The sequence below is a fragment of the Natator depressus genome, chromosome 3 (assembly GCF_965152275.1).
Source record: "Natator depressus isolate rNatDep1 chromosome 3, rNatDep2.hap1, whole genome shotgun sequence".
In the NCBI taxonomy this organism is placed as follows: Eukaryota; Metazoa; Chordata; order Testudines; family Cheloniidae; genus Natator; species Natator depressus.
Genome location: NC_134236.1, coordinates 72,839,268 through 72,983,446, shown reverse-complemented (window position 1 = coordinate 72,983,446; position 144,179 = coordinate 72,839,268). Strand labels below are relative to the sequence as shown.

At 40.6% G+C, this 144,179-nt stretch overlaps 1 long non-coding RNA gene across 1 annotated transcript; it reads right to left on the bottom strand.

The window, feature by feature from the left end:
• Positions 1-45,474: 45,474 nt before the first annotated feature.
• Positions 45,475-85,690, bottom strand: LOC141983912 (uncharacterized). The gene is made up of 4 exons (XR_012638572.1): positions 85,570-85,690; positions 81,962-82,006; positions 81,291-81,563; positions 45,475-45,517 (listed from the first exon to the last, which is right to left on the bottom strand). It is a non-coding gene; the product is annotated as an uncharacterized LOC141983912 (long non-coding RNA).
• Between the last annotated feature and the right edge of the window lie 58,489 nt (positions 85,691-144,179).

Genomic DNA, 144,179 nt, shown 5'->3' with positions numbered 1-144,179 from the left:
AACAAGGAGACCATGCCCAGCAATGTTCTCTCTTTAATAAAAGCAGCTGAAAAGGGTGGACTATGGAACTTACCAGCCTCTTGGGCTTCTTCGCCCCAGCAGCCACCATCAGCTACAGATGAAGGTGAAGGGGGCAAGTTCGGACCTTCCAATCTTTCCCTTCCCCATGCAGAGGGATCACCCAGCACCTCCCTCTTTCTCCTTCCATAGAGAGAAAAACATCAAGAGTTGACTGAGACTTCACATGAGACTGCAATCATTCACTCAACTTGAAATTTGGATTTTGGATTATTTTGCCCCATTTGTAACATCGCCCTTGAGGTTTTGTCCTCTTCATTCCAGCCTTTCCAACCACTGCAGCCACTTGTCTCCTAGCGTCCTAGCCAGTTTTGCTTTTAAAAGGTTAACAAAATACATGGAACTATCACTTTTGATCACTTAGATTGCAAGGCAAGGATTGTCTTTCTGTGTTTGTACACCACCTAGCACGATGGGGCCCAGTGTTGATTTGGACCTTTTGAGTGCTCTTGCAGTATAAATAATAATTAATAGCACACTTCACCCTGGTTATGCTCTCTTTCTTTATCTTGGCTCTTAGCTTGACCTCCTTCATGATAACTCTTTATAACAATTTGAAGTAACCTTTTAGAATGCTCTGAGATGATGTTATGATGACTCTGTAAAGGTGAACTGCAAAGATGTATGCAAAATGGTTTGTAAGATCCCAAAGATGAAACAAAGACATAATTGTTCCAAAATGTAGTTAATAAAATGGGAGATAATCAGACAAGAGAAAAGCGTACAGTATTTGCTGTAAGAGACTACAAAAAGAAAAGGAGGACTTGTGGCACCTTAGAGACTAAGAAATTTATTTGAGCATAAGCTTTCATGAGACTAACACGGATGCTACTCTGAAACCTGTAAGAGACTACACTTCCATGCCTTCAGAGATTTACACTCAGTGCCAGCTCAACAATATGAAGTACTATAAGGGACTATACATCATTTCCAATTGTTTACAATGTTTATGACGCCACAAACCAAATTTTAAGATTTTGCTTCAAAAATATCACATACAATGTGCATGCATTCACTGAGGACAGTCAAATGGGCTGTATGTTCATTTTCATTGTGAGGTCATTGGCTGGCAGAGAAAACAATGAAATCTATAGCTTCAATTCCTCAGCATTCAAAGGAACCAATGACAGTCTCCTTTTCTAAACCTTTAAATTCTGTACTAATTACATTTTTAAGCCATCGGTATTTACTTTAGATCTGGGAGAATTTTGTCAATGGAAACCTCTTTTGGTAAAAAAAAAATGCACATTTAGTTACATCACAATGTTTCACACATTTTTGTCAATTTCAGAGAATTGTCCATTTTTAGAAAAAATACTGAAAAATGGAAACATTTTCATTTTTCAATCCAAAATGACTTTTCATTTTGAAATTTCCTTTCATTTTTCATAAAGTTAAAATATGTTCAAAATCTAAACAAAGTGTTTTATATTGGGTTGAACAAAACATTTAATTTGACCTGAAATTAGTTTTTTATCAACCTGATTCATTGAAAAAAAAATTGGATTGACTCTAAACTTTTTTTTTAATATTTAATATTCATTTTTATTTTTCAGAATTGCCAGTGAACCAAAAACATCCATTAATCACATAGCTCTGCTTATTTTCCTCTTTTGGTATCATACAAGGAAGTTGCTAACTTTCAGCAAAACATTTTTAATTCAACTTCAGGGGTTTGAAAACTTCATTTTGATCTTCCCCTTTAGTGAAATTTTTATTCAGACTCCAGATAACTCTTTCGTTTCTTTTTGTTGTTTCCTTATAATTTACGGTACAGCTCTGCAAACATTTCATATCCAGACACCAAAGTCAAGTGACAGTAAACATATTGGAAGTTTGCACTAAGTCCTTACATTTGTGGACCTGGCTGAAACATTTACATGCTGCACAAGGATTATTTCGCCAAACCAAACTGTGCCAGGTGCCTCCCACAACACAATCTTCTGCCAACACCTGGATACTCTAATTCAATAATTAGTATCTTCTGGGGGAAGAGTCTTGTGTCCTTTACCCTCTATCCCAGCTGTCCCAAAGCATTCTAGGGGTACTTAGTTGTCTTACCTTTGTGGGCAAATATCTGGCCTGGAGATTACGCAGAATATGCTGTTTTGTGTGAGCAAAACCCTATCCATGACTGCATTTGGTGTGGAGAGTCTCAGGCTCTGGACTATGGCCAGGTTCAATGGAGTGCTGGCAGCAATGAAAGCAGAACTTTTTGCTGTCTCACTCCTGAATGGAGGCTCAAGTGGGGAACCTGTAGCCCTAAAGAGTCCCTACAGATTTGGGGATGACAGATGGCCTACTTGCCAGAAAACACTCCCACCTCCACCCCATGTCCTTCCAAGAGTCAAGAGGTGACGAGCTGGACAACTGGCCATTGCACAAGAGCCCAGAAGAGGGTAGGGAGGGTCCATCCCCCCCCCCCCCCCCGAAGCCTTTCAGATGTGGGATGAGGTCACTAAAGTAAGTGAGGAGGCAGAAGTTTGAAGGTTGATCTGGTGGGGAGGGGGAACTTGCTGATGTCATTAGGAAATTGGTGAATTTTGTCAGAATTAGTTTGGAAATTTTGAATTCTAATGAACCCCCCAAATCCTAGTGACATCAGCTCATTAGCTTTCTTTTGATGGAACTATGCACATTAAAACACAAAGTTTCTTACAGCTCTATGGGATCTGTCTGAACAGAGACTCCAGGGGGATTGACCCATACATTTCATAAACTCTGTATATGTTTCGCTAATTATTTCCAGTAGGATGACTGCTACGAGCTGGCATATATTTCGCACAATCTATGTATTAAATTAGGTGGTGTCAGACTCCTTTGGCCAACCTGCATGCAAACAATCATCCTTAGTATAACTGATTTATAAGAGGGTGGCTAGTAGTTTAGAAAATGAACAGCTTTAGTCAGATATGAACTAGGACAATACCTTCAGTTTTAAATGTGCATGATTAATTTGTTGGTGAATTCATTACAGAAGATCAGGATCAGAACCCACTCTTAAAGAGAATACCACACATTTAACATCAGACACCTATACGCTCTAGGATCCTAATAGATGTTTATGCCTAATCATCCTTAAAACTTTACTGGGACAATATTGTAGAGAAAAAAAGTACTGAGGGCCTATATTGAAAAATAGAATGGTACAGATTATGATAAGAAATCAATGAATATGCACAAGTTACAACATTTTAAAATAGTCCGTAAGTAATATTGGTTGCCACAGAGATTATATGAACTAAGCTTAAATTCAGTTAAACGATATTTTAGCTCTTGGATCTGTTTACTGAAAAACAAGACTAAATCATCAATTTAATGGCTGCAGAAGTGAGTTAGCCTGAGAAAGTAGAAGGAAATGCACAACAGATGGGCAGCAAATCTGACCAAATGGCATCATATGAAAGGAAAAAAAAACCCAACAACATACAGGCTGCAGGTCAAAGGTGATTTATTTGATAACATCTGGGGGCCATTTATGGCCTGTATACACAGGAATGCTGATGTACAGAGCTAAGGGATTAACTGGAATAAATTGCAGAATGTCATCTCACATGCGTGATATGGTCAGACGTCCACTTGCTATTTGGCATGAACAAGATTACTTTCAAGTTATACTTTTATGCTATTTTTTCTCCCTTTGCCATTTCTCTTTTATATTTACAGGAAAGAGTTGAACTTGATAGAGAGAAAGCTGGACTTACTGGTTTGGGAAATTTATTGGTATGGAAAGATTCCCTAGAAGAGCATAAATGCATATTTTGGAGTACTCAGCCCAATTTCTTTGTTATATCGTAGTTGTATAACTGTAATAAAGACTTACTGATACAAAAAGAAAGCAGCAGGGACTGTAGTGTTATTTTTTGGCATGTGGCATGGCATGTGTTTTGTTGAAGCAAAAAGCATTTCATAAGTTTAAATTTCAGCTGTGATATGCCAGTGAGCGCTATCGGGTGGTGTATGCCACAGCCAAACAGCAGGAGTGTGATGAACTTTTCAATTCGACAACATGCATGCCATATGCCACAAAGTAGTTTCGCCATCTCTGACACTTTATATAAACATTTTCTGTTTTCTTCTGTTCTGTCACACATGGTATTCATCATCTGTTAGAAGGCAATTGTGCCCAGTTTTGACATCCCCCAAATCGGTTAGCTCCCAAAAGGAAACAAATGATTTTTTTCTGATATGAATCAAAAAAAACGGTTGTCGTTTGTCATCTAGCTTAGTTATCTAGTTAGTTTATCTTTGGTGACTTTTGAGTGCTCGACCTAAGTTCAGTGTGACCCACATAGAGCAAGATACAGGAACAGTGGGCCAGATCCTGAGTTGGTAACTCAGAGAAGCCATAGTTCCTCCCCTGATACTCTCTTTCTGTATGTCTGTGGGGGAAGTAAGTTGCTGCAACATTTGAGAGGGTGCTGTTTACTTTTGCTCTTGCCTCTGGACAGCAATTCCAGAATTCCACTCAACAAATAAGGGGATGAACGTAATCACGGCCCACCAACTTCTCTCCCAGCTCTACCGGCTCTCGGCCCACTTTTCTGAGGGGGCTATATCCAAAAAGCAGCAGCTGTGCTCTGTGGCAGACCTTATCCAGGATCCAGGAAGGTCTTACTGAGCAAGGGCACCAATATTGTCACAATTGCACAGTAGGTGAAGCTGACCATTGCTAAGGACAATGTAATGTAATAACATTCCTGAAATGTGAAGATATTGGATCTGGGTGTATTGGTTGATCACAGGATGACTATGAGCTGTCAATGTGATGCATCCATGAAAAAAGGCTAATGCAGTCTTGGGATGCATCAGGCGAGGTATTTCCAGTAGAGACGGGGAAGTGTTAGTACCATTACACAAGCACTGGTGAGACCACATTTGGAATGCTGTGTGCAATTCTGGTCTGGAATGGAAAACCTACCTTATGAGAGGAGACTCAAAGAGCTTGGCTTGTTTAGCCTAACCAAAAGAAGTCTTAGGGTAGGTGTGATTGCTCTCTATAAATACATCTGAGGGATAAATACTAGTGAGGGAGAGGAGTTATTTAAGTTAAGTGCCAATGTAGACACGGAAACAAATGGATATATACTGGCCATCAACAAGTTTAAAGGTTTCTAACCATCAGAAGAGTGAAGTTGTGGAACAGCCTTACAAGGGGAGCAGTGGGGACAAAAAACCTAACTGGCTTCAAGACTGAGCTTGATACATTTATGGAGGGGATGGTATGAGGGGATTGCTTACAATAGCATTTAGTCCATTAGCGGCTGCCTGTAGCAAAAATCCCCAATGGCCGGAGACGGGACATTAGGTGAGGATAGTTCTGAGTTACTACAGATAATTCTTTCCCAGGTAGCTGCCTGGTGGGTCTTGCTCATATGCTCAGGGTCTAACTGATTGCCAAATTTGGGGTCAGGAAGGAATTTCCATCCTGGTCAGATTGGCAGATACCCTGGGCATGTTTCGCCTTCCTCTGCAGTATGGGGCATGAGTCACTTGCAGGTTTAAACTAGTGTATATGGTGAATACTCTGTAACATGAAATCTTTAAACCATGATTTGAGGACTTCAATAACTCAATCAGAGGAGTTGGTGGGTGGGTGAAGTTCTGTGGCCTGCAATGTGAAGGAGGTTAGACTAGATGATCACAATGGTCCCTTCTGACCTTAAAGTCTACAAGTCTATAAGCAGGGGATTATAACTTTCATCAGCTCCCTTACCGCTGCATATCCCCCTCCTCCTGGACAGATCAGTGGAAAGATCCTGGACCAGGAAGTGGCTGCACTCTGATTGGGAAGCAGCAGACACGTGGCTAGCTAGAACTGGAGGGAAGCCGGATGCCAAGGCTGCATCACTAGCCAGAAGTTGCAGGGAAGCTAGAGGCAGAAAAGATTCCCCAGAAACCATATGCAGAGACACATGTGGAACAGGCTATCACTGTAGGGCATTACAGCTGGGTGCAGGTCTGTGTGGGAATAGCGGCACCTAAGCAAGGAACCATTGGAGGGGGCCCCAAAGAGAGACGCTAACTGAGCCTGACCTGGAAACCTACAAGCAATAAAGACCAAACTGGAAAGGACAATCTAGGAATAAGTCCTGAAGAACCCTGACTCTCGCCTGGACTGTCCCAATGTCCCAAACAAGAACCTCTTTTGCTCACTTTGAATTATGACTATTTAAGCCTCTGTACCTAGCTTATTTGAAATCTTTCCCTTTCCTGCCAGCCCTAGTAAAATAACCCTTCCCTTAATCATGTGACTGAGTGGTTACTGGGGACCCACCAGCACTAGCGTCTACAAGGGCTAGATGCTGAATCACTTATATGCTTGTCTCTGAGTTGCAATACACCCGGCATGATACTGGCACTCTAGGGGTTTGGTGTAATGAGCAGCCCCAATAATTACAATATCAAAATGTGTAAAATGTCAGAAGTTCTCACTTAGTGCAGTTTTATAGTAGGAGTTCAAAGAAATGTTAAAACAGAGAAAATAAATAGAAATAATTCAGAATTCTGAAAAAAATCGTTTTAAACTTTTTAAATGATCCTGATTCCTACTGATTATATGACTGTTAGATTACACAAATCAAAAGTTTTTAGCTTTTTAGCTCCCACTAATGGGTATTTCATGGAGTCTTTTATAATAGGTTTTACAATATTTCACTACGTTTTTATACATTAAATGCAGAGTTACATGGGATTGAGAAAACAATTGTTCACAAAATGACATGGTATAGTATTTAACATTTGGATTTGAAAGGGCGTTACACGTGTGAAACCTTACAAAAGAAAATCTCTTTTGGCAATATTTCTATTAGAATTAAACAAAGAGGTTATAAGAAAGGGAAAATATGGTGCATGTTAGGACGCTGGAGTAATGTACTCTTAGAATATAATTTAGAGAACAATGTAATTTAGAAGCAAATATCTTTAAAAAAACATAATAAATGGACATAATTACAGTTACAACTTAAGTACTTATGATCTCATACAATTATTTTCTATATGTCATGTGCATCTTAAAGATGGTTAGTATAGTTTCTCAAATTCAAATGCATTCTCAGAGACCACAATTAGTAGACCATTTGCAATTGGTGGCTTTCACACTGTATTCCCTATGTTCACCTACCTAGCTACTAGCAGGAAATTTTTTAGAGGTAATAATTAGGGCCCTACCAAATTCATGGTCCATTTTGGTCAATTTCATGGTCATCAGATTTTAAAAATTGTAAATTTCATGGTTTCAGCTATTTAAATCTGAAATTTCATGGTGGTGTAATTGCAGGGGTCCTGACCCAAAAAGGAGTTGGGGGGGGGTCACAAGATTATTGTAGGGGGGGTTGTGGTACTGCCACCCTTACTTCTGCGCTGCTGCTAGTGGTGGCGCTGCCTTCAGAGCTGAGCAGTTGGGGAGTGGTGGCTGCTGGCCGGCAGCCCAGCTCTGAAGGCAGCAGCGCAGAAGTAAGGAGGGCATGGTATGGTATTGCCACCCTTATTTCTGCGCGGCTGCCTGCAGAGCTGGGCCCCCAGTTAGAAGCTACCACTGTCTGGCCACCCAGATCTGAAGGTAGTGCAGAAGTAAGGGTAGCAATACTGTGACCCCCTAAAATAACCTTGGGACCTCTCTGCATCTCACTTTTGTGTCAGGAGCCCCAATTTGAGAAATGCTGGTCTCCCCCATGAAATCTGTATAGTATAGGGTAAAAGCACACAAAAGACCAGATTTCACTGGGGGAGACCAGATTCCATGGTCCATGATGTGTTTTTCATGGCTGTGAATTTGGTACGGCCCTAGTAATAATACAGGTTTTCTTCAGAGGATAGCTCTCTAATCTGGTCCTTTAGAAAGGTGTGATCTATTTGTAACAATTCTGTGGCATCACAAACTCAAAAGTTGTCAGATATATTTACAGCTTAGGCCTTATCTACACAGGAAAGTTTTTTTCTCAAGTGTGAATTTAAACCAATGTACTTGTACTGGAATAACCCTCCATGCAGACACACTTATTTTGATATAACTGTGCCTTTTTGTTTGTTTGTTTAGTCACTTGAGAAGGTGTATAAGCTAAACTGAAAGAAAAGCACTCTCTTATACAAAACAGAGTGTCTACATGAGGAGATATACTGATATAACTATGCCCTTTACTCCTGGGAGAATTCTGCGCCACTTCGCATGTGCAGAATTTATATTTCCTGCAGATTTCTTTGCTTCCCCTCAAAAAATGACAGGAAAGCAAAGGGAAGCCACAGGAGTGGTCATGCAACCCTCCCCAGCAGTATGCTTTGGGTGCCCAGGGAAGCCAGCAGAGAGGTAAATCACTGTGTGGGTAGGGGATGGGACTGGGGAAAACTGCCTGGAGGTTCCTATCCTATGCCAGGCTCAGCTGCTAGTCCTGGCTGGTCTGGGGCGGATGGGACTTCCTCTTCCCCTGCATAGCATCCGGGGCTGTGTCAGACCCACCCCCAGATTTGTCCCCTGGCTGTAGGAAGCTCTGCAAACTCTCTGCCCCCTGCTTCCTGCACCCATTGCTCCTCAGCTGCAGGAGAAGGGACCACTGTACAGGGAGCTGCTCCCCCATCCTCCCAACCTGCGTGCATCCAGACCCCCTCATACTCAGACCCTCACGCTGAGCCTCACTGCCCCTGCACCCAACCCTTCCCCCCCAATAAGCACCACTCCCCCTGCACCTGGACCACCCCACTGAGCCACCTGCACCCGGATCCCCACCCTACCAAGACCCAACCAGCTGCACCTGGATCTCCACCACACTGAGCCCTACTCCCCCAGCATCTGGACCTCCCCACTAAGCTCCTCACACCCAGACCCTCCTGCCGAGCTCTATCCACCCCACACCCAGACTCCTCTCTGCTGAGCCTCAACCACCTTCAGCTGGACCCCCCTGCAGTTCCATTACTGTTGCACCCAGAACCTCCCAATAAGCCCATGTGCATACATCCAGATCCCCCGCAACACCCGGATCCCCCACTGAGCTGCCTGCACCCAGATTGCCCCACACAGAACCCTCTCAACCCACCCCTATATCCCCCACACTAAGCCCCTCCACACTTGAATCCTGCATTGCTGAGCTTGCCTTCCCATACCTGGTGCACCTGGCATGGAGGGCAAGAACCCTGGGGTGTTTCTGGAGCATGCCCAGCACTGTGTCAGGTTTGGGTGCAGCCTCACCAATGAGTCCATATCCCGGGGTGGGGAGCTGCACAGTGATCTCCCACCTCTGTACAGCCAGTGGCCTGTGCTCCCCAATGCCCTGCTGGAGTCTCCACATTTATTTGACAAATAAAATTTGTAGAATTTTGCAGAATTTTAAAATACTGTGAGCAGAATTTTTATTTTTTTTTTGGCACAGAATGCCCTCAGGAGTAGTCCGTATAAATATATTGGTATAACTGGTAAAACTTTACTATGTAGATAAGGACATAGACCATGTCACATGGACTTCATCAGCAGGGATATAAACAGAATATAGAGTTCCAAAACAAATAGTTGTGGTAACGAATGAGCTCTGTTAACTGCAGTATTTGGAGCTGGGAAAATACAGGGGAAAAAAGTAGCCTCAAATATTCTTGCAAATAATGACAATATTCATGTCCCCCATTTTTAACTCTTTTGTGCAAATATTCATGAAAATGAAAATATAGTGACAAGAAAGACACAGAAAGCAAACGTGGTATGAATACTCATTCAAACATATTTGCATAACTATTTCCACCAGAGGTGCACACACACAAGGTCATTTTGACAGGTCTTTGTGGTCTCGAAGCAGTATGGACAAAATAAGGAACAGTAGCAGATGGCAGCAGCTGGTGGTTTGCAAATATTACCAGCAGGGGCAAGAGCAGCAGTGCCCCCAGTGTGGCAGAACTTCACATCCATGGATTCCTCTTTGTGCCATCAGTTTGTATGTACGGATGGAGGCCATTCAGGGAGAATAACTGATGTGGAAAAAGAGGCCTTCTGGTACCACTTGGGAAACCTTGTAGACATGTGAAATAGTGTTGTACACTACATGAGATAGGGAGGGGATCACTTAATAATACCCAGCAGGTCCCCAAGCCCTATCATGTCAGAGGCCTTGCAATGAGAAATCGAGAACCACATCCTTCACAACTAAGATTGCACACTATGCACGACTAATCACCATGGTGGATAGTTGATGCTACTGTAACACACAGTCACTAGTGGAATATATAAGCATGATATAAAATGGTGACCAGCAATTTCAAGGCATTCACTTAACATATATTTATATTTATGTATGGTTTGGAGTACACAGCAGAGCAGCTTTTCCAAAAAAGCTTGGCCAGAGCCTTGGTGTGGAAGCAATTAATAAGCTGAGAGAAACAAAGAGAGTGGCACACCCTTTGTAAATAGGATCCTGTACCTCCATGCAAATTAAATTATTGTGTTATGTGACAAATGAAACAGCCAGTAATGTATTTCATGACTCCCGGGTAAAATTTTGAAAAGCATCTAAGGGTACATGTACACTGTGATAAAAGACCCACAGCACAGCTGTGGCTGGCCCAGGCCAGCTGACTTGGGCTTGCGAGGCTTGGGCTGTGGGGCTATAAGATTGCAGTGCAGATGCTTGCACTAGTGCTAGAGCTTGGGGTCTGAAACACTGCAAGGAGGAAGGGTCTCAGAGCCAGGGATCCAGCCCAGACCTGAACGTCTACAATGCTATTTTATAGCTCCGATGCCTGAGCCTCCCTACATGAGCTGTCCAGCTCTCAGACTCAGTGCCGCAGGTTTTTTATCACAATTTAGACATACCCTAAGTGACAGGAGTTAAGGGCTTGTCTACACTGTCCCGAGATTTGGACTACAGGGGTGTGAAATAGCAATGTGCACCGAAGTGCTGTGCTGTAACTCCTAGTTCCTAGTTCATATTATTGAGGTCCTATTTGAAGAGAAGTTCATTAATATGAACTAGGAACCTTTTAGTTCTCACCTGAGGGTCCACATAGGGGAATTACAGCACAGAAGTTTGATGTGTACCACTATTCGCACCCCTGTAGTCAGACCTGAAGAGCAGTGTCGACACAGCCTTAGTCCCATTTTCAAAAAGTGACTTAGGAGCTTCTTGGCTCCTAAGTGACTAATTCACTTTGAAAATGGGAAGTCACTAAAGAACTCTAGAAAAATTTACCCTCTATGTCATTTTCTCTCCATCAGTCAACAAAGAACCCAGGCCTTTTTAAATAAAGACAGCCAACTATAATGGTTTCTCTCATGGAAATCAGGACAAGAAAGTTACTTAATCCATTCTATTTAAATTTCCTACTCCACTTATCTGCGGCTAACTCTTTCTCCCTAACTGCCTTTCTCCATCAGTAAACCAAAGTCCCAATTATTTGTTCAGACATTCCTCGAAGTTATAAATCTTAGGCCATCCAATCAAGGGACAGAAATAATACCACAAGATTTTATCTGGCCAGTCACAAAGCAGATACACTGAATCATGAATACCAAATACATTGCTATAATACATATATAATGAATAGTTTGCTAGCATTCTGCAAGGTGACACTTTCTTTGCCCAAGCTATACATCAAATCATTGCAAATAGAGAACAAATGTATAAAAAATCAGCCTGTTAACAGAGAATTCACAAATATAAAAAAGGTCTAAATCCACCAAATACATTATTCATTACAAATTATTCATCCAGTTCTAATGGAATATTAGAGGTTATTTCTTTAATAAAACAGTAATACAGAATGAGTCCTCTTTCTCTCTTGCTTTCTCTCTCTCTTTCACTAACATATATATGCACACACACACTCAAGCAGGTCTCATATTCTATCCATCAGAGGGCAGAAATACTCAAGTCCGGTTCTAGGGGTGGGTGATTGTCAGGGCGATTGTCCTCAGAGCCTTCTTCCAGAGAGCATTTTACTGTTGTGCCACTCAGCTGTATGTTTTGGGGTTTTTTTGTCTCCATTCTAATTTGCCAGTCATTTTTGCTCTGCTGATTGGCCGCTGAGGTGTGTATGTGTGTGTGTGTGTGTATGGTGCCAAAAATATTTGCCACCCTGGCTGGCAAAATGGCTCAGCTAGCTCCTGGCAATACTCACACACTAGCCAGGACATTCCATACTGAACAGCCACAAGGAATATTTCTCTGTATGTGCATGTATGTAGAATTTACTGGCCAAGCCAATGAAATTCTTTATCCACAAAAATTACAAAATAAATACATCATAAGAAATCCACTAAGTAAAGAAAACAGTGGCCAAAAGTTGGATACCATTCCAATTTTCATCTCTATTTACTCTATTTATTTAATGTTTGGGCACTTTTCTAAATGTACAAGTGTTTGTATAAGTGGCCTCTTTCAGTTACTGATCTGTTATTTGCTAAAACTATTTGCCTTTGTGTCACCATCATTAGATATTCTTTTTAACAGATTGGTTTATGTTCACATATAATATAGACATTTCAGCTTGCATAAATCCCAGAGGGCTGACCTTGGATATAGCTGATAAACAAGGTCTGCAAATCTGGTTTAACACAATAAGTATGGATTTTTGTGTGCTAAACAATCTTAAAACCTAATCCCTTTACTGGCTGATTAATCAATAATATAAACATTAGGTGCTTCCACTTGTCTCATAGTATTAGAGCAACAAAGGTCTTTCAATTTAAAAAAAAAAATCACGGCCCAGGAGTTAGAAAATCTTTAATTAGTGTAAGCCCATAAAAGAGAAATTATAACTAGCATCGGAAAATGTATTTACATGTATTCAGAGTGAGGTGTAATGATTCAATAAATAATATGGAACTAGAATCACTAAATAGTATCATAGAATCATAGAATATCAGGGTTGGAAGGGACCTCAGTAGGTCATCTAGTCCAACCCCCTGCTCAAAGCAGGACCAATCCCCAATTAAATCATCCCAGCCAGGGCTTTGTCAAGCCTGACCTTAAAAACTTCTAAGGAAGGAGATTCTACCACCTCCCTAGGTAACGCATTCCAGTGTTTCACCACCCTCCTAGTGAAAAAGTTTTTCCTAATATCCAACCTAAACCTCCCCCACTGCAACTTGAGACCATTACCAGTACAGTACATCACTTGAATTTGGTGGTATGACTTTATAAATACGAGTTCTATGTGGTGAAGGTGTGAGTGATAGAGAGAAACTGAAGGAGGTGGAAAGGGAAGTGTTTTGCTAGGAAAGATATACTCTGAATGTTCTAAGGTGCCATAATTATAGGCCAAATTCTGCTCTCCCATGTGTGTGCAGAATCCCCCATGAAGTTAATGGGAATTGCATGTGTGCACTTGTCTGAAGGCAGAATTTGGCACCATGATAGCTTTGTCTAGCTCAAGTAATGCTATTTTAGTAGTAGTAGTAAAGCGATATATTCTGGTAGTGCCTTAGAGCCCCAATGATCAGGTTTATTAATTATTATTATTACTATTAATAATAATATTTTATATATATTTATTAATATGCAATTATTCATATATCTATTTATATAAAACATTCACAATAACATAGAGCTTTACCAAAGGGGCGCCTCCTTTCTGCCACTGCTCATGTTGATTGTAATGAGTTTACTTACATAACAAGATACTATTCTATGTGGTCCAGAGAAACACAATTGGGAAGCAGATCAATTATTACATAAATATAACTAATCTTTTGAAAATAAAGAGTTGAAGTGATCTGCTCAATGATGCATTGTAATGCCAAAAAAAATATTTTCATTCAGTACACTGTATGCAGAGATTGAGGCCTGAAATCCGGGCTGGCCCATGTCAAAGTAAATGAAAAAAAAATATGATTCCTATTTTTGAAGATAACATGATGATGCCTGCCACATGCCTGCCATAAAATATAATGGACTGAACCAATTAGTGGGGGCCCTGAATTGCTGAGTCAGGCCAGGACCATCTTTATAGCCCTACCAAATGAGCCAAATAGGAGCCTCTTGGTCAAACCAGCTGAGGCCTGCGCCCCCTGGAAATAACAATGTATCTGTCTTAGCTGGATGAAAGAAAAGCAACTCTGGTGCGTCCAACATGTCATTTATTTTCATTGACATCTTGGCACTTGATCTGAAGCAGGACAAACTAGAAATCTCTTTGTGACTATGAGTATGTGTCACGAGTATGCAGTGATGCAAAGAGTGGAAAGAGGGCAGAAGAGAACGTGTATTTTTACTTAGACACTTAAGCTTCATCACATTCTTGAGAACAAAACTCACAGCATGGTAGAAGTAGATATTTCAAGCTAATAAAAACCCTTCAATAGTACTATGGGGACTGTGCCTTTTCTCTGCATTTTTCCTCACTTCGATCGGGGACACAGATTTAACATGATGCAACACTTTTTCCCCAGAAGGAGTCAGAGATTTTTTTTCCTGTACATGACTGCATGAAACAGTAGTACTTCAGGTAGCTAGGTAATCTACACTGATGGTCCCCACTAATCACAGCTACGTCCAGCAAACTGGAGTGTAAAATTGTGTTTATTGTCCCCTGATGTTGTTTCCATGTTGGAGTTTTAGTTTTTCTGCAGCATTGTGGATAGTTCTTGTTAAAAAGTAAAATAAGTTTAGCAGTTTGACTTCTGCTGAGGAAATACATTCTGACAAATAACTGGAAGAATTCTGGGGAAGGAATGTATCATGTCAAACAACTTGATCAGTTTTGTGTTGACACATGACATCCTGTCAAATCCATGACAGCATATCTCCCCACCAAATTACTCCCAATCCTCTGACCATTCTGATAGAGAATCCTTTTCAGAGGGAGGTTAAATGATATTTTTGTGTCTCTTTTCATTAATATTTAAATATTAAGGAAAAATTCATTTTTAGGTTCTTGTGTAAAGTACATTATGCCTTTCAAAACTATTAGATTTTTTTCTAAAAAATCACAGCTGACCAACTGAATCTAAGAGTAGGAGCAGATTTTTTCTTTTAAAACCCCCCAATATCCTAACACCCTGTACATTTTAAAACAACAAACAACAGAAACTTTGTGACAGATTTCTGTTACCAATCTGCCTGAGGCATCAGGTGATCAGGCTGAGGCCGCAGGATCGATTGGGGAGGAGATGATGGAGCACAAGAAGTAACTGAGTTTTTAAAGCTTTATTGAAAAAATAATAAAATAACAGTGGAGAGTGCTGGAGGTGGGGGGGTTTCCCACATCACTCGGAGGAAGGAAGAAAGTGTTAGTGCCCCAAGCCCTAACCCACTTTCATATTCACACCCGCACTACCCAAGGCTGGTAAGAAGAAGAGGGGGAAGGGTAGACGGGAGTTCTTGTCCCATGCGCTGGTCGTCCAGGGTCCGCTGTTGATCTCCAGTTTGCCTCAGCTCCCAGGAGGGTTTTAAGTCCTGGGGTCTCTTGGGGGCATCTCCTTAAGAGACCTTTGTTCCCCATGCTCTGTGTACCAGTCCAAACCAGCCTTCCATGACTTCTTCAGCTTTCCCAAAACACACCGGTTTCAGGGCCGTGAGACAGTTATGTTTTCCCCTTGTTGGCCTTCGCCGTCTCTCTCCTTTTCACGGACCCTGCATTTCATTCAACAACTCTCCTTTCTCACGGCTGGTCGGGGGTGGTTCCCCACCCCCCCTTCTGTCTTGGCAGGTAGCAGAGTGAGTGCGGGCAGTGGCCTTGGGCTGGCGTCAGCTACTTATCTTCAGGTTTAGTTGGAACATCAAGTTAACCCATTCTTTTCTTCTTTCCTCCCCCTTCACCCTCTTGCCGCCTGTAAAGAAAACTTTTGTTCTGCATTCATACCTTTAACCTTTCCCAACATCCTTTCCAATACATACAAAAGCATTAGCAGCATATGAGGCTGGTATTTACCCAGGGGACCCCTGGTGGGGGGCGGGGGCACCATATTGTGACAACTTTTAAGGAGAAAACAAAAAATGGAAAAGCTAAGAGGCCAGAATCTGAGTTTGTGTAAATCAGTATCACTCCATTGACTTCAATGGAATTATGCAGATTTACATCAGCTGAGACTCTGCTCTAAGCTCTTTGGCCTTGTCATGAAAGAGGGATGCCTTAGAAATATCTTGATGAGCCTTGAGGATAAAGCATTGCAGAGTCCCCGTTATGGTACCTTGAAGGAGAAGGCCCCACCTTTTGCTCTTCCCAACAACAGTGCACAAGCCCAGTGATCTTAACTGTCACAACAAAGTTTAGGACAACCATAAAGAAAAGATTGTCCCATACTGTCCTGTGTGTAACTATGCTGCTTTATTTTGGGTGTACTTTACATTTCTGAGGGCAGTGGCGCTGGAACACTTTTTATAGTGGGGGTGCTGAAAGCCAATGAAACTGCAAAGACCCCTTTTTACCTCACACCCCGCTTACCCTAGTCTGTCTCCCCACCCTGCAGAACTAGGGCTGGGAGCAGGGCTGTGGCTCCAGGACGGGGGGGCAAAGACAAGGGTAAGGGGTCCAAGACAGTGGCCACAGCTGAGGGCAGGTGTGAAGCCCCTGGCGCAGGGCCGGCAGCCGGGACCCCAGGTGTCGGGCCAGGAACTGGAGCCCCGGGCATGGGACCAACCGCTGGGACCCACGTTGAGGGTCAGGAGCAGAGCCCCAGGCACGGGGCAGGCAGCTGGGACCCCAGGTGTGGAACCAGGAGCAGAGCCCCTGCACCTCTAGTTTTTGCGCCTATGTCTGAGGCCTCTGCCTGACTGCAGAGATGCAGGTGTTTATTTCAAAGAAGGCTCTGTGCTCTCTTGAGTTCACCTCAGAACTTCTTTTTTCCTGACCAGACGTTAAAAAATGGGCAGGGATTGTAACTGGAAAAGTGGAATTCTGCAAGGAGAAGGATTTATAGAAGGAGAATTTACAGTGGACTTTCTTAATTGTAGCTCTTGTATTTTTAAGTTATGTCAAGGGTACCTACAGCATGTGGGTCGGAGTCCTTTTTAGCCAGTTTAAAAAGTGAAATAAATAAAAACCATGTGGAGACTTTACTTTTGCAATTTGTGTCTGGAAACAAGTTTCAGAGTAGCAGCCCTGTTAGTCTGTATCTGCAAAAAGAAAAGGAGAACTTGTGGCACCTTAGAGACTAACAAACTTATTTGAGCATAAGCTTTCGTGAGCTACAGCTCACTTCATCGGATGCATTCAGTGGAAAATACACTGAATGCATCTGATGAAGTGAGCTGTAGCTCACGAAAGCTTATGCTCAAATAAATTTGTTAGTCTCTAAGGTGCCAAAAGTACTCCTTTTCTTGTCTGGAAACAGTACACCAGACCACGTCCCCTTCTAGCTTCAGTAAGTTCAAGTCCATGCCCAACTTCTCACTCCCTCTACTCCAGTATGAAATCCCTGAGCTCTGGCTCCAGGCTGAGCCTGCAAGTTTACACAATAATGTAACAGCCCCATAGCCCAAACCCTGTGAGCCCAAGTCAGCTGGTATGGGCCAGCTGCAGGTTTTTCTTTGCTGTGCAGACATATCCTTATTGTCCTTTTTGTTTTTCCAGTTTCAAGGTGTGTTTTCGTTTCTTTACAAGAAACTTAGCCACAACCAAGTCTTGGCCTTTTTGAGAGTTTAAAGCTGTCAAACCCAGGGCTCAGTGGCTAGTCAGAAGTTGTGATCAGATGCTATATGTCTGGTTAGCTATACTTCCACAGATGTAGTCCAGGTTTTCTCTAGAAAGTAACTGGAAGAGTGAACACTCCTTGAACAATAACACTTATTTTCCTGTTGGCATCCTGTTCTCTGATAGCTCCTTTGCTTTAGAAATAGTAAAAAGGCATTGCTTTTTGACTGACAAATATTATTTAAACCCAAAACAGTAAGGCCTATAATTTCAAAAACAATTAGTGATTGTGGGCAACTGGTTACTGAAAATCAGGCCTCTTTAAGGTGCCCAAAATCATTAGTGTCTTTTGAAAAGTTAGGCTTAGAATCCTGAATTCTTTCTTCCCACTTACGCATATATTCATGTTCCAAAAACTAGAATAATTTGACACTAAACTTCCATTTAATATCGGTCTATACTTGTTCTAAAATAACTCTCCACACATGGACTGCAAAGGAATTAACTTTAAAAAAAGATCCAATCTAATAAAGCTCTACACCGTGCAATAGCCTTCTGTTACTTTCAATATAGCTGTTTACACTTCCAATATCTGGAGTAGACGTTTCCTGACTGATGTTTGGCTTTTTACCCCCGCATTGTAACATTTTTAAGGTGGTGTAGATAAGTCAAGCTGGTTTGGCAGGCTTTGAATTTCCTCTGAACTTGTTGATTTTCATGGGGCCATAGGTCAGTTACTTTGCTTACCCAGTTTAATCCAAAGTGGTGTGTATTGCTATCAAAGAGATCCTCATTCCCAAAATTACCTTCTCTGAAAATTGTATTTTCAGAAATAACATGGCAGCAGCAATCTGTGTAATTTCAATTTAATTTGCTGCATCACTATCTATTTGAACATTTCAGGATAAAAGCTGCATTGTGATGTTAATATTCATCCCTCCCCTGAGTCAAACAAAGCAGTATAGGTGCCTAGATACAATATAAATATGTATTACTTGCAAAAAAGAAACTTAGGTAAAAAGAAATTCATTAAAGATGCAAAGTCTAGCATTGAAAAGTTAGGAAGTACTAGCAGGTGTGAAGGGAGATTGATGGACAAGTGCCAGAGTTACTGGGGGAGGAGGAGTATTTTGCTTTTTATTGGAATATACATTCTGTTGCTTTGTTTTCCCAACTCCGTGACCATGCTCCCTTTCTTCTAATAAAGATTCCCCTGTTTGTACACAGTCTGAGAGTGCTTACTAAGAGAGTGCTTGTTAAGAGAAACCAAGGAGATTGTGTTTAGTTTACATATCTGGGTGGGGGCTTGAAGAAGTTTAGTTATTTGTCAGGAGGGACCCTAGATATATTGAACTTGTCCTTTTTCGCTGCCGCTCACCACCTGAAAGAAAGGTTACTTTCAGATGAAGTTGCCTGTTTAGTTTTTGCCTGGTTGTTTCAGATTCAATTACACCACCCAAAATTTGCAAGAAACAGTTTTTGGTTTATAAGTCTGAAAACTGTGAAGAATGCAGTTCCCAGTTAAAATGACTTGTGTGACTCTCATTAGTTCATAGATAATGCAAATTTACAAATTTACTCATTAGCAAAGAATACACAGAAACAAATTAGCGCTCAGTTGCAATCTCCCATGCGCAAGCACTTGTCACTACACGTGCATAATCACTGATTTCACAAGGGATACAGCAGTATGTTCCCTGGATATGTGCAGCCAAAATTAAGCCTTCTGACAGGAGATGCAGATAGAAATTCACACATATAATACTTTTAGATAATTACTTTATGAAACTATGGTCAATTGTTTTAAAGGTTCCACCAAAAGCATCTATTTTTTGGCATATTAGGCATTACAGAAATAACCATGCCTGGGGTATGATGCATAGAAAGACACATATTTACAAGACTAATGTACACAAAAAATGTAGTGCTAGATGGAATAATAACAAATAATAAATAAGTTATTCATGTATGTTACAGTGTTTTATATAGAATGCAGGCCTCAGGCGTTGCCTAAAGGTACTGCCAGGGTGCCCGGTACATCCTCTCTTTAGTTGCAGGCAACTTCAGGCTTCTTAGGTGATAGAGAGGATTCTGCTGAATTTTAATTTCAAATCACAGCTTCTGTCCCACTTCTGCTTCTGCCTGCTGGACATCATTTAAAACTGTTTCTTTCCAGGGGGAGTTTTGGTATTTGCTGCCACTCATGATGAGTCTGTCCCTCCTGTTTTGTACATGTTTGGCATAATTAGTGGTGCTTAGTAACCTGGATCCCATGTTCTGTCACCGTTCCATTTTATACTTCACAGTTTTCCTTTCACAAGTGACTGGAACATAGTGGAGGAATGGTCTTTCTGGTTTGGGTGTAGACTTTCCAATCAAAGTGGCACTTGGACAATGATCACATGTACAGTAACTCTCAATTCTGTCAAAAATTTAGAATGCCAATTGGTGAGATCACTTGAAATTAATCATAATTAATTTCTTATTGATTGACAGGCTAATTCCTTCACAGAATAATGTGCCAAGGCAAATGTCAATCAATGCTAACCACCTGCCTTCCTTTACAACTAGCTTATGCTTCTTGGAGACATTCATTGCTAAAGATTTGTTCACATTACATTAAAAACTTGCACAATATCTTATACAGTCAAATCAAGTGGCTGCAAATGTCCATATGCAACTTTAATGCCTCACAAAAGACCCAGTAGTTGATTTTACAGATTATTCATTCAATTCTGCACCTCCATATCAGAGGGCCTGACAGAGATTTTAGTGTACTCTGTGAGGAAATATGGAATCAGAACAAAATGTAAAAAATGGGAAAGCAGCAGGGTTTGATTTCAAAGCAGTTTGTCATTATTTGTTCTGACTCCCAAGTAAACATTACACACAGGAAATCATACAGAGACCCTGCCTGTCATATTTTCTAACTAGAGGCCAGAATACCACAGAGATCACTGAGGAATGTTGCTTCTGTTGGGAGAAGCAGTTACTGGCTGTTTCAGTGTCTGTGTGTGTCTGTGTGTAAAATGCAAAAGAGAGAACTTGAATGTTTTGGGGAAGATCCTTTTTTGGTATGCATCAGTGTAGCTCCATTGAAGGCAGTACAGATACACACATTTACACCAGCCAAGGACATGTCCCTAGAATTTAATTAAAACATATTTTCCATATCCATAAGCGTTCTGAATGCTTTTTAGTAAACATATCTTCCAGTTTAAGAAACAAACACTACATCCTCACATGGACAACAACAACAACTACTACTTCATAAGATTTCTATTTTTTCCTTAAAGTTCTTCTTTTTAATTAAACAGAAGACTTCTCCATTCATTCTCTGTAAATAAAAAGAGGCTTACTACATACCAAAGATCCAGCATGTGTTCTATGCTTCAAAATTATATAGAATCACAGAAAAACTCCAATATAAGATTTGGGGCAGATTATGAGTCTTTTTTCACCAGCAGCTACTCAGATAAACAGTTCCATTGAGGTCAGTGGCCCTACTCATGTGAGAAATTGCTCACCAGTGTGAAGAAGGGGGTTACAATTTGACCCTTTGTAAGCCATCCATGTACATGTTCCACTTTTATACCAAAGAGAAGGCATTCCATTAAAAAAAAAACATTGGACATATTACACAAATTATTCTTCATCTAATCTAAACTGAATGCTTTTTTTAGATATACAATAGAATGAAGCTCTTTGAAAACATGATATGGACTGCAAGTACCTTGCACCTAACTTGAATAAACAGTGGAACAGCTGTGCTACAGAATATATTCCAAACGTTGTTCCAATATATAGGCCCTTTTTCCTGAAAAACTGTGCAAAAATAAGTTTTCTTTTTCTCCTCTTTTCTATTAAATATGACAAAAATGCATAGTCTTTTCACTAGCAATTCAGAGACGTTTACTACTAACTCCAAAGTTGTATCAGAGATTGTGTCCCTGAGATATGCCCTGTCCTTTTAAAGACCTAGGTAGCCATTTTGAGTGACTACATTCTGATAGATTTACATCTTCTTAGTAGATTGTTTCCTGGGGGAAATATCTGGTCCAATAATTTTCTTTATCTTTTAAAAAACATGGTGTTTTTTAAAGGTGTATTGATGTCTTGAATTTACCCCCAATCGTTGGCCATCTTTAATTCTCATTTCTAATCCCCTAACACTGTTAATCAAATCCTTGGCCCTTGTAATTATTGTTCAACATCTTATTTAGGATTATAATTTTTTTCCATGGCTAGACAATATCCATAGATCATCAGATATTCATTATATAATCACATAAATATAACCCTCCAAAAGATGTTTAGAACAATTCAAACTACTCACAGTTTTAGGGAGTTAGGCAATTAAAAACGAGACTAATGGGTTGGCCAGGGTGCCAGGTAATAAAAACACCATTCCTTAAAGATGTTAGGAACATAGGAATTGCCAAACTGGATCAGACCAAAGATTTATCTTGTCTGGTATTTTGTCTCCAGCAGTGGCCAGCACCAAATGTTTCAGAGGAAGATGTAAGAACCTTACAGGATGCAGATGTGGAGTAATCTTCTTCTGTCATTAGGTCTTATCCTAGTGTCTAGTAGCTAGAAATTGACTTAACCTGAAGCATGAGGCTTCAATATCCCTTCCACAAAATTTTGTTGTCATTAATTATAACTTCGCATTTTTAAATACCCATAGAAATGTCCAATCCCTTTTTGAATCTTGTTAAATTCTTGGCCTCAGTGAATTTTAGCATTAAAAGGAAAAAGGGATTGATGGAAACAGTGGAAGAGGTGGGGTAAAAATCATGCTAGGTATTGAAAATCATATTTAGCTTCCCTTTTGCATAATATGAGCTGGTTTAAAAATGGGCATTATCATTAGCTCTTGTGCATGCAAAACTCATATTAGATTCAATGGGAGTTACATCTGAGTAGAGAATAAGGTAGCACAGCAGGATTGTAACTTGTCATTTGGACATTAATGTTATCTACCTCCTTATTCCCTTTATTAACCATCCCCTTCATATTGCCTCCACAGATACCAATGCATGTGTTCTTTTTCTGGCACATTGGTTTTCTTATTCTGTAGAATCCAATCTATTTATTTCTCATTAATAAAAGTGTGTCCATGCAAGGCTCTGAGCACATATACATTCACTATAATAAAAATAACAATTAGGACCACTGTCCCAAAAAACTGAACGGTCCAAAATCTGCCCCTTCCACATGGATTCCTCCATAATCAAAGCTCCATTTTATGGACATCGCCAGATAAATGATCAAAAAGATTACAGAAATGTGTTGCATATCTCACAATGAGAGAACTAACCATCAGTTAAAAGAAAAGGAGTACTTGTGGCACCTTAGAGACTAACCAATTTATTTGAGCATAAGCTTTCGTGAGCTACAGCTCACTTCATCGGATGCATCCAATGAAGTGAGCTGTAGCTCACGAAAGCTTATGCTCAAATAAATTGGTTAGTCTCTAAGGTGCCACAAGTACTCCTTTTCTTTTTGCGAATACAGACTAACACGGCTGTTACTCCGTAACCATCAGTTGTGACAAATCACCCACAGTTACCCACTATTAGAGCCCTGTGACAAAATTATTAGAACCAGAAAAATAATGTGATAATCATCACATTCTCCTGTAGGTTAGTGAAAAAGAAAAGAAAAGAATAAATTAAATAAACCAAATTATTGTTTTTTCTTCATAGTTTTAATGAAGACCACTTCAGAGGAAGTAAACATTGATTTCCATATGGGACTATTCTCTCATATAGAGCTCAAAGAGCCAAATCACATTGTCCCACAGGAAAACATGGAGAAGGGAGGATGGGAATCTGCAAGTTTAAGTTCACAGCATTTGTGCTTTATTCGCCTCATCAGGGATGAGGGATTCAGTCGTGTGGAAAAGATGAGAAGTATGGTCATGACAGCCTGTGGAGATACAAGCCGTGCATATTGGACATGTGAGCAGTATGTTACCTGCTGTCTAACCTCCTCTTTCCCCAGACCCATGATTCACATTCAAGGACTCTTTCCCTGTGGCTTCTTCCCTATTGGCCTAAACCAACTCCCACTGAAGTCAAGATGGTGGATGTCATCAAATGGACTTTAATAGGAGTTGGACTGGGCCCTGTGTGAGGAAAGTAGAGGCCTTTGAGGGACTTTTAGAGTTGTAACATACAGCAGTACCCCCCGGGCACATGGAAATCTGGTTTTGATAGGGAACATGTTACACAGAGTGGATGTTCCCAAGCTTTAAGCCCCTTCCTTTTTGCTCTACAAACTCGTGGGACATCAGCTTTGGGATGTGCATACTAAGAGGCCTCTACAAGTTTTGGGGAAGGAAGATACCCCAGAGCTGCACTCATCCCATACCTTCCATTGGTTTTAGAGTCTTTCCTTATGTTTTTTCACCCAGTCCATAAAGTAGAGGGGAGCATCTGTTTTTTTGATATTATCTACCCTGCCTCAGCCTCTCTCATTCTCCATAACCCTGTAAATATGGAGCATTGCATTACTTCCTATTCAAAGTTTCTAAACAGTGCTTTCCCTGCATGGAATTTATCTAGCATATTAGGCTAGCACTGATGGAGCCAGTGGCAAAGTTGATTGGGAGGGAGGAGCTCCCATATTATACAAGCAAAATCTCCAGAGTCAGTGGCTAAGTGTCTCAACCAATTTGAATTTAAAAAGAGTGTTCCCAAATTCTCAGGGCTCACTTGAGGAAACTAAGCAATTCAGAAGACAGTTCCCTAGCAGATGGCTCAATTTGTGCTAGTTCAGCAACCAATCAGCAAAATAAATTAATAAATAAACAAATAAAATTAAAATCTAACTACAGCATTATGCAAGGTGGTTTGTTGGTTTATGTCTGAACTGGTGTTTGAAGATTGTCATTAAAGACTGAAAAAACTGAAAACTTGACCACATATTAGAAGTTCTCCATTGCACCATACTAGAATATAGCCCAAAAGTACTCTGTATCATACCGGGAGACTATTTAAAATCATCTTAGGTTGTCTGTCTACAGTGACCAGTGTAGGACTTCTTGCAAGCTTTCAAAGACAACACACAAACCTGGGGATTGTATCTTTTTTAGCAAGTGAGTCACGAAAACATCACAGCTGTTCATTACCATATGAATTTAGCACAATTTCTAAATCCCCAGTTCATTGTTACCTCTGTGTTTATCCTTTGTTATGAAGGGAGGCAAGTTGTTATTTTATTTATCTGAAGACTGTATTGTGATAAGTGAAGCATTAGGAATAATCATACCAAATTCACCATACCACAGTAGTATCCGGTTAAGAAAACTTTTTTGATATGAGCTATCTATGCTTTTCATCAGAAAAAAAATGTGTAAATTACAATCCCTGATTTAATGTTTTGTATTCCTTTATAAAAAAAATGTATGTTAAACTTCAAATAGGAGATGGAGAGAGCACCGGGTAAAAAGTAGAGCTAGTTTTATAGCCTGCTTATGCCATGACTACTAAAGAACAAACCTCAAATGTTTCACAGGTTCAGAAAGGTTAGGTCCAGCTCCAGCCCTCTCAAACATTTGGATGGATCTTTTAGGTTATCCAAATATCCTGAAGTTTCTCTTCTCTTTCCCCTTTTTTCATTCCTTCCATCTCCCATTCTCCTTCTGTTAGCCCAGTCAGCTCTAGTTTCCTTCCCTTGTCTTCCATTTCTCTCTCTCCAACTTCCAATGGGCCTCCAACCTTGAGTGGTTGGATGTAGGTGTAAATTATTCAAATTTTAAATATCTCTTTTAGTGAGAATCAAGCATAGTGGAAGATGGTTTTGTAGTTTTGCCACTGGACTAGAAGTTGAAGAAATATGGGTTCAGTCAATAAAAGACTTGAGAATATAGAATACAGGATCAGGGCCATCTACTACTGCTAAATCTTGACTTAAATTCTTAGGGCCATATTGTCCCTAGTCCTATTTACATGTGCAGAGAAAAAAAAGACGCAACAAGCCTTCACCTGGTTGTGCCACAAAGTGGAAGTCAAGCTCAAATTAAGTCTTTGCACTGTGAGGCGGATAGGCCAGGGTATAAAAACTGAATCCCAGAATTGTGATTTTAGGAGACAAATAATTTTTACTCTCAGTGAGTTAGAAGTCTAACCTTTCTTCCAGATTTTGTATAAAAATAATGTTATTCAAAGTTGAGCCAAAGTATAAAGGGGACCTTATAAGCATCTCTCTTAAAACAGGAACTGTCCCTCTCTGGGCATGGCTAAAGTGAATGTATGATCAGTGTGTTCCTATGATTTCAGTTCCAACTTTTTATTAGCTGTGCATTTTTTAAGTTATTTGGGAGGTGGGACTTTTTAGGATGGTTCAGATAATGCCTGTAGACTGATCCATGACCTCTGATGTCTCAAAATACCTACAGACCTGCTGAATGGCTGGGTTTATTTTTGGATCTGTAAAATTTCTGAGCCAAAAGTTTCTAGGATAGGGAATTGCTTCATTTGCCTGAAGGTGACCTAATTGGACCTCAATGGGTGATGCCAATGACCTCAGAAGAGGAGTGTCTCATTCTGATCCGCCCAGAAGCTCCTGAGAGGAGTTTCGAGGGGGAGGAGCCACCCAGGTCAACATCTTCAAAAACTGTCTGTTAGCTTGCTTGCTTCTGCCTTGTTTGCTTGCAATGGATGCTGCTGTGGCCATTGGCTGCTGTTCTCTGCCTATGCAATGCCACCATGCCTGACAAAGATGTCTGTGCTTCTGCCACCCTCCTGACTGGCCACCAGGATTAGAAATCCAGCAACATGCAACATCCCACCTTTGACATCTATAAGCAAGTAACCTCCAGCCAGCCAGCAAATGTGTCAATATTAAACATCAGAGCCACAAGACCAACTATCTGCCAGCTTCCTGAAGTTGAATATCAAGTGGAGTGCCCCAAGGGTCGGTCCTGGGGCCGGTTTTGTTCAATATCTTCATAAATGATCTGGAGGATGGTGTGGATTGCACTCTCAGCAAATTTGCAGATGATACTAAACTAGGAGGAGTGGTAGATACGGTGGCAGGTAGGGATAGGATACAGAGGGACCTAGACAAATTGGAGGATTGGACCAAAAGAAATCTGATGAGGTTCAACAAGAATAAGTGCAGGGTCCTGCACTTAGGATGGAAGAATCCAATGCACCGCTACAGACTAGGGACCGAATGGCTAGGCAGCAGTTCTGCGGAAAAAGACCTAGGGGTGACAGTGGACGAGAAGCTGGATATGAGTCAACAGTGTGCCCTTGTTGCCAAGAAGGCCAATGGCATTTTGGGATGTATAAGTAGGGATATAGCCAGCAGATCGAGGGACGTGATCATTCCCCTCTATTCGACATTGGTGAGGCCTCTTCTGGAGTACTGTGTCCAGTTTTGGGCCCCACACTACAAGAAGGATGTGGAAAAACTGGAAAACATCCAGCGGAGGGCAACAAAAATGATTAGGGGTCTGGAACACATGACTTATGAGGAGAGGCTGAGGGAACTGGGATTGTTTAGTCTGTGGAAGAGAAGAATGCGGGGGGATTTGATAGCTGCTTTCAACTACCTGAGAGGTGGTTCCAAAGAGGATGGTTCTAGACTATTCTCAGTGGTAGAAGATGACAGGGCAAGGAGTAATGGTCTCAAGTTGCAGTGGGGGAGGTTTAGGTTGGATATTAGGAAAAACTTTTTCACTAGGAGGGTGGTGAAACACTGGAATGCGTTACCTAGGGAGGTGGTGGAATCTCCTTCCTTAGAAGTTTTTAAGGTCAGGCTTGACAAAGCTCTGGCTGGGATGATTTAATTGGGGATTAGTCCTGCTTTGAGCAGGGGGTTGGACTGGATGATCTCCTGAGGTCCCTTCCAACCCTGATATTCTATGATTCTATGATTCTATGAATGAAACTGCAAGAATCATAGAATATTAGGGTTGGAAGAGACCTCAGGAGGTCATCTAGTCCAATCCCCTGCTCAAAGCAGGACCAACACCAAGTAATCACAACAATCACATCCTGTATAAGTTTATTGGAGGAAGGATGCCTCTACCACAGTATTCCTGCACTAGATTTTAACACCAAGAGGTGGCTAGTAGAGGTAGCATGTATGTATCTAGAATAACAGAATATATATGAGAATGTATCATATAGAATAGTTCCTCAAACATTTAAAATAGCCTTACGTTAAACAGCCTTGCTTTATAAAAGCTCACATGCACAAATATTTCATGGGGTAGGGATTGTATATTTAATCCTGAGCAATCATGTTATTTCCCCCTAAACTTGTCATTTGAACATTAACTGTAACAAGCTGGGCCATCTTGAATTGTATTACAATGTTTCACTGTAACCCTATGTTCCGGCAGGGAGACGTGATTTGGTATCACCTAACCACTGTTTGGGCGGGCTACCTGAATTGGCACCAGCACTGTAGCATCAACATTAGCATCAATCTGGGAGTGATTTGACCATCTCTCTATTAGCCAGTTGGCTGAAAACTAAATCTATCGACAGGCATTGAGATTGATAATGCCCTGTTATTTGGGGTACTGATAGCTAAAAAAAAAAAGATTAGTTCCTTCACAAATTGTTGCATTGAACTTATAAGGAATTGTTATGCTTGATATGCTTTAATCAAGTGAGAATTTACATTAACACGATGACTTGATATTTGATTTCAATTTCAATTTGATTCGTTTATATGTATTTTATGTTTTTGCTTAATTATTTAGTTCAATTAATAAAATATCTACAATTGGAATCCTGTGTAGTTTGGATGTTTGCTCCCCAGACATCAGGGTTCTAAAGCTGAGGAGTAAAAAGAAGGAATCCTGTGCCCTACTTAATGGTGGTCCCTGGATGTGCCCCCATAGTCCTCCCACAAATGGAACACAGTTAGTTTATAAGGAAAAATTAATTTATGAATTGATCACTTATTTTGATAAGCAACGTGGGTTCCAAAACCTTTGAGGGCCTGGTGTGATGGATATGAGTAGGTCAGCCTAAAGGCTGACTTGTTCCCCTTTGTTATATAGTCTTACAACACTAACCTGAGTGCATGCAGCCACTACAGCATCACTTCCCCACTGAGTGGCCAGAACAGGCCCTCTGCAGGGCAGTACATGTATCACCCAGATGAAAGACACAATGGTGATCACAATCCTTTTGCGATCCAGGAAAGATTGAGCTGGATCTGCCCTAGATAAGGATCTGTCTCATTGCATCTATTTTATGACGCACTGGCTACCTGGAGCTCCTGTTGGGGCAAAACGCTTCTGCACCACCTCCTACAGTAGGCTTTGTCTTAAAGGCACACATTACTCAATTAATAGATTACATTTTAAGAATAAACTGCAAACAGCTCATTATGGCTGATATTTAAATCACTCCATTCAGCTGAATAGGACAATAACTTATTTAATAACAATTACACTGTTGTTGTTGTTTTTCCCCCCTAAACTCTAGCATTCGGCTACAAAAAGACATTGTAGGGAAACGTGATTCTCTCTATTGTTTCTTTATTAACAGAAATTTTGTGATCTGATTTGACACATACTTATACTGTAGCTTAGGGGAGTTTTTGCAATAAAAATCTGTATCTTCTAGGGCCCAGTTTTACACGTATATTTTACTCAGTAACAATAAAAATAAATCAATAAATCAATCAGTAGAAAAGTCCAGTTTGAATGAAGGAGGATTGCAGAATTGGTCTCATAATTTTCAATTTCAATAGTAATTTTTTCAAAAAAGAATGACGGTTCCCTGTGAAATATGGGTAGCAAACTATACTGCAGGATCTATTTTTATAGATGGAAGTATCCTGCTGTACGATCCCCAAAGAAAAGCCGTCATCCATCTTCTGAATAGGTTTTAGCCTTCCTTCAATGGCTAGTTTTTGAAACAGCTCATGACTCCAAGCAATTCTTTATAACTCCCTAAATAAAGACATCAGTCTGTCGGCAAAAACAGTGCATGAGCAGGAAGGGGCAGCTATCTCAGGGAAAAAAAAACACTTATCAGCTTAGTTAAAAGCTGTGAAACGTTATTATTGAGTGTATGTCAATGTGATGTGTCCTTACAGTTTAAATGCTGCTTCAAGCGGAACATTTCACATTTATGATATATCAGTCTAAGTATATAAACTGTTCTCTGGAAAGAATCTTACCACTCCATCAAAGGTAATTAAAGGCAGAGGGGAAACTTGAAAGATAAACTAAGAACTGAATTGGAAAAATGATCCTTTCATTCTGTGATATTTAAAAAGCCATGCATTGGGAGCATATAAACGAGAAGATGACCAGATATATAGTGTTCCCCTTTGTTTATATTACTTTTTAAAATAATGTTCAGAGATGGTTAAGCACTTAAGTAGAGAAGTTAAGTTGCACACCACAGCTGGTCTCATACTATTAGATGAATGATGTATTCTATAGTTGGTCAAATAAATTATTAATTTTTGATAATGTAATTTACAAATAATTGTATCACATATTCAGCCTGCTGTATTGAACATGCTACCTTAATTCTGTCTCTGTATATGTGCGTTACAGTAAGGGCTTTAATTGCATGATCACATACTGTTTCACAAATAATGTCATATAATATTATGTCATTTGCTCTTGGATTTTCTCTCCAATTTTTATGGGAATACTCAAAGACAGTTCTCCTTGGTGAACACATCTCAATGGCAAATGTCAGGCTTTTAAGCCCATTAGTTTAAAAAAAGAGTACAACTTTTTTTTTTCATTTTAGGAAAAGTATATTCCTCCCCCACTCTCCTAGCCCTCAGAAAGGGCTATATCAATTTGTATATTCCTGCAATAAATAAATAAGCAAACAAACAAACAAGTCCCATTCCCTCCTCCAAATCATGTTCAGATAGAGGTCAACCTGGCAAGTTACAAAAAGCCAGGTGTGACTGTATTAGGCTATAATGGAAACCATTATGCACCTTAACTATAGAGATCACTGCAGCTCCCATTATAATAAGCACAATCCATCTTTAATATGCTTACTCAAATTTAGAGGTCTGGCAAGGTTTCTAAAAGTACTGTTGGCCAAAGTGGGGATGATTTATAAAGCTCATAGATGATTCCATGCTTCATAACGCTCCCCCATTTTGCAGAAACAATATTCAAGATTGTGTTTATGGATTGCTATAAGAAGATTCCCTCCCACGTACATTTTTCATTCACTCATTCTAGGCCTGATCCTGCTTCCATCAAAGTCAATGGCAAAACATCTGATGACCTCAGATAATGCCCTAAATCATGATATTTCATCACGTTTTGTTGCACTGTGACTGTAGGGCCTGGAGGATTTGGTACTGGATTCAGAGTCAGGGAGTCTTGTGTTTTCCCCGACCGTCTCAGGAAGCAGACAGTTAACAAGTTCCAGTTTCCTCTGGCCCTAATCCAAAATTCACGGAAGGAAAGGGGCTTTGGTCCAGGGCCCTTAGGAAGAAGTAAAGGAAGTGCATCAGAAGGGAGCGCTCCTGAAGTACCTCGGGAACCCAAAGGACATCACCAAATGAAAGTGGGTATTTTATTTTTCTGGGTGCTTTTTTTAAGGGCACTCGGCTATTTTTGTGGGGCAAGAACAGCAGTTGGACAATAGAAAAGGAAGAGTTGGAAGAAAGAAGTGGTAGCTGGGGAACTGACAGTATTTTGTGTGTGTGTGAGAGAGAGAGAGAGAGAGAGAGAGTTATTCCGATTTGATTTAAAATTGAAATATAAAGTATGTTGAGGTTTAAATTTTTTTGAAAAGACATGAAATAGACAATAGCTGAGGCTTGTTACAATAACTAAAAATAATGTTGGAAATAGGATGAGGCTTAAAAATAAACAACTGGAAGCTAGCAAAGCAGTGGTTTAATACAAATGCTTTGCTAGTTTCCAGTTGTTTTTTCAAGCCTCATCTCAGGTAGAGGGTTTAATAAAGAAAGAAAGCTGGAAATAAGCAAATGCAGCAGTTTTTAAAATAGAACTGAAAAAGACAGAAAGCAGATATAAATAATAACATACAGGATAAATAGGCAGATATCTAAAAAAACATAACTTGTAAAAAAGTGAAGGTAAAATTACAGTAACAACCTGTAAAAGGAAGAGTTAAAATGAATAGATACATAAAAATTGGAACTTAGAAAAGTGCATTAAAAAAAGAACACAAAAAATTATAATTCAACTGAAACAATCGAGTTGCACATTTGTTAGCCTATAGATATATATATAACAGAGAAATGTTTTGATTTTTACCTTCAGTTTCCTAACTTCCATTGTGTATTAAACTTATTTGTTGTGTCTTATCTTAAAATTAGATTTTGAGATCTTTGGAAACTTGTCTTATCGTTTATTGTTTGTACAGCATTTTTCTGGGGTACTCACGTGTATAAAGTTAAGCACGTGGTATAGTTGGTTGGAAAATGTTTTGGCTCTTTTCCCCCTTGTGAACACTTTTGATGAAAAACAATTTTTATGTGAAAGATTTAATCAAAAAAACATTTTCTGCTGAAAAACCATTTTGACTGAAACTGTTTGACCAGCTCTAATCAGGACCTTATTCTATGATTTGTTGTAATAAATCTGTGATCACATATGACATATATGTTTTTCATGTGTGCTAATCGCAACACGCTGAATAAAATACACATTTTCTGTTTGTATGATATTTCTCTAGATCTCTAGTATATAGCTGTGTTTTGGGCCCAGGATTGATGTTTCTCAAGGGGCAAGTGACACTTGGCTACAAAAAAATGTATGCTTTCTTCTCCAGTCATCCAGAGTTAGAAGGGTGAAGACTACAGAATAGGACAGGACCATGCTGGGTTGGGACAAATGGTAATTTTTTCACTTTGTAATTTGCAATTGGCAGCTCCATCTGAAAAAGGACTGTTGCTACAGCTCCTCAGCATGACAGAGTGCAGATGTGTAGCCTTTACTATTCTATCTGATCTGTAAGAGTGTCTTTTTACAAGAATTCAGTGTTGTCCAATGGAATTCAACCCACAGGGCAGGAAATCCCATGCAGGATGGGAAGAAATTTTAAGGGCCAGTTCTGCATATGAACCTGAGCAAATAATTACAAGCTGTGTAAGATAAGAGTAGATGGAAGCTTAGTCTGTTGCCAGTCATTTAACTTTGCACATTTTCCTGTCCCTGAAATTTCCCTTTACATTTTATCTCAGTGATTAATCAAATGTCCATCTTAATGGCAGAAATTAGAAAAAGTGAAGTGAAAATTATTATACCTGGAGCATAATACACTAAATTCTGTCCTCAGTTACACCTGTGAAATCCCAGGTTTAAAAAAGAGCAGCATCCATGCAACAAGCAGGTGTAAATGAGAGCAGAATGTGAAAAAGAAGATTCAAATTAGTTTTAAGAATGAACATAATGTTTTTAATTGGTGATTCAATGTTAAAGTATTTTTAAAATGTACTTTAAAGACCAAGTAATAAGGAAATAATTTATTAGATGTTAAGGAAATATGAATATTTTAATAATAAACTCCTATTTTAAGCACAGTAATTATGGGTCCAGTCGTTGTAAGGCACTGAACACATCTTGTGAGGTACCAAATGTTAGAGGAGTGTTCTATAAATGACTGCTGTCTGTAGATAAGTAAATATGTAATAGATAAATTGCCAGTAGGTGGCATTCAAGAATGTGTAGCATAGTTCCTGCATTTTGTAGGATCACCAAATGTGGTTGTGTGCTGCAAATGGCTTCCTTTGTTTAGCTCATTAAATGAAGCGCTTAACAGTAAGTACCCTCAATTGCCTTTAAACCCGATGGGAGCTGAGGGTATTCACTGCATGACTAGAGGTGATCTGCAACACACAGGATCAGCTTTGAACAAGATATACTTTTAAAGATCGGAGGACGATAACTTCCTATTAATGTAATAGCAACTAAACAGTAGAACAGTAATGGTTCAAAAGGCAAAGTAACTCTTACTGAGCTGCCAAAACACTGTAGATATATTTGAATATTATATTTAATAACAATATATTTTACTGCTAAATTCTGAATATAACTAAGCAAATTTAGGTCACTCAATTTAAAGTGCTACAATGGCAACTGAAAAGAGGGAACTGGGGGGAGGGATAGCTCAGTGGTTTGAGCATTGGCCTGCTAAACCCAGGGTTGTGAGTTCAATCCTTGAGGGGGCCATTTGGGGCAAAAATTGGGGATTGGTCCTGCTTTGAGCAGGGGGTTGGACTAGATGACTTCCTGAGGTCTCTTCCAACCCTGATATTCTATGAATTTCTTTTCTTTTACTAATCACAGTTTTTTTCCTAAAACTGAATGTAGCTTGAGGGTATATGTACACTGGTGCTGAAGGTGTAATTGCCAGCTCGGGTAGATGTTCACACACTAGCTTTGGTTGAGTTTGCATTCTAAAAAAAGCAGCATAGCTGCAGTGGCACAGCTGGTGACGTAGTCTAGCCTCCAAAAGAGGTATTTAGGGCCTTGGAAAGGATTGCACTTGGGTGGCTAGCCTGAACTGCTACTCATGCTGCTGTGGCTACAATGCTATTTTTAGCATGCTAGCTTGATTAAAGCTAGCATGTGTATGTGTGCCCAAGCTGGAAGTATGTAGATGTATCTTACGTGTCTCTGAACCATCCAATTCAGTATCTGCTGGCTTGCATTTTGAAGGTACTGTACCTGAATATGATGGGGATGGAAAGGTGCACTGTAGACCTGAGCCTGGATACATTTCCTCTTGTGCAAATGGCTGCTGGAACAAGGCCTATCCACTGCTGAAATCCTAATTATGACTTCAGAACAAAAGGACTTAAGTTGAGCAGTGCCTGGCCTTTTCAACCCTTGTGCGAATCCACAACAGTCAACACCTTGGCTGTCTTCTCCTATCAGGTACCTTCTCTCTTATAGACATCCTCTTACTGTTTAATCTTGTCCAGAAATAGACTGTCTTGATACCTGAGTCTTGTACAGCGTTAAACATATTGTCAGGTCTTAAAAATCAATAAATAATATTATGTTATAATATATATTATATATTGCAATATATTTCCTATTCATTACTGTGCCTATGCATTATTGTATATATATTCCACAAACTACGGAGTTAGAAGCAGTCAAGGGTATCTTTATCTGACTGTCAAACATTTAATGCCCCAAAAGAGTCCAACTTGAATGAAACTTTGTCTAAAATCTCCAAAGAATCCGGGAAAGCAAATTATGTTGACTTCTTACCAGAGAGGAGCTGTGTGGGCTGTATCCATTTGTTTATTTTTTTACCAAAGGAGATAAATTCAGAGCTATGCTACACTCAGAGGCAACTGTCATCCCTGGTCTCATTTTCACACAATATTCTTCCTGCTTTTTCTCTGCTGTGAAAAGGAAGCTAGCAGGGTAAATTGAAGGAAAAGGAGAGGGCATTGTAGAGAGGCTCTCTAATGACTGCTTACCACAGCATTCTTTGCATGATGGCTTAATTAACTAGCTACAGTATATATTCACTAACCTTGGTGAGTACTTGGGGGGTAGAGCAGATAGTTTCAAGCACAGCTTTGAGATGTAAAATCTTGTTCCTGCAGCATTTTCTCTAAAGATTTTTAGCACTTCCCTAAACCTACTATATGTTGTTTGCAAAAGGCAGCTGTGTATATTTGTAATGTACCACCTGGGCGATGCACTACTGAAGTTTGACATGAGTTTAACACAAATTACTTACTGATGTCCTCATCAAGGAAACACTCAACTCAAGCAGTGACTCAAGAGTGTTAGTACCAACCTGAGGGCAGACTTTAAGGAAGCAGGACACAAACCCCAAATTGGTTGTGAATTCTGTACTTAGATTTCATCAACCAATAATCTAATATAAAACTTCTATACCAGGCTTGACATGGAGTCATAGACAGTTCTCTTGGGTACTCCACTCTATCTCACCATCCAGGTGAGCTTATCTTTGTGATGCATTGTCCCTTACACCAATAGGTTTACTCAGGCTAAGCAGCTGAGGATCTCTTGCTTATCCCTAGAAAAATCTTGCCCCTGACAGCATAAAGATAATCAGTTAGTTCTTATTAGGGGTTTTACCCTCCTCCTGACATGTCATCTGAGCTGCCAACTCAACTGATAGGAGAAATTCACTTGCATGACTCATTTTCAAGAGGAGGAGGGCAGAACACCAAAGGCTTTTGTCCTCTTGTTGATGATGTGTAAGGAAATTCCAGTTGCAGTGTCCCACAATAGTCCACCTGGTATTGATGGATCTTTCCTTTTGGGAAGGGAATAACACCTCCCATTGAAGATCAGCCTTTCACACTAATTAATGTCTCTCTCCTGTATGGTGACTGAAATATTATAAATGGGATTAACGCATGCAGCAAATCACAAGCATTCAATAAATTCTAAACAGTAAACACAGTCTTATAATTCTAATACGTATTTTAGCAATAATGACACATAGATGAGCCAGACAGATATATTTGTCAATGTTCAGTTGAGACATGGGAACTTGGCATGACCTGGCACCTGGTCTGCCAGCATAACACAAGGAAAATCTCATACATCTGAGTAACTTTACTCAAATTAGTAGTCTTCCTGTGATGATGTAGCTATGTGCCACTCCTAAAAGCTCTATTAACTCTTCAATCTTATTTACTTTGCTACTTTTACTCTCCAGCCTCTGTTTCTTAGCCAATGCTACCTATGTTTTTTCCAGAACTTTATAAGAGGTATGTAGATTGATTGGAAGTCTTACTGTAGAAGAGTAGATTCTCTCCCACGCTCAAACTGTCAAAAAGAATGTCATCTCTCATTCAGTAAAACATTTAAGCATGTGCAAAAATTTAATCACTTGAATGGTCCCATTGACTTCTATAGGAAACAAGCATGTGCTCAAGTGCTTTGTATAGTAGGGACAGGATTACTCATGTGCTGAACATCAAGCATGTACTTGAGTGTTTTGCTGAATCAGGGCCTCAGTAAGCATAGTGAAACTAATTGATCTGTTGAAAAAACTTGGATGGCCCCATCCTTATGAAATAATCCTTCTGGAAGAAGAGCATTCTAGAACAGGGGTGGGAAAACTATGGCCTGCAGGCCACATCCAGCCCATCAGACCATTTAATCCGGCCCTCAGATCCTGCCGTGGAGCAGGGTTAGGGGTTTGCCCTGCTCCAGCACTCCAGCTGAGGAGCGGGGTCGAGGGCTTGCCCCGCTCCGCGCGGCTCCCAGGAAGCAGCTGGCATGACCCCCCTCTGGCTTCTATGTAGTACACAGAGGTGTGGCCAGGTGGCTCTGCGCACCGTCCTCAGGCTCCACTCCTGCAGCTCCACCCCGCAGTGAGCATTCATGGCCTGCCATACAATTTCCATACCTCGATGTGGCCCTCTGGCCAAAAAGTTTGCCCACCCCTGTTCTAGGAAGTGGTGTGCAAATTAGCACAAAAATCTTCCCATTTTTGCTTCTAGAATTCCCCTCTCACAAGTAACATTTACACTGGAGCTGGGTTTATGCAGATCAAGTATTTACTTGCCACATATTTCATCTTCTGAGGCTACGACTACACAGCACTCCTCTTGCAGCATCATATAGGGTACGTGTAACTACACCCCACAGCGAAAAACAGGCTGCGTCCACACTGCAGTGTGTGGCTACATGCAGCAGAGAACAAATCTGTCGGTAGGGAGGTACAAGGGAAAGGCTCGGCAGTGTGGGGGAGGCAGTGGGACACTGTTAAAATAGTAATGTAGCTGTGGGAGGCACTGCCTGAGTGAGTAGAGAGATGTGTAGGGTACATACATACAAGGTTCAGAAGGGTCTTTACTCTATTTACCTAAAAAGTGCCTCATTATCTACACAGCTATTTGCACTTTTGTTGGGGGGCATGTAGCTGAAAAGAGTGTACAGTGTAGACCTTTAGTTAGATTCCATTGTCAACAAGGTGCACAACCTGAACTGGAGTCAGAAATCTGAGTTTATAGACAATCCAAATCTCAAATCAGTTAAGTCCTCATGGGTTCTGTAGGTATTGGTCTCTAGTGTATTGAAACTAATAGCATCAGTAATTTTAACACAAATTCTCCATATATTTCTATTTTATACACCAGTCAAATGAGGGTTTTGTAGAACCATAATTATAACAGCCACTTTCTTCAAGGACCTGATAGCTCTGTCTGATAAACTGTCATTTAGTCTGTCATAGACTCTGAGGCCAGAAGGGACCACTGTGATCACCTAGTCTGACCTCCTGTCTAACACAGAGCATAGAACTTCCCCAATTAATTCCTAGAGCAGAGCTTTTAGAAAAACATCCAGTCTTGATTTAAAAATTGTCAGTGATGGAGAAACCACCACAACCCTTGGTAAATTGTTCCAATGGTTAATTACTCTACTGTTTACAATTTGTGCCTTATTTCTAGTCTGAATTTGCCTACTTTCAACTTCCAGACATTGGATCACATTCTGCTAGAATGAAGATCCAATTATTAAATATTTTATTGCCCATGTAGGTACTTATAAACTGTAATCAATCACCTCTTAACCTTAAATAGTTTGAGGCTCCTTGAGTCTATCGCTATAAGGCAAGTTTTCAAATCTTTGAATCATTCTTATGAGTCTCCTCACCAATTTATCACCATCCTTCTTGAATTGTGGGCACCAGAACGGGACATCAGTTGCACCAGTGCCAAATAACTTATTGACACCTATTTCCGATTCCTCTGTTTATGCATCCCAGGATTGCATTAGCTTTTTATTTTTTTATTTTGACCACTGAACCACACTGGGTGCTCTCATGTTCAGCTGATTATCCACCAATACCACCAAATCTTTTTCAGATTCACTGCTTCCAAGGTTAGAGTCCCCCATCTTGTAAGTAGAGCATAAGCTTTCGTGAACTACAGCTCACTTCATCGGATGCATTCAGTGGAAAATACAGTGAGGAGATTTATGTACACACAGAACATGAAAAAATGGGTGTTATCATACACACTGTAAGAGAGTGATCAATTAAGATGAGCTATTACCAGCAGGAGAGCGGGGGGTGCTGGAGAAACTTTTGTAGTGATAATCAAGGTGGGCTATTTCCAGCAGTTAACAGGAATGTCTGAGGAACAGTGGGGGGGAAATAAACATGGGGAGATAGTTTTACTTTGTGTAATGACCCATCCACTCCCAGTCTCTATTCAAGCCTAAGTTAATTGTATCCAGTTTGCAAATTAATTCCAATTCAGCAGTCTCTCGTTGGAGTCTGTTTTTGAAGTCTTTTTTTTTGGAATATTATGACTTTTAGGTCTGTAATCGAGTGACCACTATCTATTACAGACCTAAAAGTCATAATATTACAACAAAAAGACTTTAAAAACAGACTCCAACGAGAGACTGCTGAATTAGAATTAATTTGCAAACTGGATACAATTAACTTAGGCTTGAATAGAGACTGGGGGAGGATGGGTCATTACACAAAGTAAAACTATCTCCCCATGTTTATTTCCCCCCACCCCCACCCCCCCACTGTTCCTCAGACCTTCCTGTTAACTGCTGGAAATGGCCCACCTTGATTATCACTACAAAAGGTTTTCTTTTCCCCCCCGCCCCCCAGCTCTCCTGCTGGTAATAGCTCATCTTAATTGATCACTCTCCTTACAGTGTGTATGATAACACCCATTTTTTCATGTTCTGTGTGTATATAAATCTCCTCACTGTATTTTCCACTGAATGCATCCGATGAAGTGAGCTGTAGCTCATGAAAGCTTATGCTCAAATAAATTGGTTAGTCTCTAAGGTGCCACAAGTACTCCTTTTCTTTTTTGCGAACACAGACTAACACGGCTGCTACTCTGAAACCCATCTTGTAAGTGTGGCCTATCCATCCTGTAAGTATGTCCATACCATACTGTCAGCAGAATGGCCACAGGGTGAGAGACATTACCGTGACATTCATTTACTTTTTTTAATGTATTTTTAATTAAAAGATTTTATGACACTTTTCAAACTAAATAATAATGATGGATCATATTTTCAGCTGGTGTAAATTAATGTAGTTCCTTTGAAGTCAATGTAGCCATGTCATTTTATATCAGCTGTGGATCTGGATCAATAAGTGGTGTCCTGGCACAAGTTTGCTGAACCAGTCTTTGTGTCTCTGCACCAAGTTTAATCAGAGAAAAATAAAGGCTTTGTGAAGAAAGGTACTGACACTAAAAACCTGCTTTCAAGCTATGTCTGCATTAATGACTATCAACTTCTGAAAAGAACTCTGCATTCCTATTAAAAGCAAAGCTGGAATCCAGTGTAGGTCACAAGACAGGGCTACCTGATTCAGAACATAGCAGCAGCAGTCCACAGCTGAAAAAGAAAACACTGATCTGTGGAACACTCACTAATGACAAACTGAAGCCAAGGTGGAGGGGTTCCTTTCTGGGTAGAACAAGGAAGAGAGGCAGTTCAAAAAAACACCAGCACATGCCTCTGTTAAGTATTTCCTATGGCTCTGCTCTGATACTCCTCTATCAATCACAACTGACTTCTGCATTACATTCTAATTCCTAAGACACATCTCCTGTCATCTGAAAAGATCAAAGGAAGACTTGCTCAGGGACAATGAAACATGTTAATAGCAATCCCTCCCCTTTGTTTTTCAATCCTTTGCAAGGGAGGCTCTGATTGTAGTGAATTAATTAAATGGGTTCTCACACAATGACATATTGATCCGATCCCACTTTTCCAATTTTAGATTTTTTTTCTAGTTTTCCTTTTTTAAAAAATGTACACATTACATTTCTTGTAGGAGGCCTATGTTTCAAGGATAAACTTGAAGCTCTATGATTCCAGAGCTGTTGAAACCAACATATACTTTCTCCCTTTTGAGAGCCATATTAACATTTCACTTACTTATCCTCCCAACAGAATTGGGAGGCCATCATTTATCAGAATGGTATAGGTAGTATAAAAAGCAAAGGACTGATTGATTCAGAAGGGAAATCATATTTCTTTCAGGCATATTTCTAAATTGCCTGACACACGTTTGCTTAGATGTGAAGCCTATCCCTGAAGGAAAGTTGATGGCTGAGCATGAATAAAATACATTTGTAGATTGTGGTGGTGAGTGTTCTGCTGGCAGTAGAAATTCATACTGGATGGAGGGCATGTCTTCAAGCAGAGCTGCACTGTTTGAACTTAAATGCGTTTTTAATTCAATTTATTTAAACTGATACAAACCCTGATGTGGACACTCTTCTCATTTTCAGAGTGGTTTATTTCAGTTTAGCTTAAAGCTGTTCCCAATCAAGTTAGCCTAAAATTAAATAATGCTAATTATTAAACCAAAATAAGAGTATCCTCACCAAATTATTAAACCAAAAAAAGAGTATCATCTTTTTGCATGAGTTTCACTAAATCAGTTTAAAAATCACATCTTAAGTTAGATCAGTGCAACTTTCTCATGTAGAGAAGTCCTGAGTAATTGTCAAGACAGAAATACTTTGCTAACCCTGAAGAGGGTTATCTTTCCAGGGCCAGCATTTTCTGATGAGATAAGAGAATACTAAATTTGATTCATACCAAAGCAGAATTTTAGTTTGGTACATAAAGACTTGTGCCAGATTCTCAACTGCAGTAAACTGACACATTTCCACTGATGTCAATGGAGCTCCAATAGGGTATATCAGCTGAGGATCTGGCCAACGTTATATAACTTCTATTAATCTCTAAGGCGCGCCTGCACTACAAAGTCTAGAAAACCAATTAAACGGGGTTTGCGTAATGTTTTAAATGTGTATCAAAATGTGGTTTTTTTAGAACATTTTTTTTCTATTTTCATGTGCAAATGTGGTGGGGCAGGGGAGATGCTTGGGGAAAGGGTAGGAGGAGGGTGAGAAGAAAATACCTTCAGATTAGCTGGGAAATTAAAACTGTTGTTTTTTTTAAAAAAACCCTTGTTCTCAGAAAGAGATTTCAAAAATAACTTTCAGATTCTAAATAATTTCTATGACACTGATATAAAGGTTTAAGGGCCTGGTCCGACACCTAGCAAAGGCAATGGAAAGCCTTCCTTTGAGTTCAATAGGAGTTGGAACAGATCTTCAGTTTCTTGTATGGCAGCAGAGTTTCTTCCTAGAGCACGAATTTTCTGGGCTAGAAAAGTCAGTGGCTAAGGCCCTTTAAAGTTCTTTTGCAAATCCACCAAGGTGATTTTTTTTTTCAAGCAGTTTCACCCCAAACTTTCTCCTATTTAAAATGTTACAGCTTATATATCTTTTGTTTTAAACTTTGCCACACTTTTAAAGGTCTGAGGAGTTCTAGCCAGCCTTGTAATAATGCTTAGCCTATTCCTGATTTGCAAAGCTTTGGAATGAAAATGTTGCATTTACTTTACGATGTGGCTCTTTTGAGCGCACTCGGTTCAGTCAGTGAGTAATCTCTCATCTGTGTTTTCTGTACTTTGCAAAAATCTTGTTAGGTGGAAATACCACATATCTAGAAAAGAGTGAAGGAAAAAATGAAAGGTTGTAAATTACAGATATTCTTTTTACAATTTTTTTTATTTTCTTCAATTCATGGATGCAAGCAAGTATATGTCTGGACTACGTAAAATTTTGGTATTGTCACGGTGAAACATATTAGTACTATATGAGGCACTGGTAACATTTTTGTTCTTTGGGCCTTTTTTAATACACTTCTTATATCTATAGGTGTACACACAGTCTTAATCTCACATTGACACATATGAACATAAGAATAGCCATACTGTACCAGACCACTGGTTCATCTAGTCCAGTATCCTGTCTTTGAGTGTGGTCAGCATCAGGTGCTGCAGAGGAAGGCGTAAGAACCCTGTAGTATGCAGATGTGGGATAAACTGCCCATCACGTTGGGTCTCATCCTGGTCTCCAACAGTTAAAGAGTGGTTTAAGGCCAAAAGCATGAGGTTTAATAGCCCTTCCAATAATTTTGTTATTCATTATGATCATTTTGGATAGTCTTGATGTAAATGTCCAATCCCTTTTTGAACCTTTTTATGTTCTTGGCTTCAGTGACTCCTGTGACAATGACTACCAGAATCTAATTACATATTGTAGAGGAAAGTATTTCCTTTTATCAGCTTTTAATTTCCCACTTTTTAATTTCATGTTATGATACAGCTAAAACAAAAGTTCCTGATCTACCTTTCTAGACTATTCATTATTTTGGATTATTATCATTACAATAAATGGTTGGAAGCTGAAACTAGAGAAAGTCAGACTAGAAATAAAGTGTGCATATTTAACAGTAAGGGAAATTAACCATTGGAACAACTTACCTGAGGCATTCTCTGTCACCTGCAGTTTTAAAGACAAGTCTGGATGTCATTCTAAAAGCTATGCTATAGCTCAAACAGCAGTTATGGGCTTGATGAAGAAACTATTAGGTGAAGTTTGACCTATGTTATACAGGAAGTCAGACTATTTGATCATAAGGTTCCTTCTGGCCTTAATATCTATGAATCTCTGACATCTATGAATCTGTAGTACAATAAAAACAAATGAGATATTGTTTCAAAAGTACTTAAATCAGCAAGAAACTGAGGAGAAGAAAGTGATTTTAATGTAGATGTGTCCAATTACTAATGAATACTGTAATGCAGTTCACAACCAATTATTACAGATTGTTGGATATTCATTACCAATGATCCATTAGTAATCCTGGTGTGGCATCCTAGCGGAAATGCTCACAATAAAAGCAATGACGAATTAATCCCTGTTAGTAGCAGCCAGGCCATTGATAGCTTGTCACTTGAAAAGGAAAAATCCCTCTTAATTAGAGAAATAGTTCCAACATACATGGGAAATCACTGGTATGGAAAAATGAACGCATCAAGTACATGCACCAGCATACACAGAGGACAGATCGAGACTTAGATATCTGGTTACTATTTATTCAATATTCAAATGAAGTACTCTCACAGAAAAATGAGTGGGGAATATTGCTTAAAAGTATGTGGCCTGATATCAGTGATTGTGGGAAATTATTGGATAAGACATACAGGGAGCATGTCTACAGCAGGACTGACATGACAGATCAATTAGCATAGATACACATTTCAAACTGTCAGCTAAATTCCCTTCTTCAAGTCATTTCTTTATTGTAAGTACTGCAAGAAATCTCCTAGCTCCTTTAATGGCAGAGCTCCTCACTCTAGTTTTGTTAAGGCAGAATAGGATCTTGTTTCACTTTCCTATTTTGTAAGTTTCTCCACTGGCACTTCTGTGACACAGGGCATCTGGCATTTACTGCTCTGTCCCAAATGTACTGGCACTTTCTTTTCTATTTTACAGAGGGATGAAGAGTATTTGGTCTAAAATGTCCTCATTTTGGCAAGTGAAATTGCAGAGTCTGTGTCCCCTTTCCCCCTCTTCCAAAAATGTGAATTTGGGCTTGAAAACCGAGGCTGTAGAAGCACTTCCTTTTTGTGTATTATATTTGGGGGAACATCAGATGCATAGACAAGGCAGATTAAATTGAGACAGTCTAACTACATATTTCCAATTAGTCCCAAGAGCACTGTGCCCTGTTTAAACATCATCATTGTGAAGTTCAAGTCCTCTGATAAGGAGCAATATAGACATGTCCATAAATGAAGAAACTGTAAAGTGTAGAGCAGACAGTTTATTGCTTGTATTTTGACAGCATAATGATTTTAAGACTGTTCATCTATGTCATGTTTTAATGTACTTTAATAACGATGTTTTATGTAGTGCCTAAGGTGCTCTGTCAGATTGGCACTATATAAACGCAGGGTGCAATCCTGTACTTCATAAACAAGGAGTGTGGAGCTGGGCTCAAACATTTTACATTATCATTTGAAAGCAGACTGAGCTGCAAAATTCAAATGCAGATCTGAATTTTGAAACACTTTTCCCCCTCCCTCTCAAAATGACGGTGCTTGAATCCAGGGTCCTGTTTGGATTCAGATCTTCTGTTTATTATTAGTGAGCAATACACTGGCCTTTCCACTGCAGTAAAAAAATAGAATCCACATGATTACATTTGAAACGTGCACTTGAATACATGATCAAGCAAGAACCAATCAGAGGCTAATGAATTGTTATTTTTGTATTCAGAGGAAAAGTACAGAATGCAGCCAACCTGCCTTATCCATAACTTTACACGTCATTCAGCTCTACAAAAAAATCCTAGGAAGGCAATATAAAAGACCTAAAAAAGCAATTGCTCTCAGCTGCACACGTGTAAAACTGAGTTACATCACTCAAATTGGCAGAGTTTCTCTGGATTTACTGGTGTAACTGGGAACACATTTTACCCCAAATAGACTTTGATGAAATGCAAGTATGTTGGAATACTTGTGAAATACTTGTGAAATACTTGTGAAAAGTTAGAGTATTGGGCTGTGCCTGGATCACCAGGCTTTCTGTGGATGGCTTGAGGTAAAATCCAGAGAGAAAAGAACAGAATTTCAGCTCCACCCTTCTATACCCACTCCTCCAATTCTTGGGCCAGTTGTGATAGTTGTTGCTACTAATAAATATAGATATTAAAACTCTTCACTTCAGCCTGGTGCTGGCTGCCTTCCATAGGGCTTATATAGGACTGGCAAGAACGCCCTTCCCACAGCATGCGGTAGGTGTACAGACACCTGTCATCTCTTCCCCACATAACCTCAATATAAGACTTTAAGTAGTGAGGAAGACTTTGAGCTAGTTGATCACAATCTCGGTGAATTTCACCTGCATCTCCTATTGAATAGAAAGTAAGGCAATAGTTGGTTATATTGTTTAGGCAGCTGTTAATCCATTTAAATCTCCTCTATTTCAAAAGAATGAATAGGTATTTAGAAAGCCTTTAGCAACTTTTCTTACCTCCTCGGGGCTCATAAAAAGCTAGGTTGTAGCCATAAAAATCTCTGTACCACAGGGATCCCTAAAATTAAGAAAAGCAGAGATTGCATAAATTAGCTAGGTTTGAAATACTGGCTTGCCGCCTACTCAAGCTAAACAAAGGCTTACTCTGGCTTTTAAGTCAGCCCAATCAGGCCAAGCCTGAGCTCCGATTTGCCTCATACAAGGAAATATAATGGAATGGAAGCAACAGCTACTTAATATATGAGTTAAAATTACCCATGACTGAAGAGAGCACATCAATCAAAAAATGTGGCATGTAATGAACTAGGCAAACTGGTGTGGTGAGTTGGGGGCAGGAAAAGCCTTCACTCTGCATTCAACAGTTTCCAAATTACCATGACATCCCTTTGCATAAACCACCGGACTTCCAGCAGGTGGATTTTACAGGCATTGTGCTCCCAGCACAAAGATGGATCAAATGGGAGCATCTGAGAGGACTTCCTGTTTTGTCTTCTTAAAACTGGAATTGCTCCAAGACTGCCAAAATTCTTAACATTTTTAGAAGATAGAACAGGAAATGGTAAAATGGACAAAATCAAGAATGAAAAAATGTGACAGCTTAAAAACATAACACAACCTGCAGTGTTTGATTTCTGTGCCCGAAGAAATCTGAACTTTTACTAAACAGAGCTACGCTAAAATAAATCAGAATATTTTTACCTTTAGGAGAGTGCCCTCCATATGCATTTATCTACTGCATTCAGTGCTCTCAGCACTAGTATGCAGGACCTCACTACCTTTGTCGTGCCCCCTCAGTGCCCCTTGCTAAATTTATTCCTGTCTTGAATGTCTTAGAAAAAGATACTCACATGCTTACATGACTGTAAAATCATTAGCGAAAATCCTTCCCTAAATACATAATGATTGCAGAAGAGAATTTGGGGATAGAATCAGATCAATGCTCTGACACTTGTCTTCAGAAGTCTTATAGGCATCTATGCCTACAGGACCAAATTCTTCCCCCAGACACATACATGGAGCCCCAGGTATATTCTATGGAAGAACCATGTGACATCCAAGGGAAGGTCATAGTCCACGATGTTCAGGTCTAGCTTGTTCAGCCTGCACCTGTTTTTCAGTGTGTCAGATGACGGCCAGATTCAAAGTAGCCTTTTTATCTTTGGTCCCTTAACTCAGTATATTTTAAGGCTTATCCTCCATCATAGCCTGGCTCTTGTGCTCTTATAATTACATTATTTACAGTGCCTCCTCCCTTTCAATCAGAAATAAAGCAATATTGGGGCACTCTGAAGTCAGTGTTAAAGTAAGCTCTTCATCGGGTGTTAAATCAGGACCACTACCCCACCCCACTGGATGTTCACATGGCATCAGCAGAAAGCATGTACCACAGATGTTTCTGGAATTGCTCTACATTAGAAAATTCTAGTGTTAAATGGTCCTAGAACTCACCCTTCAACCTGTGTAGTGTGCCTCCCCAAACAGTCTGGCCCCCACCTTCTATCCACCCCCTCCCACTTCTCACCACCTGACTGCCCCCCTCAGAACCCTCCACCCACCCAACCCCCCCACTCCTTGTCCCCCGACCACCCCTCCCAGGACCCCACTCCCTATCCAACCTCCCTGCTGCTTGTCCCCTCCTGGGATCCCCGCCCCTAACTACCCCCAAAGGACCCCACCACCTATCCAACCTCCCCTGCTCCCTGTCTTCTGACTGCTCCAACCCCTATCCACACCCCCAACCCCTGACAGCCTCCTCCTCCCCCTGGGACTCCCAAGCCTATCCAACCCCCCTGTTCCTCGTCTCTTGACCGCCCCCACCCCCACAGAACCTCCGCCCCATCCAACTGCCCCCTGCTCCCTGTCCCCTGACTGCTCTCTGGCCCCCTTACCACCTCAGAGCAGCATGTCTGTCAGCTGCGCCACCAGGCCGGAGCCAACCACGCCGCCCAGAGCGCTGCCTACGCGGTGGTGTGACTGCGGGGCGGGGGGGGGGAACACAGTGTGGAATGGGTTGGGGGTGAGCCTCCCTGGCCGGGAGCTCAAGGGCTGGGCAGGATGGTCCCACGGGCTGTATGTGGCCCACGGGCCATAGTTTGCCCACATCTGTCCTATTGATTTCAGTGGGAACTAGGCACCTAAATACCTCTAAAAATCAGACCCAGTGGAGCTTAGATTACTGAGGCATTTACGCTTTTTTGAAAATGTTACCCTTAGTCCCCAGTGGTTTCTGTAAAACAACATGTGAAAAGGTCATGACTTGAGACAGGTTATGGCTGGGCTCTGGAGAATGGGAAACAGCCAGTGCTGGCATCAAGGGGTGTCAAAGTCAGTAAAAAAGATTCAGGGGACTAATTAAAAATATAGTTGAGAAGAGAAAGAGAATTTCAGCTACAATTCAAAAAGAAAAACTCTCAAACGGGGGCGGTGGGCTGAATAAATCCCGGCTTCATTTAAAAAAAAATAAGCTGGAATGTTATCACTTTTTTTTTCTAGCCAGGGATAATGTCCCTTTAAGCTAAGGGAATTAAATGTCTGTTTTTATCCGCCTTTTCCCCCTGCAGTATATAATCACTGTCTGTCACACTTTGATGTCATAATCATGCACTGAAGCTCTACCGTTAAAGAGTAAATCTGCTTAACTCACCCCAAAGAAAAAGAAAAAAAGGAAAATTGCACCACAGAACTTTTTTTTTTCTTGCCTCAATGGCAACAATTTGAATTACAGAAGTACAGTATCATGTCACTCTGGCTTTACGGGTGCTCTCGCAAAAGCTCAAAGACCATTAAAAATATATCTTAATCAGTTCAAATGGCAACATCAACTGTTTCCCATTAAGTAGGCATAGAAAACCTTTTCTTGTCTGTAATGCACATGAGCAGCATGAACGCAGTGCTAAACAGAACTTTGCTGCATCTTTACACTCTCACATTCCAGATGAGGAAGAGCTTTAACATTTGGCATATATTTCCTCCATGGAAGAAATATAACCTTTTATGTATTCCTCCTTTATATATTCAAAGGTTAGTTTACAAATGGCTCAGTTTATCCTACAGTAGGGATGGTATCTGATGAATTTCTGGAACAATGTGGGCAAATTACCATGAGTTGGAACCTATTTTGTGTGCTTAATGCCAAGCTAAAATGCTTATTCTTGTTTACATTATACTCCTATGTAGTTGTACCAGTCACTGTTTTTTTCCCCCTTTTAATTCCTGTTCATGGTTTATCTCCCCTATTGAGAGCCATTTAAATCTTTCATATGATACACTGCATCCCTCAGATAAGATTAAATACATAATGAGGAGAAAGGCCTTTCTCATTTCGAGTAATACTTGGCCATTCTCCTGCTGGATGCTGGAGGCAATTCCATGCCCAATATCAGTGATCCACAGTCGTTCCTTTGTAAACTTTACCCAGCATATTATACGATTTTTATATGCCACTTCTGAATTCCCAGTGAGACTTACCAAACACAAGTGTCATGGCACCATTGCACGTTTGCATCAGATGCACCATATCTAATGAAGTAATATCACAGGAAACCCCTGTAGTCGTGTGTGTGTGTGTGTGTGTGTGTGTGTGTGTGTGTGTGTGTGTGTGTGCGCGCGCGCACATTCAAAAGTCTTGTGGTATTGGTTGAAGGAGGAGTGGGAGCCAAAGCGCAACTGGGTCCCTGTTGTTCTGCTCTATTCCATTCTTTGGTATTTTACCAAAGAACCTTGCAAAAATAATAATAAAAATAATGAATTATTGGACTATTATTCTAAAACAATATTGCTGGCACGACCTCCTCAACCAGCACTTATTTTATATATTGAGTTTGCATAACCGTTGCAGTTAGATGCCAAAAATACCTCTTTGCCCCATAGAACACGCAATGTTCTTTTTCTTCTGTTAAGAAGTTGATTGTTTCAATTTAATTATTCTTTGGTAAGGTAGTCTAATACCTACGGTGTAAACTGCATTCCCTCTCCAGTGTGTTTTCCTGCCTACTGAAAATGATATTTCTTTGTACACTATAGGGAAAGAAACTTTGGCACCCTATGTCTTTACATTCAATTCAGCCAGTAGATAGTAAATCAGTTGGCTCACTCAACAGAGTAAATAGACAAGATTGTTGCATTTCATTACCCTTATTATGTAGCAATTCTGGCCTAGTTTAGGCTTTAACTGACTCAGTAACAGCAGTGATAGCCAAGGAAAAGCAGCTCATTTAATCATAGACCCTATATTTGATCAATTGCACTAAATGAGCACAGAAACAAGGAGATATATATATCCCCATGTTAAGTACATCCCATACAAAACACCCCAAATGGTGCACTTAAAATATTTTTCAGTCTGTGTTCTCAATTACAAAGCATGGGAGAACATTCCGAAACAATGAAGGCTGCTGTAAACGTAGACAATGATCTTATGCTTTTACTAAAATGAGGAAAAATTGGAGGCATGGTACAGCATCTTATGGATCAATGAAAGAAGCACTAGCTGTTCTCAGGACAACTACCTGCCAGATTGGATATGATGATCTCATTTTCTTACATTTATTCTAAATGCACCAGTTTAATAACATTATTGTTACTTTAATGCATAAGAATCTATAAAGGAAAAGAAAATTATGTGTGGGTTTTTTAAAGATCCAGCAACTATTGTTTGAGTTTGTATGCTTGTTCTTTCATTGTACCAAAATCGTTTCTATTCATGGGCAGTGAATGGTTTGACCCAACAACAAATAGCTCTTCCCCTCCATTAGAATCATAGGCCATGTGAAGGTCTGTACCGCTTCACTGACACAGAATATTCATTAATCAGACAGTTCTTGTTTCTCCAGAATGGCAAACTCTCAGCTCAATGGTGCATATTATTTTTGACATTTAGAATTTTTAAGTTTTTTTTTCTTATTGCTTATGAATGTGAAAGAATGACAGTGCTGGCTAAAATCAAGCATAATGTGAGTAAGCAGGCACTAAGCTAGCTTGACCATTTGCAAATCTCAGCCCTGATTTGAAAGATTCAGGTTTTTCCTGAGTGGATGTTTGCAAAGTTGATAGTTTTGTGACTTGGATAGGCAGGTAACTACTGCCAGCTGAGCCTATACACCTGGTTCTACTTACACTCAATGCCCGTTAGAAAGCTATGCCACCAAAGGCAGGCATCCATTTTGTATTTTTTTTATTTAAAGGAAAAAAGTCCCCATCACTCTATTAAATCACTAGGCTGTCCTCCCATTTCCATTTTACTACCTTGTAGTATTTCAGACCCCAGTTCAGCAAGATATATAAGCACAACCCTACCCTTAAGTAGGCAAGCAGTTCTGTTGACTTTGATGGGACTGCTTGCCTACATCAAGTTAGGCATGTGCTTGAGAATCTCTCTGAACAGAGGCCTCAGGTAGATTTTATGGTAATCTATTTAATTAACAAGATACAATTTATAAAGTTAATACCGATGCTTCTGCCCTGCCCTGTCTCTATTCTTCGGCCCTGATCTGCCCTTATATCAGAGCTGCAGTTATGTGATCCCAGGCTGCTCGTCCCTGGTGGAAGTTAGCACAGCAGGAGGCATACTCCAACTTCCACTGCTTCAGTGTACACAACAGCAGAGCCGTCCCCTGGGTACGGTGAATCGGGGAGACCGCTCCGGGCCCCGCACGCTGGGGGACCCTGCGGATCGATGCGGTCGTCCTGGAAGTGATGGCTCAGTCTCAGAAGTGACGGATTCGTCACGTCTGCCCCAGGCCCCGCATAGGACAGCCCTGCTCAACAGAGCGGGTATTGTGCCTAGTGTAGTTTAGCTCCACACTTGCTTACCATTTCATCAAGATTATGTGTCTGTGGCAGGAATGAAATTAACATGAGATCATCTGTTTGTGTGTCGTCAAGTGAAGCGTATGCTTTTGACCGCCTGTCAGCGGTTATTGGATGATGTCCTGGCTGGAACTCCAGTGTTATATCATACTTCTGAACTTTAAAAATAATCACTGTAACCTTAGCGGTGCTTATGAAGGTCCTTTCTTGTGTACTGCAACCACTGTTTGTGGTTAATTTTAGCTTTGAAGCTTTGACCATAGAGAATATCATTAAATTTTGTACAGCCTAGCTTCTTTTCTGATCTGCATCTGCACTGTCATAGCTCAGACTGCATACATTAAAGGCAGTCATTCAGTCCCATATCTTTTTAGCATCAACTCTCAGTCCTTCTTTTGAAACATCTGTGGAATGGCCTGATCTCTTTCAGTGGTTCAAGCAATTGCAGCGCTGGTGCTGATGTTAGTACATGCTTCAAATCCTAGAACATTCTTTCATGCCAGAATTCACAATAAAAATTAATTCTTCCATGGTTTTATCATCTGGTCCCGGACTCTGGTTCTGACCCTGGGTTCTGACTCCTGTTTCCTGACTCTGGCTGTGATCCTTGGCTCTGGTACCTGGCTACCAACTCCTGCTCTGACCACTAGGCCTGATGCCCGCTCTGACTATTAGTGCTGCCCCAGATTACAATGTCATCAGCGGACACTTCCATCTTGCAAGTCCGTGAAGCATAGAGGACATTGTGCAGTGAAATACTTTTGGTAATGAACATATTCTGAAAGGCAGAAGTAATCAAGAAGCAGTCTCTGCCATGCAAGTGTATTTAACATTCAAATCTTGGAGCCTGCTTTATCTAGGGGAATCAGCCAAAAATCTGCCAATGCCTCTATTTTGCTGAATAACTTGTTTCCTGCCATGTCAGCAAATATTTCACTCTTGTGGGCAAGAGGAAATGTTTACTATTAATATTCTTGATCAGACTTGCCTCAGATCAATACAAAGTTTGGCTCCACCTCCTATTTTTCCTCTATAATTACCAAGCATTTTGTAATTTTAACAACCACTGGGCTGTGTAAGTACTCACCTATTTCTTTAATTTTGTAGACTTTTCTCTTACACTCTGTTTCAGAGCCTTATTCTGTACCCACTGTTTTTCTTTTTCGTGGCTACTTCATTAGTAGAGGTACTGGGCCAAATTTATCCCTGGTTTAATTTCAGGATGTAGATTATCTTGCACACCAATATATATTAAGACATGATTACTTGCAGAAAATGTTTCAAAATTGTCAGAGCAATATTGGCTTGAGGGCTTAGTGCTCTTCCCATTGAAGTTTATGGCAAAGCTCCTGACTTCAAAGGGAGCAGGATTGAACCCAAAATGACTTCAAAGAAATAAATAATTTTGGTCCTGATCCTCTGAGGTAGTGAGAACCTCCAGAGAAATACTACTGAGAGCCATCAGCTCTTCTAATGGCCCTGAAGGGGAAATGAGCACTTCACAGGAAGCTCTGAAGTCCAAATTTCCAAAGGTATTTAGGCATCTAACTCCCATTAATTATAGGATTGGGCCCAATGCTTGCAAAAATATATTCACATTTAAATGTGCTTGATGGAGTAAATACAATATGGTGCAGAAGCATGTATTATAAGCAAAACCTTCAGATCCAACACATAACAGCACATGAAAAATGTTGTTTTTCATCTTGTCCTGAATTCTTAGCACACCGTTTTCAAGGCACTTGTGGACAATGCCTTGTAGATTGTGGGTACTACTGGAATACAAAACAAAGAAAATCAACATTAAATATACTTTGTATGGTGATGGAAGATTTTCCCACAAAGCAGGTAAAAATAACCAGATGCACAGAGTGAAGAGGTTGCACTGATACACATTAACTCACTTGTCTATTAAGCACAGGTTCTGAGTTGAATGGGACTTTTTAGGGTTAATCAGCAGAGTATGTGGTCTTATACATTCTGGGTGGCTCTACTGACAGAATATTGACAGAGCAAAGCACACAATGAAGCAATGCTAGTGATTGAAATCATAATGGATTCTTCTGTTCTATGTCAGCCTTACACATAAGACAATCGACAAGTAATACAACCTCTATTCCTTCTTTAACTTTCATCCTAGCTTTAGAATGAGAAGCTTTACAGAACAATAAGTCTTTTTTATGTAATATTAGTCTAGGACCATACATCAAAACACGCCCCTTGTTCAATTAGTTTATATACATACTGAATGACATTTATTAGTATTTTTCTTGGATTTCTTATAATACTTTCCCTGGACTCTGGTTCCAGGATTATACACCTGTGCATCTTTTATTCACGCTAAACCTGTAGCCTTCTAAGCGTACACAGTAACAGATTGAGACTGACATTTTTTACACTAATTATTTTTGTTTCACCATTACCCTTTCCTCACTGCCTTTTGTTTGTTTTATGCTCCTGTTGTCTCTCATCATATGCTAAGAGTGTAATTTCTTTGGGGCAGGATCTGCTTTTTTTATTACATGTGTGTAGAGCATCTCACACAATGGAGCCCCACTCTCTAATTGGAGCCTTGAGGCATTACAAAACAACAGACAATAAAAGTAGTAATAATGATTGTCTCTTAGCCCATCTGATTTGAGCAATGTCTAACACTCACACACCAATTTACACATAGGAAGTGAGAAAGTGGAAAGAATGACTTAAGAAAATAAAACAAGGTAATCATCTGCAGCAACCCAAATTCCACCAATTGCATTGTATGGCTATTGAATAGATAAACATTTGAAAATTTATACTTGTGATTCCAAATCATAAGGATCTACAAAAAGGCAAAACAAACAAACAAAATTCCATACCAATTAGATTAATTATATCCTCCCCATTTGCTCAAATTAAGAAAGAGCTGGTATTTAAATAAATCATTAGAGGTCATTCTTATTTGTAATACTTTTAATAACAAGATGCAAGAGTTAGTCCCTGTAGTTCAATATCCCTAGAACACTGGCAAAAGTGTTATTTGCAGAATGGTTGTCCATCAATTTTGTACTGCAGTGGAAGGCCATCTTATTTAGCAAAGACTGCTGAAGTTGCGGGAATTCACTGGCCATTGGTGCTGACATTGAGTTGGGAATGAATGGTGTGTACACATCCTGACTGCGGGCACAAATTTGTTAATGAACAAATCTTCATTAAAGTTAACTGGATATTTAAATACGTCACAGTTTTCTAACTTCTAGCAGTCACTTTGAAATCACTCTGGATTTTTAAAATTAAATCTAGTTTATCAGTGAGTTCACTAATCAGTTCTCTGCTACCTCATCACTATGGATCACCATATTATACCTTCAGGTTCTGCAAGTGAATGAAACAAAAATCCATCTAATCCTAGACTAGTGAGTGTGAGGGGGAAGAGTGGTTGCTCTTGCAGTCCACAGAAACCACTTGATAGAGATTGTGGTCATCTAGTCCAACCCCCTGCTCAAAGCAGGACCAATCCCCAAGGTTTCAGCTACAGAGGGTGACAGAAGATTGAGCCATAGGACCTGCCACTGTCTATAGCATGCCCCATTTCACCTAATATACAACAATTCACAGGTTTTTGCAAGCCAGGTAATGGTGACTTTATCACCATTAATTTACCTATTGTCATCCTTTGCAGGTTGGAACATCAGTTTAGGGGCTGGGGCTCACAATCCCTTTGAAATCTGCTGGCTAAGGGGATGGAACCTCTATTGAATTTTGTGGGGACACCAACAGTAGAATTCCAGAGAGACAGCTATGTTTTTAAATAGTACATTCTAAAGTCCCAGAGGAAAAAAAAGAAATGAAATACGCACATGCATGTAAACAACCACTTGTGCAAATGCTATTTTACACACAACTAACCAATATGCATCTGTTAATATAGAAACACATTTTGTATATTTGTATATGCACACACAGAACTTGGCTCCAGCTATTTAAAAATTTGGCATATAGGAATTCTTGGGTTCACTCAAGATTAGACTCATCAAAAAACCTAACAATGACTGTTCTTGTGGTGTTTCTAAACCCCCTTCAAGACCAAAGGGAGTCAGATAACTGTTGGCTAATATTCAGATAAGCATCCGGACATCTAAAAGACTTCACTGTGCTTTTAGGGGTGTGCCTACCACTAAAGTAAATATGATAAATGTTATTGCAAATTCTCCTCTTGAAATACATATTTATTCACATTAATACTCGGAGCCTAGGAATTTCACTGACAATAATGGAAATCCCCTCATCTTTAAATATAACTGATAAGTATTTTTGTTTCAGTTAATGAACAAATACTGAGAAATTTAATTCCAACAAGGAATGAAAATGATATTTCTCATAAAATAAGGTCTCTGGATTGGTTTTAAATGACTTTCTTAAATTATTTTCTCAAAACAAAAGGAGAAGTAATATAAAAGCTATATTTCAAATACATCTGAAACATCCATTTGTATAGAATGAAGATGGTGGGCATTCTAAATGCATCAAATTTTCATGTTCTATATGTTTACCAGTACAAATTTTTATCAGAAATTGCTAATAAATATTTTAAAGCATCATATTTAAAATCTAGTGGGAAAAGTAATCTTATTACAAATTTTATCTCATGTTTCACTTTAAAGTAATACAGTTATACTCACGACTATAAAATAGTGGCAGACTTGTCTAATATCTTTTTGATTAGTAAATTAACGATGTATTCCACATCATTTTGTTTACTTATGTTTCTCTTTTGTATGCTTTTTTATTAATGCATTTTATGTACACTGCATTTTTCATATGAATATGAAATCTGAGAATTACAAAAAAAAAGAATGCAAACATTATTATCAGACGCGGACAACAATGACAGGTTTTAGATTTACCAGCTTTTGTGGCAAATGTCTGAAAAGGTTTTAATTGCAATTCAGATGTAACATTTGCTAAATTGCTCTCTTTATTTTTAGAAGAAAGGGATATTTGGGGGCCTTTTTTCTCAGATAAACATTCATAGGATTTGTTTACATTATTACATAAAAGAGTACTTTGTATTGGAATGTCTTTTATTGTAAATGGAATGTAACATCATTTTGAAATGACAAATAAAATGAAAACATGACCATATATTTTTCATTAACAAGCAAATTAATTATCTGCTTGCATATTGGTGATTCTTGCCTATAAATGCACTTTTTCTCCTTAATGCCTTATCTGCCTCCTACTTCTGCAAAGTCATATGCTTAATGGGGTGCTGAGCACTGGTGATCAATCATGTGGGCAAGACTTAGATCAAGACCAAAATGACCACAAAGTTTGATCTGATCTTTGGTGCTCCCACCTCTGTAACCATTAGACTAGATTACCAAGGGATGTGGCACATTCTCTAACACTTGTCTCCTTTACATTCAGATTAGCTGTCTTTCTAAATTATGTGCTCCACTTCTACAACAAGCTGTTGGGTTTGATGCAGGTATCACTATGTTTAGTAATGCAGGGGTGAAACTAGAAGATTATAAAAGTTCTATCTGGTCTTAAAATCATGGAATATCAGGGTTGGAAGCGACCTCTGGAGGTCATCTAGTCCAACCCCCTGCTCAAAGCAGACCAATCCCCAATTTTTGCCCCAGATCCCTCAATGGCCCCCTCAAGGATTGAACTCACACCCTGGGCTTAGCAAGCCAATGCTCAAACCACTGAGCTATCCCACCCCACAATCTACAAACCTCCACTCTTAATTCTCAGCATTTGCTTGTAGGAGTTTCCTAGGTGTGTGAACCACTGGGGGACTGTGTAACACTTCCAGATGGGTCCAAAGAGCCATTTTTGTGTCAGTGGTGAGGCACCTGTCAATTCAAGCAGTGATGTTTCCTGGTAATTGTATATGATTTTGGACACTTTGAGGGATTTTGAGGAGGATTTTTTGACCAGTTAATCTTAAAAGAATCTCAAACCAAGAAAAATCACCTCTCTGTACCATAGACAGCTGTTTCATGGGCTTCCTTGGTATTAATATTAATCAACATCAAATTTGGAGAAAATACCAAAAATCAGAGGGGAAAGAAGGAAACACACAGGGTGACTGACTCAAATAGCCAAGTGACCTGGAGAAATCAAATTATGGTGATTACAAGCAATGAGTGCCGATCTGGTAGAAATAAATGTAAAGTCTGATACCCAGGGAGGATAGGCAGAATGGGGCAAATACAGAGATCCTAAGCAACATACTTCCAATAAATTAATTTCTGTCTACAATAGTGATATAAACATCTTATCAAAAATTCTTGCATCTAGCCTATTATAATTTCTCCCTGATCTGTCCACTGTGACCAAGTAGAATAAATTTACATGTAGATCTGGGGGGAAATAGTTTTCCTGCACTAAGAAAATTTTCAAAATATTTTCCTGTTCTGGATCAGGATTAAACTGAGACCTTTTGGCATTTTTCAGAGAAAGAGAGAGAGACAAACAAGAATAATCAATAACCCAAAGCAGAGAATTAGCCTGGGTCCCCTATATCTCACATCCTAACCACTGACCGTTGGCTATTCATGGGTGTCTGTCTCATATATATCAGAAACTCCATCCTGGACCTGTGAAAAATTTTTGTTTCTACAAATCAGTATTTTACAGGGAAAAAATGTTTAACTGAAAAACTTCCAATCAGCTCTATTCAGAATAGGCAAGGATCAGAGGTTACTAAACGTTATCTGCTCAGACAGATCAAATAACATTCCTGCTGTAATCATCTCTCTTGAGGCCTTTGAACAAGTGAAGTGGTCATGCCTTACTATGCAACTAGTGGACTTGGGTCTAAAATTCTTATATGAATAAGTCTAATATATCTGGCTCCATTAGCTAAGATTCTATCAATGGTCTCGAATACAGGAATTTCATGTTAGAGTAGAGAACTAGATAGGGTTGTTCTTTCTACTGCCTGGATTCTGGGATGTTGCTGGGATTGAAATAGTTCCCAGTATATATTAGTGTAGATTTACATTAGAACAGCCCTGGAATGGTTTAGCCCTGGAATGGTTTAGCCCCCTGGGCTGCTCAAACTTAGGGCAGACTTCCCATGGCTGGCTATGGCTGCACTACTCTTAATTGTTCCTGCACAAGGGGAATTCTCTCCAGGCATTTGGTGGCTTCTTTATGGCACCAGGGTGTCATACAGGGCCTGGGGAGGCAGCCAGAACTGGCTCCAAAGTGAGATTGATCTTGGAATTCTCTATACAAATTAACATGTCAATTGCCTTTCTGGAACAGTGCCAGTCCCAGTAATAAATAGGATTCAGTCTTTCATTTTCTTTTGATTGCAGCATGGCTCTCCACTGCTATTCAGCGGCACAACCCTCACGTTCTCTCCAAGGGCATTCGGTTCAATACAAACTTGCTATGGAGAAACACGCTGTACTGGAAAACAAAACAAAAAACTTACAATCTTTGCTATGATATGTGACCACTCATTTCATGCACATGCACTTTTGTCTGTAGACCCCATAGTTTGTTTCTTTCATACTGACTGATAGGGTCAGTTGTTCTTTTGTTTCTTGCAATAACCAAAGCTAACTTTAGCTTTTCTTTGAAAATTATATTTCCCTGCATGAAAGTCTTGTCACTGTTTCATTGTCTGTCAGAAAGACTCCATATTCCACATGTACTCTTCACTACATTTGTAGTGTCATACTTTCTCCTGTTTGCTACCTTCAAAAATAACAATTAAAAGAGGGATATAACCAAGCTACTGCACCCATCACACTAACGCAAGTTTACTTTTATAGCTGTCTCCTTACTACTCTCTTAAAATTACTGGTTTATGACCCAAGCAATATAGCTGCTGAAGAGAAGATGTTAGATCCAGATCGGGAAGATGACCAATCAGAAGCTGTCTTTGAAGAAGTGTCTTACAATTTGAAAAAGTTAGAGAACACTGCAGTAAACAAAATGCTCTTTTTTGTTGTTAAATCAGCAACAGAGTATCATGGAGAACCAGTCAGTTTTTACCAGTTTTGCTGAATGAGAATTTATTGCTAAGATTGGGTCCCTCCTTATCCAAAAAGATTGGCTTTCATTTTAGACCATTATTTAAGAATGCATGATCTGATTGGCAGTGAGTCCATTGACATTTGTCTTTGAAAACAAGTGCATTGATTAATTTCTTAAGCAGCAATGCTGGGGGAAAAAATTTCAGATGATATCCAGCACTCTGAAAAAATTTGCATAATTCAAGAGATTCATCTGTTTTAAGATTAGAAGGGTTCATTATCTAGTCTAACCTCCTGCATTACACAGGCCATAGATTTCATCCAGTGAGTCCTGTATCAAGCCTATATCTTGAGGTTCAGGTAAAGCATATTTTTTACAAAGACGTATGTATGGTCTATGATCATAGAGCCATGCACCCTACTCTGATAGGCAAATCCTTGGTAAAGGAATGATATGTCAATACAAGGGAGGTTCACTATACACCACCACCATCTTGTATTCCCTTCTTCCCTCACTTACTGTACAGCAGATGTTGCCCATGGGTCCCTTTCCAGCACTGAACTCAAATCTGAGGATTTGTTCTAAATTCACAACTACTTGACTGTTCAGGTACCAGTGAAGGGATTAGAGAAAGGGCTAGTGGACGAAGTCTTCAATGCTTATTAAACTACGAGCAAGAAACGTGCTCCAATTTCAGCAACTAAGGGCTGGTCTACACTGGACGTATACATCAGCATAGTTACGTCTCAGAGGGTGTGTGAAAAATCCACACTGCTGAGAGACATAGCTATGCCAGCTAAGCCCGGGTGTAGACAGAGATAGGTCGATGGAAGAATTCTAGTTACCACCTCTGTGGGAGATGGATTAACTATAGTGATGGGAGAACCTCTCCAGTCACTGTAGCGAATGTCTACACTGAAGCATTATGGCAGCGCAGCTGCAGTACTGCTGCTGTAGCATTGTATGTGTAGACATACCCACGGATGGTTTAAAGCCAGGATAAATAGCTTTAGCACTGTCCATGGCTATCTTTTTCCAATAGTCAGACCTGTGCACTAGCAAACAACAGGATGCGGCTCACACATGTAGGGGAACACTTTTAATAAAGAACTTTATTCAAGCTTAAATTCATTACTTTTTTCTTGGTAGTGTGAAGTGTGAATTAAGTTGAATACAAAAGATTTTCACTGCACTGAATTACCTGTTTCACCTTGAAAAGCCACACAAAATGAAGCTCTTAAAGCCTTTTGAAAATGACCTCTTTCCTCAGCAATGATTTATCTTTCCCCTCAAAAATCCCTTTTACAAAAGGGAGTATGATTAAAGGAAGCCAAGCAGCACAAACACTTGCTGAAGATCCTGCTTATCTGGAACTCACTTGACAATGTATGTTTTTGGGGTCGGGAATGCTGCAGGTTCAAGGGATAATTCTGCCTTTCAAGCACTTCAATTTATTTCATGCCTGAGCACTGCCATTGTACGCAGACAAGATGAAATGCATCGTTGTGTAAAGAAATTGAAATGAAATCCTACTTGACCCAGCAGGATGAGGCATTATGTTTGACTCAGTAGTGATTCCTGGGATAATATCTAATTCCAGGAGGAAAATTTCTTGATATGGCCTCCTGCTGTGAGTAGCTTTGTCCAGGGATCACAAGTTGTTCTGGGTGACTGGGCTCAGGACATGCCTAGAAGAAAGCAGCCAGCCTCCTGCTGGCATTCAGATCTCTTCATTTTCTCTATGCTCTCTATTCACCGGGAATGAGTGAATGAAGACGGAGGAAATCTGAAGGACACACACTCTGGAAGAAATGAGAGTCAAGGCTTGATTGGCCTGGGTTTCTCATGTAGGTTTTCTTTTATTTTTATTATATTTTAAGAGACATCATTATTTCTTCACAGGCGAGTTTTTAATTTTGATTCTGATATGTGCCAGTCTCTCGCATGTCTTTCTGCGTTCGGTCCCTGTGAAGTATTTACTTTGAAAAGACTGCACACCGGCAGATTAAATAAACCAGGAACACTCCATGTCTTGCAAGAGGGAATCGTGCAGACAGCTTTATTACTTCTGTCAGAGAACAAAGGTTTTTCCCAGCATGCAGGGGATTATTAAGCCAGCAGCAAATAAATGGAATGAACAACGTCAAAGCTTTATATACGACTAAAGGGGGGGGGGAAAGGAATCCATAATTGATTTCTCTGCTATGACCATATGAAAAATAATACTATTCAGGTATTATCCCCAAACCTGCTTCATACCTTATGGTTGTCATGGTCTAATTTTGATGCAGATTCCTTGACACCTAAAAATATCATTTAATTTTCAAAGATGATAGTCATTCATTTTTCTAAGGAGCCCATCAACACAGTAGTAATGCCCCCTTTACATACATTGCGGCGGGGGGGAGAAGCCTTCCTTCTAGGAAAGGAATTGATTTTTTCCCCTTTCCCAGCTGATTAAAGTCTTACTTCTGAGAAGTTAATTCTTCTTATAGAAGTTATAGTATTTATTTGTTTTAGTACTGGGTAAATGTTTCTCATATGTAGATTCAAAGAAATTGTAACTCAGTGAACAGTATATTTTGAAGGTGTGAATTTTTAATGGAAAGACACTCTGCATCCTGTTGCTGTATCACTTTCATGTATTATCTCTTCCGTAAAGGCGAATGCCAGTGTCACCTACCTTGGCCGGTTGGAGTCAGGGTTAAGGAGTTTGCCCTACCTATTTATTCTGGGCTGCCATTTCACTTTTTATGATTCCTAATCCCCTTCTGGATTGTCAGCTGTGTACAGTGCACTTCTCCTGCAGCTGAGAGGGCTGAGTGAACAGACAACATCGATTCCACTGCATGAGTGAGCTTCTGGAAGTGCTAGAAAATGAGGCAGATTTTGCCTCCTCAATCTAAGAGACTGGAAGCATCAGCTTTGAAATGCTCCCTGCCTTAGCTAGTTGATGAACTGAAAGGATGTGACATGATCCCTGAAAGGTAGACACACGCCTCAAAACCATTTTGTTCTATAAATAGTATCTGCTTATGAGAAGCACTCTAGCAATTATGAGGTGAGAGTGGAAGAAATATTTGGAGCAAACATTTACCAGAAATTAGGGGCAAATTCTGCCCTCAGTTCCATCCATGCACTGAAGCAAAAGGCAGTACGTGTGTAACTGAAGCCAGAATTTAGCCTTTACTGTTTCCATTTAAGACACTGCAATTACACAGTGACATACATACATTTGTTGCAGAGTATTATTTAGCTGCTGTGTATCTCACACATTCTGTGCAATTCTTACCTAGTAAAGCATTGGATTTCTGCATAGGGTTTTACAGCAGCCTGCCAAGTTAAAAACCCAAAATTTAATAAGAGAGGGAATAGGTTTAAAGTTATTACTTTGCAAAATGCCAAGAATAGTTTAGAGCCATGATTGCCCTAGATCATGAAATAATCCTAGTGCCCATAATGAGCAGTATTTGCCAGACGAAGGCATTTCAATATACATTAAAAGAAAAGAATCTCAGTCTCAGAAGGAGGCTGAACTGTGTCTCCTGCCGTTTGGACCCAATCCTGCTCCCATTCAAATCAATGGGAATTGTGACATTGATTTGAATGGCACAAGAAGAAAGGCCCTTAGGGCCAGATTTTCAGTGCCAGCTTCTTTTGTTTTGTGGCACAGTTTTGCATCCACAATTAATTATGCCTGCAGTTTTGCACCTGCAATTAATTGTCAGCTTAATAAAGGAGTCCAGGTAAAGACCCCTTTAAAAAAAACTAGCCTTTAATGTGTAATTTAAATAATAATAATGGGAACTTCCTGTTCAGTCAAGCAATCTGTCGCATTGTTCCTTTCCACTCACTGAAACCTTATTACAAATCTCGCGGAGATCACCGTTCCAGTGTTGCATGCAACAACCTTCAACTCCTAATAATGTTGGGGAAGTTCACATGTGAGTATTCAGAATCTTCAAATTATACTGTTTATATGATACTGCACACATTTGAATTGCTAAGGGACTAATCCCCTTGTCCTCCCTGAAGTACTGATTTACCAAATGCGAAAACAGCTTTACTATTTAATCATCTGCCTACTTCTATTTGGAACAGGTAGAGTGCCAGCACTTTACAATTGTTGTGGGGCTGAGCACAATATTTCATAGGGTCACAAAGGAGCAGTATGCAATCCTAGCAGGCATCTTGGTTTTGCACTTTCTGTGGAACAAATTATTTCTCTAACCATAGCATCCAGAGGCCCTAATCATGATTGGTAATTCTATAGTGTTAGGTGCTGTACAATCAGATATGGAGACATAGTCCCTGCCCCTAAGAGCCTGGAATATAAGATAAGTGACATCTAAAAGTGGTGATGAGAAGGGGAGAAAGATACAACAATCTTAATATGCATTTGCAATGTTACACTTATTATAGTGAGATTTTTTTTAAGCACCAGTTATCTCCATCTCCCTCTTAACATAGCCTTAGTTGATTTCTGGTTTCTTATAAGCAATGTGGAAGAGGTGGATCTTGAAGAAGATGGATCAGCTTACAAAAGATGTTCTATGTGTTTAAATACCCATTGATGGTGAGAGTTTCAAAGAGGCCAAAATAAATTACAGGCCCCATACTGCATGCTCTCTAGGTGTAGAATTCCTGTTGATGTCAATTGGAATTACACACACCGATGGCTTGGAGGATTGAGCCCTAATTTAGAGAAATAACACATGATAAAACATCTCTTCAAGGCTGAGGAAGGAATGGGCTATAAAAATGCATGGGAATGAAGATGTGGGATAGAAAGACGACTGTTATGTTCTGTCTTTTCCATCATTAATGAGTTGCAATTATTATGTTTTATTTTTGCGCATAAATATACATAAATGACTTGTGATTTGTCACTGCCAGTAGTGGCAATGGGCATCATCCAAACAGAGATTAGAAATGGAAAGCAAGTCGGAGGAAATGAGATAGAGTGAGATTTCCAAGTTAAGTATAAATAAACAATAGAAACAGACCAAAGCTTCAACGTCCAGAGTTGAATCCAAACTTCTGCAAAGTTGGACCTGAGGTTTTGGCTTGCATTCATCTCTAATAAACAGAAGTCTTTCCCTTATAATAAATCAAAAGAGGGAAGACATATACTGTTATGGCAGGGACACCAGTTGGTGTTTTTACCAGTTCTTTTTCTTAGTGTACAAGCAAGGTATCAGTCTTGGAAGAAATACTGTGTTGTTAGTTTTCTGATACAGAATTCTTAGAGGGGAGCTATGGTTCTCTGCCTTAATCTCCAAAGTCAATTCTTGGGCAGAGTGGCTCCTTGGTAACCAGAATTGGGGATTTTGGCAGATACCTGTGAAAGAGAGGTTTGCCTGAATGCTGTTTGTGACAAGCTCTGATTCAGGACTGGTAGGTGTGTGTAAATAAAGCAAGTTGAACTTAAAATATACCCAAACTCAATTACACTAATTCCTCCTCCAATGACAAGCCAATCCGCAGATTCAGGACATCTACTATGGATTGGCAGAGGGGCAAAAATGCATATAAAGAACTGTCTGCTTTCCAAAGTTAGCAAGCTTGCTCATAAAATCTATGAAATCAGGCCTCTGAGTGTTTTTCTGTGAAGAACAACACGGGGAATTCACATTTCAAGAGCAATGAATGAACTGAAAAGATTCAGGGGGGTTTGGTTCAGATAAGCACACAAATGCTTGGATATGTATCTAAAGTTATAGATAAAGATACCCTCATCTGACTTGTGTCCTACATTAATTTAGGACCTAGTCCCAGGATCTTATAAGTACCCGGTATTCCTGCTTTCTTGGACAGTAACAATGGAAGTTACTGGAACTTTGCACTTCATAGTATCAAGCACTTAGACTTAAAGCTCCTTAGGAAAGAGATCTCATCTTTAATTTGCCAGTACAGCTCTGTGCACATCTTTGGTGCTATGAGAAGATAATTAATAAATACATCCCAGGCTTTCACCATTTAGTCATGCTTCAGTTTACATGGCGTGAATGAGAAGCCCCAGAGAGCCTGAGATTTGAATGATTCTGGGGCTTCAAATCAAGATTTTAAAAGGGATCCTTAAAGCACCAGGAAGTGTGGAAAGCATAGCAGCAAGACCCAGCAGAAATGCTGGCACACCTAATCAGTGTGAGTGGTGTAGGGGAAGGAGGTGCAAGTGAGAGGATAACAGCTTGCCTGTTCCAATGAATATAGCTGAATTCAGTAATGAGCTGCCAAAAGCTGAAGAACCGTTTTCTTCAGACCCGTCGCTGAAGTGCCGCTGAAGACCTGGAGCGCCGCCGGGTGAGTAAAAATTAAAAAGGGATTCTCAGAGGAGCCTCCCCAGCTGAGAGCTCAGGTGGGCCGGACAGGGCGGAGTTTGCCCACCCCTTTAACAACCGGTTCTAAACCGGCTTCAAAATTTAACAACTGGTTCGTGCAAACCGGTGCGAACCGGCTCCAGCTCACCACAGGTTGAATTACAGTAACGATATGAATCTGGAAGAGGTTGTGATTCAATTTTCAGGTTAGATGAAGACTGTAATAAGTCCCTTTTTGCCTGAACTGGTTTGCCCATCCCCAGTCAGTAGCATCATTAATCAAGCCTTAGGGCCAAATGCTCATTCTTATGCAGTGCACAGAAGAAACTCATTTGGGTTTATGAGGTAGAGAATTATTTTCCTTAGGCCATAAGGAGTCCAGCTAGTGGATCCATATAGGCACAGATTAACTGGCCTGACTGCAGCCTGTCCCCCAATCCCTTATTTGTTAGGATGGAGGGAGCTCCCATAGAGCTGAGCTGTATGGCAAACAGGAAACAGAAAGTCTTATATGGGCTACCCTCCTGCTAGCCACGAACAGACTGAATCCCTGCCCCACCTTCAACAAAACACACAGAACCTGAGTTAATGCACCAATCACCCCCTTCTTGGTTTGACTTGCAACCCTCAAAACAATATCACAACTTATCTCAAGATAAATATCCCCCCAGACATTGCTACTTCCAGGCTTTCCCTCCTTCTAGGACTTTCTCTTTTCTAGTTCCCTCCAACTCAGATAGATGCCTTCCAAGCCTCCCCCAACTCCTTTTATATCCTGGTTAAAGCTAATTTGATCCATCTGCCAGTGTGACTCAGCAGCAAATGCCTTTAATCTGAATGCAGGATTATAGCACCTCATTCTAAGGAGATTCAATAGAAGATCCCTACATTTGTATACTGGGTCATGGGACCAGATCCTCAAAAGTATTTAAGCTCATAGCTTCCATTGAAATCAATGGGAGTTAGGAGTCTAAATATCTTTGTGAACCTTGGCCCTAATTCCGACTGATTTCAAATACCTTTGAGGATCTGGGCCATAGAGTCCGACATCCTATTCCACCATGCACCTTCTACACAATGGAACTGCACCACTATCAAGGTCTCTCTGCACAGGTGGAGAAGGAAGTTAGGAGTATTTATTCAGCGCAAGACCTGTCATTTAAATCTTTGTGGCTTTTTACCCACTTTTGGTACTGGAATCCTGTGAGTGAAGAAAGCATAGGAACTACTGTTTATATTGATCTTTCCTCCCAAGCTTATAATTATCTCTATTCAACTACTGTTAGCATGTGCGGGTAAGTGTGTAACAGAAGGCAAGGAATTGCAACCTAAAAATAAATGATGTGGCTGTTTTCCAAAATGACCTACCAGAAGGACTTCAGAGGAATACACTAAGGAGTCATCCCAGGAATTCTGTAATTCACAGAACTGGAAGTATTGTCATCATAACTACAAAACCGAGAGGTATCTACCATTAGATTTTGTATCTCTCTTAACAGGTGGCATGTTTCTTTCTTCATCACAGCTTGTTAGAGAGATTTAAACAAGGACTGTAGCACTGAACATTTATCTAGGTATGAATTAAAATATATATTAATGTTGTTGTTTACTTACATTGAGAATGTCATGCTCTCTGGCATTTCTCCTGGAATGTTTCCATTAATTTAAATGACTGGGTCAAAGCAGGAGGATGTCCCAGGGCCATGCCAATGCCACTGTACTGGATCTACTGTATGTTATATTCAGCAGCCCTCTAAGGGTTAATGTTAATGTGACTGGTGTAGATGTGAACACATTTTTTAATCACTTTCTCAATGTCTGAGCAAAAGTATTTTCTCTACTTGGATGCTGTCCTAAATTTAGTCTGTGCTTGAGTGTTAAGACCCATTATTTCCATGTGTGTACGTGTGCGCGCTTCTCTGTGCTCCCAAGTGATGTCCTTGTAAATGAGATAAGAATATATGGCCTCTGGGTTGATAAAGCAATAGATACTAAAACCATCTTTTAAAATCAATAGTTAAAACTATTATTGATATAATGGATAATTAGAACTTTTCTGTCCATGCATTAACCATAGCTTCCTGGCAGCTGAGGGAGGAGGAGGGGTCTTCAGTCCATGAGAGAAGTAAAAAGATTGCACAGGTTTAATCACTGAGCTGCAAGTAAAATCACTCCTGTGTCTAATCCTGAAAGAAACAGTGGTATTACAGCTGAAATGTGTTAGGCATATTAACTAGCCTTCAGCCCTGACTTGGAATGTGTGTGCATGTAAACTTTGTGAGGATCCTTCAGGGGTTATAGTTAAAATATCTCAGTAAATGTTTGTTCTCATGATGATGATTAGATTTTAATAGCATAAGAACAGTCAGACTCCTGGAGTCCTGATTACATTCCAGCTTGGACCCTTGCTGACATTCATATCAACAATATATCACTGGAAAACTGAATCCATACTGAAAATAAAAATAGCATTCTTAAAATCAATAAATAATAACCTACATCTATATAACACTTTTAATCCCAGAGGATTTTACAATCCTGTCTCGGTCAGAGAAGGTCTGTCATTAAATGCATCCTTTCTTCCAAAACTCTGCAGCTAAAACAGGATTCAATGGGCTGTGGGGATGGTTTAGTGGAAGGCTTTCAAAGAGTTCCATGTGCAACCCCATCTAGAGTGTACTTCAAACAACAGAACACCTGCTACCTACGTGTTCATGCTCCATGGCAAATTGACCAGTATTCTTTGGAATCATAATGTGCAAGCTGGTATAAATGTTGGTCTACCTCCCTCGCATTTGCTACAAAACCTGAGCCCCTGTTTTGCAAGGGGATCCATAAGAGTGGATGCTTGTGCTTTCTGAAGCCCCAGATAAATCCATGTGGCTCTGTGCAGGCACAGGGATCTACCTGCATGGATCCACTTGGAGGTTTGCAGCCTTAGTTAGAATCCTGCCCTGTTGCCACAAGAGAGGATAGAGGTTTTCTTCACCCATTTGCTCCACTAGGACATCCAGGCAACAGAGATCATTTCAACTGTGGCTGAAATGCAAACACCTCTGGAAGGAAATGTGGCAGCTGTTTAACAGCACACAGCAACAACTGTGTAGGAGAGGCCATGAATAAGAATACCATATCTAATTGAAACTCCAAGCAGAATTTAAATAAGCAGAATGTACTACCTTCAGAATTTGGTCAGGACTAATGAAAATGGCTGTGGGAACTGTAATAACCTCAGCTGGTCAGGACTTCATTTAACATGTCAGATGGGATGGTCAAAAGGCTCTAAGTCATTCACGACTTTCTATTGACTTTCAAAGGGACTGTGCTCCTAAATCACATAGGTGCTTTAGAAAATCTCACCCATCATCTAAAAAGCAGCATCTCCAACAGTTCTGCGCCGTCTGGTATCACGCTGGAGCATCTGGCAAGTACTAACTCAGAAGAGAGTAATACAACATGCTGAATCACCTGCACTACTTCGTATAGCACCTGAACAGATGCTTCTTGAAAATCCCTCCTCCAAACAGTGGCCCAGCTCGGCTTAGGTTATCAGGGTTTGTGGCATAGATAGAGAAGAAGGTAAGTAATAGAGTATAAAAGAATCATTAGCTTGATGGATAGATGTGAGAATGCGTGGTGTAAAATACTCATCCAAAGTGAGTAACTGATTATCATTGCATTAAGAATTAACATTGAGAGATCCCCTTTTCTGGAGGCAGAGGGTATGTCTACAATGCAATTTAAGCCCAGGGTTAGTGGGACTTGGGTCAGCTGAGCCTGGATTAGAGAACCCTGGGCTTGAGTGTCTACACTGATTATTAACCCTACGGTAAGAATTTTCTAACCCAGGCTTGAACGTAGGACTCTAGCGTCCACACTGCAGTACGCGGACCTGAGTCAAACCAACCATACCCAACCTAATCCAACCATATCCAACCAACCTAATGCCATCCTGAAATGCGTCTGCTCTTGCCCTTTGACTGTGGTGCACTGTGGGAAAACTTGACTGTTCACCATGTATGTTACAGGAAGCTTGAACAGCCCACCAAGCAGTCATTTTGGTCTCTGTGCTCCCAGCTACTGGTGCCAACAATATGGAGGAGGCACTTTTTGAAGAACTTCTCTTGCTTGTGATTTTACTCCTGTGTCAGAAATTGGACAGAGCTTCCATGAGACTCTGGTGGACATTTCAGTGGTGTTTTCTGACCCACCAAAAGCACCTGACACAGCTTATGATGGAGGAGGAGCACCCACGCATGGCAGACTCGAACTGGCTGATGCTGCTGATTACACTCTTTATATCCGTGGATGCCTCCTACATAGACCCGTGGTTCTGGCACAGGCCTACAAGCACAGCCTGGTGGGATCACATTGTCATTCAGACCTGGTATGACCAGCAGTGGGTCCAGAAGTTTTTCATGAACAAAGCCACCTTTCTGGACCTTTGTGAGTAGCTTGCCCCAACTCTCCAGCATAAAGTCACATGCATAAAGGCCACCCTTCCCTGTCCAGAAGTGGGTTAGTTGGAAGATGGCTACCCAAGACTACTACAGGTCAGTTGCAAATCACTTTGGTGTTGGAAAGTTGGCTGTGAGTAAAGTGGTGAGGGGAGTATCTGAGGCAATCAAGTTTGTGATTTACCCAAAGGTGGTGGGCATAAAAGATGTTCCTGAAGTTATGGCTGGCTTTGGGGTTTCCAAACTGTGCCAGGCCATTGATGGGACTCATGCAGGCCCTCATTGATCACAGAGGGTAACTTATGAATGTTAATGTGAGTTGCACGGGAAAGAGCATGATACCAGGGTTTTTTTTGCAGATCAAGAGTCTACATTTATGGACAGGCTGAGGGACTATTCCCACCAAATGACATGGTCATAAATGGAGTTCCTGTCCCCACCGTTATTCTGGGGAACCCTGCATATCTGCTTTTGCCTTGGCTTATGAACCCATACCCTGATTGTAGAGGCCCTGGCAAAATATGGCTTAATTACACTCGCAGCTGACTAGGTCATCATCATGCTCCATGGCTGGCTCTGTGCTCGGCTCAGTGCCAAGCACCTGGACAAACTCCTTATAAAATGGGCATGATGTCATTGAGGTGCGGTTCTGGCCCCTGGTTTTCTGGTACTCACTCTTGAGCTTCTTAACCTGCCCCCTGCACTGATCACCAGTCCAGTAATTTTGTAAAGCTGCCAACTGCTGCACTATTTGCAAGTATGCATGGTCATTCCTGGTGCTGTTTCTAAACTCCACTGTTTTACTTGCCTCGCACCAAAGATTTACCAAAATCTGGCTGTGCTTCTGTGACCTTGAATTAAGAGGCTTGTTCTGGTCAGTGTCCACTGAAGGCACAAAAGTTTCTCTGATGGTGTGTTTGCAGCTCAGTGTTCAGGAGACAATGGAAGGGTTAATGGTGACTCACTGAGCTGCTGCAGTACAGCAAGAGGATTGCTTCTGTTTTCAATAGAGTAGATTTGAGATTCTTGGTATAGAGAGGAGAAAGGAAGTTGACCCATGGGATTGTAAGATATATTTTGGAGGGCTCCCAGGATCTGAGTTTGGGGATGGGGAGGAGGCCTGCATCTATACTGCAAAGTAATAGGGTCAAGGCTTGACTTGGGCTCAGACCCTGCAGTCCCCACTCTGGGTCTGAGCCCTGGCTTAGCACGATTTGTGTGTAGATGGAAGGGTGTTAGGCTTAAGCCTGAGCCTGAGCTTACATTGCCATGTAGACATACCCAAAGAGGCTAATAAGAAACATTAATCTTTTTCATTGTGTTTATGTCATGTAGCATAAAGAACATGACCACTGTTTAACTGAAGCTCTTAAAATACTATATATGCACAAGTAAAGCAGGAGTATGCACACTATGACATAGTCCCCAAATAAAAATGTATGTTAAAGAGTTAATGTTGAGAGTATGTATCTGTAATTTAAGAGTAAAAAACTTTTACAGAGCTGTTGTAAATATCTCCAAACCAAGTACGATAAACCCAGAAAATGTAGAGTTAAGATAACATATTTGGATTTTTAAAAATTGTAAAAGTAAGAAATGCAATGAAGGCACCCAACTAATCTTATCTCTGCCCTGTAGGGACATCATGCAATAACCAAGTCCAAAGGCATTTTTGTGTTTGCAGGCCCAGAGGAGTTAACTGATTTTTACAGACACATTTGATTTTTTTTTCCATATTTTTTCTCCTTGTGGTGTTGCTACAGGGGCTGGAAGAACAGACTCACTGCTGTCTCCAGACAACAGGAAATTCTTTGAAAGGTTCTGATCCAGGAAGTGAGCTCTGATGGATCTGAGAAGCTGCAGGGCAAGCAAGAAGTTGAATGAGAGAGTAGAGCTGAGGAACTGCATGTAAGCAGGAAGCTGAACAGAAAGCAAGCGCAAAGCAGGCTGTGATAGGAAGACTTTGAAGCAGGATGTTACCTAACTGCTTCTAACAGAGGAATGAACTAGAAAGTATACACCAGCTACTATGCCTAACTTTCAGTTGGACTGCCCTGAGGAGCCAAGCAAGGTGTTGCTATATTTTACCACAAAGTATAATTGCTCAAACCACTGAGCCTGAGTATTTGCAACTGTTCCTTCCTGCCAACTCAAGGCAATCCTTTCATGTTAGCCATGTGCCTGAGAGTTTATTGGGAGCCATGAAGAGTTAAGGCCTATAGGGCCTAGTTTCTGAAGTGCCTTCAGTGCTTACCTCCAAGTTGTGGTACAACCCCCATGCTACAGAGTTTCTTCAGTGTTAGCACAGCACCGAGTGGCTGTATTAATTACCATGGGAATTACACTAATCAGAGCATTTTAATAAACAACCACCCTTAGCCCAATCTTCCTTGTATTTCTAAACCTTACAGCAAAGTAGGACCATCGGTAGCAAAATAAAATGAAGACAGGAAACAGACATAACCTGATGGTTAACATAACTGATGAGATAGGAAGATCTATAAGAATCTATCCTAGATCTACCTACTGGAGAAACCTCCCCTTTCCCTGTGTCATACTACTGCTGTGGAAATCATCAATGGTAAAAGTATGAGGGAGGTGTTGTCAGTATGTTTTATTTGGAATTCATGGCTTTGGAACTCATTCCTCTGGTCTGAAATAGCCTTTATCTGAAGATCTTCAGAGCAAATTGCAAAGCTCCTTTTGTTCCCATGCATTTGAAAATCAGGGCTGGGGGCTGAAGGAATTGTGAATGGTTGGAGGGAGAGGGAGATTTGAGTTTTTAAGTTGCCTGACTTACTGATAGGATTTATATTAAATTATAGTGCTGCCCTTAGGTATTATTGTGGTGTATTTTAAGTAATATCAAGAGCACTTAAGAGCATATGGATAGTCACCCTTTTTTAGCATTTGTATGAGTCTAAATAAATCAAATACTGTACAGTATATCTTCTGACTCCCAGTGCCTGGAAATATCCCTATGTTGTCTGAAAGTAAAGGAATTCAGATCCCTTTTTATGGACGGAGTGCCCAGGCCCAAGAGTGGCAGCTAGAAAAACCCTGTGGTTTCCCGTGCAACTCTATGCAAAGGTCCTGAGGCTGTGTCTCTGCAGTGAGTGTGGTTATGCGCTGTTTCCACTGCTAGAGTATATGTTTGAAAGCTCTTACAAACTGTTTGGATTCTAATGGGTAGTAGCGATTGCTAGATGCCCTCCATCAAAATGTAGGCAGGGGAGAAGACCCCTGAAAGCAAAATGAGGTAGGATGAATGTTACTAGACATATTAAGTAAGTAAGTGGGAATGGGTCTGTGGAGAGAGAATTGAGGGTGAGGATGGCATGTGTGTGGAAAAGAAGGAGTATCAGCTGGTTGGGGATAGAAGTATGGGTGAAGAAGAGTGCCAATAGGAGAGCATGGGAGTGGGGTTGTAGGAACGCCCTGAGAAGGGAAAATAATCCTGGTGGAGAGAGGGAGGGAAGGTTCCATGGGGATGTAGTCCTTTATGAAAGGAAGGGGACTGGTGGGACTACATAGTCGCATAGCTAATTAGCAGACAAGCTGGGCATTTCCTGTTCAAATATATGATGTCTACATATAACCATGATAATAACAATTGTGCATAAAAAGTAGGCATGCAAATATGCACAATTATATTTTTTGAAAATCTTGTCTTCTAAGGATACATTTGCACTGCAGCTGGGGATGTGATTTGTAGCTCATGTAGACATACCTGCACTAGATTTAATCTAGCCATTTTAATAAAAACATAAGGGAGGACCTAGTAGTGCGAGTTTCAGCATACGCTTCACAAACCTGCCTGGTCTCACTGGATTCATATTCCCTAGTGCAGCTCGCACTGACAGCCATTCCATGTTTGTCCTCACAGCTTTTTAGCAATCTTTTTCAATCTTTCCTCACAGATCATGTATTCTAGACCTTTAATCATTTTTGTTGCTCTCCTCTGGATTTTCTCCAATTTGTCCATATCTTTCCAGAAATGTGGCACCCAGAACTGAACACAATTCTCCAGTTGAGGTCTTATCAGCACAGAGTAGAAGAATTACTTCTAGTGTCTTCTTACAACACTCCTGTTGATACATTCCAGCATGATGTTTGCTTTCTTTGCAACAGTGTTCCATCCTAAGTAGCATACTTTGCATTGTCCATATAGAATTTCATTCTATTTACTTCAGACCATTTCTCCAGCTTATCCAGATAATTTTGAATTTTAATCTTATCCTCCAAAGCACTTGAAACCCCTCCCAGGTTGGTATCGTTCGCAAATTTGATAAGTGTACTCTCTATGCCATCATCTAATTTTGTCCCTTCATGCTTGTGCTGGTTTTTTTAAGTTGTTTAAATCCATCCATCTCTTCTTCCTGGTTAGTAGTATATAGTAGACATGACATGACATCCTTTTTGCTTTTTACCCCTTTTATACTTACCCAGAGACATATCAGCCTCTAGCAGAAATCTCCCAGACAAAAGAAAAACATGCCTTATATTAACAAACGCTTTGTTTGTTCTCTCCTTCTTTTAAATTTCCTAAAGAAAGTCATTAGCCTTGCTTTAATTTGGTGATGCTCTTATGTACTGTCACAGTTCAGGGCAACCATAATAGTCCATGGTCATCCATTCTACAGTCCCAGCTGTTCAGCCATCACCCTTCTTGTGCTGAGACCTGTGTCTCTCTCCCTTCTGAATGAGTTTTTTCCAGGCTGTATAGTTCCCTGCCTACACTGTGAGTTCCACAGCAAGCCAGATGGCCTAAACATCCCATTTCTTCATGTTGCTTTCTCTCCAGAGGCTGTAAACAGCATAATTGCCCACAGTTATAAGGTAACACTTTCTAAGCAAGCACATTTATTCTTAGGTTGAAAGCATTACAGAGAAAACATATTAAAAACAAGCAAAGAATCTGCATGCTAAGCATTGCAGCACCTAACTTTCAGGCACCCTGGGGCCTAGCGAAATTCACAACCCTGAGCTAGGCTTCCAGGCTCCCTATACAATGAATGGGAAGAAGTAGGCACATAAGAATATGATTCAGAAAAGCCGGCATACTGCATGAGGAGTCTCCCAAATACGTCAGTAGGTAATGCTGAAGAGAGGTGTTGTTGTTTAAGCCCTGCCCTTCAAAGGGAGACACCTATCTCCACTTTGGATTCACAGCCATGAACCCTCTCCTATAGTTAGGCACCTAAGCCAGGTCGGCAATTTTTCAGAGAAACTAAGGCCTGGTCTACACTGCGGAGGGGGGTGGTGGTGGGGGATCGATCTAAGTTACACAACTTCAGCTACGTGAATAACATAGCTGAAGTCGATGTACTTAGACCCACTAACCGCGGTGTCTTCACTGCGGTGAGTCGACTGCTGCCGCTCCCCCATCAACTCTGCCTGCGCCTCTCATGGCGCTGGAGTACAGGAATCAACAGGAGAGCACTTGGGGGTTCATTTATCACGTCTAGACCAGATGCGGTAAATCGACCCCCCGCTGGATTGATCACTGCCTGCCGATCCGGAGGGTAGTATAGACATAGCCTACGGCAGCACTCTCTTGATCTCTCCTGCTGAAGCAGTTCTCGGTCTCTCTGAAGAAGCAGTTCTATTGTGTATTCATAAATTAAACATGCTTTGGGCCACAGACACAGTGAGAGTGGAAGTGATTCTAAAGCCCAGGTTAGGGCACTCCCACTTAGGAGACCCTGGTTCTGGTCCCTCTAATTCCAATCTACTCTATTACCATGCCAAAAACAGCTTTGCCCCATCTACACTTGCAGTTAAGTGATTTTTGTTTACACTATTTGGGGGAAAAGGCTACACTGTTGACAACTGTTGTTAGGATTCATTTCCTAGAGTAGACAGGTTTTTGTATACTTCATGGAGAAAATTTGTGACAGTCAACTCTGAAACTGTAACTACAGTTTGTCATATATGTGTTTGCCTGATTATTCTATTCCAATAAACACATTGTTGTGTGTTACATATTAAAAGAGAGAGGTTGTAGTGGTTGTACTGTTATAATAACTGAAAATTAAACTGTTGTTGGGTACTTTAACCATGGAAAGTCAGGTAAGCAATCCCTGCTGGTGGGACAAGAAGGCTGATAGAACAAATCTTTACTGAACCGCACCTAACTGGTGCCTTATTGCATAATTAATCTTATGCCAATTTTGAAAAGCAAATGTTCAGCACATGTTCATAATGTCAAATGATGATGTTTATGTATATAAGAGAGATGAATCTGGCCCACTGAGGTCAAATATGGCCACATATTAAATAACAAGAAAGAGCACATTGATGTGATAAATCAAGATTCCTTTCTAACCAACGAGCATTCAGTTTATTACTTAACTAAATAGGACAACGAAGCAACCACATTTTACACTTGAAGCTATTCCACTTTCAATTTTCTGTAGTGCTACTGGCATTAATCGGCTGTACTGTTAAAATCACCTGGGAAAACAAATTAAATGGAGGTTAATGTACAATTTATACATCACACAACTTGTGCCATGGCCCGGACTGCCACATTCTCATTAGGCTGTATTTAAGAGAAGAATTACCCTATTATTTTAACATTTTGTATCTAATGTTACTAAACTACTGCCTCTTTCTGAACATGTAGTTGTAGCAGTGAATAAAGATCTCTGTATAATAAATTTTTCCAGCTATAAAATATTTTTGATGGTCTAGAGAGCTTCCTTAGGTTTGGCAATATTTTTTTCTGCACTTGCATTATTTGTTGAATGTCTTGGCATGAGTAATCAGGATATTCCAATGCCAGGAGCACATGTACCGGACTGACCTGTTGTTAAAAGTCAAGAAATGAGGGTGTCTACTCTGGCGGTGAGTAAGGGATTTAATTAAATTCTTTTAAAAACAGAGAAGCCTGAAATTAAAATACCATAATGTAGATAATAATCAAGTGTTAATTATCCTGCATTCAACACTGATATGTTAATGGTAATGATGTAACATCTTCACTCAGTTATTCATCATGATAAGGTAATCCTAGGAATTGGAACAAACTCCCACAGCCAGTGAATGAGTAATGCCATGGATTGATACCCCCAAAATGGACAATGCAGAAACTCCAAGAAACATGTTTTGGGAAGCAGTTTGGGTTCAGAAGCTTCCATATTGGGGAAAGTGTAGGGCTGTGATACAACTGACCAGGGCCTGTGTGCTTCACCTGCTAAGTAACAGTGATGTCTTGAATTGTCCTCCAGCAGCACCAATCATACTTAGAAGTAGCAATCTACCAGTGGTTGTTAACAATCATATGCTATCAAAAAGGGTTTTGATATGCTGTGTCTTTTTATTATCTGACATCGCCTATAATGTATAATAAGCCCCTGGGTGAGATCATTTCTACACAGGGTATAAAACATTATCAGTATGATAATATGCAGATATTGATTTCTTGATCCATGGTTACTTGTAGTATCAGCTCTGGAGGAATGTTTGAATGGTACTGCCAGCTAAATGCATGGGAGCTGCACCCTTTTCAACAACCACAGACAGAAGTCTTGCTGGTAGACAGGGGTTGTTACAAGGGTGATTCTTATTCAGAAATGACACCCTCCCTCCACCTGAGCGGACATGAATCATAGAATCATAGAATATCAGGGTTGGAAGAGACCTCAGGAGGTCATCTAGTCCAACCCCCTGCTCAAACCAGGACCAATCCCCAATTAAATCATCCCAGCCAGGGCTTTGTCAAGCCTGACCTTAAAAACTTCTAAGGAAGGAGATTCTACCACCTCCCTAGGTAACGCATTCCAGTGTTTCACCACCCTCCTAGTGAAAAAGTTTTTCCTAATATCCAACCGAAATCTTCCCAACTGCAACTTGAGACCATTACTCCTTGTCCTGTCATCTTCTACCACTGAGAATAGTCTAGAACCATCCTCTTTGGAACCACCTCTCAGGTAGTTGAAAGCAGCTATCAAATCCCCCCTCATTCTTCTCTTCCGCAGACTAAACAATCCCAGTTCCCTCAGCCTCTCCTCATAAGTCATGTGTTCCAGACCCCTAATCATTTTTGTTGTCCTTCGCTGGACTCTCTCCAATTTATCCACATCCTTCTTGTAGTGTGGGGCCCAAAACTGGACACAGTACTCCAGATGAGGCCTCACCAATGTCGAATAGAGGGGAACGATCACGTCCCTCGATCTGCTCGCTATGCCCCTACTTATACATCCCAAAATGCCATTGGCCTTCTTGGCAACAAGGGCACACTGCTGACTCATATCCAGCTTCTCGTCCACTGTAACCCCTAGGTCCTTTTCCGCAGAACTGCTGCCTAGCCATTCGGTCCCTAGTCTGTAGTTGTGCATTGGGTTCTTCCGTCCTAAGTGCAGGACCCTGCATTTATCCTTATTGAACCTCATCAGGTTTCTTTTGGCCCAATCCTCCAATTTGTCCAGGTACCTCTGTATCCTATCTCTGCCCTCCAACGTATCTACCACTCCTCCCAGTTTAGTATCATCCGCAAATTTGCTAAGAGTGCAATCCACCCCATCCTCCAGATCATTTATGAAGATATTGAACAAAACCGGCCCCAGGACCGACCCCTGGGGCACTCCACTTGACACCGGCTGCCAACTAGACATGGAGCCATTGATCACTACCCGTTGAGCCCGACAATCTAGCCAACTTTCTACCCACCTTATAGTACATTCATCCAGCCCATACTTCTTTAACTTGCTGACAAGAATACTGTGGGAGACAGTGTCAAAAGCTTTGCTAAAGTCAAGAAACAATACATCCACTGCTTTCCCTTCATCCACAGAATCAGTAATCTCATCATAGAAGGCGATTAGATTAGTCAGGCATGACCTTCCCTTGGTGAATCCATGCTGACTGTTCCTGATCACTTTCCTCTCGTCTAAGTGCTTCAGGATTGATTCCTTGAGGACCTGCTCCATGATTTTTCCGGGGACTGAGGTGAGGCTGACCGGCCTGTAGTTCCCAGGATCCTCCTTCTTCCCTTTTTTAAAGATTGGCACTACATTAGCCTTTTTCCAGTCATCCGGGACTTCCCCCGTTCGCCACGAGTTTTCAAAGATAATGGCCAATGGCTCTGCAATCACATCCGCCAATTCCTTTAGCACTCTCGGATGCAACTCGTCTGGCCCCATGGACTTGTGCACGTCCAGCTTTTCTAAATAGTCCCTAACCACCCCTTTCTCCACAGAGGGCTGGCCATCTATTCCCCATGTTGCGATGCCCAGCGCAGCAGTCTGGGAGCTGTCCTTGTTAGTGAAGACAGAGGCAAAAAAAGCATTGAGCACATTAGCTTTTTCCACATCCTCTGTCACTAGGTTGCCTCCCTCATTCAGTAAGGGGCCCACACTTTCCTTGGCTTTCTTCTTGTTGCCAACATACCTGAAGAAACCCTTCTTGTTACTCTTGACATCTCTTGCTAGCTGCAGCTCCAGGTGCGATTTGGCCCTCCTGATTTCATTCCTACATGCCCGAGCAATATTTTTATACTCTTCCCTGGTCATATGTCCAACCTTCCACTTCTTGTAAGCTTCTTTTTTATGTTTAAGATCCGCTAGGATTTCACCATTAAGCCAAGCTGGTCGCCTGCCATATTTACTATTCTTTCGACTCATCGGGATGGTTTGTCCCTGTAACCTCAACAGGGATTCCGTGAAATACAGCCAGCTCTCCTGGACTCCTTTCCCCTTCATGTTAGTCCCCCAGGGGATCTTACCCATCTGCTCCCTGAGGGAGTCAAAGTCTGCTTTCCTGAAGTCCAGGGTCCGTATCCTGCTGTTTACCTTTCTTCCCTGTGTCAGGATCCTGAACTTGACCATCTCATGGTCACTGCCTCCCAGATTCCCATCCACTTTTGCTTCCCCCACTAATTCTTCCCTGTTTGTGAGCAGGAGGTCAAGAAAAGCTCCCCCCCTAGTTGGCTCGTCTAGCACTTGCACCAGGAAATTGTCCCCTACGCTTTCCAAAAACTTCCTGGATTGTCTATGCACCGCTGTATTGCTCTCCCAGCAAATATCAGGAAAATTGAAGTCACCCATGAGAACCAGGGCGTGCGATCTAGTAACTTCTGCGAGTTGCCGGAAGAAAGCCTCATCCACCTCATCCCCCTGATCCGGTGGTCTATAGCAGACTCCCACCACTACATCACTCTTGTTGCTCACACTTCTAAACTTAATCCAGAGACACTCAGGTTTTTCTGCAGTTTCGTACCGGAGCTCTGAGCAGTCATACTGCTCCCTTACATACAGTGCTACTCCCCCACCTTTTCTGCCCTGCCTGTTCTTCCTGAACAGTTTATAACCATCCATGACAGTACTCCAGTCATGTGAGTTATCCCACCAAGTCTCTGTTATTCCAATCACATCATAATTCCCTGACATAACCAGGACCTCCAGTTCTCCCTGCTTGTCTCCAAGGCTTTGTGCATTCGTATATAAGCACTTGAGATAACCTGCTGATCGCCCCTCATTCTCAGTATGAGGCAGGAGCCCTCCCCTCACAGACGTTCCTGCCTGTGCTTCCTCCCGGTATCCCGTTTTCCCACTTACCTCAGGGCTTTGGTCTCCTTCCCCCGGTGAACCTAGTTTAAAGCCCTCCTTACTAGGTTAGCCAGCCTGCTCGCAAAGATGCTCTTCCCTCTCTTCGTAAGATGGAGCCCGTCTCTGCCCAGCACTCCTCCTTCATGGAACACCATCCCATGGTCAAAGAATCCAAAGCCTTCTCTCCGACACCACCTGCGTAGCCATTCGTTGACTTCCACGATTCGACAGTCCCTGCCCTGGCCTTTTTCTTCCACGGGGAGGATGGACGAGAACACCACTTGCGCCTCAAACTCCTTTATCCTTCTTCCCAGAGCCATGTAGTCCGCAGTGATCCGCTCAAGGTCATTCTTGGCAGTATCATTGGTGCCCACATGGAGAAGCAGGAAGGGGTAGCGATCCGAGGGCTTGATGAGTCTCGGCAGTCTCTCCGTCACATCGCGAATCTTAGACCCTGGCAAGCAGCAGACTTCTCGGTTTTCCCGGTGAGGGCGGCAGATAGATGACTCAGTCCCCCGGAGGAGAGAGTCCCCGACCACCACCACCCGCCTCCTTCTCTTGGGAGTGGTGGTCGTGGAACCCCCAACCTCAGGACATCGCATCTCATGCCTTCCAACCAGCGGAGTCTCCTTCTGCTTTCTCCCCCCAGACGTATCGTCTGGTCCACTCTCCGCAATGGTACCTGTGGAGAGAACATGAAAGCGGTTAGTTACCTGTGTCTGTGTTGCTGGAACTCGGACATTCCCCCTTCTTCTTCTGGAGGTCACATGTTGCCAAGCTTCTTCACTGGCCTCTTGGCTCTGCAGTGCAACCTGTTCTAAATCTTTAGAGCTTTGTGCCCGTAGAAGCATATCCTGACGTTTGTCCAGAAAATCCTCAGATTCTCGTATGCAACACAGGGTCGTTATCTGTTGCTCCAGACCTTCAATCTTCTCTTCCAATATGGAGACCAGCTTGCACTTTGTACAGACAAAGTCACTTCTGTCCTGTGGAAGAAAGACAAACATGGCACATCCAGTGCAGGTCACAACAGCTGAACCCCCCCCTTCCAGATCACCTTCCTACTATGAGCTTCCTCAGAGAAGTTGGCAAGATGTAAGCCTCCCTGGGCTCACTCCAGGCAAACTCCCAGGCAAACTCCTGCTGTGTGCTGCTCTGCTGTCCCCCACTGCTCAGCTGGTTCGCCGCCGCTCAGCTGGTTCGCGAAGCTCTGGCTATTTTTAAACAGCCAGGCTTCCCTGAAACAAACAAGCAGACAGCCCCAAGGCCCGCCCCCTGCAGGCTACCAGCCAATCAGACACTCGCTCAGGCTCTCACACTGCCCTCCCAGCAAACACACACACGCTCGGATACTTACTCAGCAAACAAGCACTCGGATACTCACCAATCCCAGGCAAACTCCTGCTGTGTGCTGCTCTGCTGTCCCCCGCTGAAATAACATGAAATAACAGGACTCATAAATGTAGGATTGCCATGACCCTGCACACTTTTGGACACCGGAAGCTGAGTGCCGGTTCCTACAGCACTTCAAGTGCTAAGAGAAGCAGCAGGAGTATCTTCAGTAGCTGTTCATTGGATTTTGAGTAACCTTTTTCTATTTTAAAAATGAATTCCTTCTCCTGGATTATGGTAGGAGGACTGGGCTTTGAGGGAAGTAGAAATATAAGGGAAGGAGGTGAAATGGATGACGTTGCTGCGCTCTGAAACTATTTGTGAATTTGATAAATAGTTTTTGGGGGGGTGGGGAATTGAAAAAGTCAAAAAGTTTCATTTCAACTTTTTCATTTTGAAACATTTCATTGTGAAATTTTTCAAATGTTTTGTTTCAACTTTTTCAAAATGGTGTTCCATTTTGAAATTTGGCCAGTTGAAAAACACATAGCCATAAAGGTAAAAAACAAACAAAAAAAACCACCCTAAAATAACTGAATCAAAACTAAAAAAATGGCAATGATTCAACTGAAATGTTTTGGTCTATTCAAAACAATTTTTCCAGTATTTTGATTTTACACAAAAAAAATAACAAACTGATTTTGGTTTGAAATTAACCTTTTTTTCTTTTTTTTCAGATTTTTTGGTTCAGCTCCTGAACCAAAAAAAAAAACCACAGTTATTCATTCAGCTCTAGTAATGAGTGAGTTGGGAGGAATGACAGTGATAATTTAAAAACATCTGTAACTAACCATAAATGTATCTAACACCAATTAATGCCAATTGCAATAGACATTTTTTGTGTGATGTTTCTAATCAGTCAGCTAGAATCTGCACTGAGGCCATCAATTTATTGCACATAAACTACTAAGCACCCTTCAGATGATAACAACTTTCACTCATTATTGGTGTGATGTAGATTTGAGCAAGTGACAGAGAAAAGATAAGAAAAGCTGTGGACCTCATGGCCAATCTCGCTGATGAAAAGTGTTTACATGTCAGAAATCACGTTTTTTATTTTAACAATTCAAGTTTCCAAACACAGAACCTGACATTTACCAATGATATTCTTTTTCTAAGGTAAGCTGTAACAGCCAAAACTGCCTCATAATTGTTAGCTAATCATAGCTTCCTTGTATTGCCAGTACATCCCTCCTTATTGCTGATTATTATTTACATGCTGTAACAGGGCCTCCTGGTTCCTCCTTCTGTCCCAGTCTACAAACTACACAGAGACCCTTGTGCTGGTCCAACACCAGTTTATTTACAAATGGATTCCCACCACCTTCATAATATATTCAGCTCTCGTAACAAACATGGGAGAGCAATCTCTCTCTCTCCCTCTGCTGCCTGCTTCCCTCTTTCCACTTCCTTCCTGTACCTATTTGTGGGTGCTGCCTCATGGCTTAATTAGCCTTTCTGTCCCGCCCCACCCACAGAGTAGGCACGACTCTACTTAATCAGCTCCATTCTGCCTTGCTTGATTGGAGCTGCTGTGAACAGAGTGCTGACTCAGCCTTTCTTGCCTAGCACTCTGTCACACATGCATCTGTATAGAAAACTTTGTAGAGCACCAGCAGCGTGGTAGATGCCATTTTGTTCGTATCTTGAGTCTAAATCATGGAACATAAGCACCATTCCTAAAACATATCATACAACTTCAGCAACTTGTGAAACGCCTGTTTGGTATCCAGATCATACAACAGATAACTTTGTACAGATAACTCATCATGAATTTCCACAAACATGACATAAGACTAAATACTGTTGCGATTTGCAACTTTCTTAATGCTGCTATTTAAGGCTATGATTTAGTCACAGGTATTTTTAGTAAAAGTCATGGACAGGTTAGGGGGAATAAACAAAAATTCACATTCCGTGACCTGTCATGACTTATACTACAAATACCCCTGACTAAATGTTGGGGCGGCTGCCGCTGTGGGGGGGCTGCAGCTATGGGGGTGCCCGGGGGGGGCATGCCACGGGGAGGGGGGCACTGCTGGAGGGAGTGGCCTGGGGGACCGTTGCTGGGGGGACTGGGGCCAGCAGCACCAGTGGCCGGGGGCTGCAGGAGCAGTGGCTGCTCTGGCCACCCAAGGGACAGCTGTCGGACGTGGCCGGAAACCACTGCTGGAACAGCTGTTGTGATCACCCCAGGAACGACTGCGGGGACCTACCAGAGCGGCAGCTGCTCCAGCCACCCAAAAGACCACTGCTTGACTGGTCCCCGGGGCCAGCCACACTGGCCGCTGCTCTGGCAGTCCCCAGGGCCAGCTGCCTGGGGCCGCCCAAGCAGCAGCCATTGTGGCTGGCTGCAGAGCTGCCCAAGCAGCTGTGTGCAGAGCCCTGGGGTCAGCCACACTGGCTTCTGCAGAAGTCACAGAGGTCACGGAAAATCACAGAATCCGTGACTTCTGCGACCTCCATGACAGACACAGTGCCCTAGTGATAGTCACTTCTTACTCCCTTTTTTTCTCCTTACTCAGGATCATACCATACTCTGTATTATCTAGGTGAAAGGAAAGAAGGCACAGGGAACATTTTCTTCTTCCTAGTAACTCTCACAGCAGCAGGAGAGGCTAGACTCCTAACTTCAGTACTAATTTGGTGTCTGACTCAAGTACATGTCAAGAAGTTTATGTGGCCTGACAGGTTGGGGGTGCGGTCATATCATAGGGTCCTCCACACATATGCTGTTTTTGTCAATTTATGTAAGTGAGGCTCAGACACAAAGGCCCCTATTCTGACACAAAAGGAATAATCTGAAATTAAGATCTTCAAAAATCTAAAAACCTGGGCCCTCTGATGACCAACTAGATTCAAGCAATAAAAAGGTAAAATTCTTTGAATAAACAATTTGCTCTCCTCTAATTTAAACTATGCTAAATACAGGAACTATATTTTCCATTTCATGTGAATATCAAGGCCTTGACTTTGTTAAGTAGCTTCTATTTTTGTGGGGCAAGTTCATGCCTTTTAATTTCACCCACAATTTAACACCCACAATGTAATATGAACACAAAAGCTAGAATTTAGAAATGTAACTACACTACATGACTGTCATTGTTCCTGGTGTCTCACTCCCAGGGAAAGAGGAATACTTCTGCCTACCCCATCTCAGACCCCAGCAACACAGCTGCTTCCTCCCTGTTTATCTTGAAGTCAAGTTGGCAGGAGAAGGGACAGTCCCATTAATCCATCTTCCCTACCTTTCATGCTGAGGGTAAGGAACTTGAGCTGGGTCCTCGCTTCCTCTAGACTCAGAGAGGGCTGATGTAGCTCATGATCTTTATTACTTTTTATACAGCAAGATTGAGCAGAATTTTATTCTGTTCCACAAGTCAACAACAGAATTTGTTAATGACTATGCATTCCATTTGCAGAATGTTGCAGACACATGATCCAGAGAGAATACAAGTTGATTTTCAGACTCCAGGATGAGATAGCAGCAATGTTGGTTAGAAAAAACATCTATTAGCATGTAAACTGTGCACATTTGAACTGAAAGTCATTGACTGACAATGAACAAGTAAACACACTATGTCATGTTGTCAGACTCACTTTTCAGAGGATAACAGCACTTTCAGAAAAATTATGTTGCCTTCTGCTTGTCCTTGGTGGATGAGAACTCTCATCCTGACCCGAGTGGATGATCAGCTGATGTCCTGAATCATGGGGATTGATTGTTTTCGAATTAATGCTCAATTATGAGTCCTATAAAAGATTAATTTTATTTTAATTTTACATCAGAATCATCTATAATATTCTGCAGAAATTAATTTCATGGGTTAATTACCTCTTGTAATAATAATATCCATTTCATGTGTGTTTCTTTTAAGTGTCAGAGTTCTTGTATTATGGGAAAGAGTATATTGGAGCCTCTGACTAGTCTTTATATTAAACATATTTATTCATCTTCCTCTGCTTCCCAACTAAATAGTTCAAGGCTTCTTTCTCTCTAGTTATATAGAATCTCAACCCTCCCACATACACACACATGATCATTTCTTTTCACCTTCTCTGGACCTTTTCTATTTCTGCAGTTTCATTTTTGAGATGAGGTGACCAAAACTGAAAACAGTATTCAATGCGAGGATTTACCATTGATTGATATTATGGTAGTATATTATTTTCCATATTGCTCTCTATCCCACACTTATTACTTTTTGACTGCCACTGGATATCAAACAGAGATCTTCATTCTCTGATCCATAATGATGCCTAGATCTTTTTTTCTGAGAGGTCCTAGATGTGACCTCTCCTTCACTTTCAGCATCTAAGTGCATTACATCTGCAATATATTGTGCTGGGGCTAAATTATCATTTTATGGTCTGGGACCTCAGTTCTGAACCTGAATCTTCTTGCAATTAGAGATGTGTGAAACTACCAGTTTTCACTTTGTGAGTATTCATATGTGAAAAATGACAGTCTTATGCCTGCAGTTTTTGTCTGTTCTCTTATTTCTGCTTAGGTTTGGTGGGAATACAGCAGGTTAGGCTACAGATATTTCATGCATCCTGTTTCTGTTGACTTTGGCACGTAAATGTATCCTGCCGATCTGGACAACAGACCTGGCCCCAAAAACAGCCAGCTGTCTGAGTCTCCTAAGGGATTATGCCCCAGTGGAGCAACTGTTTCCTTTCTGAATCAGAAGGCAGAAAACGTTTATGATAAATGGGGAAAAGCCACTGTAATAACTGAATTCTAAACAAAGAGAAATTAGATTCCCACTAGACTGAGGCTGAATTTAAAATCCCCACTCCCTGCAAAAAGCTTGAGTGGCTAAGTTTTCAGTACGGGAACTCCATGGGCTAGAAATGATAAAAATGAATTGCCCAACCAGTGGGCAGCTCATGAGGCCACAGTGTCTCCAGGCTGACATTGCTATCATGGCCCTCAGCAGAGATTTGGTCCCCATTGTGCTGGGCATTATACATGCAAAGAACTGACAATCTAACTATCAGATGAAAGATAACAGATCCAATAACCTGGCCCATTCAATGGCACATCACAAACCATTACCTGGGAATAGCATTGGCCTATTTGGGACTGGCATGGTATAGAGAGGAGATTCTGCAGAGGGCTGCAGTTAGCCTTCAGTGATACAGAGCATCTAGCATGGGTTTTCCATGAATAGCTGAAACATCATGGTTCACCAGTGCTTCCAGAACTCTCTGCTGTACAACACAGAATTTTCTTATACCAAGATTACTGGAGCTAATAAATTATGTAGATATTTGTTTATATTTTTATACATATATAAAATGATTCTCTCTTCTGCAAAACCTGATAGCAGGATCTTTCTCTAGATTTTTGGCAGCCAAAGGTTTTTCAAAGAGCACTAGTTACAGTGATGTGGTACTTATGGGCCTCTAGAATCATAATATTCAGCTTTGGAGTTTTAAAGTTCGGTTGGTGTGCAGCTGGGGCCCGGGGTAAGGTAGGTTGCCTACCTGACATAGCTCTGTGCAGTTCCTGTAAACAGCCACCAAGTCTCAGTGGCCCCTAGGCACTGGGGTGGCCAGGGACTGGGAGGCTCCGTGTGCTGCCCCAACCCCAGTGCCAGTTCCGCAGCTCCCATTGGCCGGGAACCACGACCAATGGGATCCGCAGGGGGCAGCACCTGCTGGAGTGAAGGCACCGCAAAGCCACCTAGCCGCCCACGTGCCTAGGACTGCAGGGACCTGGCGGCCACTTCCTCTGAGCCGCGATAAGTGCCACTGGGACCCCGCGCCTCCCACCCACACCCCAACCCCCTGGCCCAGCCCGGAGCCCCCTCTTGCACCCCAAACCCTTCATCCCTGTCGCCACCCCAGTGCCTGCACCTCCAGCCCAGAGCCCATATCCCTTCCCACACCCCAAGCCCCTTCCCTAGCCAAGTGAAAGTGAGGGTAGGGAAGAGCGTGCGATGGAGGGAGAGGGGATGGAGTGAGTGGGGCGGGGCCTCAGAGAAGGGGCGTGGAATGGGCATGGTCTCAGAGAAGGGAAGGGGTGAGGCGGGGCAGGGCAGGGGTGTTCCATTTTGAGTGATTAGAAAGGTGGCAACCCTAGTGTTTGTTGGAACAAAAAGTCAGGCTAAATAAAAGCTTACTCAGCTTAGGAGCCTCACGTTCCTATCAATATTCAGAATCAGCACAAGGTATACCAGGGAGGCTGCCAACACTATATGCATTCTTATTATGGTAGATCGAGCAAGATCCATTTAGACCAAGACGGCTTGATAGCTTTCATCCAATCTGGCTAGAAATGGAAAAGTATTCCTAAATCTACTGCAGGGTGGCAGACCATTCAATCATTCTCAGGCTTGCATTTTTGTGTTGTGATTTAATTGTTTAGATTTATGTCTGCTTATTGATATTCCAATCCTTATCCTTAGATTTTTTTTTATTTTTAGATTACTTTAGATTATTTTTATTTTTATTTTCATGCAAAGATAACTAGCCTTCTTCCCTCTACAAGTTTATAGATATAACTTTAAGGGAAGAGAGCTAAAAATTACAGTGCTGCTGTAAGGATATTCAAAAATATTTCCAAACTTTCCTTAATGCCAAGTTGATTCTATATATATTTTTCCCGTGGAAACACTCTTTAATTTGTGCACAACTTTGTCAGGCAAACAAGAAATAACCAGTAGAAATTAAAATGGTTATATTAAATATTTACAATAATGGCTATTACATCATGATATTAAAATGACTTGGTGATTGTTCATAGATAGTTTTATCTATTCCTAATTGGCAAACTTGCAAAATAAGATACAGTATCACTTACAGGTGAAATTCATCACTGTGCAGAGTGCCAGCATTAGGCCTATATACTAAGTCTCAAATCTCTCAAAATTTAGTTGAAGTGAGATTAAAGTGGTATTATATTGGTCCATTTCATAGGAGTGTATTTCACTCTACTAGAAATATTTTTCCCTACTGGAGGCTAATATTGGTCATCTTTGGGGACAAAACAGTTACAAATACTCCTGCGTATTAAACAATAAAGGAATGGCACTGACTTTATTAAAAACAAAAGCAGAAAACTATACTGTTTGTCCAAAGGCTAAAGCATTAATACAGTGTTTTGTACCGCTACTGTTGAATGATGTAGTACCTTTAGGGTCTGCAAATAGAAGGACAAGAATTGAAAGGAGGGGAAAAGGGGAGGGGTGGTCCCAGTTAATACAAAGGCAAAAATGGAGGACATTTGACCCCTAATGGGAAAGAAAGAAAGAAAGAAAGAAAGAAAGAAAGAAAGAAAAAGCTAATTAAAAGGCTGAGGAAAAATAGAGGTGAAAATACATATTTTCAGATGAAAATCAGATCTGAATGAAATTATGACTTAACTGGCATCACAAAAAGTTGGTGGGATAAATCTCATAACTGGAATACTGGTGCAGAAGGGTATAGCTTGTTCGGGAAGGAGAGGCAGGGACTGTTTTGAAGTCCATAAGGAGGTGAGAGGCAGACCAGATGAAAGTCTCTGGATGAAGATAAAAGGGAAAAAAACAGGGGCAATGGCATGGAAGGGGTGTATTATAAATCATCAAAACTGGAGGACGGAGTGGATGAGGTATTTGTGGAACACGTAACAGAATATTCAAAACACAACATCTGATAGTAATGAGGGACTTTATCTACCCAGATATCTGTTGAAAAAATAACACAGAAAAACAAAATCTCCAGTAACTTTTTGGAATGCATTGGGACTTCTTGTTTCAGGAGGCAGAGGAAGTAACCAGGGGGATAAACATTTACTCTTCATTCTTACTAACAGGGTGGAATTGGTTGTGAATCTGAAGGTTGAAGTCAACTTGTGTGAAAGTGATCATGAAATGTTAGATTTCAAAATTCTAATGAAAGGAAGGAGTGAGAGCAGCATAAAAAGCAGACTTTAACAAACTCAGATAACTGGTAAGCAGGGTCCCTTGGGAAGAGAATCTACAGGAGAAAGTTGTTCAGGAGAGCTGGCAGTTTCTCAGAGAGACAATATTAAACGCACAACAGCAAACTATCTCGAGGTGAAGGAAAGATAGGGAGAATAGTAAGAGGCCACTATGGCTGTATCAGGAACTCTTTAATGACCTGAATATCAAAAAGAAATCCTACAAATAGTGGAAACATGAACAAATTGCTGAGGAGGAGTACAAAAGTATAGTGCAAGAATGTAAGGATAAAATCAGAGAGGCTAAGGCCCAAAGTGACTTATACCTAACAAGGAAGATAAAAGGCAATAACAAATTCTACGAATATATTAAGAACAAGAAAAAGATGATGGAAGTGTAAGCCCTTTTCTTAGTGGGGAAGAAGAGCTAAAATGGATGCAGTTTTCACTGAAAAGGTTAATTGCGACCAGATGCTTAACTCAATTAATATTAATAACAAGGGGAAGGAACACAAGCCAGAATAGGGAAAGAACAGGTTAAAGAATATTTAGAAAATTTAGACATATTTAAGTTGCCAGGGCCTGATGAAATTCATCCTAGGGTACTTATGGAACTAGCTGAAGCAATCTCAGAAGCAACAATGATTATCTTTGAGAACTCATGAAAGACAGGTGAGGTCCCAGAGCACTGGATAAGGAAAACATAGCACCTATCTTTAGGAAAGGGAACAAAGGTTGAGACTCTAGCCCAGTATTTTGCTACATCTTGCTAATACAGTGTACGCTGGTTATTATAGGCAAATGTTTCTTGAAAGGAAAAAGATCACCCTTGAACATTTTCTATAATAATTCTAAATCAGTAATAAAAATCAGAAGAAATAAATAAAATAGCATAGTGGCTAGCATTTTCAGAGTTCCTTACAAGGATTAATTCATCTCCAAAAAACCCTCTTTGGATAGGGGAGAAAGTATCATTGTCTCCAATTCAGAGATGAAGAAACAGCCAACAGGACTTGATGAGTCTCCGCTTGCAGCATCAGACTCTAAAGGTACATCTACATTGCAGTGAAGGACCTATGGCATGGTCACTGCTGGTCTGGGTCAACTAACTTGGACTGGGAGGGCTTGGACGGGGGGGGGGGGGGGGCTAAAAATTGCAATGTAAATGTTCAGGTTTGGGCTGGAGCCTGGATTCTGAGATCCCACGAAGGGGGAAGGCCTCAGAGCTTGGGGTCCAGCATAAGCCTGAGCATCTACAGTGCAATTTTTAATCCCACAGCCTGAGCCCTGAGAGCCCAAGTCTCTGAGACTCTGTGCTGTGGGATTTTTATCGCAGTGTAGACACACTGACAGTGGCTCACTGAATGTCAGTGTAGTAACTGTGGTGTTAGATTTGGGAATGCACGGATCCCAGTCATGTGTTCTCTAACCACTAGCTGATACTGATTCTTCTAATAGATATAAAGTGGTTTAACAGTATTGTTATGTTTTTTTTACTGTAAATGGGATTCTATGATTTTAGTAAGATTCTATCAATTTTGTTGTAATTTAGTTGTAGCCTGTTTTCCTTTTTTAATGAAGAGTAATGAAAGAAAGTTGTATAGTTATGGAGTCTTCCATTGTCCTCTCTGAGCAATACATAGATATTTAGCTTGTTTCTGCTCTTGTTTAAGTCACTGGGAGCAATATCAGTGACATTGCCGTGTTTAACAGTCTCCAAACATCATCTAATTCTTCAAAAATAACAAACAGAAAGTAAATAAAACGTATTGTCCAACTGAACACTATTGGCCAAATCTTCAGTGGTTTTACTCATTCCTTAGTAAGGCAAAACTCCCACTAACCTTTAGTAAGAGGTTTACTTGGGTATGGTCTGAGTTAAAAACTTCAGGTATTGGTCTCTAATAAATACAGAAACATTCTCTACAATATTGCTATGTTGACAAATTTGAATTAGCTACAGATAATGGATAGCAGAGAGCTAGAGCCCAGGGCAGATACAAATTTATCTGTGGATGAGGTTATCCACGGATATAAATCAGACAGCCATGGAGCTGCAGGGCTCTATTGGGAACCATAGCAGGAAAAGCAACAGCGTGTCAGGCTGCCACTCGCAGGAGCCAGCGCCCCGCTTGGTTAGCTCCTCTGTGGAGTTGTCTGAGTCTCCTTTCTGGGGGCATGTGAGCCACTTGCCCACACAAGCACGACCAGGGACGGCTGCCAGTTAGCCTGGTGCCTGTCCCAGTGGGTGGGGCAGGAGGTGGTACAGCCATGCCAGAGGAGCTGCCTGCATAGGGCACTGGCTCCTGGGAGTGGCAGCTGGACATGCTGCTGCTTTCGCTGCTGTGGTTCCCGATAGAGCCCTGCAGCTCCACGGCTATCCAGTTTACATCCGTGGCTATCCACATCCGCAGATATAAATGTTGCATCCACACAGGGCTCTACAGACAGCTTTACTTAGAGGTGATGTGTCCTAAGATACTAGTGGCATGTTTCTCCTCTCAGTTACACTGGTGTAAATCAGGAATAACTCCACTGGAATACATGAAGTTACACTTCTGTGGAAGTAGTGTAAGGGTCTGGTTTCACTATAGCGTTAACCTGGGTGATTGGCACCCAGGACTGAGCACCTGGTTCACCTAGCTCTGGTGTGAGCAGCCATTCACTCACGTGCGGCACTAGGACTTCTGAGGGGTATGTCCCCTGGTACTTTGTGATGCAGTAAGCTGAGCCACTCTATGATTTTTCCCAATGAATTGTGGAGAACTTGCCTGTGAATTGTGGAGAACTTCTGGGCTCATGGGGGGAATTTGGGCAAGGCATTGGAGGACTACTAGAACTGAAGTGAGTTTGCCTGTGTCCACACTGCAAAGTGGGTGGGTTACCAACTTCAGTTTAAGCAGCACTCACACTTTAGCCTATGTCACAGACACGCCAGCTAGCCTGGGTGTAAAAAACCACTCTACTCAGGCCAGAGAGTTTGTGTGTGTGGAGGGGAGCTGGATTAGAGATAATCCCGAAGAGGTACTAGTTAACTCTGCAGTCAAGACAAGCTGACATTGTGAGGAGAATCCAACCCTAGAAATGGAAAAGTATTTCTGTTCTCTTAAATTTTGCAGGCTACCTAAGTGAAGCTACTAACTACACAAATCCTATAAACTTTGTTTGTTCTGAGACAGTGACTTACATTTTAAGAGTAACTACACGAAACTACAAATTCTGGAATCAAATTATCTAGTCTCAAGGTCACATTATTATGTTTTAAATTCTGTCCTTTTAAACATTCTGACAGGCTCACTTGCCCAATAACTCCAGAAGATTTAGCAATAGACAAGGGAAAATATCATATTCCTCAGACACATTTTTTTCTTTTTATATGACACAGCTATATTTATTTAGAGAACCTGACCTACCCACTTGACCTATCACAGGCAGACCTTGAGGTTTCTGAGCCAAAGAGAACAATTAACAACCAGATAGCCTATAATAAATTAGTAACAAATTGAATTGTTATAATCTACATTTATATTATAGTCTATATTTCCAACTACTGTGTTCCAGCTAAAGGTCTGCAGTATTTACATTACAGTTCTCTATGTCAGAACTATTGTCAGACTATTATATTAAAGGATAACAAAGAACGTGAGAAAAATACTATTTTAAAATTAAAAGAAAAGAAAAAGTGCCAGCATAATGATACTGTAGTACAGTGTACACTGAAATACATTTCCTGCATCCTTGGAATATCTCAGAGAGACATTAATAGCCTCATGCATACCTCTCTCTGATATACAGTGTGTCAAATAAATCAAAATGATTTTTTTGTGATAAAGCCAACTGTATAACAATTTACCAAGGCTCCTGGTGAGTTCTCCATTGCTGACAATTAAATCAAGTCTGGAAGTTTTTCTAAAAGCTGTGCTCTAGGAATGATTTTGGGAAGGTTCTGTGACCTGTGTTGTACAGGAGATCAGAGTAGATGATCACTTTGGTCCCTTCTGGCCTTGTAATCCATGAATCATATGAAATATGAATTATACCCAGTGATAATCAATTAAGGAATAAGACATGACACAGAACATACTGCACTAACACATTTTGGGTGCAGTCCTGAAAGACACAGAGCTATCACTACCCCCATGGATTTCAATGTTTCTGAAGGGTACTTAGAATCTCTCAGAATCAAACCCTACATGGCTTCCATTTCAATTTTGAGATATGCAGAGAGATTTTCAAAGGTACAAACAGGACTTAGGCACCCAGATCCCATTGAATGTCTATTATTTCCTGTTTTTGATTGCAAAATTATAAGATCCCTTCAATGAGTTCAACCCCACTCATCTTTCTGTAGCCCCTGTGTAATGATCATTATATTGGAGGCTCACCTGGGCTTTGCAGAAAGGGTGCAGGTGGGTTCAGAGGCAGAAAATCCTCGTCGCCAAAATTTTGTATCAACCAGGCAAGGTACTAACAAGCTTCAACAGGACTTTATTTTCAAAGTGGAAACCTCTTTACCAAGCTGCTGCTGCACGCTTTGTAGCTTTCTCCCAGCCTCTCAACTCCTTCTCCCTCCTTCCTGTTTCCTGTCCTTTCAGACTCCCAACAGCCAGTGCTGCATATTCTAATAATTACAAGCAACATCTAAACACCACAATAGCCCAGCCCCTAGGCAGCAGCTAAGCTGTTCTCAGCACAGTTTTCCGGGGTGGGACACAAATATGGCTTTAAAACATCTATATATCATTTGTCCACACAATTAATTACAAGCACAAATTACCTCAAAAAAATTGCTGGCCAGCTCCAGGCATTTTTAATAGTAAGACCCTCAATGTAACATTTCCCTTCACCCATTTCATAACGAATCATAATGAAGAATGTGTTTAACTGTGAACATAATTAGAGGTGCTGCTGTTGGGACATTACAGAGACAAGGTGGGTGAGTTAATATCTTGTATTAGACCAACTTCTGTTGGTAAGAGAGGCAAACTTTCAAGCTACACAGAGCTCTTCTTCAAATGTTTTCACTCTTTTTCTTAAAGATTAAAAAAGAATATTCTTTGTATCTGATAGCTGCAAAACTAATAACCAAAGCCAATCCTCTCAAAGACACAGATGCAGGAAAGCATCTCTGTTAAGGAAAATGCTTAATCATGTGCTTAAATCCCATTGAATTTCAAAGGGATTTTGATCTGAGGAGGTTCAGGTATTCCAGAACAGCCCGCCTTGGTTTAAAAAACAAACATATTATCCACTCATTATTTGCTAGCATGTATTCAAATAACGACTTACTCTTGGGAAGAATACCCATAATTTGATATATATCTCACAGCCTAAGTAAATACAAAAATGCTGCCAAGTATGCCTATATAAAACTCATCTGTATTCACTATGGACTAGATTCTAATACTTTCATTCACACTGAATAGTTCCTTGCTCCTCAAGCAATCCCACTGAAATCAATGTGAGTAAGGTATTGGATTCTGGTTTATATTGACTCCTTGTCTACTTTAAGGTCACTTTAAGTGGTTTCAATGGGCTGGAGAATTTGGCCCATAAATTCTAATTTTCACTCTTTCATTTGACTAATGCACAAATTAAATATATCTTGGAAAGATATACGAGTCTGATTTGTATAAGACATATGGGTGTGATTTCAATAAAAATAGTTGTATGCTGAAAATTCTGTCTCTTGGTCCATATTGCAGGGCACAAATTTAATTTCAATAGTACTGTGTTTCATGAGCTGCACTGAAAGTCATGTTCAGTTTCCTTAGCCAAATGTATCTAAGATAGATAGGAATGGATACCTTCAAGAGAACTAGCATTCACAAACTTGTCCTACTTATTTTTGTACTGAATTCATGAATCAATTCTTAACATATGAATCTAACCTCAATGTAAAATCATAAAAGACATTCTACAGAATAATTGTGAAACACTATATCCTTAAAAGATGGCAACATGGTACACACAATAAAATATAGTTCTATGTACCCAGGGTCCAATTTTCCACTGTTCTTAGTCAGAAAAATTCAACTGAAGCCAAGTGTTATGCCCATTTACAGCAACATTTTACACCAACAATTTAATCTGACCCATATTGTGCTTTACACATCGTCTAAACTGGTTCATCAATTGTATTATGTATTATACCAGTATTATGTATATACATACCAAATGTATTATAACCAGAACAATTCAAAAACATGAGGCAATAGTATCCTCAAGAGTTGAGAGATCATATAGATTTTCCATTTTCTTCTCGGTTAAGAAATATGTCTTGTTTCTTCAGTACTCTACTTTAATCTCTTTAAAATATTCCTATTATTTCATTGTCCTTTTTATACAACAATAAATACAGTATCGAAATTACTAGTGCCACCTATTGGCGGAAAAGGAGAACTGAATGTAATTCTAACTGAAATAACAGGTTTCAGAGTAACAGCCGTGTTAGTCTGTATTTGCAAAAAGAAAAGGAGTACTTGTGGCACCTTAGAGACTAACCAATTTATTTGAGCATAAGCTTTCGTGAGCATAATGCATCCGATGAAGTGAGCTGTAGCTCACGAAAGCTTATGGTCAAATAAATTGGTTAGTCTCTAAGGTGCCACAAGTACTCCTTTTCTTTTAACTGAAATAAGAAATAAGAAATTGGTTGCACCACCTATAGGACAGAGAACAGAAAAGTCTACTTAGGGTATATCTGCACAGCAATTAGAAGCCCACAGCTGGCCAGTGCCAGCTGACTTGGGCTTGCAGGGCTCAGGCTAAGGGGCTATTTAACGGTGGTGTAGACATTCCGGGTTCAGGCTGGAGCCTGGGATCTAGGATCCTGAGAGGTGGGACGGTCCCAAAGCCCAAGCATCTACACCACAATTAAACAGCCCCTTAGCCCTCAGTCAGCTGGCCTGAGCCAGCCGCAGGTTTTTAATTTCACTGTAGACATATCCTTAGTTCTTTGCATAATATCACAGAATGGTATGAAGAGAAAGTAACCGGTCCATATTGTTTTATATAATTTGTTAGTTATTGCATGTTAAGATATTTATAAATATGTAATTTAGATTGGAATTCTATTTTAGGAGTTTGGGATAAATGTGTTAACTAACCACCATAACAAGCAAATCACTGAGAAAACATTAATGTTATGTAAGATTAATCCCCTGAGTTATAGAATGTTGAGGGGTCAAAATAGGTTTAAAATAGCTTTTAAAAATGTTGTCCAATAGCATATATCCATAATACAGAGAAAAGTTATTTCTCAGCAAATAAAAAACCTTCTGTTTGCAGTCCTGGTTCAGCAAAGTAAGTTATTTTGCTGAATCAGGGTCCAAGTACTACAACAATGTGTTGAGTGCATGAGAAACCAAAAATGAAATTAAGTAGGAAATGACCAATCTGTTTCCATCACACAATCTGAGAGAGATGCAAGAAGTAAACACACAGCATTTCTGATTTCCCTACAGTGGCAATTTGGTTGCCTCCTCCTTGAACAGAGCTAGAATAGCCAAACTAATAATAAACAGACACAGAGAACTGACAAATGGATAGTGATGTGAGGCACAGGAAGCAGATGAAGACCTTGATTAAGCAAGTTAATTATGTACATGCATACCTTCAAAAATAGGAGCCTCACTGAAGTTAATAAAATTATTTACTAGGACTGGTCAGAAAATGAAAAAAATATTCACAACAAATTTCAAAATTGTTTCCATTACATAGCGTTCAAAACAGACCTATTTTTCATTTTCCTAAAAACATTCATGTATTCAGTGTTGTAATAGCCATGTTGGTCCTGCATATTAGAGTGACAAGGTGGGTGAGGTAATATCTTTTATTGGACCACATTCTGTTGGTGAGAGAGACAAGCTTTCAAGCTTTCCTGAACCTGAAGAAAAGCTCTGTGTAAGCTTGAAAACTTGTCTCTCTCACCAACAGAAGTTGGCCCAATTAAAGATATTACCTCACCAACTCTGTGGGCGGCATGGATCAGAGTTCATGTTGCACTCCCCGTCATTACCGGGCTGAACCAGGGGAAGCTAATGATCCAACCAGCGGATCACATTCGGTGTTGAATCCTGGTCACGTGCCACCTGAGGCACGTTGCGCATACTCTCAGAAGATGAGCCACCTAGTCTCTCTACAAACATTCATGTCATTTTTAATAAAAATGGATCAAAACGTGTTATTAGAATTCTCATTGAACCCTGGTTTTAGTAACCAAAAAGTGTTTACAGCCATTTCAATAATGGTTGTGACCATATTTTTAAAACGTATTGATAAAAATGTTGTGTAAGATGTCGTGCTAAACAAAACATCTCAAAGAAGTCAGTTGTTTTGGTGAAATATTTTGGTTTTGTACAAAAGGCCATTTTTTCAACCAAAAAAAGTTTTACTCAAAAAATGTTGACCAACTCTTCTACTAGCATGTTTGAGGTCAGCACATGTTTAAGCACCTTGCTGAACTGGGGCCAAAGCCAGGAACCTCAGGTGGCACCCTAGCTCTGGAAAGGGGCCTAATATCAAAACTGGCTAGTAAGCATTTCAATAGTTTAAAATAAGGGGTAAAATATTCCTATATGCCTAAATGACTTAGGAGTCTTTCTTATTGAAACTCACTGGGACTTATGCTTTAAAGTGCCTAAGTCCCTCTTGAAAATGGGACTTGGGCACTTTTGAAAATTTTGCCCATAGTATTTATTACTTTGTTTTTATAAATCTTGTTATTTTTCCAGGGGTTTCTTTCCTATATCAGTGGTTCTCGACTATGGTACATGTACCCCTGGGACTACACAGAGCTTCTCCAGGGGGTACATCAACTCATCTAGATATTTGCCTAGTTTTACAACAGGCTACATTAAAAAGTACTAGCTAAGTCAGTACAAACTAAAATGTCATACTAAAATTTCATTCAGACAATGACTTGTTTATACTGCTCTATATACTAGTATATGGTAAGTATCACAAAGAAATGTAAGTACATTTGTATTCCAATTGATTTATTTTATTATAGTGATATGGTAAAAATGGGAAAGTAAGAAATTTTTCAGTAGTGTTGTGCTGTGACACTTTTGTATTTTTATGTCTGATTTTGTAAGCAAGTAATTTTTAAGTGAGGTGAAACTTGGGGATACACAAGACAAATCAGACTCGCGAAACAGGTACAGTAATCAGGAAAAGTTGAGAGCCACTGTCCTATAGTACAAAGGAGAAAATTTTTTTTCTGTTTTTCATCCTTTAATGTTCTGAAGCACCCTTATTTTTATAAGCCAACCCAGCTGCTCAGTCTCTGTGACACCTACCTATTCTCCCACTCCTTTAATTCAATTGTGTATTGGGCTGTGTGTAATGAAATCAGTGTCACATGGGGAGTGGGTGATGGGGGTATTGCTGAAAGAGAGGAGAGGGCAGATTAATAAGGAAGAGGAACAGTATGAAATGATGGGGAGCTAAAATGGTGGGAGAGAGGAGGAAGATTATTTCAGCATATGGATCATCAAGTCAGAGATGAGAAGGGTGGAGCAAGGGAAGCAGAACAAACCAGGCAGAGAAAGATAAAACTTGTAAGAGCCTGCTCTGGCTTTCATCGAAGCCAATAGCAAAAGTCACATTGATTTTAATGCAGCAGAATCAGTCCCTAATCACACTGCGTGTGTATTCTATTGACCGTCTGGTATTCTTCCTTCTATTTATAAAGTGCCCAACCACTAATATCTACCAATCATGCTCTCTCTCAGATTTAGCTGGTATTCCCCTCTCCTCTGCATTTCTCTCCCTGAGCTTTCCCATGGCTGCTAAGCTGAATTCAGTTGAACCAGTGCTTGTGTAGTTGATTAAAGAATAGTTGTCTGAGTTATTTGAAGTTGTGCTATGAGAGAGACTTCATCATTTAAGGGTTATTATTACTCTGTCTTGCACTCTATTTCTCTCTTGCTCTCTTAAAGTACTTCAGTGGCTATAATGAAGTAAATCCAAATGACTACTTTGAGACTGGCAAAGAACCTGACATGCACACAAAATATACTGTTATCATTGGCCTCAGCTAATCATCCTAAGAGATTTTCAATTTCATTTATGGGATTTCATTCTCCCATGTGTTTTTCACCTAATGTGACTATAGTGAAGGAAAGGCAGAAGCACCAGCTTGAAGCAGGCAAGAAGTTTGGTACACTTAACTCCTTTTAGACTCAGCAATGTCTCTTGGGAGGCTGAACCATGGTGTGGGGAAATCAAGGCAATTTCATTTAAGACAATAGAGTTACTCCATCCGTGTAAAACCTGGCATAAGCCTATGAAGAAGAGACACACTGACTGAGTGGCAATGGAGTGTAAGGCATAGTGCCTGTGGGGCAGGTTCCCTGCTGCATCCATTTTCTGACCATACACTAGATGGGGGTGCCTTCTCCCTGCACTGGGAACTATGAAGAAGAGGCATAGGAGATTGCTCTGTTCCTGCTGGGGACTTAAAGCAGGTTTCTGCTCCCTTTCCACAACCACAGCTGTGCTAAAGTACACACTGGGGCAGAAAATCAGACCCTGAACTGGAGCAGAAGTGAGTAGTATTAATGGAGCCAGCCAGAGAATGAAGCCAACAGAACAACTGCAGAAGCAGCTTAAGTAGGGACCCAGGGTACTGGTACTGTTTCCTACAATTTTCACTGCTTTAGCAGGGGGCATGGCTCAGTGCCCCAGGAGGTCCTTTCCAGTCCTATGTTCTTGCATTCTTATGACTGGACTTTCTCTACCCTGGGCTGATTGCCTGTTTGCTCCAACACCCTCCTGCCCTGTCTCACAGTCTCTTCACCTCACTCTCACTCCATACCTGCCCTTCTTATCTTCTTCCCCTCCCTCTGCTCACTTGCTCTGTTCCCCTCTCCTCTCTGTCTTCCATTCTTTTGCTGGTCAGCTAATAAAAATGCACCACTGCCCCCTTGAAAAAATATCAATGCACTTAGCATGGCGTTTTCCCCCAGCACATTGGCTTGTATGTTCTATCCTTTCCCCCTCCCCTTTGTCTAATTGATCTATTTAGATAACAAGGTCTTCAGGACAGGAACTTCCTGTTACTGTATTTGTACAGTGCCTAGCACAATTGGACCCCAATGTTGGTTGGTTACCTACTCATTACCATAACAAGCATGATTAATTAAAATACAGTTTGGTGATTTTCTTGGTGCCTTTTGGGGCCCTCTCATGACAATTTTCTCTTAGTTTAAGCCATTCATTTTTCTTGGGAAATGTAACATAAAAACTAAATGGAAGCCTGTTCTATGTCAGTAATAAAGATTCCTGTTGGAAAGTAATACCTGGCCTGATGCCAGGACTACGCTGGCAATAAAATATAACCTGTAGTGGTTCAGAAGCTGCAATGTGTCCGAGCCATATAGATCTTAAACCTGAGATCCATTCAAAGTCTAGAATCTCTGACTGGATTACCTAGTTGGCAAAACAAGTTGTTCCCATCATTACATTATCGTAGTACAATATACTGTATGAAATTGAAAGTCAGAGTGCATTAATCTGTAGCCTTGTACCATTGACTGCATGCATCTATATGCCTTGAAAACACATAAGATCTGATTTGGTGGGGTTGGTAAAGGAAACATTGGGCTTTCACCCTTACTGTCACTAAGGGATGAAAAATGCTCCTGAGCGCCAGTAGAGACATTGTGTTTGGGGGGGGGGGGGTTTCATTCACTTCCCAGAGGAAGGCAAGCAGTGTTTGCATTGCTGCAGCAATTAAAGTACAATGTACCAGGAGGGAAGACTCTCAGTACCCCAACTAAGACGCAAGAGAAACCATGAGGAAGCTCTATAGCCTACTCAAGGCAGTTTGAGGAAGGGGCCTTTCCTCTGTTTTTAGCAGAAGAGAGGAAGTTGTATTCCTCCCATCCTACTCTATTTTACTGTAACATCACTTCTTTCCCCAGGGTTTGCGCCAGGGGGAAAAACGCTATTTAAACTGGGATGAGGTCTCTATAGGAGCCGCAACAGTGGAGGTTGCTTAGGGCAGGTACTGAATTAGTGGTAGGTGACCTGGCCATGCCTCCTCCATGGACAGTTCTACCTACTTTGGAGGCTGAGCTGGCTGACCTGGGGCCCCATGCTGCAGCAGGGGTTACAGGCAACTTGCACCATTGCAAATACCTTCCAGATTCATTTGCTTCCACTAATGCCCCTGCAATATGCTAACAACAGACATTATATTCCAGGACTGAATCAAGGTTTAAGATATATCCAGTGCAAAGACACTAAGTGTAGAGGAGAAGTTACCATAGACATTTGTTTTGAAATTGTACTTGAAATCCTTCAACCAGTTTTCTATAGCTTTCCCTCAACAAGTCCTAGTGAGTAGAGAATTCATTTGATTTTGTATGCATCAGCATATTCACTTCACTTCACCTTCCCCCTCTATAAACAAACACACTCCACTATACAAACTTTTGGCACAGTATTTATTTATTTATTTATTTTAATTTATTTGTGCATCAATCATCAAATAACAAAAGTCCTTTGGGAAAATTATGCACTGTTCCATAACTCCTTTTGTTGCTAAATAGAACCCTAAACCTCTTTAATGCTTTTTATAAGGAGCTTTGCTCCTCAGATGCATTATCCCACCCACTTCCTTTCCATCTCCCATTGTCATCCACTTTGAGGTTTATTTCCTTGTTTGTCCTTTTCAAATGCTGACATTTGTAAGGAGGATCTTTCAAAATCCTTGTATTAAGGCCACAATGACAGAGAGTCTGCTCTTTAATACTGCCCACACTTTTCTCACCCCTGTCTAAAAGGGAATCTAGAAAAATCTAAGTATTCAGCTGTCAGAATAGTGGGGCTTTTTTCATTAACAATTCAAATTCATCAGTACAAGCACATTTTACAAATTAAGGGCCTGATCTTGCTCCCATTGAAGTCAATGAGACTTTGGCCTTTAGATTTAAATGGAAGCAGGACTGGGGCCACATCTGTTTATCAGAGATCAGATTCAAAGATGTATTCAAATAGACATAAACAAAAATTAATGAAAGGGAACAATAAGAAAATTAATCTGTTTTTAGGTATGGAAAGTGGAGTACTTTCAGGAATATAGAGTTAGGGCCCAATTCCTATACTAAGGCAGGTCCATTTTTGAAAAAAATTTGTACCTGTGATTAACTTTAGTATGTGAATATATCTGAAGGATTGGGGCCTAATATTTCACAAGCTTTATTTTCTACTCAGGTAGATAGATGTAAATCACGAGTAATTTCATTTAAGACAATAAGTTACTCCATCAGTGTAAAACCTGGCATAAGCCTATGAAGAATTAGCCCCACTAGATTTGTTTCACAGCAGATAAAATCACAACTGTGGGCTGTTTTAAGTGACGTTGTCAAATAATTCAGTCACAAAATGAGAGTTTTGCAAAGAAAAATGGTTTGCAAAATATAATAGACCTGTTCTAGTGAAATCAATGAAAACTTTATTTTTAACTTAAATATTTCGCTGAAACTACAGAAACACAAACCCTACAACACTGGGCTAATGCCTAAGAAAGAGAGAGCCAGAGCCTCAGCTGGCGTAATAACCGAGCTAAGCAAATTCACACCAGCTGAGAATCTGTCCCACCAAATAAAAGTGACTGTACACAGAAAGTGAAACTGATCAGTCTAGTTTTACTCTCCAAAATGAGTGAAGTGCATAAAATAAACAAGCAGCATAAATTATTGAAAGTAAATACTATTAACGTTGAGTTAAAGGGTTTCAAATGATATTATTATAACAAAAAATGGCTTTGCTTCTTGAAATATGGCATCTGACTTTCCTTTCACTTCTGAAAAAAAACACTGGTATAATTCTTATTCTAACTGAAGTTACTCCTGATTTGCATCATTGCAAGTGAGAGGGATAACAAGCCATTGATTTTTATCTAGAGAGACAAATTTGAATTATGAGGTTAAGGCAATTTGTTCTTCAACTGAAAATATATTTTACTGCCTTTGACCTTTTAGTATTTTGTTTTTGCTGGCAATTCCACCTATTCCCAACGGGTTCATGAACATGCAAACAAGGACAAGAGTGGAATAGAAAATTTATGACATCTATTTAGCATGAAACTTTCAGAAATATAGTGTTCAGTTCTACAACATTAGTTTACATGAGTAGCCCCATTGACATCAACCCTATAATCTTAACTCCCATGCTAAAACTTACTCACAATGCAAGTTTAGGCCATCCTGTAATCCCGGGATTGGAGACAATCAGGCTTGTCTACACAGTAAGATAATGCACACCAGGGGCATGAATTCTAAAGCATATCAACGTGTCACACACTAACTGGGTCATGTAGACCTTGTTGGCACATAATAAAATATCCCTACTGCACATTAATATAGTACAGTTTCAATCAGAAAATAGTTTGAAGACTTGGTATCTGAGAGTTTGAATTGTATTCCCTCATCTCAGGTACGCTCTTCTTTTAGATCTTTAGTAATTACTCACTGATATGATTTTATATTATTCATTTTGATTTTGTCTCATTTTCCACTATAAACTAAACATTTTCTTTCTGGTCCTTGTGATGGTGTCTCCATATCTAAACTTTATGATTGTATGCCAGCTGGCATTAGCTGGTATCCTTGTCAGCACTGACACCAAGGATTAAGGGACAAATCCTCTGGTCTTCATCATGGATATGTATGATCTGAGACAGTAGAAATGCATTTCCCCTGCACAGGCGACTGGCTGGTTGAAAGTTGTTGCATGGTCACATACACCATGGAAGGAGGCATTGTATTTGGGCAGTGAAAGTGACACAGTGTGATAAGTAAGTCAGCACAATGGATGGATTCCCTGGCCTTGATCCTTGGGTCTACCACAAGAGGGATGGAGAAAAGATGACCATCTGTCACCTTTGTATTCCCCCAACGCCTAGATCTACGAGGGAGGCAATTTGACTCCTGACAAAACTTAGATTAACATCATCTGGTAATGACTCCCATATCCCCCACCCTGACTGCCAAGGGGTAAAGAGAAGCAGTCGAGCAATGTATATTGGGGACATAAACATGCAAATATTTTACTACCTCAGGGAATCCGCAGCTGCCCAATTTTATGGACTTTTTGTGGCACACATGGGGCGTAGTAAAGGCTAGTATCTTGCCCACTTACCTCAAACTGTACTTTGGGTGAGGGTGGAGAACTGTATGTGCTCCTCCTTCCTTTACACTGGCCCCAGATTTTTGCCCTCCTTTACCCCCTATGATTGGAGAGGTGTCAAATGGCCATTTATCCTTCTATGGTCCTTTGAAATATATGTTAACTGTTTACGCTAAACAATTTCTTCCACCTTGAATTTAGCTATGACATGCTGCGTTCATTTCCTAGACCTGAAGAAGAGCTCTATGTAACTCAATAGCTTGTCTTTCTCACCAACAGAAGTTGGCCCAATAAAAGATATTACCTCACCCATCCTGTCTCTCTAATATCTGGGACCAATATGGTTATAACAACACTGCATAAGGCTTGCTGTCGCAGCCACAGAGGAGATCCATACTACTGCACTTCTCCTCAGGCCTGTGTGCTCTGGTCAAGGATTTTACCAGCAGTGGACATAGACACCCAGCTATCCTTTCATACCTCAGCATGTCCATCCCCGGTAGGGAAGTTTGCACTGGTATTGTCAGATTTCTGCCCCCGCAAAATAATGTAGTATCTTCTGGAACCTTCAAATTGTGCAGTACCTACAACCACAATTGTATTATCTTATTTTCGTTATCCTTAATCTCCCTCCTACCTTTTCCTCTTGTTAAATAATAGGGGCAAGATAAATAGATATAAACCCAGATTAAACTGATGTAAGAGTGTCTACACATGACACATTTCAAACTCAGATTCTATTCTTTGAAGGCACAGGATTCTATATTACTTGAGATAGCACAACACACTTGTAATGCAGAACAGAGAGAGACTTTGGGATCTGTATGAAACAGAGCTCAAACTAAAATGTCTCATACACAGTTTTACATGACTGTATTACTTGAGTCAATAGCCTAGTAACAGTGAGCCACATAGTTTAAATTTTCTGCTCATTTATAGTATATAGTGTTCAAGGCCTGGCCTAACCCAGAATAAAATAACAAACTGCAAATGATTTTCTGTAGATACATATTTCTAGCACTTTGAATCATTTTATATTTAGTCAATTGATGTTTTAGAACTCTTCAAAGTGTAAACTTATAGCAGATACCAGCAATGCAGAGAAAAAAGAGACTCAGGGGTATGTATAAAGCAGGGCTCAAACTAAAGTCTATCCCTATACCACAACAACCCCACCCTGCAGAGATAGGGACTGTCTACAAAGTGCAGCCTCTGGGGAATAATGTGTGGAGTTGTCCAAAAAGTTCAACCACTATGAAAACTTCAGTTGAATAAATGGCAACCATCTGTGATTAGATGTTGACAGATGTTTGGCTGAGTGCCAGATGATGGTGTAAGTGACAGAGCAGTTCAGTTACTTTGTGTCAAGCTGCAGTCTGAGTGACTAAAAAGTCCAATTCTCAAGTGACAATCCATGCCACAGATAATGCAGGAGTAAAGCTATGGGCCAGAAGATTAAGCCGATAGACTACTAGACCTTGAGGCCTGAGGCACTTTCCTCTTTGCTCTCTTCACTGTCCTCTCTCTCATCAACATATCTCCAATCTCTTTTACTCCTTGGTGTCGCCTATCATTAGCACTTCCCAGCTTGCAGTGCCAATGCTAAACAATCTTAAGTCCCTCTTGCAAACTCCCTTAAACCTGAGCCTAGTTGTAGTGGGCTAATGTAGTGCCCATCTTTAAAAAAGGGAAGAAGGAGGATCCTGGGAACTACAGGCCAGTCAGCCTCACCTCAGGCCCTGGAAAAATCATGGAGCAGGTCCTCAAGGAATCAATTCTGAAGCACTTAGAGGAGAGGAAAGTGATCAGGAACAGTCAGCATGGATTCACCAAGGGCAAGTCATGCCTGACTAATCTAATTGCCTTCTATGATGAGATAACTGGCTCTGTGGATGAGGGGAAAGCAGTGGACGCGTTGTTCCTTGACTTTAATAAAGCTTTTGATATGGTCTCCCACAGTATTCTTGCCAGCAAGTTAAAGAAGTATGGGCTGGATGAATGAACTATAAGGTGGATAGAAAGTTGGCTAGATTGTCGGGCTCAACGGGTAGTGATCAATGGCTCCAAGTCTAGTTGGCAGCCGGTATCAAGTAGAGTGCCCCAAGGGTCGGACCTCGGGCCGGTTTTGTTCAATATCTTCATAAATGATCTGGAGGATGGTGTGGATTGCACCCTCAGCAAGTTTGCAGATGACACTAAACTGGGAGGAGAGGTAGATACGCTGGAAGGTAGGGATAGGATACAGAGGGCCCTAGACAAATTGGAGGATTGGGCCAAAAGAAATCTGATGAGGTTCAACAAGGAGAAGTGCAGAGTCCTGCACTTAGGATGGAAGAATCCCATGCACCGCTACAGACTAGGGACTGAATGGCTAGGCAGCAGTTCTGCGGAAAAGGACCTAGGGGTTACAGTGGATGAGAAGCTGGATATGAGTCAACAGTGTGCCCTTGTTGCCAAGAAGGCCAATGGCATTTGGGGCTGTATAAGTAGGGGCATTGCCAGCAGATCGAGGGACGTGATCGTTACCCTCTATTCGACATTGGTGAGGCCTCATCTGGAGTACTGTGTCCAGTTTTGGGCCCCACACTACAAGAAGGATGTGGAAAAATTGGAAAACATCCAGCGGAGGGCAACAAAAATGATTAGGGGACTGAAACACATGACTTATGAGGAGAGGCTGAGGGAACTGGGATTGTTTAGTCTGTGGAAGAGAAGAATGAGGGGGGATTTGATAGCTGCTTTCAACTACCTGAAAGGGGGTTCCAAAGAGGATGGCTCTAGACTGTTCTCAGTGGTAGCAGATGACAGAACAAGGAGTAATGGTCTCAAGTTGCAGTGGGGGAAGTTTAGGTTGGATATTAGGAAAAACTTTTTCACTAGGAGAGTGGTGAAACACTGGAATGCGTTACCTAGGGAGGTGGTGGAATCTCCTTCCTTAGAAGTTTTTAAGGTCAGGCTTGACAAAGCCCTGGCTGGGATGATTTAGTTGTGGATTGGTCCTGCTTTGAGCAGGGGGCTGGACTAGATGACCTCCTGAGGTCCCTTCCAACCCTGATATTCTATGATGCTATGATTCTAGTTCAGCCCAGTGGCCTTGGAGCATCTGCACGTTCTCCATACAGGAGATCCTTTGGAATGTGTCCACTGTTCATCTGGTACAGATGACCAAGCCAATAGAGACATCTGTGTTTGAGAACAGTGATTAGATTTCAGAAATTCAGTTGTCAATGTAAGATCAGAGACTTTTGTGTGTGTGCCTTGTGAACAGATCCACTGTCCACTGCCTAGTGGTTACAGTCACTGGCCATCACCCCGCCCAGTGGTTGCAGTTGCTGGCAGTCACCCCACCCAGTGGTTGCAGTCGCTGGCCATCACCCCGCCCAGTGGTTGCAGTAGGAGGGGTAAGGGAACCTGGGCCCTCCCACTCCACCAGGTTCCAACCCAGGGCCCTGTGAGGCCTGTCCAGTATCTTTTACCATGGGGTGCCATCTGTTAGCCTGCCTGGGCCAATTCCTACATCTCACTTTTTCCCAGTGTGGTGCAGTTCGTCCCCACCAGCACTCCCTCGTGGGTTGCCTAACCTTCTCTGGCCTGTAAGACCTGCCACTCACTGGCACTCCTTCTCCCAGTCTGGATCTGGTTACATCCTTCTCCAGAGCTCTCAAAGTAGGTCCTTCTCCCTGCCCTGTCCTCCCCTAACTGAGCTGGTTGGCACCCTATTAAACTCTGCCTGCAAGTGAAGCATGCTCAGGAAGGGTTGAGGGATGGGGCTTCCTGAGCCCAGAGTTTTTTCTTAACCCTTTGCTGGCCAGTGTGTGATTTACATACCTCATCACACTTCTATTCACACAAATTTGCCCCAGTTCAGCTAAATTGGTCTAACTTAATACTTGGGGATATACATCTATTTATTCAAACTTTATTATATTAGTAATTAGTATTTATTATTAATTATGAATAATAATTTATTATTATTAATTATTATTATATATAGTAAGGATGTTGACTGAGTCTCTATAGTTGTTTTTTTTAATTCTGGATTTCTGAGAGTAAATCCAGTATATGAAAGCTGTAGAACTGAATATCATGTAAATACAGTAAGAACTATGTAAACTAAAGGAAGATAATCATATTAACACCTTGAGGGACCCTTGTACCCATAAAGATAGGAAAAACCTCCCTTCTATCTGAGGGCAGGGAATGTGAAAGGTACCACTGACAGTTGAAGGTGAGAGAAAATATATTCTTTCTGTTTACTTACCCTTGGTGGAGTGCAAATTGTTTCAAGATGAAAGAGTTTTTGTTGGAATTGAGCTGATTTAAATCTGTTTGCTTTTCTGTTGCTCTTTTCATAGAATCTGAAACATTATCTTCTGCTCAGGTAACTGTTTGATAATGGGCAATAGACCACCAGCTAAATCCAGAAGGGCACAGAGACAGATATTGTATAATCAATATTCAAGTAGAGATGTGCTGGGTCTCAATTTTCTGTTCCTGCCCATGACTAGTGCAGTTATACAATATCTTTAGCCAGACAATCTCATCTATGAGAGCTGACAAGATCACAAGCTGAGCAGAGTAGTGCCTGGTCAATGCTTAAAGAGAGAGAGCTCTGCAAGGAAATATCAGGGTGCTGTGGGAAATACTGTGGCTAATTTGATATCTGGCATTTTTCCTTCTGAGTCCATACAGGAAAAATGACACATGAAGGAGCACTAACCTAAAATGAGGGTTATTTTTTGTCTATTAAAAATCCTGTGAAACTTTCTGTTTGGGTAGCCCATTGTTGTTTCCAGATTCCAGTCTGGATACTTAGGTTGTGCCTATATAAATTCCCTCTGCAGTTTCCTTTGGATATAGTATTCTTCTTCTGTTTCTCCTCCAAACTATTGTGCTCTGTTCACCACAAGTACATCCTGACTTGTCAATAGAAGCTTGTGACACAGACAGATGTAAAAGTATCAGTATGGAATCTGGATATCTGTCATTCATCAGGAGGAGGTCATCAGCCAACAAAACCAATGCATTTACCATACCACTGCTGAATGAATGATATGTATCAAATCATTTATCCGGTGAATTCAGAGACATTCACTGGCTTTAATACATTTGCTGAATATTGTTTTTCATTATCTACCTAACTCTTCTCCATACTGTAACCTGACCGAAAGGGGACAAGGAATTTTGAGGTCTCCTCCATCTGGAACTGTTGCTCTGCTGCAATATTTTCAATCACCTTTCCAACAGAGGTAGGATTATATGACAGAACAGTAACTGGCAAGATTGCAGGGTGGGAAAAGTCTGTCACAAAGTTAATGTGTTATCTTAGGACCTTCCAGGAATGCAAATAAGAACTGAGTCCCCTATCGGGAAGCTGGGAACCATCTGTTTCCTCAGGTATAAATCTTCTGGGTCTAGCTGTGCAGGACTAAAAGATATTGGGCCTATTGTCTCTCCTATGCCTAGAGCCCGTGTAATTTTGGAAGGGAGTGGAGAGAGAAGAAAACATTTCTTTGGCAGTTTTTTGTTTGAAGCTGCTCAGAGGTTTGGAATGATAAAAGGAATCCAGACAGAGATGGATCACTGGTCATGATGCAGGTGAGACTATCTAAAGTGCATGATGAATGTCATTTATTACATGGCTCCACAGTTTGACACCTACCTGGTCATTTTGTCACATGGCTGTGACCTACAAATGTGGTATGTGTATATTTTCATTAAAATATGCCCACTTTTAGAATTCAGGAAATTTATAATGATGGCAGGGACAGAGTGATGCAGACAAATAAATTCTTTCATTTTTTTTTATAGATTGACATTACATCTAATTGATTTTTAAATATATTTATCAAAGATGAAATGTTCATGTATTTATAACATGAGGTGGAAGAGTATAAAGTGCACTAAGTAAAATATTATAAGCAAAAAGTTAAATATACCCCAATATTTGTCTGTTGTGGGATTTTGCTATTATTTAATAATATCCATGGATACAGATATTACATATGGCACTTCAGTATAATAGCTATGTTCCTAGACTAAGATTTTCAAAAGGACCAACTGTATTGAAACACAAGTAGTTTGAATTTCAAATAATAGCACATTGTCCACAGAAGTGAATAGGGTGAATGCCCTTGCCATATTAGCTAAACAGCCATATCTTCTGCGTTGTTATTTTTAGAAAAGGCTAGGTCCATTTAACTTCATTTCCCCCTTTTGGTATGATAATGTAAGTGTATGCATCTGCGTAGGTATATACTTTTCTGATACAAACATAAAAGAGCTAAAATGATTCTTTACTATATGGTTCAGATTAACCCACTGAATAACTTCCGTTTTTAAATACAGAGTCTGGGGACAAGTTAATGAGGCGTAAGCTTATGAAGAGAAAATTAATAACATATATGCAGATAACACAAGTCATCTGGGGAATATTCTTCATTAGAAGCTTGCATTATTGTGGAATCTTGACACTACAACAGAATACATTTCTTGATTATCTTGTAATTATATTTTTCAGAGCCCCAGAAACACTGTTTACCAATGAAGTATTGATGGACAGATATCACAAGGCTCATCCTACCCAAATACTGCTGGGTCTCTCTAAAAATCTAAAGGTCCTCCCGAAAAGGTCACAGCAGCAATTGATAAGGTCACAAGAAGGTCAACAACCATGATCAGAAACATGGGATTCCTGCACAAGAAAGCTATTCAGGCTGACTATGCAAAGTCTTCCACATACTTAAGGTAAGCATGTGAGTAGTCCCATTGAGTTCAGATTTATTCATAAGTCGTCAGAGGATTGGGAGCTAAACTAGGGATTTACATCTCTGTTAATTTTTGTTGTCCTTCTTGAACTCAATAGGACTGCTCACATTCTTAAGGTAAAGAACATGCATAAGACTAGCCAGCAACATGGCCTCAGTTTGGAAAGTAGAAAAGTAAATATATACAAATAAATATCTGGTTTAAAAAAAAAGGCAAGTCAGGCACTTCTATTTATACATTTTTATATTACCAGAAAAAGAGGGGATTCCAAGCAATTAAAAGACATTAGATTTAGAAAGGATAAAAGGAACTATGTCTTTATGCAACATATAATTAACCTGTGGCTATCATATATAATCAGGTTATTATTAAGACAAATGATACTTAATATTCAAAATAAAGATTAGACATATATGAAGATGAGTACAATCTGCGGTTTCAATCTCTAATATAGAGGAGCTATATTCGTGCTTCAGAGTATAAACAGCTCACCAGCTGGAGTCATTCTTTCTATGGTAATACACTATTGTCCTGGTGCATCATGGGATAGTTTTCCCTTCCTGTGAACCATGTAAAGTCTAGATGGGCAATAGGCCCATTCCAACATGTTTCTTTTCTCATGTCTTTTTTGGACTCACACATCCCCATGATGATCTATGCCCCTTCTATTTTACTTTTTCAAAAGCACTACCAAACAATACGCTATTATATAAACCAATACATGTCCTTTTTAGAGTCTCTTTTTTCTCCCAGCAAAACTGATAAATCATTTTTAGAAACATTTTAAAACCCCTCTGAGAACTGAATGAAACAGTCAGGTTCCCTGACCTTTGCCCATTACCCTACTTATCCATCCATCTATTTAACTAAATTCTTAGTATGGGATTTTCAGAAACACCTATGTAATTGAGGAGCACAAGTGTATTGAAAGTCAATGGACCTGGGCACTTTGGAAAATCCTATCTTAGTGTCCTGCAACATGCAGTGCTTGTCAAAATTAACAGTTGCCAGAGAGACCTAGTGGATGAATACATTCTGGATTCCAGATAAAAATCCTGGAAGCCAATCTGCAATCCTTACTCAGGTAAACTTCCACTGAAGTCAATGTGAGGTACACTGATCACTTTGCTGAAATCAATGCTGGGTCTTGCTTAACTAAAGATAATAGGATTGCACCCTACATAGTTGCATTTTTTCTTATAGTACTAATATTTACAGTCTCAAAGCTGAAGTCTTTAAATTCCAAATATACATTTCACCATTTAGTCAGTGTAAATTTTGTATTTCCTACAGGTTGAGCAGTGGCACAGACAGTGACTATTTATACACACAAGGTAGGTGAGGTAATATCTGTTATTGGACTACCTTTGGTAAGAGAGACAAGCTTTTGAGCTACACAGAGCTCTTCCTCACTCTGAGCACCTTTCCCAACATGAGGAACAGATCTGTGTGGCAGAAGTTGGTCCAATAAAAGATATTACCTCACCCACCTTGTCTTTCTAATATCCTGGGACCAACAAAGCTACAACAACACTGCACAGTGATTATTTATAGTCAGTCTAATTATTGTACTTGATTTTCAACTTATGTGAGACAGCAACGTTTGGGTTCAAATGTTGCAGGGGAACATTTACATTAAATATCTTTCTTCGTTTTTCATTTCATATTTCTACTGGAGTTGATCAAAATTACCAAATATTTTTCATAACATGATTTTTTAAAATATTCAAAATTTCCCTTTAACATTTTTTAGTTGTTTGACCAAAAAAACAAAACAAAACAAAACCCCAAAACTTGATTTTTTTAACCAAGTTTTTTGTAATGAAACCCAAAAATGTTTACCAAAAACTTTCTGGTTTTCATTTTTTTATTGAAAGTTTCAGCAGAAAAGACAGTTTTTTATTTAAAAAAATGTTTCAATGAAATAAATTCAGTTCACTCTAATTTCTCTTAATAGGTGATACAATAAAACTTTATATATATATATATATATATATATATATATATATATATATAAACTACATCACGGATCTGCAGAAAAGGACCTGGGGATTAAAGTGGATGAGAAGCTGGATATGAGTCAGCAGTGTGCCCTTGTTGCCAAAAAGGCTAACGGCATATTGTGCGGCGTTAGTAGGAGCATTGTCAGCAGATCAAGGGAAGAGATTATTCCCCTATATTCGGCACTGGTGATGCCACATCTGGAGTATTGTGTCCAGTTTTGGGCCCCCCACTACAGAAAGGATGTGGACAAATTGGAGAAAGTCCTGCGGAGGGCAACGAAAATGATCAGGGGGCTGGGACACATGACTTACGAGGAGAGGCTGAGGGAGCTGGGGTTATTTAGTCTGCAGAAGAGAAGAGTGAGGGGAGATTTGATAGCAGCCTTCAGTTACCAGAAGGGGGGTTCCAAAGAGGATGGTGCTAGGCTATTCTCAGTGGTGGCAGATGACAGAACAAGGAGCAATGGTCTCAAGTTGCAGTGGGAGAGGTCTTGGTTGGATATTAGGAAACTCTATTTCACTAGGAGGGTGGTGAGGCACTGGAATGGGTTAACTAGGGAGGTGGTAGAATCTCCATCTTTAAAGGTTTTTAAGGCACGGCTTGACAAAGCCCTGGCTGGGATGATTTAGTTGATGTTGGTCCTGCTTTGAGTAGGGGATTGGACTAGATGACCTCCTGAGGTCTCTTCCAAACCTAATCTTCTATCATTTTGATTCTGTGATTATTTGCATTCACCTAAGCTTCTGCTGGGACCAAATTCACCTAATCCCAGTTGGGACCAAAAGTGCCAAAACATAATCAAAGAGGCTGTTCTTGTAATATTTCTGTGGGGGCTGAAAATGGAATATACTGGAAATTTCTTCTGGAAGCCCATTCTTTGAAGATTTAATTTCATTCCAATACTTCAAATTCAAGGGGTGAAATTCTCAGCCACTCCCACTGACTTCAAGGCCAGGAGTTCACAGAGACAGTTCAGATAGTTTGGCTAAATAGTCATCTTTGAGGGTATGTGTCCAAACTGAACCTCTGACCCTTGTGAGGCTTTTCCAGTACTATCTTACATGCAGTAAATGATAAAGACACCAGCTACAGATGCACTCTGTGGAGGTAGAGCTTCAGCTGGCATAAACTTGCAGAGCTCCAATGACTTTAGCTAAGGATCTGGCCCATAGATATTTTTGATGCATATTATAAATGCTGGTCACTGAGATATATACCCTTTCTCTCCCTCACCAATCCTTTTTTGGATTTTCACTCTAATGCTGAAACTACATTAGGGGCAGCATTGCATTTTTAACCTACATAGACAGAAGTCACAGGAAGGTTTCTCATAAAGAGAGAGCTGCAAGCAATGTCTTTCCTCTCCTCTTCTTTCTTTCCACCCCAATTAAGAAACAACATGTTTTTCCTCTCTGTGTCTGCCTTTTATCTACTCCTCTTCTCATGTTTCTCTGTTATTTTTTCTTCTTCATGCCATGGCAGTGATGTTGAATGCTGATGAGCAAATGCTAAATTTAACCCCAGATAGTCCTTTTCTGAATTTCTTCAAGTACTAGAAATGCAATCTGCACTTTTGCAGGGACCATGCACACCAGGTAATCTGATCAGAGGTCTGTGGTATCTGCATTTACCTCTGGACACAAGACTTATTTCAACTCTGACTCATATCTGTTGATGAGTTGAGAATTGGGAAACAACCTACCTCTGCATCAAAAGCAATTGGTGGAGACTGCTACATTTTTTGATTACTTCTAAATTAGTTTCTCTGCAAAACAGTGACATCTATCTCAAGACAATCATTGCTCTGCAGAAGAGGTTTTTTTACGTATAATATGTTTGAAAATGGGAAGACCACTAGCAAGAACACCCCTCCTCTACCACCAATACCCACCCATTAACACTTTAAACAGTGAATTGTTGTTTGTAAATTCAAATTTAAATTGTAAATGTAATGGGAATCTGTTATTTTGCAGACACACAAATAAATGCAAGAAAAGATTATAGCCTTTTCACTCTGTTGCTAAGGCAATAAAAAACGATAATAAATGACTACCACACAGGTTTGATGAGGCCACAAATATCTATACCTTGTCCTTAAATTAAGATATATCTGTTTTGATTAGAAAGCTAAAAAGGAAACAAATTGGTATTTGCATAGTGCAACTAGATAAAATAGGCTGTTTCAGTTACGGGGAAATGTACGCTTTTTATAATATCTGACAGAAGTATGGTGCTCATAGGTGCACCTACCCCAATAATTATTTGTAAAGGATCGTTTGTTGTGGTATATGTAGCTATGAAATTGTCACGGCTTTGTTTTCTGTGTATAAGCTCTCTCCCAGAGTGTAAAATTCATCAGACTTTTTTTTTCTCAGAACTGAGTGCAGACTGTCAGGGTTTGCCTATACTAGAGTTTTTGATTGTGTCGTAATTTGCATTAAGTGATTGCCAATTAATACATATTAACTGACACAACTGAAAGTAGTAATGTAGACACAAACATTTGCTCCAGGAAACAAACATTTGGTCTTGGTTGTGGTTCACCCTTGGATTCATGAGACTCCCTTTGCACTTGTGATCCTGGGCTGTCTGTTGAAATGCCCGTCGTCATGGCATGCCTGAGGGCTACTCTAACTTGCAGTAGATGCCAATGGGCCAAATGAGTTAATATGGCAGTCAGAAATCACCAGAGCATAGGGAAATCCCGAGTACACCTCTTTTTCCCTAAGTATGCCCACTACACCAGGAAGGGGGTTGCATAGGAGATGCAACACTGGTTGTAAGCTACCAGAATGTCCTACTACACTGAGGCAATCCTTCCAGGACTAGCGATATAGGCTTTGCAATAGTTGTGTAAAGAGCAACAGCTCAGAATTCGGTCTAGAATTTCCAAGTATGTTATAAAAACACTTTTTCTTGATGCTCAAAATTCCTGTTTGGGACTAGCTAGTGAAGAGCTGAGTACTATAGGAAGAGTCTTTCATTAACCTGCCATCAAGTTCTAGTGTATTCCAACAAAGAAAGAAAGAAAGAAAAGTTTAAAATTGCCAAGGTCATAAAGAGTAGAGTTGTCAGAGTTTGGTAAAAGCTTCCTGGTGAATAAATTTTCCGTTTATTTTTAAAGGTTCTCTAAACACATGATTCTAAGGTGTGATTAAAGCTAATGGAGAAATCTCCAAAGGGGGAAAAAAAGCAGCACTTCAATGTGCTTTTCTTCTAGGTTCTTAGGTATGTCTACACTGCAACTAGACACCCGCAGGTGGGCTGCACCAACTGATTTGGTCCTGTGGGACTTGGACTGTGGGGCTATTTAACATTTGGGCTCAGACAGTAATCCATGCTCTGGGACCCTCCCACATCACAAGGTCCTACAGCCCTGGCATGAGCCTGAGCATCCAGATCTCAATTAAACAGCCCATTAGCCTGAGCTTAGCAAATTCAAGTCAGCTGACATGCATCAACCAAGGGTTTTTAATTGCAGTGTAGACATACACTTAGAGTCTTTTTATTTCACTCTGTCTCACTCTCTCATTCACTCTTTCCAAATATAAATATGTGTGGCTTTGGGGCTTGCTTTTCAGTCTGTACATAACAAATGAACTACAGTCATGAGTTCACAAGCATATCAAAGCAAACCTCAGTGGGCTTGTAAGCTAGAATTTGAATATGTGATAAACAGTCCACTGCAGCTTTAAAGAAGGATTGCATTGCATGGATGGGACAGTCAGCTGGGTTTCAGGTAACAGAATTATCTTCCCAGGTAATCATTATCTCCTGGTGGAAAAGCAATACCATCAGACACATTCCTAAACTGTTCCAAGTTTTCTCTGTAATTAATAAAACAAATGCTGGCTCTCTAAACATATCATAATATGCATTATACAAACTTCTGTTCATAAAAAAATGTGGACAGCATAATTTGTTGATGAGGGACACAATCTGTTTTCTGTGTCCCTTCTGTGGGCACTGGGAATGCTGTACTTGCTGAAGAGTTTCACTCAAATAGGGCATGGTGCCAGGTTGAAACTATCGTCCCAATTAGCTTAATAATACAGGATATTGCTTTCAGATACACTGATGACAGGTTGGAATCTAATGACCTACAGGTAATAATGGGAAAAAATAGCAGCCTGGATATGTAACAAACTTTGTATGTGTTGTGACAGCTACTATGTCTTCAGGGGAGGACAAAGAGAAAGGAAAAGCAAAGCCATCAACAGCAAGGTGTATTTTAAAAAACAACACCCTACTGGTAAAATTGATGGTGTGATTAGAATGGGAATACTGAAGATACAGTCTAATTAATTTATGTTGTGCAGATGTTAAAGAAAATCAATCAGCCATTCAGGAACAATGGATCTTTATAGAATGTCAAAATTAGCTATTATTCTATTTTTCTGGTGAGATTCTACAAAAATTGTTATTTTGAAGAATGAATTTCAACTCTTATTTTTTAAAGGGGATCAGGCACCTTATAATTAGCAAACCAGAATCTATGCACTGGATTACTGTAATGTACATATTCATTCCATTAGGTTCACACCACCATGTGGTGTAAGGCAGGAATAATTAAACACCAGATGGTGATGTAAACTCCAATAGAGAGAATGCATGCATTATGCATGAGAAGGGGTTTTATTGTTGCTTTTATCCATTTGGTGCCATTATGCTACTCTTGGACCCCAATCCACGTCTCAGAGAAAAAGATGTCACTGGACTGAGAATTCCTCTATGCTGAACAATTTGTTCATTCACTCTGTCATATTCTCATCAGTTATCTTCCTGCTCAACTTCCAGAGTTTCTGAGAGCACATTATTTTTTGGCAGTGCTCATAGAATTCCTGAGCTTTTTCATCATACAGAAGCACCCAAAGCATTACTGGATATAATTTTATGTTTCTGCCAGCAATATAAAGTTTAAGATTAGGGCCTTTGGAAATTGAATGTGATTTTTAATTATTGTAGTGTCACATTTGCAGCCTGAAATACTTTTAAAATGTCATTAACAAAGATGCCATTAATCATTTAGAATTTTTTGACCATTAAAATATCTTTTCTTCATTATAGAAGTAATGAATATGAAAGTGAAGTGAAGATGGGATATATAGGATATTAATGGCTGGAATGAAGAGCTTAATTCTCCTTCATTTGTGACATCCCACTTGGGTGTTTATATACTCCTGTGTTTAAAAATAGGGCAGCTCAAAAACAAGTGGGCAACTCCTGCCCTAGCCATTGCTTTAAAGGGAAACAAGGAGACCAACAGGTGCATCCTGTGCTACTTGAAATCTACCAGCCACGGGAAGGACACAAATCAGGGCACATTATTTTGCTCACATAGAAAGGAATGTATTCTAGGTAATGTATAGCGTACACCATAGCAGACTAGACTTCTAGGACCTAGCCAGCAGTCTGGTTGGCCAGTGGAGGCACAGCATATAGGTGGGTGCAGGAAATAGTAATTCTAGCTTATACTTGGTTTATTACTGTAGAGGAATCCCTGTGCTTGTTCAAACTCCCTGTGCCCTCTCTCACCTAGCCTGTTCGCACGGAACAGGACAAGAAGCAGTAATACTTTGAAAACACAGCACGTACATGTACATAAATTCAGAAGCTACTAGAATATTGGCTCCCAACAGGCATTTGTGAGGAAAGTGTGGATTCTAGAAGATTTTGGAGATTTGAGTTCCATTTGGTTCGAATAAAATAGGGCCAGATTCTCTGTTCTGGGGATATGCTGCTCATCATAGGACCAGAGAGAAGTGAGGTGGTTTCATGACACTTTACTGCTCCTGATTCTGGAGCCATGTGACAGCTGGCCTGGCCTTGTCCCTGGTCAAACATAGAACAATGTGGCCTGCCTCTGCTTCCATTGAATTTAATAGTAAAAGTGCCGTTGGCTTCAATGGGAGTAGAGTCAGGCCAATATTGAGCTTTATTGAAAATCCTAACCATGGTGTTTTTCCCCCTTCAAGCTCCCTTGCCCCACTGCTGGCTTACAGCAGTCAGCAGCCAAACCACCTGGTGAGGAGCTGACATCACCAGTCAGGAGGGAAAAAAGGAGCAGTCCTGCAAGTTTCCCCATCACCTCCCACTGAGCTCCATTGGCTGTCCTGTGTGTTTGAGTAGAGTGGAGCACTTGTTTAGGGCTTCTTTTCTCATAGTCAGATTAAGGTCTAGGCACCGTAGGCCTGTACCTGAGGCCCAAGCACATGGAGTCAGGTGATTACATTAAAATCTGAGCTTTCTGTTTTTAAAAGAGTAGGTTTCTAGCCCTTATAGTTGTGAAAAAGACCTTGGAAATGGGAGCTGAATGTAACTCGTTTGGTGACATCTGCCTGAGTCTGCAGAAAGCCTAATACAAAAGTTCTGAGACGTTTAAACCACATTGTGCATTTCAATTAGGTTTTACCTTCTAGGCCCACTGCTCTGGGGAGCCCTGTCAACTCTTCTGCAGCAGAGGACTTTGTGTGGTAGGAGAAAAGAGTGCAGTGTATCTGTCCAACTCACTCAAACAGATATACCTCAGGTACTAAAGTAAGTACTGGGGAGTGGGGGAGGGGCAGGTAAGAGCTGGCTGCAATCTCTGCCTATCTAGATGAGAGAGGGGTCCCCTACTGCTGCTGCTCCAAAAGGGGGTTCCCCGTGGAAGTTCCTGGGTAGGAAAAGGGGACCCCATACCACTGCTCATGCTTTTCTGGGCGGGAAGGATGCAGGCCTGGCATCACCATTATAAGTGTCGGGACAGGGCTATGGAGAAAGGGTGGAGCCCCGTGTTATGATTCATCTAGAGACTCAGATCAACTTATTCCAGCTCTGCTCTTTTTCCAGAGTTTCTTTCTATTTTCCACCACCACTTGGACCTCAAAGAGTAGAGAGAAGATCGCTGGCATCTTCCCTCGACCCCAAGACGTACTTTTGTCCCTCAGTAGCATGACAGGATATGTCCCACCCGCCCTAGTGATCATCACCAAAACTCTGTGAGCTCCCCTCCTCATCTGACTATAGTCACTGAATAAGAGTGCACATAACCGAATGGGAGATAGAGGGCACTGGCTGGAATAACTGAAGCCTTTGTATGGTAAACTGGTATAGTCGTTAAATATACTTAAAGCTACTTTGGGAACATCTGTCCACCAGTTCTCAAAATACAAGAAAAAGGGGGCTTTCAATGAAATTGTGAAGTGGCAAATTCAGAACAGATTAAAGGAAATATAGTTTTCATACAATGTACAACTATCCCGTGGAGCTCTTTGCCACACGGTAACATGGAAGCCAAGAGTTTAGTAGGATTCAAAAAAAGGTATTAGACATATATATGAATTATAAGAATACCCAGGATTAAAAAAAAGAGCTTTGAAAATTATTAAAAACCATCGCGCTTCAGGGCATAAGCTGAAGTTTAATTGGTGTTCTCTGTGGTCAGGTTATTCCATAAGTTATTCAGGGTTTCTTGCACCTTCCCCTGAAGTAATTGGTACTCTCCACTCTCAGAGATAGGACAAAGGGCTAAAGGAATCACTAGTCTGATCCAGAATGGCCATTACTATGGCCCAGATCTCCAAAGGAATTTAGATGCTTAACTCCCATTGATTTCAATTGGAGTAGGAGCCTAAATACTTTTGAAGATTTTGGACCTATGTTCCTACTGATAAAATATAAACAAAATGGCATTTATGGGAAGCTATTTCTCTAATTTTCATAGCCTGTTACCAAAGCCAAGTGACAATAACTAATTATGAAACATTGAAATGTAAGGTTTCAGAGTAACATCCGTGTTAGTCTGTATTCGCAAAAAGAAAAGGAGTACTTGTGGCACCTTAGAGACTAACCAATTTATTTGAGCATAAGCTTTCATGAGCTTCATTGGATGAAGTGAGCTGTAGCTCATAAAAGCTTATGCTCAAATAAATTTTTTAGTCTCTAAGGTGCCACAAGTACTCCTTTTCTTTTTACTGAAATGTAAGCAAACCTGAAATCACTATGAATAATTTCTAATTCTGTATGTTCCCAAAATGTGGAATATATCTCTCCAATCCCCTCAGCCAACAAGCTCTGAATGTAAATGTTCATTTCCTCAGCTAGGTTCTATATCCCGTAGACAGGAGATAAAGGATCTTATACAGTACTGAGCGTCGAAACAGCTAGAAATATTTCAGGTAGTCTTGTGATAATTCTGGGCAACACAGGGTTCCAGTCTGTCTATAGGTAGGATGGGCACTTGCCTAACTACTAGTTATCTCCCAGAACATATAATAGTAGTGTATAATTACACTCTGATCTCACTTTATGGATATTTTTAATACATAATATACAGAACATACATCTAGCCAGGTCTGAGCAAGTAATTGATAGGTTCGGTTACCTATGGGGAGAATGTCCTTTTTTGGTAGGAGTACGTATTTTACTCCACAATAACTTTAACAATGTGTAGAGTTTGAAATGACTTTGTAACAAATCCTACTACTTATTTGCAGCCCTTGTGTTTGCTACTCACAGGCAAACCTAAGTTAATTTTCAAGTCGGAATAGACATCTGAAGGTGACAGAAAGCAAAAATAAAATTCCAGACCCGATCTTATTTATTCCAGTAATAAACTGATCAATTGTTAAGAAATTGTACACACAGCCTATATTGAATTATTTGATGCAGAACCATATAAATATCTATGATATAGCTCCATGGTATAGCTCCATTAGCTTTACTATGGTCTGCAACTTAATTACAGCAGGATACCGCATTCATCCACCAGTATTATTTGATCATGACTACATAATTAACATTCTTTCAGGAATATAACCATCAGTTTCATTGACTATAATAGCAGAGCCATAGGAATTTCATTGAATTTCAGTTTGGCTCAGGAGAGAATGTTGTATTGTGCTCACAATATATAAATTACTCTGGTTCTGATTCAAAAAAGCATCCTTGTGACAGATGTGAGACATGGGAAGTGTAACAAGTTCAAATGACTATATTCAAAAGTGCCAAACAGGCAAGGATTTTTGGGACAGTAAATAATAAGTGGGTTTCCTGGGGATCCCTGGGGACTGGTTAATGCAAATTCCACAACTCCTGTTACACAAAAATCCAGACTTTTGAAGCTACGCCCTGAGGAGAGGGTCATTGACTGGTGATTACCTGATCCCACAGACAGCAGAGCAAAGGCCCGAGCTGAATAGAGAAATGGCTGAGCTGTCCAGTTAGAGTCCATTTCCTGAGCTTAAAACTGGCATGAACTTGTAACCAAAGGGGCAAACTCAGCTGTGTGGTTTGAAAGACTGACACCTACTGAAGCCCTATGTCTGAGTTGGGGGTGACATCTGGTAAGCTTTTAGCATGTGTGTAGGTTCTTTTACAATGCTTTTGCCCTCAGAATAAATGCAGTTTGCTCTGTGAAGGCTTATTGATAACTGGTATACTGTTATAGCCACTGGAGAAAGAGTTAACCACAGGTGCTGGACCCCAGTCAGACCTACTAGGAATTCACAGTGACTGCAAGCTTAAATCTCTGGTCTAAAGGGGAAGAGATACAGATCTCCATCCCAAAAGAGGTGACAACTAAGAAGCCTAAAACTGTAAGTAGTGCCTTCAAGGAAGACCCAGAGAGGGGTAAAGGTACAACTAATCCTAAAACTGTGGCCATCCTTATTCAGGAAAACTAGTTAATCACAGGGTTAAGAGCTTTCCTGAATAAGTATGGATTTAAGTAGGTACTTAAGAGCTTTCCTGAATCAGGGTCTTTGTGAAGTACATAGAAAACATCTTCTGAAGAAGTTAAGTGATCTGCCTGCCATAAAAGTGATTTCCAGAAGCAAAAGAAAAAAGTTCAGGGATTATATGGGGAAAATAGTGGTGATAGTATATGGTCATATGGGTGGAACTGGGGGTGGGACTAAGACAAATATCAAAAAGCAGTATTTGGTCAGTCTAGTATATCACTTTGAACTACCAAGCCTGGCTTTTGTTCCCAAGGCCATCTAGAGTTGGAAGAGTCAGGAAATTGAAGCTGTTAGTTCTCAGGTAGTTTATACCACCGCTTTCTGAATTATCTGTGGAGAAGTGCTAATTTGGGGTCTGAAGAGAATTCATATGCATCCATCTACCTATGTTGTTTTTAAGTTGCTATACCCCTGTGCATGGTATCTAAGCATCTATATTGCTCTCAGCCAATATAATAGTGCTACTTAAATATATTTAGATAGCTCTTTCAATCCTTAGTGTGCTTTCTAAGCATTAATCAAGTAATCGTCACAACAATCCAGTTAGGTAGGTCAAATATTATCCTTGTGGAAATAGAGAAAATGAGGCAGTTACATTACTTGCTCAAAGGCACAGAGGAAAACAGTGTCAAGGATGGGATTACATCTGCAGAGTTCCTGGCTCCCACACTTGTACTCAGACTACAAAAATATGTTCCTCTCTGAAGGATTCAGCAGGGCAGTCCAAGGTTATAGCCTCACCTTCAAATACCATATCTCATTGTATTGGAACTATCAGGTGAGGGATGAAACTGAGTAGAAGGGGTAAGCCTCAGCATATTTCCAGGTTTCTGTAGTTTTAGGGTTGCTAGCCACAAATAAGTACACTGATATAAGGACCACAGAGATACTTTTATTCCTGTGTGAGTGCATGGATAAACCATCACAATTGCAACTGAGAGTCAGTGGTGGATTTCATTCTCAGCATGTTTGTAGAGGGTTGCTGATAAAACAGATGTCCTACAGGAGGCTATTACATTTTATTACAGAGAGCCCTAAAGTGGGATCAAGCAATTAAGTGGCAAGGGGTGTTTTTAAGGGTGCTACTGTGTAGAAGCAGATAAGGAAGAGAAGAAGGAGAGAGTCTTGTAAGTTTGTAGATTGTCAGAATAATGTACACGAAGTTAGAGTCATATTTAGAAATTATCTAGACTGCAGCAGGATCATTATGAAATAACTGGTTTTCTATGGGCATCACCTGGACAATATCTGAAAAATTACACTACAGTGTTTGGATTCTTATCTTTATTAGCTCTGCATTAATGTCCATTGACCTATGAATTTGTGCCAGGTTATAATGGATTTTTTTCTCTATCTACCTAAATTAATTTCCTGTGTTGCATACTCCACAAGTTTTATAATAAATAACCTAAATGCAACTAAAGACATCACAAATTTTGTCTTATCTTCCAGGACTGGGAGTTACTTAAACCTGATTTATTGACCGCCTGTGTTGGAAAAATGAAGGGAAATTATGCTATTAGCATGATTAGTACATGATCTTCTAGCCTCAGGGGCACTGAATATTCGAGCAAGCAAGCAAAAAAAAGACTGTTTATTGCTGAGCAGGTACAATAATGTAATGTAGGCAGAATAGGTACTATTTTCAAAAGCATCTAAGTGACATTGGTCCCTCAGTCCCATTTTCAGCCAATGGGATTTAAGCTTCTGAGTGATTTAGGTCCTTTTGAAAATGAGACTTGGGCACCTTTGAACATTGTAACTGATAGTGTACTTACTCACCAGATACAACTATTTTCTCCATTTGACTGGAGTACAATACTATTTGCAAAAAGAATTACAGAACATTTAGACATTCAGGGTCAGATCCTCAGCTGGTAAAAATTGGCATGTTTCTTTTGAAGTCAATCGTGCTATGCTGATTTACACCAATTGAGGAGCTGCCCCACAGAGACCAGTGCATTTTCTCTTTTTTTTTTCTTTTTTACAATAACCATGAAAAGTTTTTTTTTTTAAAAATTGGCATGGGCACGTTTGCTTGTTTTCTTCGAAATCTCTGCTTTTGCCTTTGCCAAAACAAAACATCTATGTCATAGTAGGGATGGAAGCTACAGGTCAAAAGGCAAATTCTTCCTTCTAAAACATGTTTTGCCAGGTGATTTTTATGGTTTGGAATCTTCTTTATTCTCTCTTTGGCCATATTAAAAAAAATGTAGCATGATATTTTCAAAAATGCCTGAGGCCCAGCGTTTTAAAGGTATTTATGGTATTGCTCCACTCAGCATTGATAGGCCTCAGTGATTTAGATGCAAGTCTCATTTTCAAAAAGTGACTTAAGCACTTAGGAGCCTAAGTCTAATTGAACATCAGTGAGACTTCTTAGGGCTAGATCCATAAAGGGATTTAGGTGCTTAACTGCCCCATTATGCACCTAATTTAAAAATGTAGATCCTCAAAGCTTCCACTCAGCTGCCGCCTAACCCTCCAGGTGTCTAAATTCCCTAGGCACCGAAGTTTAAGTCCCCATGGTGCCTACATTTCTGTGTGATGGACATGTGCAAGGTCACCTCAGTCCTGATACCTGATGCCTAGCTCACACCTAAGCCCCAATGAGATCCTCAGACTAGGTATTCTCCTGCAGGGCCTGTCATAAATATAAAGGGAAGGGTAAACCCCTTTAAAATCCCTCCTGGCCAGAGGAAAACTCTTCTCACCTGTAAAGGGTTAAGAAGCTAAAGGTAACCTCGCTGGCACCTGACCAAAATGACCAATGAGGAGACAAGATACTTTCAAAAGCTGGGAGGAGGGAGAGAAAGAAACAAAGGGTTTCTCTCTGTCTATATGCTGCTTTTGTTGGGGGACAGACCAGGAATGGAGTCTTAGAACTTTTAGTAAGTAATCTAGCTAGGTATGTGTTAGATTATGATTTCTTTAAATGGCTGAATAGAATAACTATTTCTGTCTATCTTTTTTGTAACTTAAGGTTTTGCCTAGAGGGATTCTCTATGTTTTGAATCTAATTACCCTGTAAGGTATCTACCATCCTAATTTTACAGAGGGGATTTCTTTACTTCTATTTACTTCTATTTCTATTAAATTCTTCTTGTAAGAAAACTGAATGCTTTTTCATTGTTCTCAGATCCAAGGGTTTGGGTCTGTGGTCACCTATGCAAATTGGTGAGGCTTTTTACCAAACCTTGTCCAGGAAGTGGGGTGCAAGGTTTTGGGAAGTATTTGGGGGGAAAGACGTTTCCAAATAGCTCTTCCCCAGTAACCAGTATTTGTTTGGTGGTGGTAGCGGCCAATCCAAGGACAAAGGGTGGAATATTTTGTACCTTGGGGAAGTTTTGACCTAAGCTGGTAAAAGTAAGCTTAGGAGGTTTTCATGCAGGTCCCCACATCTGTACCCTAGCGTTCAGAGTGGGGAAGGAACCTTGACAGGGCCCAATCTGATAGGCACCTACAAGACTGGGCCATGCACAAAACACTAGAGGAGGAGGTACCCAAACTCCCACCCATACCAAATAACCCAGGGATTAGAGCACTCACCAAGGATATGGGAGAGTCTGGCTGAAATCCCCACTCTGCATAATATGGAGCAGGGACAAGAACTCAGGTCTTCTACCTCCCAGCTGAGGGCCCCAATCACAAGAGTATGGGGTATGTTGCTGTCAATTTTAGCCAAATATTACCTTCACATTTCTATTAGATAATGCCAGATTCTGCTCTCATTTACACTGGTACAGACAGATTATCTTCCTTGTTTTTAGTGGAGTTGGTCTAGATTTATACCAGTGTTACTGAGATCAGAGTTTGGCCTCTCTGTGTAATAATATGACTGACAGCCATGTTGTGTCATTGCTGGAAATCTCACCTCCCCAAAGAGATATTCCAGGAATCATATCATGGTAGCAGCCAATCAGTGTTCTCCTTTGCTGCAATGTCTCATTTTCAAAATTACCTCTCTTAGGCCTGTTACTGGACATTTCACAAACAAAATTTTTCTAGGGTGACCAGATAGCAAGTGTAAAAAAACATGGGCAGAGTGTGTGGGGGGAGGTAATAGGCGCCTGTATAACATAAAGCCCCAAAGCCCCTGGTGGAATCCTTCAGTGGTATATATCTGCCATAGCAATTCCTATAGTATCATAGATATGGAGGGCTGGAAGGGATCTTGAGAGGTCATCTAGTCTTGTCTTCTCCTCTGATGCAGGACAAGTAGATCTGTTCTGAAAAACCTCCAATGATAGGGATTCCACAACCTCCCTTCGAAGCCTATTTTAGTGCTTAACTAGCATTATAGTTAGAAAGTTTTTCCTAATATCTAACCTAAATCTCCCTTGCTTCAGACTAAACTGATTACTACTTGTCTTACCTTCAATGGACATGGAGAACAACTGATCACAGTTCTCTTTATAACTGTCCTTAATCTATTTGAAGACCGCTATCAGGTCTCCCCCGCCTCAGTCTTCTTTTCTCAAGACTAAACATGTCTGTTTTTTTAACCTTTCCTTCCAGGAAAGGTTTTCTAAAACTGGACACAGTGTTCCAGCTGAGGCTTCACCAGTGCCAATTAGCGCAGGACAATTACATCCTGTGTCTTGTATAGAGCACTTCTGTAAATAAACCCCAGAATGATATTAGCTTTTTCCAAAACTGCATCATATTGTTGACTCATATTTAAGGCTATGAGTCCGTCATGGAAGTCAAAGGGGCCATGATTTTTCATGATCTCTGTGACACTATGTCCCATATTCTTCATAGAGTTATGAGTATGGCATAACTATGATGCATTTTATGCAAGTTAGGTCATGTGAGAGATCATTGAAAAGGTTATGATTTACTGAATATGATTGTCCTATTTGTATGCATGTATCATTTTGGTATCTGAAGTTAGGAATATTGTCTATGCATTGTCTATTACAAATGTGTTTACACCTGGGTATTGCCCACAAGGAAGAATGCAGTCATTCTAGATGGTTGGCTGGGAAGGGCCATTAGAGAAAACAATAGGCCTTAGAAGAAGATTACCTCCAATCGAGGAGCCTTCCTGAGGATGCTACATACAGCCTCCAAGTCATGGCTGCTGTGAACCTATAGGGACATGTGACCAAGTCACCTAGTAGTGGACTCCATCCTGGAATACCAGTGCTTTTGCACTGACTGGGTGTGGGAACCAAGCTTGGTTCCCAAGGATTCCCACCATATGCAAAAACTATTTAAGGCAGGGGAGTGACATCACTGAGGTTCTTCACTGACTCCCCACCCAAAGAGACTCCTGGAAACACCTGCGGAAAAAGGACTGAACTGGGGGGGAAGGGCTGGACCCAGGCTAGAGGGAGTTTTAGCCTGGGAGAGCAATACCTGGGGTTTTAAGCTGCAAGCAAGTGCAGTTTGCCATTTAAGAATCTCTGCACCTGGCTGAAATCATCATTTAGGGTGAGAATTTGCTACTCATATCCAATCTCTTTAGTATATTAAGCTTAGATTGCATTTTTGTTTGTTTGCTAGGTAATCTGCTTTGATCTGTTTGCTATCCCTTATAATCACTTAAAATCTATCTGTTGTAGTTAATAAATTTGTTTTTGCTTTATCACAAGCCAGTGTGTGGAAGTTATAATTTGGGGTAAAAAGCTGTTGTATATTTCCTCTTCACATTGAGGGAGAGAGCAAATTTCATGAGCTTATGCTGTACAGATCTCTGTTCAGCACAAGACGGTATAATTTTGGGTTTACACTCCGGGGGGGGGGGGGTGTGCCTAAGTAGCTGGGAAGTTCCTTAGCTGAAGCCTTCCCATGCAGAGCTGATCAGTGTCTGTATGTTTCTGCAGCTGGGTGTGTCCTCAGCTGTATGTGTGCTTGAGGGCCTGTCACAGCAGTTCAGTGTAAAAGGACCCCAGGCTGGTGGGTCAGGCAGGCTCAGTGGTGCCCACAGTTCCAGGTGGCACCCCGGGGGGAACCCGTCACAACCTCCATGACTTCAGGGCTTGGACTGTCAGCTCCGGGCAGTGGCGCTTGGGCTGTCAGCCCCCACCCCATCCCTAGGCAGCAGGTTGAGCCCCGGATCATAGGCACAGGAACTATGGGTGCGGGGGGTGTTGCATCACTCCCAGGTTTTATGAAGGGCTCTGCTCCCAGCCCCACATGCTGGGTCCCGGCCCCACACCCAGGGGTCCTGGCCACCAGCTCAGTGCCTCTGCTCCAGGCCCCATGCCTGGGGGTCCCAGCCACTGGCCCGTGCCTCCGGTTCTGGCCTTGCACATGGCCTCAGGCCCAATGCCTGAGGGTCCCTGCCACCAGCCCTGTGCCCGCCCTCAATTGTGGCCCCAATTTTGGCCCCCTTACCCCTGCCTGGGTCCCCCCTCCCACCCTGGAGACATGGCCCTGCTCCTGGCCCCAGCGGGGGGGGGGGGGGAGCCATGGACAAGGGTGGCTTTCAGCACCCCCACTATTAAAAATGTTCCAGTGCCACTGCCCCAGATGGTAAGGTTCCATCTGTCTGGCTTTGGCTGTCAGCCCCCACACCTGGTGGTGAGGTGAGCCCCACGTGGCAGGGCTCAGGCTGTCAGCCTGCCCTGGGTGGCAGGACTCCGGCTGTCAGCTCTTTACCCCGGGTAGTCAGGCTACAGTATTCAGCTCCCCCGTCCTGGACTGAGGGGCTTGGGCTGTCAGTCCGACCCAGGCGAGGGGCCTCCAGCTATCAGCCTGCACACCCTTCCCCCCAGTGGTGGTGCTTGAGCTTCTGTGGAAGTAATGGTTATTGCACATGAATTGTCCATGATTATTACTAAAAATAACCTTGACAAGATCTTAACCTTACTCATATTCAATTTGTGAGTCACTATAACTCCTAGATCCTTTCCATCAGTTCTTCCACTTAGCCAGTTATTTTGAATATTCCTCATTTTGAAGTTGTGCTTTTGATTTTTAGTTCCTAAGTGTAGTACTTTGCACTTGTCTTTATTGAATTTCATTTTCTTTATTTCAGATCAATTCTCCAGTTTGTCAAGGTCATTTTGAATTTTAATTGTGTCTTCAGAAGTGCTAGCAGCCCCTCCCAGCTTGGTGTCATCTGCAAATTTTATCGGCATACTCTCCACTCCACTTTCCAAGTCATTAATGAAAATATTGAATAATGTAGGACCAAAACAGATCCCTCAGGGACCCCACTAGATATGTCGCCTGCCTCCCCTCCCGCCAAATTTGACAGCAAACTATTGATAACTACTCTTTGAATGAAGTCTTTCAACCAGTTTTGCACTCTATAGTAATTTCATCTAGACCACATTTCCCTAATTTTCTGATGAGAATGTCATGTGGGATTATATCAAAAGCCTTACTAAAATCAAGATATATCATGTCTATAGCTTCCTCCCTAACCATTAGGCCAGTAACCGTGTCGAAAAATCACCCTGCTCCCAGCCTCCAGTGCAGGCGGTACTCTTAGAGGGAAGGGAGTGTACTAGGGTCTGAGGTGTCCTTGATCTCTGCTAATCCCTGGCTTCCAAAATGGCCTGAAGCTGCTACAAGATCAGGCTTTTACAGAGGCTAAGATCCTGGGTCAGGATCATTTGCACCCCTCTTCATGCTCTTTTCCGCTATGCTCAATGCCCCTTGGGTGCAAGATGAGACTCTAGCCCTTCATATTCTTCTAGAATTTTCACTGGTGAAACTGCACAACAGCTGTATCTGAATGTGGTTTTGCGTAATTATTGAACAGCTCAATAGCTTTTCATTACAAGCTGGCTGAATTGCTTTTTCATTATTTTCATTCACAAACTTCAGAGATGCTTTATCGGAGCCATAAAAAAAAGAGAGAAAGAAATGGATCAAAGACTGCAGCAAACTTACAGTATCAGATGGACAGGCAGACAATCTAGATGGATGTCACTCTGCACTAAGTGACAGTAGGTTGCCTTATGCTGTTCACTGAATGATGGATGACAAATTATATTGTTATACAGATGCTTAACTCACTGGCATGCATTATAATTGTGAAGATGCCATCTGATTTGCACAGATTAGTATTCTATACAGCTAGAGATATGTTGCAGGGAATTGGAAGTTGGAATTGGTTTATTTTTCCTGTTTGTTGCCTGACAGCTTTGACTCCAAGACCCATTCATTATGGCAAACTGAATTTATAGAGGTGTGGGCTTTGGCTTTTGCTGGTGGAGTAAAAAAAAAAACAGGTTCTGATACATTTGATTTGATTTGCAACTTAGATATGTGAGAATGTTTGGTACCATGTGCACCTAAACATGCCTTTAAGTGTGACCATTCAGCTTGGCATGGTACTGTATAAGGGGGATAAATTCCCAAACAATGTGGGAATGAACATCTGCTGAGGGGTTTATGTAATTTTCCAGTCAATTTGTTCTGTCGAGAAGATAAAGTATTTCACTTCTTTGAAGAGACCAATAATCTGGTCCTGAAGAAAACAAGAAGAAAAGAATCTTAAAATGGCAGGAAAACAAGACAAGGTTGTCTTGTTTGATCTGTTTTTCTGTACTCAGAGACTTTAATGATGTTTTAGTCCCTTCCTTTGGTTTCCATTTCTGTCGGCAAGAGTAGGATATGTATGGTGTTGGGAGAGGGAGACTGTGACATCACCTACCATGCCATATCCAAATTTCATTAACACAGAGCATGCCTGCTAGAACATTGGCATAATGTCTGAAAGGGGTGGTTGTTATTTTGCTAGCTTTGACTGAGCATATTGTCCTGTATGCCAAATATACCAATGAAATTGTACTTTTAGCAACTGAATCTCAGTCTACAAATGCTCTTCCCAAAAAGTGTGAGTTTTTGCTTTCTATTCCCCTACATCACAACCGATCAAATAGAACCATTAAATGCATAAAACTGAAAGACATCTAATGCATTATAGGCTTTCAATGTACTACATTTACAACTCAATAGGATTTATAAACGACAGAAAGCTTTCTCTTGTCGTGCACTGACTCTTATCACAGCCTCCTTATTCATATTTCCTGTGGAGGAAATAGCTTGTATCAAATAGTATAAATATTAAATAATATTAAATGATTGCATCCTTTAATGTCTTTAGTGTGAATACATAGTTTGGTATCAGATTCTTTATTTTATTTAATTTACTTTGCTCATGCGATATAAAAACTAATACAAAAGGATTTTGTCTTTTAATAACGGAAAGGTATAGTATTAAAATTGAATATAAAAAGAGTTTAAAGTGATGTTCTTAACAGATAGCCAGTCTAGCAAACAACTCTTGCATTCCATGTTTATCTATTTTAGCTATATGTTGGCATGTTTTAGTACTGTATTGTAGCAAATATCTGTCTGCTTACCAGTGTTGAGAATGATGAAAAAACCTGATTCGATTAAAAAAAAAATTGCCTGTATTTTCATCTCTTCTTAGAATTGTACTAACTCCCCCAACCCCTACAGCCCCTTTTCACTGGAAGTGAAGCTAAACTGTGTAGTATTTTAATCAGCTTCAGGAGGGCATGAGGGAGCATGTTTGAAAGAGGAAAAGAAATACATTGAGAGTAGATTAAGGGGGGATACGATAGAGGTCTATAAAATCATGACTGGTGTGGAGAAAGTAAATAAGGAAGTGTTATTTACTCCTTCTCATAACACAAGAACTACGGGTCACCAAATGAAATTAATAGGCAGCAGGTTTAAAACAAATAAAGGGAAGTATTTCTTCGCACAACACACAGTTAACCTGTGGAACTCCTTGCCAGAGGATGTTGTGAAATCCAAGACTATAATAGGGTTAAAAAAAGAAATAGATAAGTTCATGGAAGATAGGTCCATCAATGGCTATTAGCCAGAATGGGCAGGGATGCAAAACCGTGCTCTGAAGTATACCTAGCTTCTGTTTGTCACAAGCTAGGAAAGGGCGACGGGATGGATCACTTGATGATTACCTGTTCTGTTCATTCCCTCTGAAGCATTTGGCATTGGAAGCACTGAAGCATGGCTGGAAGACAGGATATTGGGCTTGATGGACCATTGGTCTGACCCAGTATGGCCATTTTTATGTTCTTAAATATTCTTGCAGAATTTCCCACCCAGCTGAAACTGGAAAATATTGGCAATCTTATGATTCCCAAGCTGATTCTCAAGTCTAACAAAGCTTCCAATTAGTCAAACATTTGACTGGTAGGCTGGTCCCTGTCAGGAATAAGGGCCTGCAGGAGAGCCAATCTCCTGGCAACCTAACAAGCACAGCTGGCCTGTAGTAGGCTGCCCAGTCGGCTATGCCACATGATTGTTTGGAAGTGTCAGCAGACTGGGTCTTAAGTCCAGCAGCAAAATCTGCTCAAAGCATTTACCCACGGCTGTGATAGCTTCTGCTCCTGCCTTGGCCCCACCCTTGCCTCACTCTAGGTACCCTGGGTTTCTGGCCCTTGACTCCAATTCCTGACCTCTGACTCCCGGCTCCAACACCTGGCTGTAGCATCTGACTACTAGGCCAGACTCCTCCTCCAAACGCTAGCAATGACAGAGTCACTGATAGCCTCTTTAGTGGGTTGCAAAGCCATTAACTGTTTGCTACCAGTTGCACAACAATGTCCCAGTCAACCTCATGCTGAATGGTTAATACATGCTCAGCCCCTTCATCAAGCAACAGTGGGCTTAACACCTACCAGAGGTCTTGTTTTGCCTGAAGACCCAGCACTACTTGAACTATTGCAAGGCTGAATCTCTGCACACCATTCCCCCACCACCACCACCCCACCACCACATACACACTTCTCTATGGGGAGAGAGAGGAAGAAGAAAACTGCCTCCTCAGGAAGTCCCTTCTCTGGCCTCCAGAGCTCCCTTCTGGCTTTTCTTCCTGTGGACAGTTCCTCATGCAAGCAACCATATCTCTTTCTTCCTCATCATGCAAGGTCTATGAAGCAGCAAGAGTGAATAACCCAAAGGCAGGACACAAGAGAGTTAGCGTGTGAGGGGTAGATACAAAAAGAACAAGTGGGGAATGGTGTTAGAGAGCTTATTCCTTCACTCTCCCACTTCCCTGGTCCTTCTCGCATGAACAGAGAGCAACAATACCAGAAGTCCGAAGGTGCAAACAATTCGATGTTTATTGGGGTGAACTTCCAGCAAGCTTAAATACAAGTTCCTTTTTCCTTATTTTCGAATCCCAACTTACTTCCTGTTTGCCCCTAATTTATATAGTAATATTCTTAGCTATACCTTAACCAATCATTCTACTGAAATTTAACTAACCAATCCTAACATATTGTAACATGATTAGCTAACCAATTATATCCCACCACCTTCATTAGATTACACCCAGCAAAATTAATTATACAGCAGACAGAAGCAATCACCGAACCAGACAGAGATTATACAGACAAACAATAGCAAAGTGGGAACTCTAATGACAAAACAATACAGAAGTGAGGATTTCACATCCCAGCTATTGATAAGTGAGTTCTTGCCAGTCAGGATGCTATCAAACTAAGTTTCCTTTTACATTTTCTAGGCACTTCCCTTTCTCTGGAGGTGATAGGAATTATCAGGACAGGATTGTATTCAGGACAGGATTGTATTCAGGACAGCCCAATAGCACCTTCTTTCAATGTGACTAGTTTGGAATGTGAGGATGTGACTGTTCGCTTCCTGGCTTATGGCTGCCTCTGCTGCTTAGCCAAAGGCCTTAGCCTAAGCACAGGGCCTCAAACTGTCACAGTAAGAGAAGGCCCTTACACCAGCAGACAGTGATTTTGATTCTTTCTTTTATACCTCTAACTAGCCAAGTAACAAGAATACCCCTAAATTCTTAAAGTACAGGCCTTTACAGACAGGCCTGAATACCTATATCCTAACAAATGGGGCTTAAGTGGGTAAGTTGTGGGTTCCCCAAGTGCAAGCAATGGATGGGTGGGTAGATACAGAAACAGAGATGGAGGCTGTAGTTATGCAATGGAAAAAAGAAACTAAGGGGGAAAATGCTCAAACCAAACATAAGCCTATAAACTCCAAACTAATCCAATTATATGTGAAATTTCCCTGTGTTCAGTTTAGATTTATATATTTCATCAATACATTATATATATATATATATATATATATATATATATATATATATATATATATATATATGTCATATTTAAGCTTTTATATCTTTTATGGTGGATGAGATCACATAGCTCTGAAACTTCTATGTCTAACGAGCATCATGAGGTGATTAACTTCTGTTTCATAACTGGAAATCGTGAATCACATGATGGCATTATTTAGGGACAGAGCAGTGCAGAGCTCAATGGATTAGGGTTCACAGCCTCCGAGTTTCACCTTCAGTCACCTAAAACTGAGTTTCCTATGGTTTTGACATAACCCGTAGGTTTCCTATTGCAGAGAAAAAGGAAGGGGAAGGGAAGTCATGGAACCACAGAAAGATGGAATTGTGGCTCTCACAAGGGAGCAGCAAAGCCTCTAGTGTGTGGAAAAAAGAGAAAACAGTGCAGCCCAGTGAATATTTTGGAGCATTTTGAGCTTGTAGGGAGTGTGAGGTGATTTAAGGATACTATGTAGGCATTTTTCACAGCTCTGGTTCACTGTATAATTATGTTGTGCTCTCATGCAGGCCTTTAGGATCTGATTATAAACTTGGCTTTATCTCAGCTTCCATGTTCTTCACCCCCAACATTACAGGTACAGTTCTGCATATTATTTTGATTTCTTCCTCACCAAGCAGCTCCACTTCTCTATACTATGCTTACAACTGCACTTTCCAATTTGCATAGCATTTTGCAGACTTCAAGGCAGAAATTGATAAGAGCTGGTGCAAGCTTCTTTCCTCCTTCCTCTATGCTTTCTTCCCTTTTGGATTCAATTTTTAACTATATGCTTCTGACTCACACAGCTTCCTGTCCACTACAGACCTATCTGCTGCTATGGACTCTAACATATCTGACTGTCTCTCTGATGTATCGCCTTTGGTGGACTGCTGCGAGTCAAGCCTAACAACATGGCCTAAACTGAATCCCTTGGTTTTTATTCCCAAGCCCTCTCCTCTTTTGTCTTTCTCTGTGAATGTTCAAAACCCACCATCCTTCCAACCGAGACTCACATCTTTGACCTTTCCTTCTCCATGCACATCCAGACTGCTACAGAGCTTTTTAGCCTTACTTCAGAAAATATTGAAAATCTATTCCTTCCATTCTGTCCCAAGAGCCAGAACATTTGTCTAAGCCATAGTTATTTGACTTACTTCCTGACTCATTTACCTGAAACCTTTTCTCCAGTCTCCCTGATCACCATATCACTTCCCGTCCAGCCCATCCAGGATGCAAAACTGTCTTCCTTGCCTGCTGGTCAAGCCACATCACACCTTTTTTTGAATCCTTCCCCCCACTGGCCTTATCCTGTATCAAATCTGAACTCCTTGGGCCTGATCCATTACTGAGTAACTCCAGTTGCACACCAGTGTAACTCAAGTAATATAGTACTGATTCAGGCCCCTTGTCCTCAACTTTAAAACCTGTCACAACTTCATCACAGCCTATATATTGGTTCTTATTTCTTACCATGTGATGCCTCTCCCCCTTATTTGACCCGTGATACCAGCCTTGATAACCCTTTCCTTCTCCTACAAATGTCTTCATGCCTTCTTCCATTCTGTCCGCTAGTCATGGAACAGCATTTCAAGCTCTCATCTTCCCCACATTCAAATAATTGCTAAAGACTCAGTTCTACTGTACAGTTCAAAAACTAACCATGGCAATTGCCATCTCCACCTTGCAGCAGATAAACAAAATATTGAATACCTTTCTCTGGGTCTCCTGGTGGGCCTTGTATTATTAGATTTCTAGATTTCAAGCTCTTCATGGTGAGTGCTGTATTTATTTGTCCCACTTTGCTTCAAGCACATCCCTGGTGAAAATAACAATGAATAAGTACCTGATCTACCAGTGTGGTCAGGTAGTTAGATTTCAGAATGACTTCAGTCGCATCCACAAATAACTGCAAGGACAAAATTGTGGTTGGCATTATATGCACCCATAACTTGTGGGTGCAAAAATAAGAGCCATATTTTTAAAAATTGGGGCCCTTATGGAATGTGTATATGTAAGAACATTATCACATCTTATTATTTAAATGAAATAGTGTGCTTGGATTTAAAGAAAACCTTTAATAAGCTCCCTCATCAAAGGCTTTAATGGAAACTAAGTAGTCATGGGATAACAGGAAAGGTCCTTTCATGGGTCAGGAACTGGTTAAAAGATAAGAAACAAAAGATAGGAATAAATCATCACTTTTCACAATGATCAGTACAGGGACCTAAGCTGTTCAATAAGTTCACTGTTCGCTCCCTTTAATGAAGTGGCATAGCTCGCAGATGATACAAAATTATTCAAGATAGTTAAGTCCCAAGATGACTTTGAAGTTACAGATGGATCTCACAAAACTGAATGAGTGGGCAACACAATGGTAGGTAATAATCAACATTGATAAGTGCAGAGTAATGTACATTGGAAAAAATAATTCCATCTAAACATATTTAATTATGGATTCTAAATTAGCTGTTACCACACAAGAAAGAGAACTTGGAGTCACAGTGGATAGTTCTCTGAAAACTTCAGCTCAATGAGCAGCAATAGTTAAAAAAGCTAACAGAACATTAGGCACTATTAGGAAAGAGATAAAAAATAAAACCAAAATATTGTAATGACACTATATACATCTGTGGTGTGCCTTGAATACTGTGTCCAGTTATGGTTGCTACATCTCAAAATGGAGATAATGGAACTGGAAAAGTTTCACAGAGGGCAACAGAGATGATCAAGGATATGGAATGGCTCCCCTATGAGGAGAAACTAAAATAATTAGGACTGCTCAGTTTAGAAAAGAAACAATGAAGGGAGTGTATGATAGTGGTCTATAAAACCATGAATAGTGTGGAAAAAGTAAACAGAAAAGTGTTATTTACCCTTTCCCACAATATAAACACCAGGCGTCACATGATTGAAATTAATAGGCAGTAGCTTAGTACAAACAAGAGGATGTACTTTTTCACACCAGGCATAATTAACCTGTGCCACTCATTGCCATGGGATGTTGTGAAGGCCAAAATATAAATGGGTTAAAAAAAGAATTAAATAAATTCATGGAGGACAGGTCCATCAATGGCTATTAGCTAAGATGGTCATGGATGCAATCCCCTGATTGAGGTGACCCTAAATCTCTGAATTCCAGAATGGAAATTCAGGGGTGGGTTACTCCAGCTGCTCTGTTTAGTACATGTTCCCTGATGCTCTGGGACTAGTCACTCTCAGAAGACAGGATACTGGCCTGGATGGACCATTGTTCTGACCAGTATGGACGTTCTTATGTTAAGTTCTAAATGAACACGTGGGATACAACTGTCTAAATTCAAAACTTCTCTCTTTATGATTAGGGTTGCCAACCCTCCAGCATTGCCCTGGAGTCTCCAGAAATTAAAAAAAATAATCTTTCATTAAAGACTATGTCATGTGATGAAACCTTCAGGAATATGTCCAGTCAAAATTGGCAACCCTATTTATGATGCATGCAATTAAAAGGAAGGACATTGGCTTCTGAACACTCAGACAGATGTGCCAGAACATGGAGATGACAGCAGAACAACAGAGGGTGTGACTATAGAGCTATAAATCAGAGGAGGGGATTCTTTCTTGAATGAAAGGGGATATTTATAGTGAAGAGGATACTGATGATGCATTAGACCAAAAGTAAAGTTCAAACACTGCAGCCTGTTGGAATATTAGAGTCCTAGATAAACAGTGAACTTTTAATAAAATTCAAAGTGATGTTAAAACTGAGGCTTTTGATGTGTTGCCAGGCTTTAATATTAATGGAGCCCTATGTAAAGTAAGACATGCTGACCCCATCCAACTCCCTCCCCACTTGTGACTTACTCCCCTTCCCCCACTCAACTGCAGCAGATCCATGACACCTCCATGGCTGACAAGTGAACAATAAGAATGCTTCTGTGTATACAATTTGCCTGGAATTCCAGCAGTATATCCCTCTTTGCTTGGAAGTCAGCCAGTTTGAAAAGGTCTCTGCCACGATGAGTTGCTAGCCTGGGGTGCTTTCTTTTAAATTGTAAAAGGTCTGGGAAGGAACAGAGATCCTGAAAAGGGAAACGGAGCTGCAAGGTGCAGATAGAGTGACTTACCCCATTGGTGGAGCACCTGGTAGTGAATAGGTAGAATAGCCCTAAGACTGCCATTGGTTCAAGTCAAGCTCAGTGTCATAATCAATATCTCTTCCAGGCATTCAATGGACTGGACCCAGGCTAGCTAAAAGATTGAGAACTCTGCCTTCAGGCACAATGGAGCATTCTACCACAAGGGTAAAGCCCATCTGTGCAAGAGACCAAACTTTCTTGGGGGCTGGTCTCAGACCATGGAACAAGTTTCCCCATAAACTAAGGACCATCACAAACCTCACCTCCTTCCACTGCAAGTATGAGAAACACCTCGTCAACCTGCCTTCTCTAACAAAGACATAATCGGGTGTACATATTTTTAGAATGATAATTAAAACAAAACAAACAACCCTATCGAAACAAAACAAATATTGCACACACAATGCCTGCTCTGGAAAGAGACTGGAGGAAAAAACCAAATCACACAAGACTAATGTTAGTCATGTCACTTAATGCTCTACTGGAAAGTGCTTAAATACCACAGTGATGAAGGTAGTATCATAACTTCTGTAGAATAGAAGCGATTGCTACAGTGGTTGTTTCTGGAGTAGAAAGCTTAAAGTGTCTTTTTAGTATGAAAACCAAACATTTAAAAATAGCACCATCTTATTCAGCAGATCTGCTCCCAATGTGTATTCAAAACCATATCTGTTGTGAAGAAAAAAAATTTCACTGCTTTTTACTTATGTCAGCTCTACAGAAACAGAGATCTGAGAGTGATTTTTTTTTCTGGCTCATTCAGAATAAACAGAATCAGTAATTAAGTTGCAATTGGGAAGTCGCCTGTGTAGCCCCAGTCTGCAAACTATGCCCTCAATCACATACATCTGTGCAGCCCCACTGAAGGCAGTAAGATTGCACCACTGTAACCAGGGTGTAATTTACAAACAAGAGGACAGTGCTAGTGTAACTGAGGTCATCTTATGGCTTACTGGTAATAATGCATGAGCCAGAAAACAAACAAACAACACAGCTTGACTTTCAGAATTCAGGCTTAATTGGCAAGGTTGGCAAGTTAAAAAAAAAGCTTTTTTGTCTGTTTGTTTTTTTGTCTTGGTAAACTGAGCAGGTTTGATATAGAAATAATCAAAACCCAACACATGTGGAGTACTAGAATGGTAATTTTCAGAGTACAATCAGTTTAATATGAATATGTAATGTTTATTTCAAGTTTTTTTTTAATTCCTGGTTTAAATGAAAATAGCTAAATAGATTGCAAAAATATTCTTATACTGTCATGATCACACCATATTATTAAAAAACCCCTTGTGATTATATATAAACATCCTCATCATTACGAAATTGTTGTTGCATTTATGGAATTCATGTTGTGTGCAATTGTGGAAATATTTTTGTGTTTGTTTTCCTAAATTGACCAATTTTCACTTCTGTATCCCCATGGTGAGTATTCAAAGAGCAATTTTGTGGAGGCAAGCTTATCACAGCTAATGACTTGACCTTGGGAATCTCCCTTTATGCTCATCTGTTAGAGCTATTGTCTAGAGACTATGAGCAGTGGCCTCTCGTCTCAGATACAGCAATGTTGTGATTGTGCTAACACCAAGTTCCACTGTGGGGTGGCGTAGTCTCTTAATCGGTTAAAGCTAATCTTGTGTTTGGTCACCAACTGGCAGACAACGAAAATAATTAGCAAGCTGGTGTTAACGTATGAGCTGTATAATTATTTTAATATTTAAGCATAAAAGAAAACACAAAAAGAGAACAAAGAGGAGTGTAGGAGAGAGATATTTCTTTCAGCAAATTATGAGTCACAGTGGACCACGCTGTGAATAAACAGTAACGTTCACACTTATAATGGTAATGGATAGGGCCCTATACCAGTTCCCAATGTGTATGAATCATTAATGTTCAATCATTCCTCCATTCTGGAACCACAGGATCCTTCCGTATTCTCAAAGAAACAAGCCAATGAATTGAGCATTACTACCCAATCTCAGTCATTCTTTATCTTTCTGATGTAAGGTAATGGATTTCCTTTTCAAAGTAAGTCCTTTAACTATGGCCAAAAATCCATTTAATTAAACACTCTGAAAACCTTAGTGTTAATTTCATTTAAGCTAACCACCTGATGTGGCTAACTGCACATGACTCAGAGTGAGAGCAGGGACAAGTATTGCTCATAATAAAGACCAGAACTAAGACAATACCTAATTTAGATGGATATTAATTTGCACGCTCTCTAAGACAAGGGGATGTCTTTCACAGATGAAAACATAGAAAAAAACATAGTTGAATGTTCAGCTCAAAGAGAAATTCAGCATTACACATAAAGCAAAACTAATTTTAACTTTCTAGAACTGGTATAGAAGAGGTCCAATATTTCACATATCCTTACAGAATTCTAAGTACAGCAGGTAGAATAGATGAGGACATTAAATCCAGAATAGTGAAAGCCATACATGCCTTTGTAACTCTAAAGATGATCTGGAGAATCAGAAATCTTGCTCTCCAAACTTTAAATATTTAATACCATTGTAAAACCATTCTTATTATATGGCACCGAAACTTAGAGACTTAAGACCTTACTATCTCAACACCAAGTTTTCATAAACAGCTGTTGGTGACAAATCCTCAATATCAGATGACCAGGAAAAAACCCCTCAAACAAAGAACTCTAAGGATGAAGCAGAAACTGATAGGACAGGAAATCATAGAACAAAAACTGAGATGGCTAGGATGTACATGGAGCAAAGACCCAAATAATATAAAAAGACAGGCATTGGACTGGAACCCACAAGAAAAGAAGTGACAAGGTAGACCAAATATAACATGGAAATGCACAATAGAAGCAAAAATGAAAGTTATGAAAATGACATGGGGCGAAACCAAAATTTAAGCAGGAGACTAACGAAGATGGAAGGTAATAGTGAAGGTCCTATATTTCGCATGGAATAGAGAGAATTTTCCTGTGAATAGGTGAGATTTACTCCAGCACAGAGGGCCAGTTCAAGTGCTATGCTCCACACATATTCCACTTATGTCCTCAAACTAAGGGTGATGCTAGGGACTAATGGTTTTAAAACCTCTTGCCGAAACTGTATACTGGCTAGATGGTGGTTATCCACAACATCAAAAAACCCAAGATACTGACACCATCAAAGTAGAGAGTCAGTGCAGAAGACATAGCTCAAGTAATTTTTCCCTCTGTCTTGAACATGAATTTTCATACACTTAGGTGGCAATTTATATTAATTATTTATTATTATTTGTATTACCTAAGTGATTAGTAGTCCTAATCATGAACTACACAGAGAACAAAAAGATAATCCCTGCCACAAGGAACTTGCAATCTAAGCATAGGGCAAGAGACAACAGATGGATAAAGACAGACCGAGGTGAGAGTTCAAGGAAACAATGAGACATTATTGGTCAGCATTCATAGGCTGTAGTCTCAGCACACCAGCAGCCTAACGATTATCAGGAATATTTGTAGACATAACAGCAAAGCAGGGAATTAAGGAAGGATAATGAGGTAACTTTGGGGATGCCTCAAGCATGAGGAACATCAGAAAGCATAAAGGTGCTTATTTGAAAAGCAAGCTAGCATCATGGACCACTCTGATGATGACATCTTGGTAGCAAATGAGAGATGATAGGTAGGGTGGGAATAGGCTGTGAAGCAACTTGAAAGAAGAGACTAGCAGCTTATGTTTGACTCAATAGAGAAGCAGGGAGGAGTCAGTGAGAGAGAAAAAAAGAGGGATGGTATGGTCAGAATGACACTCTAGAAAAACTCTTTACAGCAGCATTCTGGATGAGTATTAGAGGGCCAAGATTGTCAACAGTAGGTGTAAGTCTAGGTACTGTTTGTTTATAGAGTGGATCATGCAAGTAGTGGTTTTCCCAATTTCTCTTAAATGTGTGTGCATGAGTGAGGGGAGTTAGTTTTCAAACACAGTAGAAATGAGTATAGCAAAGTCATTTTCTCTCTCTTATGACTTTTGCAATGTTATAACCAGGTTGGTTCCAGGATATTAGAGACAAGGTGGGTGAAGTAATATCTTTCACTGGAACAACTTCTACTGGTGAAAGAGCCAAGCTTTTGAGTTTACAGAATTTTTTTTTCCAGACTTGAAAAATAGCTCTGTGCAAGCTCAAAAGCTCATCTCTTTCAGCAACAGAAGTTGTTTCCCTCACCCACTTTTTCTACCTTAGGAATTTTTATGGCCCCTGTTATCAAGACATGTGAGCACTTGACAATCTTCAGTACTGTGTGTTATTGTCCCCATTTTATAGATGGGGAACTGAGGCACAGCAAGACTAAGTGACCTGCCCAAGTTCACACAGAAAGTCTGCAGAAAATGTAGTATCTGTGCATGGAATTTACATACCCCTGGGGGTACTCAGAGGTCTTACAAGGGGAAAATCAACTCATCTAGATATTTGCCTAGTTTAATAACAGGCAACATAAAAAGCACTACTGAAGTCAGTACAAACTAAA